Consider the following 144,179-nt stretch of genomic DNA (forward strand, 5'->3'; position numbering starts at 1 on the left):
TCTTTTCCAAGCTGAAAAGTCCCTGTTTTATTAATCTCTCCTCATTCGGCAGCTGTTCCATACCCCTAATCACTTTTGTTGCCCTTTTCTGAACCTTTTCCAAGTCCAATATATCTTTTTTGAGATGGGGTGACTACCTCTGCACACAGTATTCAAGATGGGGTGAAATGCCACAGTATATTTCTCATAAAAGCAAAAAGCTTAAGCTCTCCTTAGGTACAGTGATAAGGCTGGTGAATTGCAACTAAAAGTGATGAGGATTGTAGGAGGCATGTTGGTTAAAGTAACACCCACTGGAAAACAGAGATGATTCCTCAGCTGGAAGTAAGAATTTACAAATTTCCATAAGTGATCCTTCTTAAAGGTTATTAAGAGTCCCCCAGATTCTCAAAACGTCAGACTTGACCTTTAGTTGTGAGGTAGCAACCTCATGCTTTAACCATCACAACTCTCTGAATACCATCTGAACTGGATGTACTTGATTTTTCATCTCCCATGCATTAATTTATGCTTTTTGTATTGTTTACTGATATTCAACAGGGGGTGCAGTGTTGAATAAGCATGTAATAAGGCATGGTGCTTTCCTCACAGAGCTTACAATCTAATTCTACCCAGTGGTCCATGCAGTATATAGAAACACACAACGAAGGTTTTAATGTTTGAATAATAACACTAATACTACCTAGCTGTTATATAGGCACATATACATTTGTTTGTTTTGGCCTGGTTTTGTCTATTGTGTTTAGGGCGTAAACCAGCCTTGGCCAGTGCAGTGACATGGTAACCAGAGACCTGGACAGCTGTGTCTGATCCTCTAAGAATCATGTCCAAGCTGGGAGAGATGAGTCTAACTCAAAAGCATTTTTCACAGAAACACTTAGAGGATACATCTTTTTATTCAGGGCTATCTCCTTGTATTGACACCCCCACCATGATAGAATTAATAGTCTTCAAAAATAGTCAGAAATGTGCTTTATAATTGGGGAAATTAGTTTTAGAGAGTTATGAGCAACTGAAAATGGTTTAATCATGGAAATACTTATACAGCTTTATTTACAGACACCACTAACATTTCAGCCATAATAGTATCCACATTTCCCTATCCATATTGTCCCTATACATTTGGTGTGTGCTGAATTTGTTAATCCATTGGGCTAAATCTTTTTGCAGTTAAGCTCAATAGATTACAACTGAAGTCATCATAATGTGCTGTGAAAAGCCATCATAGTCAACTAGTTAGTATTTTGTTTGGGTTTTTTTATTGGAACATGCTAAGTTTTCTGCCTGTATCAGCTGCCGCTTATTTTCCAGACAGACTGGTATATCTAAAACCTATTGATACAGCTTTTCATTGTACATTTTATTCAAAACAGGAAAATTTGTCTGCAAAATGTTCCTGTTTTGTTGTTGTTGTTTTTTAAAGAAAGCTCCAGCTTTTGTGTGGTCCAGCAGCTGTGGAGGAGGCTATTTTTAACTGTATGAAAATCATTTTTCCAGCAAGTTGCTACAAAGGAAAACAGGATGGACAGAATATGGAACCCGGCTAAATGACAGAAAAATACTGACATGTCAATTTGAAAAGACCTGATACCTGACACCCACCCCACCCCCCACCCACATTTCACAGAGACCTGTCCCCTAGAGAGGTGTTTGAGAGCAGCCAGAAGTTTTAAAAAAACCCAAACAGATAACTGAACTGTAATGAACTTTTTTGTATAATGCAGCAAAAGCTCTGTTACCTGATTTTGTGTACTACAATAAAATCTGTTATCCAAATTCCATATACTGCCATTACAGTCAGTTTGATAACTGAAGAGTCAGATAAATGGGAGGCACTGAGACGTAAGGCTGAGTTTATTAGCTTCCCAGATAATAACTTTCTCTAGCAGAGTTTATAAACTCTGCAGCATTACCCAGCAGAACATATATGGCTAAAGCATTAGCTCTTGTAAAGCAGTGTAGCTCCATTGAAGTCAATGGAGCTGCACATATTTACACCAGCTGAGGCTCTGGCACATAAAAGCAGCAGGTTTAGTTAGTTTCCCTTTTCAGCACAGAACATTTTCTGCATAGAAAAAAACTGGGCTCAAGTAGACCTTAGGGTTCCCATCTGAATTTCTGCTAACTGGTGTTCAGATGATCATGGTTCACTGGTATACTGTGTAACAGATTAATCAGCAAGCAATATGTTCAGTGCAGAAGAAAAATCATAGTGATTATTTAGCGGGCATTAGAGAAGATGGAAAAAAGTGGGGAAAAGATTAAACATCACTGTTTTCTAACTCTAGAAAGATTCATTTTGTTTTCTAGATGGAAGTTTGGGTTGGTCCTTTATTTTACTTGTATTACTATAATGAAGATGGCAGGATGTAGGGAAGACAGGCTTGGGACAAATTCATCCTTGGTATAAATCTCCTGAAGTCAGAGCTGATCTGCGAGAGAGATTAATTTGACCCCTTCCTTTTCAAATGGAAAAAGAACCTGACATGGCATGTAGGTGGTTTTCATACAATCAGAGCAACAAAGAAAGGCTTATCCTCTGTTGTAGTTTACTTAAATGCAACTGCTAATCTTGCTCATAAAATTGAGGCCAATATTTTGGAAACTTGGTGCTTATATCCATATCTAAACAACCAAGGCTAATTTTCGGGGGTGGTGTGCACTCACAACTCCTATTTTTACTTTAGTTTCATTTTTAGATTTAATTGGTTAGTGCAGGCACAGTTTATCTATGTTTATTTCCTTTAAAGAAGGAAATGATGTGTACATAAGAGTCAGAAATGCCTCACCCTCTTTTGTGTGGAACTAAATATACACTCTTCGCTGTCTCCCAGGGACTAGCAGGTGCAGCATTATTGATTTATTTTAGAATGAGCTAACAAGTACAATGGAGAGAGAAAGAGGGAAGCTGTGTAAAGTGATCACCAGCCCTGACTTTTTAGTTAGGTACTCACATTTCTTTACAAATATATTAGAGCAGAATAGTCTTTTAGTAAAACAGCTCTAATCTTGTGGCTAGTGGGGGTCTTCTGCAAGAATCTGTTGTTGCTGGGTGGAACAGAAGAATTCTGCTGCTGCTGATTCTGCATTGTGATGTGTTCCTGTGTCAGATTTTGCTGACTCATATAGGAGCAAGCATGATGCACAGACACAGAGCACAGTAACTGTTTTCCCCACCAACCTCGGTAAGTGGTCTTTTCCTGTCTATCACTAGCTGGCATATAGCTGTAGCGTTAAAGAGAATTAACAGGGGAAACGAATACCACCGTAAACAAAATGTTAGGAGACAGATTCACTTAGGAGGGCATTTAAGCAAAATCTGCTGTCTGTGCTACATTGGCCTCTGTTTAAAGCTGATCAATCCTGCTAACTCTCCCATCACTATAAATGACACTGTATTTTTAAATGGGGGAAGTACTTACAATAGCCATTTACAACTGTATTCTGTTTAATTAGTCAGCACGCACAGTGCTGCAGGCATAGATCACTTTGCTTTAAAGATTTGAGAATGTTAATAGTACAGTATATCATTTTAATTATTATTGGATTAATGTTGTGTCTCAGAGAACATCAAATGCAAATCACAAGAAATGGCCTGAAGTGACCCAAGGGCTGGGCTTTATTAGAAAAGTAATAGTTCTGTTGCTTAAATATAAAGAGATTTTCTTTCTTCAAATGTCATTCTGTGTTGGTTTTGTGTGGAAATTAAATCCTCTTGTTTCCACTTTGTTCACAGAATCATTCTGTAGTTCATGCAGTAAATGGCTGAAAAGGTAGATTTGATGTCCGGAGATGAAGAGGAGATGCAAAATAATGATGAAAAATATCCATTTCAAGCTTGTTACACTCTCACCACAGCAGACTGCTGCTCTGCAAATGATTTGCTTAGCAGCCCTAATGAAGAGAGGGAAAGATCGTCTATTTCATCTAGCAAGGCCATAGAGTGTAAAAAAACCCTCATTGAACAACAATTTATTACTCATAATAAGGCACAAAACATAGCCCCTGGGTTCACTGAATATCATTCAACAGATGCAAATATATCACTAGCTGGATCATCTTATCCTGAGGCAATCTGTACACTGAAGCCTGTAGCCATATCTTCTCCATGCCCAGAAAGCCTTCACTGTGACTGCAATAAGTATTCTGAAGAGTTACAGCCTGCAGGTGCTGCTAAAGAATCTGAGGCCCCCCAAAATATTGCTTCCCTGCTAGGAAGTGGACTCAGCTGCTGTCACACGTCGAGTTCCAGTACTGCGCTCACTTGGAATAACACAAAGGAAGATATGGCTCCTTGTAGCCTTGGCCAAACTACGTGGATGAAAACCACGAAAGTAAAGGAGATCATAGAAAAAAGAAAACTGGAAGAAAAGGAGAAGTATCAACTCCAGGTAGCTATGTATCGGAGGCTTCTGCTGCTGCGCTCAATTAGGAGTTTACATAAGCAGCTCGAGCAGCAGCAGGCCAGGTTGCAGGAATGCTATGGAACAGTAATAAATACAAAGAAAGAAGTGTTGAAACACATTTGCTCCACCTCAGCTTCACCCTCCTCATAGTCATGTTGCTGCATGTAGAGAAGAGCTATGTTATATCACTGGAGCTTACAGCAAGCTAGCATATGGCATAGATGACACCATTATTAATAAAGGGGAAATGCACCACTGTACTAACAGCAAATGAAACATTTGGATATTTAAATGTTGACTCCTACAAATTTATTTGGCAGAAACTTGAATACTACTTTTCTCTGTAAAAATCCAGAAAATCTACCCCTGCACATGCAAGCCCCAAAACATAAGACCTCCAGCCCAAAAATTCAAGGGATCTTTGGGACAAAGGTATTCAAGAAGAGAAAATGGAGAATCCAAGTTTATGCCTGGCCAGCATGATCAGATGTCATGTATCTTTCCTGCAGAAAATGTAATGCAGAAAATCTGCCAATTATATTGCTAAAACTTTAATAGAAATCTTGTTAGTTTAGCCTCAGACTATCCACCTTCTTGAAAGCTAGGACATTTACATAAAAAGTCATCATAATCTGGCATTATATATGCAGCCCAGACTGGCAGTGCCAGGGAAACATCCGAAGTGTACACAATGACTGATCTGTTGCTAGCTTCTGGTGTCATGAGTAGCCACAAGTGCAGCATACTTTGTGCCTTAACTCTGTTATTAAAAGGGAGGTCAAAAAGGAACTAGATAAATTCATGAAGGATAGGTCCATCAGTGACTAATAGCCAAGATGGGCAAGGATGGTGTCCCTAGCCTCTATTTGCCAGAGGCTGGGAGTGGGCGGCATTGGATGGATCACTTGATGATTACCTGTTCTGTTCATTCCCCCAGGGTCACCTGGCATTGGCTGCTGTCGGAAGACAGGATACTGGACTAGATAGACCTTTGGTCTGACCCAGTATGGCCGTTCTTATCAGGTTGTGACAGTTAGTGCTTTTACCCAGGTCCATCAGACATGTAGAAAAGTCTAGGGCAACATTCCTCATACTGTGAGGCTGGGATCCTTGTGGGGAATCTGACGTCTTTAAGGGAGCTACAAACAAGCCCAGGGGCAATGAAAGAAAAACATAAATGTGTATGTTTAGAAATAAGCAAAATGAGCCCCATTATTGAGTATTCATTACTAATTTGTGTAGCTGGGACTGGCTTTTGTTGAGTCTGAAGCAGAAATTATCAAAGAGAAATACCAGAAATCAACATGTTGCCTTGTCCAGTGTTTAAAACAGGGGTGGGCAAATTTTTTGGCCCGAGAGCCACATTAGGGTGGGGAAATTGTTTGCAGGGTCATGAATGTCGGGTTGGGACAGGGGGTTGAGGTGCAGGAGGGAGTGCGGAGCCCTCTGCCCCGCCCTTCTCCAGGGGCTGCAGGGACATTGTGCCGGCCGCTTCCTGGAGCGGCGCAGGGGTGGCAAATCCGTGAGCTGGATCAAAGCCCTGAGGGGCTGGATCTGGCCCGCGGGCCGTAGTTTGCACACCCCGGTTTAAAATAACCTTACAAAATGCATAATTTCCTCCAGAAGATTTCGCTCCTGATCATGCTACTTTCTTTCATCTCTAACCATTCCCTTTTCTAAATGTTAAGTTTTGAGAACACTGAACTGTTTTTTATTATTACTGTTGCTAGTAGTATTTAGCATAAAGGGGAGAGATTATTGCCAGTGAAGCATATTGTTATCCAGATAGACTATGGTCACACACAGGCTGGGAAACTCCACAAGGTTTTCCTCATAGAATTTCTGACACGTTCACTTCTAAAGGCAGTCAAGGTTGTCTTCCAACCTTTGTGGAAGAAACAGGAAGTCTGCTACCCAAAACCATTGGGTCCACCGATAGCTGCAAATATTTTGGGTGATAGGTGTGTGTGAATTCTATCTGAGATTAGCTGTGGAAATACAGTACGTTCCAGAGCATAGGCTGGACTAATAGCTGCTGCCACTCTATATCTATTTATGGGGGTTGTGGCCCCCAGGATCTCCATAATAATCATGAGTCTGATGGCTACTCTTGTACTCTCTTTATACACAAACCTATGAAAAGCTGATGTGGAAACTTCCTTGGCAGCATACATCAGCAGTACCCCACACAGCCTCAGTCTAGGACTTTTGCAATACAGAGGGCTTTTAATGGGCCACAGCAGGGATTACTTTCATCCTGTATAATTCGGGATCTCAGTGCTAGATGGTGCTGTCTGGTGCTCAGAGTACTGGACAGGGACAGGACAGGGAGTTCTAATCTCATCCTGCCACTAACTCTCTATGTAACCTTGGGGAAATCACTCCTTATCTATGCTTCAGCCCTTCGAAATGGGAATATTTATCTTTAAATGCCTAGCACACCTTCAAGGTATTCAGCACTTTCCTCATTGGCCAGTTTACCTCAATGGCTGCTGAAATTTGCTGACATCCTGCATGTGCCTCAACAGAGGGGACAGCAGTCTCTATTGCAATGCACTGGCTCTGCTGCAGTCACTAGAGCAGTGGTGAACAACCTGTGGCCCGTGGGCCGCACGCAGCCTGTCGGGGTAATCTGCTGGCCTGTGTCACTTCCCGCAGCTCCCATTGTCCGGGAACAGCGAATCGTGGCCACTGGGAGCTGCGGGTGGCTGTGCAAATGTAAACAAACAGTCTGGCAGCCCGCCAGCAGATTACCCTGATGGGCCACGTGCGGCCCATCGGCTGCAGGTTGCCCACCACTGCACTAGAGCAAAGGCTATCTTACTAAAGCAGCTTTAGTCATACTTTATTACAGTGCTTCCTTCCTAATGGAGCCCTTCATTAAAACTGTGCTAAATTGGTTTTAAAATTATCTATTTGAAGCTGTCTAGCAAAACAACAACAGATAAACTCCTTGGTACCTAACCCACAGCACACTATTAGGTAAAAGTACTAAGTATCAAACAGTTCAACTGTGAGCCCTTTGTGGGCAGGGACTGTTTACCTTTGTGTTTGTGCAACACCTAACACAATGGTTCTTTGATCCTAATTGGGACCTTTGGATGCTTCTGTAATAAAAATATTAAATAATGCAAAATAATAATGTAAAATAGATACTGTCTAATAGCTGGCAAGGAATTGAAGCTAAGCCTTGCTTTGTGTGTGTGCACTTTTATCCATGTATTGCCTTTATGAACACTCACAAAATAAACGTTAATCGAGTTATAACAAGAACCCTTGTTTTTGTAGCTACTTTCCATATGACCATCCTTGCTGTGATTCTAATTTGTGACTTCTAATGATTAGAGCTGGGTGAATCAATTCAGATCAAATAAGAACTAATTCAACCTTTCTCTGGAATTTGAACTGAATCTTTTTCTAATGTTGGAAAATGTGGCTAAATGTCCAGCTTCCCCTCCCCTGCCATATATGTTTGCAATTTTGGCTGGGAGAGGAAAGGCCAAAATACCATGAGAAATTATTCTTGGTGTATTTTCAGCCTGACTAGGGAAGGGACGGACTAGAGATCTCATGAGATGCTGTCTTTGCAAGATTTTCACTCCCCTTGTGTATTCAAGAGAGTTTACACAAATTTCAAAGAAATATCTGAACTTCGCCATGCTGTTAGCACTAATAACAAATGCAAACATGAACTGCTGAAATTTCGTCTATCCATTATTCTGTCCGACACTTAGGCTACAGCTAAGCTATGACCTCGGGGATGTCATTCCCAGCCCATGTACACATACCTGAGCTAGCACAAGGATAAATAGTCATGTAGGCATCAGTAATTTAGGCTGCAGCAGCAGGGCCATGACATAGCTGTGTTGAGAACAAACCCTCCTGAACCCTAGGGGTGTATATTCAGCATGGCTAAGCCAGGCAGTCTCTAGCTGCGCTACCCTGGCTACTCTGCTATTTATCCTCTCACTAGTTCTCAATAAGCTGGAGCAAGCACACGTACGCAAGCTGGGAATAATGCCCCAGCATAGACGTAGCCATAGTTCTCAGCAAGCTGGAGTATAAATCTACCCCTCACTAGCCTGCTGCACACTGTGTCTGTCTGGACCCTGCTGCCATGCACTAAAATTTCCCTACTGCACTTTAATCTACACCCATTTCAAAGTGGGGTGGCTGTTGCTCAGGAATAATAAAAAATAACAAAATATCCAACTTCAATAGGTCCTAAATTTTTTCCATCCTATTTGGGCTGTTGGTATTATTCATGGAGACTTTCGAATGAAAATGCTCCTGGAGAAATCCAGGGAACAAATGGCATCCAAGAAATGAGAAAGGCAGGAGGGATGCTGGAGGGTAGGGTAGGATAGTGTAAGAAGAGAGAGTTCTACAGTTGATTATATATAAAATTTTTGGCAAAGCAGAAGTCTAGGATCATTGGGCTAAAATGTGTTCTGAGGAGTCTTGTGTACCTTCACATTTGGGATACAATACACATTTATGGTGCTGTATAAATAATAAATATATTGTTGGTTAAATTCACAAGGGCCTCTGTACTGCTTGCTCAGCTTACGCCTTCCACTGAGTGATTTAGCTTAATCCAAAGCCTACTGAAGTCACCAGTCTCCCATTGACTTCAATGAGCTCTGGACCAGGACTTCCAAGGGGGGCACTGGGCCTTGTTCAGGTCCCCTCTGAACTGTGATGAATTTTCCCCATAAGAGCAACTTTTCTCCTGCCCCTGCAACTAGTTATGAATCCATTAGTTTTACCAAAAAGAGGTAGATTGCTGCCATCATACCAACACTCAGAGCATTTCATTATTATTAGGGGTTTTTTAGGAGAACTTGTCCCAGGGAAAATAGCCCCATGTAAGTGCTTCTAAAGGGATTACTAAAACATCACGGAAATAACAATAGATCCTGAAGTTGAATCTCAGAAGTAAAACCTTCATTATCTGGAAAGAAGTTTCCCTGAGTGTTCTGACCATCTGCTTAAAGAATTATAGGAAGGTCCCATCTGTGATGATTTGTAGCTGTAGAATGTTGAGTCTGAATCCGCAGCCCAAAGTGACTTATGTGTGTGTGAGCGAGAGAGAAGGAATTGTTGACAGTCTCAATAAAAGTTATATTTTTTCCTTTGGTGGGTGGGGGTTGAGGAGAAGGGGAGTGTGTGACCATTCATCACAGCTCCAGGCTCATTAGTAACCAGGAACTTTCTACTCTAAATGACAAAGAGGTTCACTGTCGCCAAAGAGAAATTGCTGCTGACCTTAGACCCCTTTTTGGAAAGTAAAATAATGGAGCACAGGAGCAGGGTTTGATATTTGACCGAATCCTACACAATTATCATGCATGTGTATATAATAAAATTAATTCTGTGTCTCTGCATTGTAGCCTGCGGCAAGCAGTGTACAATCAGTTTTGTATGTATAATAGATCACAGAGTTGTTCATGAATAATACAAATGCATTGAGCAGATACTAGTGAGTGAGGATGTTTGTCTTTGCATGGAATCGAAGTGAACATGTAATATTGTGATAATATATATTTGATGAATTCAGGTCTGACTTGCTTTTGCCATAGCCTGCTAATTCCCCGACAAGGGTTGCCACAATAATTGAGTTTCCAATAACATTATGATTATTTCCACATGATAATTTAATTGTAGGTATTTTTTAATATTGTAATATTGTAGATTTGTGATTATTATGCATTTGCATGCAGATTTTCATGGTGACTTGGAGCACATCCCCACATTTATAACTTAATTTCCTGTATTATTGCATATGTATTGTGGGATGAACTCATTAATGCAGAGTTAAAAAAAATAGCAGGTCTTTTTAGTCATTCTGCTTTTATTATAAATGGCTGAAAGCCTTGCTCGTTTTTTCAACCAGTCTGTAGACTACAGTGAATAAACAAAAGACAACTTTAATTCATGGATGGATTCATTTAAAATAATAATGTAATTACAAATTGTGGCAGATTTGTCCAACATAATTGGGATGCAAGCTGGCACAAATTGTTCTTTACATGAAACTAAACTTGTTTAGATGAACCACCAACCTTACTATGTGCTGTTTTTTCTGCTATGTAAGGAGACTGCAAAGTGATATAGGATTCAAACAGCACTATTCACAATGGGACTAGAAGTGTGTTTACACACCATTGATGTTGGTAGAGTTAATCTCTCTACTGTGGACAGGGTTGGACAGGGTTGGGTTGTTTGCCTGAGAAGAATGTTCAAAATGCATTAGGAAATCATACCATAAACTAGTTGGAAAGGGAGGTCGGATGTGTTTCCGAAATAAACTCTGCCCTAGCTGAAGAGGAAAACCATTCTTATAACATCCCGGTTTAAAAACACAAGCTCCGTTCCAAAGGTGGACAGAGTCTTGCTGTCTGAAGAAGAGAAGGGAAAATATTTTTAAATAGATGATTCTGTTTTGAAAAAGGACTCTGTAAGAACGTTATTATGGGAATATAGGTTCATTGTGTCTCTCTCTGATTTCTGTATCAATTGTACAATCAGCAAGTAAAATGTGAGGGTTTTCCATAACTCCTAATTCTGCAAACTCAACCTGGGATCTGCATGAGGACTAAATCTTTTGTCTCCTGCAAATTAGACTCTAATTGACACCTATGCAACCTCATTTCTACTGGGAGAAGAGCACCGTAAAAACTTATTTTTGTTCACTGAAGTCAGCAACTATGACTCCACATACACCCAGAGAGCAGGTCTGGTGAGTAAAAGGCTCCATTTATAAATAATCAGTTTTCAGTTTGAAGACATTCTGTTCTATCTCACAACTTGTGCAACCCATTTAGCACCAAATCCTTGGTAAATAAAGTGGCAAGCCAAAAACACATTTGGCCATTGAGGCTATTGAAACCAGAAGAAGTTCACAAAGCACAAAGGTAGTTCCATCATGTGAGCATTTCAGATGTATACTATTTGCCTTCTGTGTTCTCTGACCACAGAACTCTTATTGAGGTCAATGACAATTCAACACACAGGACTTGGAAGACTGAGCCCAGAGTCAGTCCATCCTCATGATAGACCACCAGACGAAAATTAAGGACCTGTTCCATTACCTATTGAATGGTGATGAAACAATCAATGGGAGTCCTTCCATTGACTTCTATGGGCCCTAACTGACGGAAATAATTTTGTTTTTCAAGACCAACATAGCCATAACCCTCCATCTCCCCACCCTCCCGCCCCCTGTCACACACACACAGCAAAAACCTTATCATAAAGGCACATCTTTATCAGAGTCAACCTTATGTGCAACAAATGCCACACTATTCAATCATATCAAGAACTCAGTAGGGAACATTATTTTGCACACAAGATAAACAATATATTAATTATTTTCATGGTAACCTTTTTTAAAAGTCCATGAAACCTATTCCTCAACGAGTGTATCCTTAAAAATAAAATTGTAGGCAAGCTTGTGTTCATCCATGTCCCAACTTCTGTAGCCTCTACTGAAAAATGATATGAGTTGGAGCCCTCGATTGCCACTTTCATCCTGAGAAAGGAATATTGACCCAATTTTGCAACTTCTCCATGTCACTGATTTTAGTGGAAAAATGTGCTACAGAGGCAGTTTGTAGCTCCTGCATTGAAGAAGTGCTTCTTGTCCCTCAACAGTCCTGGGTAATTCAAAACTGTTGCTAGGCCTTCAAAAGACTCCTATCCAGTCTACCATGGACAAAACAATGATTGGCTTCATACAGGATCCATGAATATTGCATTCTTGAATTAATTTGTTTTTCTCATGTGGGACAGCATAAAAAGGGGGTGAAAACTAAGCATTCTTCAAGGCCCCAGCAGATGTAGACTTACCAAAACCCCTGCCTTATAGGAAAAAGGCTGGCAGAATTTACAAAATAAAATTGACTAATTTCTTCATCAAAGAGACTGGTGCTGTGTCTCCTGGGAGATCAGTGCTGTCACCTCACATGTCATCAGTGTGCCAAATGGTTAAAAGACTCAGTTTGAGAGCATGCATGGTGAAATACTTCAGCTCCAAAGAGGCTTATTATGTGTACATATTGTTATATATAATGACACCAATGAAAAGGTAATGAATCTGTTAAGGGACGTCTGGGTGCCTAAAAAGAATTTATTTTTCCTTATACCAACAAGAAAGAATGAAAGAAAGAGAGAGAATTTCAGAAAAGCAGTCTAAATAATATAATTTAGTGCAGCGAGTGGTAAAATACAAAGCATTCACCTGTCAGAGGAACAGATCTAAAACACAAGGTCTTCTGTGCACCATATGTACTTCAGACTGGACCATTTCCCTGGCAAAGGAATAGACCTGGTCAAAAAGCTTTCAAAAATAACGACGTAAAAAGCTTAAATCTGACACAAAATTACATCTAAGAATAATTGGGAAAAATTATTTAAAATAGTGAATTTGGTGTGCAAAATTTAACAATTCCTGCTGATAGATAAAATGTTGAGGGACAAAAGTGAAGTTCAATACCGGACTTGTTTTTCATCAAAGATAATTTTTATGACAAAATAATTAATGCAAGGTTACCATTAGATGTGCAAAATTACCAAAGGAAAAAAAAAGTGAAAAGCATATTGAAATTTAAGTCTTTTTTTATTTTCATATGAACTTGAAAAGGTCCATGTCCCCTTCTCCACCCTCTAAAACTCAGATACACACATTTTTCAGTTCTAAATGGCCCCAATGTTTTTGGGCTTGTTTAGAAACAGAGATGACTTTACACTGAAAACTTGTGGAAATGTGTTTTTCAGATGTTTCAGATACAAAAGCAGCTATTTTATCAATAGTAAAATTTAGGGATGTAAAATCACAGATAACAAGCTGGCAGAATTTCTGGTGCAAATACATATTAGGTGATCCTACAGTACAAAATTCATGTTCAGTGAGTAATACTTTTCATATTTAATTACAAAAGCAAAAATTCAGTGGGGGAGGGAAAGAATGAAAAGAATGGCACAGTTCTAGCTTCTACTATCTCGTTATTGGCTATCACTCCACTGTCAGTTAATTATCACTAAGGCCGCCTTTTTTAACATGGTCCTTGTGGGAGTCAGGGATTCTGTGACTTTCATTAAAAACAAAGAAACAAAACAAACATGGCTTTTTTTTCATTTGGAGATTTTTGGTGCAGGGATATAGTTTTGAGGTTGGCAAATCTTTGAATTAACAATTGCACTGAGAAATTTGGGAGCTACCAAGTTAAAATTGGGGCTGCATGGAAAGCTCAGAGAGAACACATGCTCTTATAAATAAAACTAGTGGTTTGTCTTGGGGAGTGTGTGGATTTTGTGATTTCTCTTCGGTTTGGAAAAAAGCAGCATTGCCAACCCCAAGCATTCACAAATCATGAGTCAAACCCTGCCAAATCATGACATTCTTAAAATAATTCAGTTTGGATTTTCTTTTTATTTACTTTCTGCATTTTGAGACTCTCCAGTTTGCATATTCAAGCTTCCCCCTCCCCCCCTCCCCCCGCTGCCCACAACCATGAGGCTAGAAACTTCATTTTTTAAAACAATGAAAGCTGAGAGTCGAATCAAATCACATGACTCAAGAAGTTGGTGCATGAAAAAAACACCAACTATCATGAGATGCATGATAAAATTGGGAAACCCGGCAATGCTGAAAAAGGCAGAGCCCACTAACTGGTTTAAGGTGTCTGCACAGTGTTGCTGCTACTGGCGTCTTAGTGGGGGCTGAAGCATGAAAGCAAAACTCGGAAGAGGCAGCAGCCGTTCTTTCTCTCCAGTGTGCCTTCCTGCACTGCTCTGCTTTAGACTATGTTATAAACTCTTCTGGTTCAGAGGTTTAGTGATAGCTTTGTGAACCTGTATGAACCTGGTCAAGTATGGACTTGGTTTTGACTGAGTCCATTTGTGATTGCTCCAACTTGAACCTCCAGTCCCTCATGACCAGACCCTATACAGATCAAGGCTGAAGAAATTGTTTGAATGAACCCTTGTGAATTTTGTTCACCTCTAGTTAATAGTTTCTTTCTGATAAACTTCTTCAGTAAATACTTGTTTTTTTGCTAAAGTCAGCTTCCTTGTTACCCATGTTTTATCACAAATGACGGTAAACTGACTCATAAACAATAATAATTAATTGTAAAATCGTAAGTGTCTGTCCACAAAGGCCTCTCTTCAGCATAATAATGCTAATACTAATTACATAATAAAATCAACTAAAAAGTGAATTAACCACACATTTGCCAGTTGGCCAAATAAACTCAAGAACAGGAGTAACATAAATGCCAACATTCCATCCTCAGTGTAAAACAAACTAAAAGTCCTATAAATGGTATAAACTTAAAACGAAAAACAGTCCTTGGGCATTGGCTGGAAAGATGGCAATAATGTGTGTGGTTTGGGAAGAATATTCTAGTTACTAAAGTCCCTGTATGGGTCACCATTATCTACCTATACAATAATAACTATGTGGGTGAAACCAGACAATCACTATGCTCTCAAATGACCTCACTCAGCAAAATAATAGAAGACAGAAACACCAAGCTCTCACCCCATATCTGATCTCTCAGTTCTAGTCCTCAAAGGAAAGCTGCACAATACTTTCAAAAGGCAAACCTGGGAACTTAAATTCATAACTCTGCTAGACACCAAAAATCATGGACTTAACAGGGATGCTAATTTTATGGCTCATTACAATAATTTGTAATACAATCACCAGGGCTGTCCCTGGGGCGGAGGGGTTCGGGGCCCGGGGTGGAAGTGATGGATTTGTCTCTTCCAGGACCAACTGTGCTGGCCAATTGCACCGGCCTGTGGGGCTCCTCAAAGCACGGGGCCCGGAGCTGTCACCCCGATTCGCCCTACCCAAGGGATGGCTCTGCACATCACTACTGCCTGCTACCCTTAATTGCCTACTTCAAACCCTTATGCATAACAATCTAATCCCCATTTGTGCACTTCAAGTGGCCACCTCCAACATGCATTACCCCTTCTGCTTAACAATCTGTCCCAACTTGTAGTTAGCTCAGACACGCTGCTTCCTTCCTTCCTTCCCGAAGACGAGCTCTGTTGTAGTTTGAAAGCTTGTACCTTCCACCAACAGAAGTTGGTCCAATAAGAGATATTACCTCACCTACTTTGTCTCTCTCACATCCTGGGACCAACACAGCTACAACAACACTGAAAACAATTATCTATCTAGGTATTTACATAGGGATTTGACAGCCTCACAATCATTAATGGATTTTATCATCACAACACCCCTGTGAGGTAAAGAAGTACTATTATCCCTGTTTCACACATGGCGAACTGAGACACAGGATAGATTAAGTGACATGCCCAAAGTCATACGGGAAGTTTGTGGCTGAGTCACGAGTTGAACATAGGTTTTTTGAGTTGCAGCCTGGTTCTATAGCCACTAAACCAACCTTCCTAATCTTGGATGCTGAGGTCAAAGGAGATTCTTCAGACCTTAAAACAACTGAAAGGAAGACTGACCTTTCAGCTTTGGTTTTATTTGTGAAATACTCAGCTATTGATATAAATGCCGATTAGGGTGACCAGATGTCCCGATTTTATAGGGACAGTCCCAATTTTGGGGGGCTTTTTCTTATATAGGCACCTATTACCCCCCACCCTCTGTCCCGATTGTTTACACTTGCTATCTGGTCACCCAAATGCCAATATGGTATGAGGAAATGCTCACTTGCTTCTTTGCCTTTATCAGTGTGGCCAATCGGGGACTGACCCAATCAATGAGAAATCAATGAGAGACTTTCCAGTGACTTTAATGGGCTTTGGATCAGGCTTTCCATTTAAAATTCTACCTTCCAATCCGTCTTTATGTGACTGCTCTATCATCTACTCAGTTTCTTCACTCTGAAATCAGTTTCTTCACTCTGCTTTGGCTGTGCTAAGATAAGGAAGAGGTTCCACCACTACTTGCTTGAGTTCGCAAGGGTCAGCTCACGGGTAGCAAATCTGTAAACGACCAGGGGAGAGAATCAGGCCACAGCAAAAAGGGACAGTGCATCCTGAAAGAAAACTAAGAAGGAAACCCTAACCTCTCCTCATTTACATATGGTGACATTTTGCAGAAATATTGTAACATTAGCAGTGGCATAATGAAATTCTGCCTATCAGCCATGGAAGGAATAATGTTACTGTAAAGGTAACCTGTCCACAGTTTGTTATCAAGAAAATATTCATGCCAAGGAACATACATTTAGCAAGAAGTGTTAAGAACAGTATTTTTCCTTTATTTTTCCCCCTCCTGGGCTATCCATCTTCCCCTACAGATTTACTGCATGATCACTCCCTTTACATGCTAATTATGTGCAGCTCTGGTGAATTTGTTAGTAGTGACACTTCAGGGACCCAGTGGGACTGCAACTCATTATGTGGCAATGTCCAGATATATCAGATATTATTAGCTGTCATTAATCTGCTGTGGAAACATTGAGTGCACAGCCAGAAAGAGACCAGGAAATAGAGTAAGAATGAAGTCTGGAACTGCCCTGGCCCCCAAAAGGTCAAAGAGGAAATCAGCAGGGGAGAGGAATACACCTTCAAATGGCCAAATCTTGCCAGCAGATTTTTAACCCGTTACCAGCCAAGACTTTTCCAGAGGTAGGAGAATAAAGGGAGGGGGGGAAATCATAGTATATTTTACACTCTTATGAATCTGTTTTACTGAAGGAAATTACTACTTTGAGTATACTATGTAGAGTGGCCTCTCAGCAATGGAGAAACACAGGCAAAAAGGCAATCTCCATCTTAGTATGTGCCTTTGAAGTTGCCCCATAGAGTTGCGCATGTGTAACCAAAAGCAGAATTAGCCCCATTCTGTGTTTGATGTCATGATGTATAGCTTCCGGAAGCAGGTCTAATCCTTCAGAAATCAAAAGTTTGTTCTTGCATGTTTTTGTCCCAGTCCTGCAACTGGCTCAGCATAGGCACAGGGGTCTGCCTACATGCAGCCAATTGCTAGACCAGGGCCCTAGTCCTTACAGGCACGTATCATACAGTTTAAAAAAATGCTCAGTGGATTTGCTGAATCTTTGGCATAAGTTATACTTAATGGGCACTGCCAAATGTTGTGTTTAGTTGCACACTGACATCAGTAAGATTGCACAAGTGCAACTGAACAAGAATTTAATCTCCAAAGTATCTTGAACAATGGTGATATGAGTGGCCAAATCCCTTCTCTACACATCACTGGAGGTTGCACAGCCTGAAAATACAGGTAATGTTTATTTAATAACAGGATGGATAGGAAGGTACAACTCTGGGAGAACCAGAAGTTTTAGAAAAGAAGAGGAAGAGTTTTTCTTTTATTATTGGGGTTATAGACCCATATCCTCCCTCATCGGGAAGACTCATTGAAGTCACTTGTGTCAGAGTAGCAGCCGTGTTAGTCTGTATCTGCAAAAAGAAAAAGAATACTTGTGGCACCTTAGAGACTAACAAATTTATTTGAGCATAAGCTTTCATGAGCTACAGCTCACTTCATCGGATGCATGCAGTGGAAAATACAGGGGGGAGATTTTATATACACAGAGAACATGAAACAATGGGCGTAGCTGTAGCTCATGAAAGCTTATGCTCAAATAAATTTGTTAGTCTCTAAGGTGCCACAAGTCCTCCTTTTCTTTTTCCCCTGAATAGATATGTGGACACAGTTGGCAACGGGCTTTGTTGCAAGGATAGATTCCTGGGTTAGTGTTTTTGTTGTGTGGTGTGTGGTTGCTGGTGAGTATTTGCTTCAGGTTGGGGGGCTGTCTGTAAGCAAGGACTGGCCTGTCTCCCAAGATCTGTGAGAGTGATGGGTTGTCCTTCAGGATAGGTTGTAGATCCTTGATGAAGCGCTGGAGAGGTTTTAGTTGGGGGCTGAAGGTGATGGCTAGTGGCGTTCTGTTATTTTCTTTGTTGGGCCTGTAGTCGGTAACTTCTGGGTACTCTTCAAGCTCTGTCAATCTGTTTCTTCACTTCAGCAGGTGGTTATTGTAGTTGTAAGAATGCTTGATAGAGATCTTGTAGGTGTTTGTCTCTGTCTGAGGGGTTGGAGCAAATGCGGTTGTATCGTAGAGCTTGGCTGTAGACAATGGATCATGTGGTGTGGTTTGAATGAAAGCTGGAGGCATGTAGGTAAGTATAGCGGTCAGTAGGTTTCTGGTATAGGGTGGTGTTTATGTGACCATCGCTTATTAGCGCCGTAGTGTCCAGGAAGTGGATCTCTTGTGTGGACTGGTCCAGGCTGAGGTTGATGGTGGGATGGAAATTGTTGAAATCATGGTGGAATTCCTCAAGGGCTTCTTATCCATGGGTCCAGATGATGAAGATGTCATCAATGTAGCGCAAGTAGAGTAGGGGCATTAGGGGACGAGAGCTGAGGAAGCGCTGTTCTAAGTCAGCCATAAAAATGTTGGCATACTATGGAGCCAGGCGGGTACCCATAGCAGTGCTGCTGACTTGAAGGTATACATTGTCACCAAATGTGAAATAGTTATGGGTGAGGACAAAGTCACAAAGTTCAGGCACCAGGTTTGCTGTGACATTATTGGGGATACTGTTCCTGATGGCTTGTATCCATCATTGTGTGGAATGTTGGTGTAGAGGGCTTCTACATCCATAGAGGCTAGGATGGTGTTTTCAGGAAGATCACCAATGGATTGTAGTTTCCTCAGGAAGTCAGTGGTGTCTCGAAGATAGCTGGGAGTGCTGGTAGCATAGGGCCTGAGGAGGGAGTCTACATAGCCAGACAATCCTGCTGTCAGGGTGCCAATGCCTGAGATGATGGGGCATCCAGGATTTCCAGGTTTATGGATCTTGGGTAGCAGATAGAATACCCCTAGTCGGGGTTCTAGGGGTGTGTCTGTGCCGATTTGTTCTTGTGCTTTTTCAGGGAGTTTCTTGAGCAGATGGTGTAGTTTCTTTTGGTAACCCTCAGTGGGATCAGAGGGTAATGGCTTGTAGAATGTGGTGTTGGAGAGCTGCCTAGCAGCCTCTTGTTCATATTCCGACCTATTCATGATGACGACAGCACCTCCTTTGTCAGCCTTTTTGATTATGATGTCAGAGTTGTTTCTGAGGCTATGGATGGCATTGCGTTCCGCATGGCTGAGGTTATGGGGCAAGTGATGCTGGTTTTCCACAATTTCAGCCCGTGCACGTTGGCGGAAGCACTCTATGTAGAAGTCCAGTCTGTTGTTTCGACCTTCAGGAAGAGTCCACCCAGAATCCTTCTTTTTGTAGTGTTGATAGGAAGGTCTCTGTGGGTTAGTATGCTGTTCAGAGGTGTGTTGGAAATATTTCTTGAGTTTTAGACATTGAAAATAGGATTCTAGGTCACCAGAGAACTGTATCATGTTCATGAGGGTGGAGGGGCAGAAGGAGAGGCCCCAAGATAGGACTGATTCTTCTGCTGGGCTAAGAGTATAGCTGAATAGATTAACAATATTGCTGGGTGGGTTAAGGGAACCACTGTTGTGGTCCCTTGTGGCATGTAGTAATTTAGATAGTTTAGTGTCCTTTTTCTTTTGTAGAGAAGCAAAGTGTGTGTTGTAAATGGCTTGTCTAGTTTTTGTAAAGTCCAGCCACGAGGAAGTTTGTGTGGAGGGTTGGTTTTTTATGAGAGTACCCAGTTTTGAGAGCTCATTCTTAATCTTTCCCTGTTTGCTGTAGAGGATGTTGATCAGGTGGTTCCGCAGTTTCTTTGAGAGTGTGTGGTACAATCTGTCACAATCTGTCCTGCTGGTAATAGCTCACCTTACCTGATCACTCTTGTTACAGTAAAAAGAACAGGAGGACTTGTGGCACCTTAGAGATTTACAAATTTATTTGAGCATAAGCTTTCATCGGATTGAAAGCTTATGCTCAAATAAATTTGTTAGTCTCTAAGGTGCCACAAGTCCTCCTGTTCTTTTTGCGAATACAGACTAACACGGCTGCTACTCTGAACCTTGTTACAGTGTGTATGGTAACACCCATTGTTTCATGTTCTCTGTGTATATAAAATCTCCCCCCTGTATTTTCCAGTGCATGCATCCGATGAAGTGAGCTGTAGCTCACGAAAGCTTATGATCAAATAAAATTGTAAGTCTCTAAGGTGCCACAAGTACTCCTGTTCTTTTTATTGAAGACATTAGGAGTTTTATGTAAAAACTGATGACAGGATATGGCCTTATAATTGCTCCATGAATCACAGCTTTTAATTGTTAACCGGTGTATTGATTGTTTTGGAAAGGAGGGTGTGAACTTCTCCGGATAATCACTTTGAAGTCTGAACCTTCCTCTGCCCATTTCAAAGTGGATTGTCCACCTGTGTTTCCTGGACGACCTGGGGAAGCAGCAATTTTTCCCTCGTTAAAATGATCTAATCTGGTGTTTCTCAACCTTTTTTTCATGCTACAGTCAAACACAGGATCTAATCTTAACCTGATGATGATGGAAAACTGCCCAGTTCCCTTGTTTATGGTGCTTCTTTAGGCTATGGGGACAACTCTCACTCAGCTGTAAACATTATGGGCTACATTTTATCTAGACTTCAATTCTGTGAAACACCATGGAAGAGGAAAATGAAATCAGTGTTTGGTCAAATGACCATTGTTACTGCTTTTCAAAAGAATGTTCCTTTGTGGCCCTTAAGTTCCAGAAAAAGGGGTTAGAAACAATGGAGGTGGAAATGAGGGGTTTGGAGGGAAAGGCTTATACAGATAGCTGTGAAGAAGATGGTAAGTAATAGCAAATAATCATATGGCAGTTAGCTTCAAAGATTCAAGACCAGTAATAAAACATGTTTGTTTACATATTTATCTGAATGCATCCCAATATGAAAAAGACATTAGATTATTTCTAATGATTTTAATGTGAAAAAGAGTAAACCAAAATTGTTTTACAGGTTGAGTCCATTCATTACAACAGTCATAGTACTCAAGCTTTCTCTAGCTTTCATAGATAACCACAAAGGGGATATCTTCTTATAAACAAATGTCACAATCTGGCCCAATAAAATATATTGAATAAATAAAGATACTTAGATTTCTTTTTCATGGAAAGAAACCAGCTTTGTTTTTCCATTTTGAATGTTTTGAACACAAAAAAGCTGAATGATATATTAGTGAGAAGGTCTGAGGAATAGTTTATGTTTATTATAGAAAAACTGCAGACAGACAACCTAACAGTGATTTTACCCCATTATGGTGACTTAACTGTAGCTTGCATGGTTTTCTGAAGGGAAGATAATCTGGTGCTCCTTTGGAGTGCTTTGTTTTCATTATTATGACCCTGATCCTGCAGGTACATAATTTCAAGGATGAGAATAAGTATGTGAATAATCCCATTGAGACTAGTGGGACTATTCACAGATATAAACTACTCAAGAAACTTACAGTGGTGATTCTTAACAAGATAAATATGTCCCAACTGTTACCATACCGTGGTAGCTGAGAGGTTGTGTGTGTTCCCTATCCTGTTGAAATACTGCGCGGCAAGTGTTGTAAAATTCTAGCTCTGCATTAATACAAACGTTTAATTGCCAGAAATATGGCTCAGCTACTTCTGAGGAAAAACTAAGAAAAAATCCTAGAATATCAAGCACTCTTTTCTGTCAAAAACAGAAGCTACGAACTGTGATTTCATTCCTGAATCAGAAGCCGATTCTCAGCATGAACGTCCAGACTTGAGCTAGAAATAGGCTTTTTTTTTTTTTTTTTCTTTTTCTTTTTCTTTTTTACACTGGTCTACCCTGAAACAAACCAACTTGGGTTGTATGGAGTGTATGAGCAATTTGAACAGCGTTGTAATTATGAAAATTAAGGGGAGAAAGGCAGTCTTTGAGATGAAACAAATCTTCATACTAGGGAAGATGCTTTGTGTATGTGTGTATGAGACTAACAGGTGAATATTTGCTATCTCTCGTCTCCTTCATTAAGTTTTAGGAGTATGACATCAGGATTTGATTCCCCCAAATTCATTACTTTTCCACTGCTGCTCATGATTGCAAATGACAGGGCACTAGAACAGCACCATTTTTAGCACCTCATAGAACCTTTTGTGGCATGGGACATTGCCAGCACTAAGTGATAAGTGCTATAAATTATACAACCCAGTTAAAAGAGTCAAGTAATCAATATTTAGGGTGTGTGTTGGGAGAAAGATGGGGACAAAGGTGCTGAGAATATTTGGTTTCATTGTGTCAGGACAATCATATTTGAAGTACTAATCATCCAGTTATGTCTCTATTTTGCTTAAGGTGTAATGTACAGAACAAAAGGGATTTTGCAAGTGGGTGGGAGACGTTGCAAAGAACTAAACCTTTAGGCATGCGCAACTTCAGTGAATATTGTCAACAACTAAAGAGGCAAATGGTGATCTGATTGGACCATTAGTGCAAAACTTGCTCTCTGTGGGCTAGATTCTACCACTTTGACTCCCAAAATCAAGATGAGTGAGGGTTGAATAATCTAGTTCTCCTCTTCCATTTTAAATAATTGAATAATATTAATTGGGCCAGAGAAAAACATGAGACTCACATTGTAGTCCTGTGGTTAGGACACTCACCTGAAAGGTGGGAGATGCCTGTTCCCCCTCATCAGGTACAATGGGTGGACCTGAACTATGAACTCGTACATCCTGGGTGAGTACCCTAACCATTGGGCTAAATGTTAAAAGGGAAGCATCCTCATTCCCTTGTTGTTCTTTTTTTTTTTTTTAAATGGAGTTAGGTGGCCTCTGAGCATCCCTACCAGACCAAACCTTGCAGGCAAGATTGGTGCTCCTGCATCTATCTTCTCCCAGTTTGTGGATTGCACTGGGGCTTAGGTATGAGCTAGGTGTCTGGGCACCTAGAGTGTGGCAGGAGTGTGCATGCCCAGAGGCAAAAACGTAGGCACCTTTGGAACTTTTACATCAAAAACGTAGGTGCTGAGTGAAGTCTTTGCCCCAAAGATCCAGCAATCTAAATATACAAAACAGCTAAAGGAGGGGAGGAGAAATAGAAGCACAAAGAGTTGAAGTGCCTTGCCCAAGGCTCAGACATTTGAGAGATCAAGTTTAATTGCCATAAATGTTTACAGAAACCAAGTTATATACAGTCATGTGCCTTCGAGAGTATTCACACTGGAAGTGCTTCCATGCATATTCTCTCAAGGAATGGAAACAATTTCACATACTATAGCTGACCAATCACAACAAAAGAACACAGCTCAAATTTCTAATGTGCCACAAACTAGTCCACCATAGACCCATTTTTAATATTGGTTGCCTCAAAAATTGAAATTCATCTGCCCTGAACATGAGAAATAAAGTTACATTAATTGAATAAATTAGGTTTGGGGAAATTATTCACTTACCTTTTCATATAGGGAAATGTCATCCAGTACCAAAATGTAGCCACCTCTGGGAAAGAGCATGGCAGCTCTTTAACAGCTGTTTTTTAAAAAGAAATGAATTTGTGCTTGCAGCTTTTGCATGTCATTCTGTACAATGTTGTAGAACCAGAATGAAGGGTTGCATCTGGGTACAAAAACAAACCTTTCAGAAATAAACCTTAAGTGTGTTTCTACTGCCCAGGTGAAATACTGACCCAACTGGCAACACACCCATGATGTCATTGATTTTCAACAGAGCCAGGATTTCACTCCCTGAGCCTTTATCCAAATCCAGCAACAATAGCACTGTGTTAAATGAATGCTGCTTCACAATGCATGCATTGATTTTTCTTTCTCTCCCCCTCTGTTTAAAAACTGTTCTTCCTTATAACTTCCCATGAATTTGCTCCATAATATTAAAACCGTGTTTATCTCTATATCTTGTTAGAGAGCTGTTTAAACAGACCATGTATGATTGCTTCCATCCAGACTACATTTGAGTCAAGTGGATTTGCCACAGAGCACTTGCCCATTAGCAGTCTATTTCTGAGTCTGCTTTAAAACCTGCGTATGGTTATGCTCAGGTAAAAGCACACAAGGTCAGTTTGGCAGGGGAGAGGCAAGCACTTTAACATAAGGTTTTTCATTCTTGTGCAAGCAGCTAATAAAAATGCCCACAGGTGTTGAGAATTACCCTTCTCTCGGAGATTTCTTTACAGTCTGAACCTAATCTAGGCAAAAGCTTTGGCACGGATATCTGGCACATTAATTAAATGGCTGTTTTTCAGGCCGTATGCTGAAACTTTGATTAACCACTTCTGTGCACAAGAACCAAGCCACTCGTAGGTAGGCATGTCAATTTTGTAGGTCTGCAACTGCTCGAGTTAACCTCCTGGCATTCCCTATTATCTGAATAGATGCTCCCTGCTGCTGCTGCTATGAGATTCACATTTTCCTCTGCAATGAAAGAGTCCTAGTAAATCTGCAGGGCAGCATCATTATCACACATTAATCCAAGTCCCTTATATTCTATATCTTTCTTTGGCTGGGTTCCACTGAGGAATTTCAAATCCTTGAGGGGAAACCTTACTCCCCCACTCCTTCCTCTCGTTTGAACAGCCTTCCTGCACTGCATACTGCCTTCATTTTGCAGCTGCTACACATCAAAGCCAGTGGCTGGTGCAGCAGGACATGCATTCACAAATAATGTTTGGCGATGAAAGGTGCCAGCATCAGTGATTTACCATGGTAGATTTTTCTATCTTATGTCATTTTACTCATATGGCACAAAACATTGTTCTCATTAGGGCACTCTAGGCTTTGGCCTTTCTCAGTCCTTACTCAGGGACCAGTACTACTGCAGAGTGAGGACTACAGGATTTAGCCCTTTGTTAGCAGCATTCCATAAACCCTTTGTTTTCCTAACATGTTAAAAACTATGGCTTAATGCATTCATGCTGACATCAGTTATCAAGATTTGTGTGGTGTTGGCAGATGTTGAATTTTCAGTGGAAAACCATTAAGAGGATTTGAGTCACTGTGAGTTTCACACCATACACTGTTTATAATAGTGGTTACATGTGGTGGCTTCTGCTTCATGTATTACAAGGCAATGCATGCCGGTATGCATACAGTAACAGTGACGAGAAATGTAATCTTCCCAGCAGAAAAATATTGTGTTCGGAGCAGGCTGACTATGAAGGGACGATGGCTGAGATGTCCAAATTTTTCAAAAGTGATTAATGATTTGGGGGTACTTCTATTTTTAGTGCCCAGCTTGGGACACCTTGAAAGGAGGCTGATTTTCAGAATGTACTGAGCACCCCTGCTCTAGCCTTTGGGACCCTTCAAGAGGTCTCACGTTGGACACCCAATAACAGAGGTCCTTGATATCATTAATTGCTTTGAACGTTTGTTCCATGTTGTCAAGGTTCCTTCCCCACTCTGAACTCTAGGGTACAGATGTGGGGACCTGCATGAAAGACCCCCTAAGCTTATTTTTACCAGCTTAGGTTAAAACTTTCCCAAGGTACAAACTTTTTTACCTTTTGTCCTTGGACCTTATGCTGCCACCACCAAAGTGTCTAACAAAAATAACAGGGGAAGTGCCCACTTGGAAACGTCTCCCCCTCCCCTCCCCCCAAATATCCCCCCAAGCACTACACCCCCTTTCCTGGGGAAGGCTTGATAAAAATCCTCACCAATTTGCATAGGTGAACACCCACCCAAACCCTTGGATTTAAGAACAATGAAAAAGCAATCAGGTTCATAAAAGAAGAATTTTAATTAAAGAAAAAGGTAAAAGAATCACCTCTGTAAAATCAGGATGGTAAATACCTTACAGGGTAATCAGATTCAAAACACAGAGAATCCCTCTAGGCAAAACCTTAAGTTACAAAAGACACAAAAACAGGAACATACATTCCATTCAGCACAACTTATTTTATCAGCCATTTAAACAAAACAGAATCTAACGCATATCTAACTAGATTGCTTACTAACTCTTTACAGGAGTTGTGACCTGCATTCCTGCTCTGGTCGCGGCAAAAGCATCACACAGACAGACAGGACCCTTTGTTTCCCCGCCCTCCCTCCAGCTTTGAAAGTAACTTGTCTCCTCATTGGTCATTTTGGTCAGGTGCCACTGACGTTATCTTAGCTTCTTAACCCTTTACAGGTAAAAGGACTTTGCCTCTGGCCAGGAGGGATTTTAGAGCACTGTATGCGGAAAGGTGGTTATCCTTGCCTTTATATTTATGACACATGTCAATCCATTTTAGTTCTAATTTTCTGAAACGTGAGACATGGGGAACTGTTAAGTTATGCGGCAGTATTGTTTGTCTGGTCCATCTTCATGTTTGTGTCCACACCTAGGTATTGTGTAATAGGCACATATTTACTTCCATATTTGTTTATTGAGTTTATAGGAGTGTCTACGTACAGTGGAGATGAATGATTTGTGAATGCCTAAAGTAGCAAGATACCATATAACACAATCCATTTCAGGTAATGGAGAACAGCTCCATTTATTTTTCTTTTTTCCCTACGCTGTACAGGTAAAACATCTGGGCTCCACCTGCAACAAACCTTGTTTCATACATTTTGTAGAAGTAGGAGTATATTCACAAACTGCACAAACAAACATTGGGGGGCGGGATAGCTCAGTGGTTTGAGCATTGGCCTGCTTAAACCCAGGGTTGTGAGTTCAATCCTTGAGGGGGCTGTTAAGTTGATCTGGGGCAAAAAATGGGGATTGGTCCTGCTTTGAGCAGGGGGTTGGACTAGATGATCTCCTGAGGTCCCTTGCAACCCTGTGATTCTGTGATACGTTTGTTGGGTTTCACTTTATAGTGAAAGATGAGTATCTACCAAAGACTTGATTGTCTTAGGATCTAAATATCAGTGAGTCATTATGAGTAATTCTAGGTGGTGCTGATGCATTGAAGAACTGTTGGCTTCCTTGCTGTTTCCTGTGAGAGACTGCCAGAAATCAGGTCAACTGAGTAATTGCTATATAATGCACTCTCTCCTCCTAAAACCTGCACTGAATCTTTCATTGCTGTTGCTGCTGTCCATATGCCGATTTTTCTGAATGCCAAGTGAGCTGCATTCTGGCAGGGCCTTTGAATGCAAGCTTCAGTATGGTAGACGTTTGTCAACCAGTTGCTTATCTGTACATCATAGAGGGAATTATAGGAAGGATAATTGGGGATGTTGCATTTCATACCAAGAGTATGCCTACACTGTGACAGAAAGGTATGGGTTTTTTAGAAGGGTAGGCATCTCATGCTAGTTTTGATCTACCTAGCATGGGTATCAGCAGCAGCATAGATGTGATGGTGTGGGCTAGTGAGCAGAATATATACCTGGGATCTTTGGAGGTCTTGTGTTCTGATTGCTGTGTGAAACCTGCACCACATCTACACTACTATTGCATAGATTAAAGATAGCATGGGAATGCCTACACATGCTACAATCACACCTTGCAGTGTAGACCTACCCTAAAGCATTTAATTTAAGGGGTAGATGGCGAGTTTGAGACTAATTTCGTGCTCAGGTTTTTTCAGAAGCACTATTTAATTTTTTTCACTGTGTTTCACCCAATTCTTTCCAAACCAGGACATTTAAAATGTTCTCAACAGTCACATGCAAAATGACTCTTTCCACATGAACACCAACTTCATCCTTCAGTGCATGAAACAATCAGACCCTAAATTTGCAGCAGCCGAAGCACAAGAAATCATTCACTCTTACACATGTGCCAAAGAAAAACAATCATTCACAAACCATTTAAGTAAAAAATAAATGATGAAACGTTAGGTAATTGTAATTTCATGAGCTACATGGTCTTCTGATTATTACAAATGGGTAGACAGAAATCTTTTGATTATTTATACTACTGACTTGTCCCAGTTGTATGCCATCTATTACAGTCAATTTTGTTTATAGCAAAACTTTCTTTTACAATAACATTTTAATATTGGGGAGGGGAGGAGTTTTGCAGGAAAGAACGTCAGTGTAAATAAACTTGGAGCGGTCTACATTTGGAACTCTTGCTCTAGTACTTTAGGCCACGATCCTGAAAACACATAGGCACATGCTTAATTTTACCCATGTGACTCCAAAGGGGCTACTCAACATGACTAAAGTTAAGCCCTTCTATGTAAGTGATTGCAAGATGAGGACCTTCGTACTTCCAGTGATGGGTGGGGCTGTGTGTGGGGGTGGCTGGCTAGATATGTGCGTGACCCCTTTTTTGAAAATATTTTGGTATCTTTTTGTTCTCCAGGACATATCATTCTGACTGTTTGTATATAGAGAGGTATGTATATGCATTTATTTCTGGTGCACCAAGTACTCTATATTACTGAGGGACAGGGGGGATCAGGGGGCTATGCTCTCCCACTTATTTTCCTGCCTTAAGGGTGAGGGGCTGGTGGGGGGGAGGAGCAAGTGATGGAGAGGAATGAGCGGTGGGTGGGGCCTCAAGGCGAAGGAGGGGGCATTCAGGGGCTGGTGGCCTCCCCCACTTCTCAGGAGCTTCCAGCACTCCTGCTGAGGGGCCATTTTCTACCATGCTGAACAGACAGCAGTCTTTTACTGAACAAAAGCAAAGACAGCAGCATTTCCAGTCGCATACTGATATCTGTGATCGGTGTTAAATATGTTAAGCACAGTATTGCTATTCTAAAACCAGCTACTGAGATATGAAATGAATTGTCCATGTTGCAAACTGAGAACAATATGACCACAGGATACCCATGTAGTGGGGTGTGTGTGTGTGTGTGTGTGTGTGGTGTTTTATTAGAATATACATTGCATCCACAATGCCTTCTTCCCAGAAATGTAATTAGGTTTTTTTTATGAACTGGTAAAATATAGTACATAAATGACTCAGGGGATTTCCATATAGCCACATTTATTCCCACATGTCTCCCTGAATCATAAATGGTTGTCTTCCTCAGAAATGGATTAGGACAAATTGCATTAGGACACGATTGTGAATCTGATTAAGGTGGAACCGTGATCAGGTTTTTTCTTTTGGGCAACCATGTTTTCTTATAACAACCAGAAGACGAAAAAGCCTTTGGCAAAATGTTTCAAAGGCATTTCTCATATGCACATAAAAGGAGTTTTCATGCTAATTCAAAAATTGGTCCACACCTATAATTTCTTTATATAGCCAAGACAAAGCTTTGGGCAAAATTTGCAGCAGTATATGTTTCAGAGACGGACTTGTGGTTTCAGTAAAAGCTGGTAAAAAGGAATTTCCATGCATAATTTCCTTAAGGAGACGATTCTGAAGGCAAGCAACAGGAGACATGTAAGATCAGGCATTGATTCCAAATTGGTTAAGTGAGAATAACAGTAAAAACAAAATCCGGAGTGGAAAACTGATTTAATATCCTGAATAAATACCATTTTAAAGACCTTGAATCCTGTGCAGTTCCCCAGCCCCTCCTCTTTTCATTTTAGTGTCTGACCCCAACTAAGCAAATTGTATAACATATTTGACACAGAAGGAAAGTCTGAGATCTCTTTAGTAATGAATAGAGGTACTGAGTGTTTGGAATACCATCTAGACAAAACCTAGCATTAACTTTCCAACCTTGTGAAGTTAAGGGGAACGTCATATCAGCTTTTTTATCCATAGGTTGTGTTCTAATTCTTTAAATTTTAGCTTGAGTAGTAAAGAAGTTTAAACTGGAAGAGGCTGGGAAAACCTGCTTTTGGGTGAATGCTTATAACTCTTACTATTAGTCTCAATTATTTGTATTATGGTAGTGCCTAGAACTGAATCAAGGCTCAAGGTCCCATTATGCTAGGCACTGTACAAACACCGGAATGAAAAGATGGTCCCTGCCTCAAGGAGCTTATATTCAAAGGTGAGACAATAGGTAAATACAATAAATAGACTAGGGAAGCACAACGTCACAGTGAGAATATAACCCAACCGCTGTTTACTATTTTGTGGGCATTATGACGTAGATCGGTTTTGGGGGTTTTTTGGTTTGTTTTTTTTAAGTAGACAGTTAAAGAAGCATAATCATAGGCTATCAGGGATCTCATCCAGTCCAACCCCCTGCTCAAAGTAGGGCCAATCCCCAATTTTTGCCCTGTATCCCTAAATGGCCCCCTCAAGGATTGAACGCATAACCCTAGGTTTAGCAGGCCAAAGCTCAAACCATTACGCTATCCCTCCCCTGCAATGTAATGGCCTTACTAATTTTTACAAGGATTTCTCTTTTTTAAAAAAATGCCAAGATTAAGTAGAGCTTAATTTAAAATTTATTTGCTTTCTGTGCATTGATAGCTGCTTTCTGGGCCAATATAATCGAGAGTCTGATCTTGCAGCTGCTGTTCAGACAGAAATCCCAATTCAGCTGAAATGAGAATGAATCTGAATCTTTGTCCAAAGTTCAAGGCTTACCACTCTGAACTGAATCTTTCTGAAATTTGAAAGTATCTAGTTACCTTTTTTTGTTGGCAACAGTTTCTGGTTTCACCCAGAAGCTGAAGGACTAACATGAGTTTGGCTGGAAGCTATAACTGGTGACCTGACAAGAGAATTCTCAAGAGATTTCAACCTGATAAACTCTGGATAACCATCCAGTCTTCGCAAGCTTATATAAATGGAACATCTAAACTTACTGTGGCTTGCTATCACTAGATCCAGCTCAATTTCCATGTTTAGCAGTGAAACAACAAATACATTTAAAATTAAAATCTTTTCCATATTCCATTCCTCTAGCATCTGCGTATGGAATCTCTTCCAATTTCCAGTTGGAACCAGGATTTAATGAAAGCATCTAGCATATAGATGGACTTGAACGAGAACAATGGAGCTGTCCAAAAATGTAAGTGTGTTCAGGTTGGGATCTAGGTCTGAAATAAAAAACATGTTTCCTCTTTGCCACCCTGAGATGGAGTGTCCACCCCAGGGGTTAAGTTGGCCAGGTAGGCCAATTAATTGCTCAGGCTGCACCTGGAGGAGGAGCCAGGGACTGGGGAGTAGATTAAATGAGACTCAGATGAGCAGGGATAGGCAGGGCCTATAAAGTCCAGGAGCTGAAAGGAGAAGGAGGCTGCTGGGAAAGGCTGCAGGAAGGCAGACAGTAGTCAGTCACATGGCCGTCCTTAGGATTTATGGAGCCCTATGCAGTATTATTAAACTGGTGCCCATATGCCCAAAGGGCTCGCATGTGTATTTTAGATAAGGGTGGTCTATTGAAGGATTTATTTAAAAAAACTATATGTATGAAGAACCAAGCATTTAAGGCTAAAGATGAATACTCAGATGGTGCATCTAAAAATCTATGCAAGAATTTTTTAGAGATGTGATTTTGTAATCTTCAGCAACACACCAATGAAATATTTTTAAAGCAAATTTTAAACTAAGGTCCTATAGACTAACATGTTCTGAATAAATATTACAGTAATGCATTCCTGTTTTTGTCAGTAAATTCAGAAACTGACAGTATATACCTGGAGATGGGCAAATGCCTGTTAAATGGCTTCATCACCACTTGAATGGCTCTTTAACAGTTTCAGTGTTGTGCTAATAGGTCTGGCAGGCTGGAATGCTTTTTCACTTTTAAGTACTAGATCCCCTCCGGAGGAAGACTCACCAGGCTGCAGCAGCCAGCTGTGGTGGGAGCCTGCAGGAAGAGTCAGAACAGGATTAAAAAGAGGCGGAGGGTGGACACTAAGACCCAGGGGTCCCTCAAATTTCCGGGTGTCTACGCAGCTGTGTATGCCTAAATCAGCAGTCCATTTCTGGAAAGAGGGACTTGGTTTGGAGCTGGTATTCCCAGATGGGGGCAGGGAAGAGTAGGAAGCAGTTGAGGGAAGGAGTAGTGAGGGCTGAGAGGGTGAAGCCCAGAACTGCTGAGCTGAGGGTCCCTGGACTCAGGGGTGAAAGTAACTTAAAGGACTTAACCATACGCTGGAGTCCTGAGCGGGGGTGTGGTCTCAACCAGAAGGGGCGTGGCCTGAACCAGAAGAGGCGGGGCCTTTAAATCAAGATTTAAAGGCCCTGGGGCTCCGGCTGCAGCTGAGAGCCCTGGGGCCTTTAAATCACCCCTGGAGCTACCAGCTGCAGAAGCGGCTAGGAGCCCTGGGGCTCAGGGGTGATTTAAAGGGCTCGGGGCTCCAGCCGCTGCAGGGAGCCCCGGGCTCTTTAAATCACCAGCCTGGGGAAGCCAGTATGGTCTTGCACAGTGTACCGGCTCGTACTGGCTTACTTTCCCTCTGTCTGAACTGGAACTCAAAGTAGACAGTGGGCGGGTGCAGGTTTCCCTACTGGCCACTGAGGAAGTGGCATCATCAGAGAAGCACAGGAGAAGACCACCTGGGACTGTTTCCATACAAGGACTTTGGGTAACCCCTCAAGGGGGGAGCACAGATGGTGACCTGGACAGAGGGCTGAGTCATGAAGAGGATGCTGCAGTTCCTGGAGTGAGGCGGGTCCACAGGGTGAGAGGACGATGGGAGATACACCACCTGAAGAGGGTGCATCAACAGGCAGAGCTAATCCCCAGACTGGACAGCAAGAGGGACCACTGTGGTGAATGGACCCCATGATACATCCCAAAACAGTTTCATTTCACAAAAATAAGAACAAAAAATTAAAAACTCCCAAACTGAATGGTCATCTTTGGTGTAGAGTTCAGGCAGATGATCTCAGAGATATTAGCAGAAGTTCCTAGTTCAAACATGATTGAAGCTGAAACATGATTGAAGCTGATGAGGGGAATTCAGGCAAATTAGAAAGGAAGCAAGGCAAATAGGAGGAAAAAACAGAAGGGTGAGTATGTAGCTTTCACATGATACTGTATTGATCATTCAACAGAGTTTGTCTCAGGCTTATTTATCCAGTCTGTAGTTATTTCTTATCATTCCTCTAAAAATCAACACATCTTTTTATGAAAACTTGAGGGTCAGAAATCCACAAAATACCTTAATTTAAAAAAAAATCATGTCAGGAGTCACCTTAGTCAGTACAACTTATCATAACAAACAATGTATTTGGCACACTTAGCCCATTTGTTCAGTTAATGAATTGTCTACATAGTGGAAGTATTATTAATGTGTTTCCTATACGAAATGATTTGTGCAAGCTAGAGGTAGTTGGGAAATACTCTTTTTTTTTTTTTTCATTCCTTTGAAAAATTTCAGTGAAAATAATATCATGGTCATCTTAATCAAAAACTTTCCTCAAAAATTTTTGGGTTTTCATCAAAAGCAAAAACTTACCTCACCCCTCAACCTTTTCAGCTTTCAGGTGCCAAAAGCATGTGTGGGTGCTGCCAGTATTTGGTTTTTCACTGAAAAAACAGAACTTTTCTTGAATATAGGACATCTGCTGTAGAAACTTGCATTTCAACAAAAGCCATTTTTATCCCTCCACAACATTGTTGTGAATGAAAAATTACACTCACCTCTAATGCAAACAAACTCGATCTGGATTGCTCCCAAATTCTTTGCTGTAAATATTCCACTGAGAATTCAATATTCAAGCAATCTGGTTACTTAAATCACATAGTATAGTTGTTGTTCCCAGATTGGATAATGACCCAATTTTTATAATCTACTTCCATTTCTGCCTGAAACAATCTTTTTCACAAAATGAATTTCATTTCATGATCCAATTAATCTCAGCTAAAAAGTCACTGTCTGCTGAGATTCATATGAACAAACTTTGCCCGCATTAATATTTGTGAGAAGCAAGTTAAAATGGGTGAGATGATGAAGGAAATTTTAGAGAACGTTAAAAATGGTTGTGAATATTTTTTCCACTATTTCTCCTCCTCTGTTCAGTCCCCTGACCAGTATTGCAAGACCTCCCTTTTCCTTCCCTCCCTACAGAGGTAAAATAAGTCACCAGCCTTATAGAAGGCCCTGAAATCCAGAACTGAATAAATATATAGTCTATGGGAAAATTGGACTTCCAGTTGTAATTATTTGAGTTGCCTGCCATCTTTATGGCACTTAGAGAGAGGTGCAGTATTTATTTATTCATTACACGCTCTCAATCAATTTTTCATGACTATCGGAGTCACAGTACAGAAATCTAGCACATAGGGCTCTATGTCCTCAGCTTGTATAAAAGCTTTGTTAAAGTCAATGGAGATGTGCCTACTTCAAGCTGATTTGAGGATCTGATTCAGGAAAGGTTAGGGATGGCAAAGGCCAGGATGCTCATTTGGGTCTTATTCCACTTTGAATTATACTGGGTATATCCCTGATAAGGCAAGTCATGTGGGAGTACTGGAAAGACACTTGCTTTTCCAGGGTCACTTCACTGACTCCAGCGGCTATTGTTACAACAATGCAAAAATTTCTTCCTGCTCATTTGGTAGTATTGACTCCAATACATCATTATTGTTCATTTTAAAAACAATTGACCCCACACAACTTCTTCTCTCTAGCTATGAATCAGTAGCACATTGCACCAAGGTCCTCTAACGTGTTTGTGTATAAGCTTAAATAGTTACCATGGTCTGGCTTCCTTCTGCTCTCCTACGCTTTCAATACTGGAGTTTCCTGCCCTAAAAGATCACATTGTTTTGAGTCAGAGAGACAGAGATAACTTGTCAATGGGTGAAAACAAAAGATCATTCTAAGGAAATTGAAGCTGCATTTCATTGCACACTCCTTTTGGTGGCATGTAGAGTACAGACATTATATGCCCCCAACACAGGTATAAATAGCAGTGTAGACAGTGAGGGGACTGCTTAGGTGAGCAAAGACATGTCTGAACCCTGTGGGTAGGTACCTAGGTATATGCCCTATGTGGCTTTCTTCTCCCCAAGCTGTGCTACCCCTGTCTACATTGCTATTTTTAACAGAGTCTCGCTGCCTCCCCACTGCTGGAGCCTTTCCCTCCTACAGTCAAAGACTTTGGCAGAAGGACTGAATAGAGTTAATAGGAGATAAGTGTCTGAGCTAATTTAGCCTAAGAACTAAAAGATACGTAGTTCACTTTGATGCAGTCACATTTCAAACTTAGGACATGAGTCTCTAAATCGTTATACATAATGCAAGAGCATCATGCACCATAAACCAATGATTTATTGTGAAATGTGAAATAGGTACTTTTTAGTTTCCTAGCAGAGTCTACATGTGGCAGCTAGAATACAACTTTTTTAGAGCACTCTACAATTCATACCCCCATAGTCCAGACTGTGGCACTGTGAAGACAATTCCTAAGTCACACTTTATGTGTCCTGTGACTTAGCCATCAGACTGTCCCTTCCAAAGACAGCACTTTCTCAGTTGAAGCACTTGTATACCATATTTAAAATCTGGATGTTGGCCAAGGTACATGGCAAATGAATTTTCAAAACTCTTCTATTGCATCATTGGTTTATTATGCATGATGCTCTTGCATTATGTATAATGATTCAGAGACTCATGTCTTTAGTCATAATGTGGGAAAACACAGAAGCAGTTGGAGAGTAATTTCTCATGCCATTCTGCCATGGCAATACGTTCTGCTATGATTTAGGAAACTACAGGCAGTGGAAAAGGTTCCTTCTGGAAGTATTTTAAATGTCAAATCCAAGATTCATTTCAGTACTGCTTTAATCCAAATGTCAGAGTTTTGAACTGAACTATCAATCTGACCAGAACTTCCTGAGCTTTGCCTATCCAAATGACTAGCCCTCAGATGAGAAATCCTGATTCCTGCTAATACCAGTACATCACATCAGCCTACTTCAACGGGAAGAGAAGCTTCATTTCTCTGTACAATCACATGCAGCTACCTTCTTAGGAAAGTTGCTAGAGTGCCTCCTGATTAGATCATGTGTAGTCAGTTGGGAGTAGTCAAGGAGGTGTGGTCTGGCATTTGGGGCAGAGTAAGGCAGTAGTCTTGGGAACCAGAGAGTCAGAGCCCTGCGCACAGGACAAGTATAGAGCCCTGGGCTCCTGTGGGTCTTGCAGGACCCACTGCCTTAATTGTGGGAGCGGGATTTAAAAAAAAGTCCAGCACAGGGCTCTAGTCTGACTCCCCAGTGACTAGGTGAAAAACCAAGAATCTACATGGGGGGGGGAGAAAACTAAGGAAACCATCAGGGGAATGGGATGAAATCTCTGGGACCTGAATTTGTCTAATTTGTCTAATTTCCACTTCCAGCCATTGGATCTAGTTATGTCTTTGTCTATTAGATTGAAGAGCCCTCTGATATCAAATTTCAGCTACCTATAGACTTGTACATAGACTGTGATCAAATCATCCCTCAACCATCTATTTCATAAGCTAACTAGATTGAGCTCCAGAAGTCATTGCCAGAATTGAATACTGACCCATCAGAGTGATCATGCCACAGATAGTGAGGGCAGGTTACACCCACTCACTCTCTTCCCACCCCACCACCAAGCCTGGTCATGGAAACTTTCTCTCAATGCTTTTGCTAGTATTTTCTATCTTCTACTTCCCAGAATGAACTTCCCTCTATTCCCAAAAGCGGTTGTTTCTTGTATACTGGAGCAGGACATGTAAAATGAATGTAGAAGATTTATTTAGAAAACAGCTTTGAGACTTATAAACAGGTCCCCTTTCTTTCCCAGAGAGGCTCCCCCTTCTAACTTACATGATACTCTTCTCCCTTCCATAGATTGGGTCTACCTACATCCTGCACGTGCTTTACTGCCTTCGTCTTCTTCAGCAAGTAGTCGGGACATCCGCTGAAAATATCTCCCTAATGACAGCACCTCCAATAGCTGGTATGGACGCTTTTATTTTATTTTGGTTTTAAACCAGGTTTATTTCAGTTTAGCTTAAATTTGTCTTAAGCTACATTGAAACAAGCCACTCTTAAACTGAAATAGGAATGTCTACCCACGGGTTTCACTGACTTAACCAATTTGGTTTCTACACCAAATTAAGTTTAGACAACTTTAGGACTATGATTCAAATATTAAGCAGGACCAATGCTTGTGAAACATGATATGATCATAGCACAAATTAGTACGGCTAGACACCAGGAGGGAGAAACCTAAACAGAGAACTATATTAGACTATGGAATTGTCTCAGAAGAAGTGGAGGAAATCTTGTTTCTGTTGGATAGGACCATGTACAAGAAAATATACTGTAGGGAATAATTTTGCACTGGGAGGGGATGAACTAATACCTTGGGTATTTTCCATTACTAATGTCTATCATTCTCTAATTAATGTTAGTATAAAAAAATAATTAAAGTTTTCCAACAGCCTCAGACTTTTGAAATAGGGAAGCAGAAAGCCCACACAAGAGATCTAAATAGGGATTAGAGCAGGAAGGGAGGGATGGGAATATTATACCAGTGGTTAGAAGGTTTCACCATGATTTGATCAGGATAGTGCTGATACTCAATTTTTATTCAGCACGCACACCTTTGCTTCATGAGACATATACCATTTTAACAAGTTAAAGGGTAAAATCCTGACCTTGTTGAACTTGATGGGAACACTCCAACTGACCTCAATAGGGCCAGGATTTCAAACAGTGTCTATATTCAAGTGGTGATGTTTCTAAAACAGAATCCAAGTGGGGATATTTGTTGAGTTCAATACTTTTGCAAACTTAAAATCAAAGAATTGCTTTTGAAACTGACTGTAGTTGAGGTACTGGTTTGTTTGTTTCGGGGAAAGAATTGTTTTGCTTTTCCTTTCTTTTGATATAAGATGTATAAAAATGAGTGGATGACTTAAGAGATCAGCAGTCATGTTGTTTTATTTTACTACTAAGGACTTTTGCTAATACATACATTTACTTTTTTAGAAAATAAAGATAATCCAACAGTGGTCAAAGATAAGTAAATGCAATAGAACATTCTCTGCTGGGATAAAATTGTTCTATTTTAGCATCCCGTTTGAAAAAACAAAGAAGTTAGGCACTAAAATGTTATAATTGTAATAGAACATTCACTACTTCATTGCTGGCAGAGATGCTTTGCATGTCCCAATATTCCATGTATTTGGTCAACAGCAATCCAGTCTTGTAACATGTGTGATCCTGGCAGGGACAGATGGGATTAAAATGTATATTATTATCAGTGTGCAGTACTTGAGAACCAACTCATCCATCAGGAAATCCATTCAAGCAGTAGTTAAAGGCATGACTTTAAAAAGATCATTGGATAAAGATATTATTTGATTCTTGCCTGTTTCCTTTTCTTCTTTTCCCCCATTCATTAGTGGAGGGTATTAAAGAGAAATTCTGCCAAAGGGAAAGGTAGACAAAACTCCAAAATAAAGGCAACAAAGGGCCCAATCCTGTCACCCTTACTCAAATGAGTATTCCCACTGACTTCAGTGGGTCTGTTTATATGAGGAAAGAATATTTGCCTGAGAGAGGGTTCTAAGATGGGGCCATAGAGAGCTATGTAGTACATGACAAGAACCAAAGCAGCCAATTTGCCTCTTCTAACAGACAGACTAATCAATTGCAATTAAGAGGCAAAGCAACAGACTAAAGAAGTACCCTTGTCACCGGTTGTCATCTTAGGGATCAGTTCACACCTCCATCACAATAACATCAACCCTTCAAGTTCTCTAATGACCCTGAATCCCTAAAGTGCCAGGAGGATTAGGGTAAGGATAATGTGCTGGAAAGGTGCTAATAAAGTGGTGGAGTTAGGAGATGGGTTTCCTCACAGCTAGAAGGCAAAAGGAAACTTTCTATCTGGACCTGCCATGAGCTTCCTGTGTTTAGAGACTCACTGACTTCAGTAGGAGTCAGGATCATGGCCTTCATTTGTCTGATTCTTTTGGTAATCAAAAAAAACCCTGTGACCATGGAGACTATTATCCCAAACAGAGCCTTTCCTGGAAGAGGCAGTTGTTAGTTACAAGAGGTAGCTAAGCTTCTTTATTTACTATCTATATATTGATTGAGTCAGTAGTGAATCTCAGTTTCTCTGTATAAGCTGTATTTTATAGTCACAACTGCTGTGTTTTATCATTATATTTTTGCATGATTCCTTTAAGTGAGTTCAAATACAACAAGCAAATAAAATTTGCTTACTACCACTTTACCAAGCTACAAATGTTTTAAGAACCAATCATTCTGCATCTAATTAGGACAGAATGAAATTAATTTCTGGCATACCTGTCCTATGGCAAAGCATACAACGTACGTTTATAGCTTCGTGTACATTATGAGTTGTATTGCAGTAGCACCTAGATGAGGGCCACTTTTTTTTTTTAGAGTAACGGCCGTGTTAGTCTGTATTCGCAAAAAGAAAAGGAGTACTTGTGGCACCTTAGAGACTAACCAATTTATTTGAGCATGAGCATTGTGTAGAGAGTTGTCACTTTGGATGGGCTATTACCAGCAGGAGAGTGAATTTGTGTGGGGGGGGGTGGAGGGTGAGAAAACCTGGATTTGTGCTGGAAATGGCCCAACCTGATGATCACTTTAGATAAGCTATTACCAGCAGGACAGTGGGGTGGGAGGAGGTATTGTTTCTCATATTCTCTGTGTGTATATAAAGTCTGCTGCAGTTTCCACGGTATGCATCCGATGAAGTGAGCTGTAGCTCACGAAAGCTCATGCTCAAATAAATTGGTTAGTCTCTAAGGTGCCACAAGTACTCCTTTTCTTTTTTTTTTTTTTAAATTCAAACTATACTAGTCACTGTTTCTATTTTGGGTGTAAAAGTTAAAAGGAATTTTTCTTCAGAGCCTAGGTGTTATCTAACCTCAGAAGGGTGATTTCAAGTCTTAGAATATGGCTCAGGCGTTTCTGGGGACACTGTCGCTGCTGTAAAGCATAAGCCCCACCATTAAATGAGTGGAGCAGCACTGCTTCCAACTGTGGTGAATGTGGTTTCCTCACCTGAAGCTAAGCAGACATGTTTATAACCTGAGTTCAAAAAACCAACATCAGTAAAATGCATTTAGCTTAAAAAAAGAAGTGAACTGAGTGCTCGTGAAAACTACCAGATTAGCAGTAGTACAAGCTTGCCCACATTGTTCCACCGCTGTGCTTTAAACCAGAGCATCTCTAGGGTTGTGAGTGTTTATGCAGTCTACCGCTTTATTAATTCTTTGGCATTTCTGCTTGAGTCTGCAAGCGGAGGTACCAGACGTCACTTCCTGATGGGACTGTCTGTGAAGAATCATTTAAATTGTATATAAACGTGATCTAGAACCACCAATCCATTTCACACAAGCTACCAAATTGGCACTGGAGCATGCTCACTTTTTTCCATAACTGGAGGAGAACCTATGACCTAACAGTAGACGTCTACGAACCTTCCAATTCCCTAATTTTTTTCTATGTTCAAAACAAAAACTGTGCCTTCAAACAGGGCTTGGTCCTGTACCACTGAACATTAGGAGTTTTGCCATTGAATTGTCTGGGAACAGGATCACACTGTATCATCTATGTAATTCTATTGACATCAATACATTGTGAATCTGTTACAGATGTCAAGGGGAGTCGCATGTGTGTAACACAACAGATGCGGCCCCATGGCTGCATACCAGTAATATAGTCTGGAGGCAATTTTTAAATACATACTTTCGTATAGAATTCAGATATACATCATCCTCAGTCATAGAACAAGGGTGTGAGCTACCTTTATGACTACAGTATATTGGGATATAGATATATTGTCTATGTGAAGAAATTTGATGCAGAATAGTAAACCATTTGAAAAAATATATATATACAGACAGTCTTTGACTTCCTTTTATTTAGTATTTTCTTTTGTGCTCAACAGATTGTCCAGGCAAACTAAGAAGAGCAAGAACACTGCGGTCTCTTAGGTCATCTTGCTTTGAAATAGCAAATGGCTAATATATGCATACATGTGGGGACTGTTTTAACCCATGCTTCACACCACAATAATTGATTCATTGGTTTTAAAAAACAAAACAAAATAATAGCTCTTCCCTTGTCCAGCTGCAGCAGGCGAGAGCTGGAATATATGCCTGTATGAAAGAGAGGGTGGGGTAGGCAAACCCTCCTCAGAGCAACAAAACAAAGCAATCCCAATGTTCTTGTCAAAGCATGGAATGACTTAAACACTCTATTGTATAAAATATGAATAAGTCGTCATTGTGGAGCACAGTGTGGGGGGATCCTCTGTGTTGTTGATTAGCCACATGATTAACCAGATTACACGGGGAAACGGCTAAGGTAAATAAGGGAAGCCTTCTGTCACTTCCTCCTCGGGGCCTGCAAAACAAGGTGCCTAGGAGACTGCCCTATTGTCCTGAACTGAATGGAAAGTGGGGGTGGGGGGATGAGAGGGAGGAAGAAAAAGCCATAGATGCCATGGTTGATGAAAATATGCAACTCAAGGGAAACAATGTGAAAATATCTCTCTGGCCAACTTACATGTCAGCGTTGTTCCTTGTTACCACACAGCACTGAAATGAATTTGCCTTAAGATCTCCTATCTTCTTTTGTGTGTTTGGGTCTGCCTTAAAAACACATGCACGAGCATTAAGAGTGTGATACAGGCATTTTGTGTCTTAAAATCTGCCAGCCCATTCACGCTGCATCCATTGTCATGGATTTCTCTCCCCACCACAATCTCACCCTTGTAAACAGATTAATTCACATAGCTAACTGATTTACGGATATCACCCCAACATTACATTTCTTACTGAACTGTGTGCTTGGTAAGAAAAATGGGGCTCATCAAGGGAATCCCAGTGCAGCTCAACAGTCATGAAGACAGAATCAAGGAGAGGTACCCCTGTCAGTCTGGTACTGGGGAATCCTCATGAGTTGTAATTTTAAAATAAACACATGTGACGGACTAGTAGGGACATCATAGTTAAAGCTGTGTCTCAATTTTCAGTCTTAACATTGTGTTTGCTTATTCCTGTTTCTTTAATATCTTTTAAAAAACAGCAGTTTTGATACATTTAAGGTCTCTAAATTGTTCATTGTAATTTCAAAGAAAACTGAGTCAGAAGCAATGAATAACGGGAGTGTGATATGTATAATACAAAAAAGCTAAAAGAATGATATAACTGTATATTTACATTGTAGATTGAAAGCTGTCTTTTAGAATACTTTGGTGCTGCAAAGATTTATCAACATGCCTAACTTGATGTGCTGGGAGTAGTCCCATTGAAAGCTCATTGTGGTAACTACTCACAGTGGATTAAAGCTAACTGCATGCGTAAATCTTTGCAGGACTGGGACCTTACACTGTAAGCTCTTTGGGGAAGGAATAGTTTCTGTTTGCCCAGTTCCTAGCAACATGGAACCTGACGCAGTTGGGGACTGAGGGGCAAATTTTCAATGGTGTTAAGGCAGCTACAGTTGCAGTTAGGTGCCTAGTGGGATTTCCATTAATTTCAATGGGAGTGTGGAAGTATAACATTGTATAAATATAACGTTGTATAAGGGGACATACTGGATACATTGTATATGAGAGGGCATGCCAAAACATGTTACAAAGTATCTGAGGGAGCACACGTAGGGACAGTTAGCTTTTGAATGGAGAAGCAATTAAGATAGAGCCAGCACGTCTAAGAAGCAGGCATCAGAAAGGAAGGTGTGAAGGGCAATTAGTTAAGTTAACTGGAAGCTGTTAAAGGAGATTGTTAAGGGTGGCAGGTAATTGAAGATACGTGACTGGTCTCAAGGATCTCGAAGGGTGGTGACTAAAATCTTTTTCTTCTTTTGTCTGTAACTTCTCTGTAACTTGTTCTCCAGCAAGCTGTATAAATTAAGAGACACAAGCCCCACTCGGGGGGCTCACTTCTAAATGTATTAGCAGAGCAGCTTTGCTAATAAAACAGAGTGGTCTGATAAATTGTGAGTCTGAGTCAAACTTTGACAATTTGGAGGTTCCACCGAGATGGCAAGCGGCTTCACTGAGGCTGTGTGATCCCTGACTGCCTTGCAGGATGATCATGGCAGCCGGCACCTGGACGCTTAGTCCAAGCGATCCTCCACAAGACAGAAAGGTACACAGCAGCAGCACAGTCTACGCCATTGAACTTGTTGGTTCCCACTCTGTTCGGGTAGGGGTCTTTGGATTCAGCTTCTGGAATCAGACGTCTCAGGTAATTATTATTTTTGTGCTTTAACCGGTTTGAGGACTGTCTTGTCTTTGTGTCTATCCGTCTTCCCCGTGGTGTGTGTGAGCGAATCTGGGAGCCATCTCTGTCCGGAGACTGGCTGACCAAGGGGTCCCTGTCCCCACGGTCTGAATAAGTGGAATCTGCTCAGCTGCAGCCGCACCACGCCTTGGGTATAACCCCTGGTGTGAAAGCAAGGGCAGTTGAGGCAGTAGCCTGTGGGCTCCTTTCTGTGTGTTGCACCGGGTACCGCTCTGCTTAGCCCAAATTTCCTTCTTGTGTGAGTGCTGTGTGAAGTCCTCTTGGATGGGTAATCAGAAGTCTAAGGTAGAACAGTTCCCTAAGGGAACTCCAGCTTATTTTATGTATTTTAGGAGGGGTCTGGACCCTTGTAGGTTTCTTGAAAAATGGTCCAAATTAGCTCTAGAGAACCCCAAATTACAGTGGCCACTGTTAGGTTCTTGGGACAAGGATCGAGTGGACGCTTTAAAAAGCAAACTCGTCCTCCCAAAAACCAAATTGGAGAGAGGAGAAGTAGACTGCTTCATGCAGTGGTGGGAAGAGGCAAATCGTAGATGGACTGAGTCAAAACTCACCTCTCTTAAAAATTCTATCAAAAAACTAACAGTTCAATTGGATGCAGTCTCTCCCACCACTGGTCCGAGTGCTCCCCTTTGCCCAGTCCTGTGCAATGATCCGGATCAAACCCGACCCCCACCATACTCCTGCGCAAATAAGAAATCAGAAAAGGAAAAATCTTGAGTGACTACAGATAATGAAAGTGAAGAAGATACCCTCATTGGCCTCGCAGCTCTGCAAAATATTATGAAGAAGAAATCCAAAGCAGACTGCAAAGATTCTCTTGACATCTCTTCTTGGAAAAGAGAACCTGATTGGAGGTTAATGAGAGACTCTAATCAAACTGTTGTGGCATCCTTACGAGTCCTTAAGATGGGAGAAAGTGAGTCCATATGGGATTATAAGCTCTGGACTCGTACAGAACTTTTATCTATAGTTAAAAGTTTTCCCAAACCACAGGAAAACTCTGTCAAATTTGCTAAGGAGTTTCTGTTAATCTGTGAAACCTATGAACCCTCTGAGACAGATCTCCTACAACTGTGTAAACTGTTAGCTCCTGCCAGTTATTATGAAAAATGGTTGGCTGCCGCAGATTGGCCAGCTGAGGCACGCCACTCAACCATAAAAAGTACTGGCCCACATTCGGCATACAGAGACCGGTGTATGGCTCTTTGGAAGCACCTGCATCAAGCCATTCCCAAAGTGTGGTCTCCTAAAACAAACTAGACAGCAATACGTTGCTGTAAGCAAGGGCAAGGAGAAAGCCCAGGCGACTATAGGTCCCGGCTAACTGATATTTTCCTACAAAATTCAGGAATATAAGAGCCTGATGTAAATGGGCAGGGGGCCTTGGCACATGCATTTGTTGATGGTCTTCTCCCTGCCACAGGCAGCATGTTAAAACAAATAAGTGTGGGATGGGAGACTGAAACCATGGACAAATTGCTGGCAGTAGCAGAGCATTGCCACCGCACTTTAAAAGGAAAGGAGGAACAGTCCTCCCAAAAGTTAATGGCTCTGCAGATACAGCATTATTCAGAACTAAGCAGACCACACCGGGGACAGGGATGGGGTTGCGTAAGGGGGCGGGGGGCTGGATTAACTGGGGTTTGTAACTACTGTAAACAGCCTGGACACTGAAAAAAAAAGAGTGTCCAAGATGACCTAATAATTGTATGGGAAATCAAGTGAACCCCCCGCTGGTTCCTCCAGCTGATCCCCAACCCTATTTTTCACCCCAACAATGATAGGATGCTGGGGAACCTCACAAAGTTTTAGCTCCCTTATTACCTCTGTCCCCTACTGGAGAATGTGTCCTGACTGTAAATGATCTCTCTCTCCCTTTCCTTGTTGATACTGGAGCTTCTCTTTCTACAATCCACACCACTGACTTGCCTGAGTTTCCCCGATCTGGAAAATCTGTGTCTGCTGTTGACATTACAGGGATCCCTACCTCTTTTCCCCTATCAAAACCTTTGTCTGTTCAGGTCGGTCCCCTCTCTGAGGAGCATGCATTCCTCCTCTCTGATTCCACCCCTGCAAACCTTTTGGGACGGGACTTGCTATGCAAACTTGGCTGTTCTATTTACTGCTCCCCAGATGGTGTCTATCTGCAAATCCCTCAGTCTTCCTTATTTGATTCTGTAGCCTCCCTGCTGTCTGAAACTTCCCTCTCCACTCCGGTCTCTTGCTGTCCCTTAACTCTGTCCCTAGAGCACCTAATCTCTCAGGTTCCTTCCTCCCTATGGCCATCGCATACCTTCTTTTCCAGTGGTTCCTAACCCTGCTACAATACTAGCGTCTATTCCTCCAAATGCAACCCACTTTACTGTTGTAGATTTGTGCTCCGCTTTCTTCTCTGTCCCAGTTCACTCTGAATCCCAGTATCTCTTTGCCTTCTCCTACAAGGGTCAGCAATATACATGGACTACCCTTCCCCAGGGGTATACAGAGAGTCCATCCTATTTTTCTCAAGCCCTAGCCAGGGATCTCGCTGATCTGGTTTTCCCATCAGGATCCACACTGATCCAATATGTGGATGACTTACTCCTGTGCTCCCCCTCTCTGTCTGCCTCAGAAACTGATTCACTAACACTTCTCACAGCTTTAGCGAACAAGGGTCATAAGGCTTCTCACACAAAATTGCAGCTCTGCCAAACCTCTGTCACATACCTAGGCTTCCTTCTCTCCCAGGGCTCCCGTACACTCTCTCCAACCCGGGTACAAGCCATCCTTAGCTTTCCCCAGCCTTGCTTTCCACGCCAGGTCAGAAAATTCTTAGGCATGACAGGGTTCTTTAGGCAATGGATTCCCCAATATGCTTCTCTGGCTAAACCACTCCAAGAACTCACTCGATCCTCTGTACCTAACCCCATGCCATGGCCACTTGAAGCAAATGCTGCTTTCATCTCCCTTAAGCAGAATTTAGCCTCTGCCTCTGCCTTAGGGTTACCTGACTATGACAAGCCTTTTACCCTTTTCTGTCACGAACAATCTGCTTGTGCCCTCGTGGTTCTTACTCAGGAGCACGGTGACAGAAATCGCCCGGTGGCTTATATTTCTGCAACCTTGGACCCTGTAGCCCAGGGTTACCCCCTTGCCTACGCGCTGTAGCTGCTGCAGTGCGCCTGGTCGAGATGTCTGAGTCCCTTGTCCTCCGCTCTCCTCTCACTTGCATGGTTCCCCATTCTGTGGAAACTCTCCTTCTGCAACGCAACACTGCTCACCTCTCCTCTGGTCGCCTCGCTAGGTATGAACTTTTGCTGCTTTCAGCCTCACATATCACTACTAAGCACTGCTCCTGGTTAAACCCTGCTACCCTCCTTCCTTTACCTAGTGATGGTGAACCCCATGACTGCCTTGCAACTGACTCCGCTATCACTGTCCCGCGCCCCGACCTTTCAGATGTACCTCTCCCTAACTCTGACCTGGTATTATTCACTGATGGGTCCTGTTATAGAAATGACCAAGGCCACCTTCTTGCAGGGTAAGCTGTGGTCTCTCTCTCTGAGACCAAAGAAGCTGCGCCCTTACCCTCTGTGACCCCAGGTGGCTGAACTGATTGCTCTAACCCGTGCCTGCTTTCTAGCCGAGGGGCTCTCTGCCACTATTTTTACTGATTCTCGGTATGCCTTTGGGGTTGTGCATGACTTTGGCACCCTCTGGCAGGCTCGAGGTTTTCTTACCTCTACTGGTACCCCTATCAAGAATGGCCCCTACATTGCCGCCCTCCTGTATGCAGTTTTACTACCATCTGCCTTGGCAATTGTTAAGTGTACTGGCCACTCAGCGGCAGACACCGAGGTGGCAAAAGGTAATGCACTTGCTGATGCTGCTGCAAAACATGCCGCCACTATAAAACCTTCACCAGAAGCGTTTCTTGGTCCCCTCTCTGTCTCTGTAACGCCTCCATCCCTGACTCATCTCGCTCAGCTCCAGGATTCTGCCCCAGAAACAGAGAAAGACTCCTGGAGTGCTTTGGGTTGCTCTTTGCATTCTGATTCCCTTTGGCGATCGCCCACCGGTACCTTTGTAGCCCCCCTCTCACTCTACCCGTCTCTAGCCGCCCTGCTACCTGGTGTTTCGCATGTCGGCAAGGAGGGGATGGTCTCTGCTATGAGTAAGGCGGGGTGGTGGGCTCCCCATTTCAGCTCCTTTGCAACCCGCCACTGTGCTGCTTGTGTTACTTGTCAAAGCCACAATGTAGGCAAATCTGTAAAAGTAACACAAGGGTTCTGGGGTTTGCCTCAAGCACTTTTCCTACACTGGCAACTTGATTTTGTACAAATGCCAAAGTGTCAGAAATATGAATTCATTTTAGTTATAATATGTCTGTTTTCAGGTTGGATTGAAGCCTTTCCCTGTCGCAAAGCTGATTCATTGTCCGTTGCAAAATGTCTGTTAAACCACATTATCCCTACCAAGGGAATTCCTGCCACTTTGTCTAGTGACCGGGGAACACATTTTACTGGAAAAATTGTTCAACATCTAGACCAGGTATTACATGTCACCCACCTGTTGCACTGCCCTTACCATCCACAGAGTGCAGGGGCAGTTGAAGGGCGAAATGGTGTGCTTAAAAATAAGCTGGCAAAAATCTGTAGTTCCACAGGGTTAAACTGGCCAGCTGCTTTACCACTGGCCCTTATGGAAATTCGGTCATCCCCATCCCAGAGACACAAATTGAGTCCATTTGAAATCATCATGGGATGCCCTATGCGATCAATGGCTACTATTACCCCAGCCCCAGACCTAAACCTAACTCACAGCACGCTCCTCCAGTACTGCAAAGGGTTAATGCAAGCTGTGAGCTCCTTCCATTTGCAGGTGCGAGCAGCTTGGCCGACGGAACCCACCTCTGCTGCCTGTCACACTCTTGAGCCTGGTGATTGGGTCTACCTGCGGCACCACCTTCGGAAGCACGCCTTGGAACCCCGGTGGAAGGGTCCATACCAGGTACTGCTCACCACCCAGACAGCAATGAAATTATCCGGCATTGCTGCATGGATCCACGCCTCACAGTGTAAGCCAGCGCCACCTCAAGGGGACCAAGCACCTCTGCAAGACCACGCAGAACCAGCTTCAACCCCAGAAGACAAAGAGGAACAGCCTGCAATACCTTACAATCTGCGCTCTCGTAAGGGTTGCCAGAAGCAGAGGGTAAGCAGACAGCAGGACCCAACAAACAAGAAGCAGTAGTGAGCCTAGCGCCTGCTGCCTGGTGGACGTAAAACCGTGACTGCGGTTCCCTCGAAAGGGGTTGTCGGAACCAGAAAGGGTCCTGCTTCCAACATGTGTCCTTTGAGAAGCTTAATCCTCAGCTACTGTGTCCTGAGGGTCTGGGGAATCCAGAGTGACAGTGACAATTCTTTCATCCAACAACAGGTGCAGATAGCCCAGATCCTGAATATTTCTAATTGCTGGGTCTGCAGCCACATCCCAGCTCACTCACAAGCTAGTATCTCCACCATGGCAATCCCTTTGAATTCCTCAGAGCTTGCTGGAAAACCCTATCCACTTAAAAGGACATGGAAGGAAAATGACACTTGGGGGCTGGGAAAAACATATGTTCCTAAACTTATAAGTGTGGTGAAAGGAAAGGGCCACTGGTGCTGGGTGTGTAATGGGACAGGGCTGAATCTAGGGAGGAGCAGCTGTCTCCAATACATCGTGTCCCATGGTGTATGGGACTATTCAAACAAGGTTGGAGAATGGTGAACCGGGTATGTAAAGATAAACTTCCTCTCAACCTGGAACCAAACCAAAGATTCAATCTCTTGCTCCCCCTACAGCCTCCCTGAGAAAAACAGCACCATCTACAAATGTCATGTGAATGCTACCTCTTCTCCCAGTGAAAATCATCCTGTGCCCTTTGGGGGATACTATTCCTCCTTCGTAAATTTTCAATTTACTTCTTGTTGTATCCAAAACTGCACAAGACTCACCATCCACCATTACCCCTAACCAGAGTGCTAATCTAATGTTGTTAAATGTCACCAATGAAAGTAATGAAAAAAAACGATTGATGTATGGAATCCAGTAAGTCATTGGTCATGGGCGTAGCCTTGACCAAAAGGGGGGATTGTGGAAGTATAACATTGTATAAGTATAACATTGTATAAGGGGACATGCTGGATACATTGTATATGAGAGAGCATGCCAAAACATGTTACAAAGTATCTGAGGGAGCACACGTAGGGACAGTTAGCTTTTGAATGGAGAAGCAATTAAGATAGAGCCAGCACGTCTAAGAAGCAGGCATCAGAAAGGAAGGTGTGAAGGGCAATTAGTTAAGTTAACTGGAAGCTGTTAAAGGAGATTGTTAAGGGTGGCAGGTAATTGAAGATACGTGACTGGTCTCAGGGATCTCGAAGGGTGGTGACTAAAATCTTTTTCTTCTTTTGTCTGTAACTTCTCTGTAACTTGTTCTCCAGCAAGTGGTATAAATTAAGAGACACAAGCCCCACTCGGGGGGCTCACTTCTAAATGTATTAGCAGAGCAGCTTTGCTAATAAAACAGAGTGGTCTGATAAATTGTGAGTCTGAGTCAAACTTTGACAGGAGCAAGATGCCTAAACTGATTGAGTGCTTTTGAATATCCCACCAGGTGCCTATCTGCAAAATATCTTTTGAAAATCTGGCCCTACGTGCTACTATTATGTTGAGAGGATCAAATAATGACAGAACAGATTGATATATACATTGGTGAATGAATTGTCCAAATCAACATAATCATGGGGTCATTATGCATGAATATTCCTGAGGCTGCTGTAATTCACAAGTCCTGGAGGTGTTTCACACTTGTCCCAGCTAGTATGAATTAGTATATGAGCAGGGAAATTACACCCCTAGCTCGTAGTGTAGATGCACCCAAGACAGTAGAATTCAGGTCCTTCCATCTTCAGTCTGAGGGTATAGTTCTCCAGATACGTCATTTGAAATGACTTTTCCAGGCTTGTATATTCATAAAGTACTAGTATGCAAGCAGACCTCGTCCTATGGCAATGTGCCCCATGTAAAGGCACATGAAGCCTAGGCCAGAAGAACACACTCTTCTTCCCTCCAGCCACTGGTGCTTGCAGCTGCCATGGATAAGAAGAAGGAGACTGCTCAGTCCCTCATCAGCGCTCTCACCACTTCAGCACCAGTAGCAGGAGCTGTCTACATGCTTCTCTTATTCTTGTTTTTCACATTTTCTGAGGCCACATGGTAGGCCAGCCTTTATTACACCCTGGTTCCACAGATAACGAGGGACATAAGTTGGTAGTTCCTCTGCAGAGCCGGGTGCGTGGCTGGAATGGTTCAGCGTATCCCACTACTCACTCACTTTGCAGCAAGAGGGAAACTCTGTCACATGCCATTTAGTGTGCCAGGTTGCAGACTCTGTTCTGGCTGCATTTTTGCCACACTTGTTCCAGTTAGCACACCCCCTCCACAGACCCGCTATGTCTTAAGCCCTGCTAATCAACTTCCTCATGGTACTGAACAAGACTGCCATCCACCAGGACAGGGAAGTTTGATGGGGAGTTGTTCTCAGACTGTGGGGCCTAATTTCATTCCTTTATTGTCTCGTGTATCTGGTCAGTGTTCCTCTGGGTGGCACCGATTTGTCTCCTCTGACTCCTTTGTGGAACGGTGGGTGTTGTCTGTGGTTCTTTGCTCGTTGTCCCTCTGAGTTAAAAGAAGGGCACCAATCACCCTTCCCCCCTGTCTTTTTATTCATTATCCTCTGCAATTCGTTGTATTGAGGGGTCTCTGACCCCTCCTGTTGGTACAGGGTGCTGGTCTTTTTGTTCTAGGTGGGCCTGGACCTAGGCCCAGGATTCAAATAGATCTGACACGAGATGGGAACAACTCTCATTACTACACTGCCTTCAGATTGGGATGTGTATCAAGACAGAGCACCACTGCCTGCCTCCTCACTTAAGAGGAAGGAGAAGAGTGGCTGCCTGTGTGTGTGTGAGAGAGAGACAGACAGAGAGAAAAGAGATGCTCTCACTGGGGCTTCTCTCCCCAGCTATGGGGAGAAAGGACTGAAGTTCCGCATGGTGGCTCCCCACAGGCATGGTGAGTTAATGAAGAGGAAGATGCCTTCCAGGCTTCTTCCCATGGATCTGCTGGCTATTGAAGAGATGCAGAAGGAGGGCATATTGATTGGATAGTGGGGAGAGAAGGACGAACTGATTTGATTGTGGGGTGGTTAATTTTTTATAGAGTGATTGACTTTATTTTTTTCTTCTGATTGATTGATTTATTAGCTAATTCAGGGGGAGAATTGATTGGGAGAGACAGTGAGAATTTATGATCCTTAGGTGCAGAATATAAAGCTTTCCAAAATGGGAATATATATGAATGTTTGTTTCTTCCTCATTTAGCTCTCCTAGGTTCAGTGAGTAGTGGCTGTAGGTAGGGCCATCATTGGCTCTTCTTCTGGCACCCCACTCGACCATTTCCTTGTTCTTCTGAAAATTGGTGGGCCTGGCACCATGTGCATGTTTTAAACATTCTCTTTGTAAACATTTCCTGAAATATTTGCACTTCGAAGTTTGTAAATGTTTCTCCCTGGCTTTTCTGAAACTGTGCTTCGCTCCATAGAATAGTGAGTTTGCTGGTCAACATCCCTTGTCATTAATCATTATGGTAACAGAGCCAGATTTATAAGAGTATTTTGGTGCAGATGGGTGCACGGTGCAGATGGGTGCAGATGGGTGCACGGTGGGATTTTTCAAAAGCACCTGAGCAGGTTAAGCGCCTAACCCCCATAGATTTTAATGGGAGATAGGCCCCTAATTCACCGAGGCACCTACTACAATTTACAAGTGCAACTTTCTGCATCTCTAGGCACAGAAACTTTTGTAAACCTGGCCCCTGGTCATTAATTATTTGGGGGCAGAGACCATCTTTTTTGTTCTGAGTTTGTACAGCGCCTATCACAATGAGCTGCTGGTCCATGAGGCTTTACCTCAATACTAATAATCAACTATTAATATTTATACAGCACCTTGAACCTATTTAAGTGCTAAAGAAATACTAAATGTCTATCTGGATACTTTTTTTTATGGTTTCCATGATCCTCAGAAGACCCCCGCGAGGGAGAGAAGGAGTAGTAGTCCCATTTTACAGATTAGGAACCAAGGCACAGTAAAGCTTAAAATATTATGGTTTTCACCTGGAGTGACCTTCAGGAAGCTCATCCCCTTTGACTGAGAAAGTTGTTTGCGGCAGTTAGGGAGGAACCCTGCTCAGTGAGTCTTCTGCATTATGGGCAGCAAGCAATGAAGTCCCAAAGAGTCAGTGCAGTTATTGGAGCTCAGTGTTGTAATGTTACAATATTTTCCCTACTACAATGACATTATCCTAGAGAGTGTGAGTAAACTGAGTGCTAGAGATTGCTTTGACTTGACAAGAAGCCTTACTTGTCTCTTCCCCTACACCCTTCTGACATACACATACAATGTGATCCACCTTATTTTTCTCACCTTTACCTAAAATGGCAATGCATTTACAACAGGGACAGCAGACCCAGTGTCATCAGTAGCTGCCCCAGAAAACTTTGAAGGAAATAAATGGGTAGGTATTTTTAAACAGATTTTTTTCGGGGGGGGGGGATTTATTTTTGAAATCCAGTGCCAGAAATATTCTTTGCCATCATTTTGTGAAATTTATTTTTATTTTTTTGAAATTTTAAATTCTGAATGGGAAACTTAGGCAGAGTCTAGAGCTGAGCAAACGTCTCAGAGTGAATAATTGACATGACCACAATAATAGGCCGTTCTAATTCATGCTGTGACTAGCACCGATCAGTCCATGGAATCCAGGAGGTGAGTGTCCTGTGCTGAGAGGGATTTGATACATGAAAGACTCTGGCTCAACATATAGAATTCTAATCTTATCGGTAGGAAATAATGGCAACAATTTTTTTCTTCAGATAGAAAATGTTGTGCTTCATTTTACTCTTTAAGAACGTACACCGTCTACAATGGATGGCTTGAAACTCTAGAAAGTTTGGTCCACAAGCTGCTTTGCTAGCTCACAGGTTGACTGTTAAATTTGCGCTGTATGTTTGTCAGTGATGCTTAAATGGTACTAAAGCTGACAGAGTACAAGCAGGAGTTGACAGCTTCACTCCAGTTACAGCTGATTAAAGGCTGCAGAGGCCTGAGGGCCCCATCTCTAAACGAGGACCACTGAAAATTCACCTAAGCATTTCAAGCCTGCGTATGTCCTGTACATAGGCTGGAGTGGAACACTCTAGTTATTGCATTAGGTAATCAGCTGTGTATCCAGTATTGGAAGCGTTTAAAATGCGAAAAAAATTATGCTTGTTAAATGTATATGAAAGTCACAAAAGGAAAAGTCTTATAGATGTGTTGGAATGGTAAGTGAAACAAACAACACTGCATTATTTATAGTTGTACAGTATTTTTAGCAAATCCTCACTGTAAGTCTTAGTGATTATTGTAATACAGTGTGGCCCACTGTTGGGTTATCACTTCTATACAGCTCATATCATAACAGCTCCTATCTGTAATTAAATGTGTAATTAACAGCAGAAAAACATACTGAAGCAACATACATGTAAAATATTCTATACAATTTAATTCATATGTGATTATAATCAGAGCATAAAATAAAGATCATGTACAGTTGTCATCAGAATACAAACCCTTAAATACGAGTCACTGACAAAACACCACACAGGTCAAAACTGGACAAACAACAGAAAGACCACACACACACACGCCAGTGCTAATGTAAGGGGACTGTTGCCCACTTACTAACAGTCAGTGGTGGTGTTTTGGTTGCTAGCTCCCAGTACTAAAAGGGGAAGGGTCTATGGGAAACCAGGACCCTGAGACTGACAGTCCCAGGAACAATGGGAAGAGGCCAGTGCTCCAGGTCAGCCTGAATGACAGGGCAGGCAGGCTAATCAGGGAGTCAGGAGGCCAGGGAGGTCCCGTCCTCCACGTGCCCTGGATTTGCCTGGGACAGACGGAGTGGGGCCGAGCTAAGGAGAAAGCAGGGGCCCAAGCTAAGCTGGGGAGCAGAGGTGTTCCAGATCCAGAGGGACCAGAAAAGCAGCCCAGGGAGAGCAGGCCCTGTCCTGGGAGCAGAGCTGTAGCAACCAGAGGCAGAGGGGCCAAAGAAGCAGCCCAGGGAGCTGGAGGCAGAGAGGCAGAGCAGCAGTGCAGAGACAGAATGGTGGAGCTGGGGCTGGAGCAGTCCGGAGCTGGGTGCGGTGAGCGGCTGGGGAGAGCGAGGGGGACCCTGGGCAGCGGGCCCAGCACAGGGAGAAGCCTCAGCTAAGAGGCTCTGCAGGCCAGGCTTGGATCGTAACCCCGACAGCGCGGGGGTGACACTGGGAAGAAGGGTCCTACCACTGAGAGCGTGTGGCCACCACCAGAGCAAGTGTCCAACCCACAGCATCCCTGCAGCAAAGCCAGGGCCTGAGAAGAAGGCCTGGGACTTACAAGGAACAGACTGTGAGCTGCCCTGACATTTCAGAGACACTGTTTGTGATGTTCCCTGCCACAGAGCGGGTTGATGTGTTTCCTTTAACCTTTCCCATTTTTCCTTATTCTTGTTAAAATTAATTGTTGATTAAATAACTTGCATTTGCTTTAACTTGTATGTAATGGTCAGTGGGTCAGAGAAGTGCCCAGTGCAGAGAGAGTACCCTGGAGTGGGGACACCCTAGCCCCTGTCCTAGGTGACCACAGCAGGGTTGGGGATCGAGCCACCCAGGAATCCTGGGCCCAGCCTTGTTGGGGTTACGAGGACTCTGCCAGACAGGAGAGTGGAAGGGGAGTCCTCAAGGGCAGGGAGGCCACTGGGTAAAGGAAGTGGGAGCGAGGACTCAGATCCTTTTGCTAGCCCACTTCACCAGGGTAGTGCAGAAGCCAGGAAAGCTCCCCACAAGAGCGGGAGTATTCCCCCGCTTACACTAAGGAGAGTAGAACTCAGGCAATCATGAGGAAATAGGCCATCAGAGCTTGAGAAAAGATCAGCAACCACCAGACTGTTTCAATTTCCAAAAAACATAGGGCACCCTATAGTACTAACCCTCTCCTACCCAACATGTATGCTCAGGGGTAACTTTACTCATGAGTAATCCCACTGGCAGCAGTAGGACTACCCTCTTGAGTAAGGAGATCTCCGTGCATAATTGTTTGCGGAATCCTGCCAACCCGACTGTCAGAGGTGGCTTTACCTGAGTGAGTGCAGCCAGCAGGACTGCACACTTAGAGTATGTCCACACTGCAAAAGGAGTGTGATTCCAGCAGATGTAGACCTACTTGAGTTAGCTTTAATCTAGTTCATGCAAGTACCAATAGCCTGTTCTGTAGCCAGTGCTTCAGTGTCTGTCTGTATAAGCCTGACTGGGACCCTTACTCAGGTGGCTATTCTGTGCTGCCATGGCTTCATTGCTATTGGTATTTGCACTAGCTAGATTAAAGCTAGCTCAGGTATGTCTACACATGTGCAACCATACCTCCCACTGCACTGTAGTCATAGCCTTAGATGACACTAGGATTTTCAGTACAGTGCATGTTCCATTTTTTTTCTTTCCTGTTTCCTATTTTGTCCAGGCCAAGATTTTCACAAGTGACTACTGATATAGGTAGCTTCTCAAAAATTGAGGCAACTTTGGATATTTCTGAAGGGACCAGATTATAACAGGATGAATGCTCAGCTGATTTTATGGAAATCAGGCCCCTTTAAGGTATGTCATGTTTGGCACCCAAAATCACTAATCGCTTCTGAAAATCTTTGCCTTCTATTTTTTTAAGTAAATATTTGTACAGTTGTCCTGTATTGTTCCTGGTCAAGCAGAGGTAGAAAGCATATCCCTCTTTTTCTTTGTTTTCCCGTTTATAGCTTTCAAATGTTGGTAGTGCACATTACATATTCCCACTTCATCTGCACTGTATTTCTATTTCTGAATGCATGGGAACAGCAGACGGTGGTGCTTGCTTACATTAAGAAAGCTTCTAATTGTGGAACGTTTTTCTCTCAGTTCTCTCCCAGGTCGGTTTCATGTTGCATGGGCAACTTCACCACTTCGCTAACATGAACACCACATTGAAACGTACACACACACAGCCATACAAACATGAATAATAAAATACCACAATTCTTTTTTTTAAAGTTTTACTGAAATCATTAGAGAATTTTTGTTTTATTATTCTAACCAGGAGCTTTCCATTAAACAACACAACTGCATTCCCCCCACCTCTCCCAAAAGTTTCAGTCTTAGTTTATTAGGACCAGAGGCCTGATTCTCAAGTATGCTGATTTAAAAAAAAAACACACAATCTCGAGAATATTTTGGCTTGGTACTCGTACTTTTTTTTAAAAAATCACAGCTTGTATCTTGAAAACAAGTATTGCAGGCAAAAACCCAGTATGCTAAAGAACAGAAGTTTGTTGTGGTTTTACAATGAGTAATGAAATGCTAACAGTTTAAAGTGAAGATCTAAAATGAAAGCTTTGTTTAAAAGGTGATTTTTGTTTAGTTAATCTTAGATATATAAAAATGGATAGCAAAAGCATTATCTAACTAGAAAATGAGATTTTCAAACATAGCCTCTTCAAGGAATACCCACAAGATATGTTGTTACCTGTGGAACACAAAAGAAAAACAGTCATGCTTCTTTATCCCTCAATGACTGTAGGTTGCTTTTAATCAAATTTGCCCAAACTTTCCAACTGTAGTATATCAAGAGAACCTTTTTGTAACCCCTGTTTTCTAACTGTTTTTTAAAAGGCAACTGTTGAGACTTAACTTTTTTTAATGAGCAAATAATAGTCTCTCTGAACTACTTGTGTTTGTGTGTGTGGAGAGTGGGGGTTATATCACTTTTTTTGGTTTAACTGAAGATCTACTTGAATCATAAAATTATGCCCCAAAAAGTTTTTCAGACTTTTTATAGGAGCAGTACAAATAAATAAGGAGGGGACTGGATACATTTGCCATCAATGGACTAGCTTATCATTTTCCATAAAATACTTTACTTTTAGAATCCAGACATACACAAAGTTTTCTAATGAATATAAAGATGCTCCGAAACTTTGAATTGGAAAAATGAAGAGAGAGAGAGTTTAGGAGAGACAAACGTGCTCTGCAGTAGATTAATTTGGATAGTTCATTTTTAAATATGGATCCTCACTCTATTCCTTTAAACTAAAAATCGTACTTGGAATACATTCCAATATTTTAGTTTAAACAGAAAACTAAGCAGTAACTCGGCACCTGTTTGCTTCTCTGCTTACTGCCTACTACTCTACTTGCCTGTAATCTAGATTTATGGTAAATCTACCCTTTCCCTTCATCTACAAGGTCCTGGGACATTTGAGTAGCCAATCTGCCCTTAAATATGTCTCTGAGGAAATGGTGCTAATTAGTATTGGAATTTACAGCCTTCTGTTTTATTGACTTGTCCTACTTTCTTCGATAATTAACTAATGAGTAAAGTAATGAGCTATGTTAGTCAGTCATGCTGTTCAATTAAACAGCAAATCAATTATTGAAAATAGTTTCGGACAGCTCTTATGTCGTCATGATGTGTGTGCGTGAATATTTAATATAAGTGCAATTATGCCCGAGATGTTACAGTGTCAGTCTATATAGGGTACACCACTTATGAAGTCCCTTCTGACTGCAGCAAAAACCTGATCAGCTGCTTTTCCTTTCCACCTCCTCCCCTTTGCATTTGTGCATTCTCTGGTTTATTTTTTAAACAATCCTATGCTGTTTGGCCTTCCTGGTCTGAGTTTCTTTGCACTCCTATAAAAGTGTCTCAGCATCAGAGAAAAGAGTAAAGAAATCTTATGTGACTAGATATTGCATTAAAAACATAAAGAGAGTAGCGGTGGTTGGGGATTGATGTATCCATCCATAACTACAATCCTTGGACTTGCCTCAATGAGGGACGCGTGTTTTCTCCCCGTCGTTATGGTTAACTGACCAAGAACTCATGTATATAACCACTGATGACCACTGGAGAGCAATAAACCAATATTTAATATATAAAAAATTCCCCTCTTTCCTAGCTGCAACACCATATGAGACCAGCAAAGAGCAAACAGACGAATTAAAGAATTTCCACCAGGAAAGGTTTTAGTATTGTCCTGGTAGCAGATCACTCTCAACAGGCCTCTTTTTTATGTGGCTTCTAGCATAGTTTTCTATTGCCTCTCATTTCACATTGCCATGCATACCACACTCTCCAGCAATGTGGGCCCTAACAGGAGATGAGGCACCCCACATACATTCCTGTGCAGCTCCCCGGCAGCTCTTATGACAACTCAGTAGGACAAAGTAATTATTCTGATCTAACCTCTCTCCTTCCTCCATAGCTGTGGTTGCTCTGGGGAGCCAGTGCTGGTGCAGACATGAAGGACTTTCACTGAGGATACAAACCAGATATCTTCCTTGATTAATTTGTTGATTGAGTAAGTGAGGCTTTGCTTGTGGACTATGAAGGGCAATTTCAGCTTTAACTTTTACCTTGGACATTGTAAATTAGATGAACTCATGGCAACTCCTCCGTTGGATGTAAACTACTCTTTAATTTGAGCTCGAAAGTCTAGCTGTGCCTTTCATGCTTTTGTGCCTGATCTTATCAGTTACGTTAGCCAATGGCTGCATGTGTACTTAATCTATATTGCTTCCTGATAAATTGTATAGTCAGTTGTTTGACGACGCATTGGTTATTTGGTCCATTGGGTATATTTCATAATGAACCAATGTCAGTCAGGTTTATTAATATAGTGCAGGAGAAAAGGTTCTATACAGTACCAGTATCCAGGAAGCCATCTTGTGCTGCACTGCTACGTTCACCTCATGCAAAAGGTGGGCTCCCCAGAGTTACACGTTGCAGCTGGTATCATTTATATGATGCTTTTACAAGCAACACCTCTCTTTACACATCATTAAAATCCAACCCATCATTTTGTCCCAGTTTCTTAACTTGTTCTGTTCCTTCCTTATCTTTGTTTTGGATACTAAATTTCAGGTAGTGGTCCATGAAGGTACTTCCCTATCTCATAATGTAGCTTGATTTTTGACAAGGTTCGTATCTGCTTATGTCAAACGCTTATTTCAGCAAATGCAAAGAGTTCTGGGATACCTAGCATAAATTACTTGATAAAATGTCCTGTTCTGTTCATTCCCTCTGAAGCACCCGGCATTGGCTCCTGTCAGAAGACAGGATACTGGGCTAGATGGAACATTGGTCTGACCCAGTATGGCCGTTCTTATGTTAGTTAACAGGATTATGGTATAGGCTAATTTAGGCTATATATTGCTGCTACAATATTTGTGCTGAATGTTGTTGATGCTGAATGCATATATATGATATGGATAATACATATCTCATATTAATATGTATATATGCTAGCCCGCATATATTGGTCAACTTACTTAAAATGTTTTGAAGTTCTTCTTTGTGAGTCTGAGTTTATTTAAAACAGAAGGGTTTTCGGTGGGTGCTAGAGGAAGATACACTGGAGTTAATTGTATGGTTTAATAGGGCAGCATTGCAAAATTGCCATCAAAATGTATCAGTCCAAGCACAATATCTTCTCGCCTGCCCTTTCTCTGATAATGAAAACACGAATGAGATTTTACTTGTCCATCAAAAAGATCATTTTGCTTTAGGAAGGATAAGATTTTACAGGACTGCAAATAGGATTGGTCCAGAGATCACTTTCACAGTTTCAAAAAAGGGGTTTTTGTTTTTTGGTTTGTTTTTTAAGGGAGTAAAAACTAATAGATTGAAATTGTCAGTCAAGATTTTAAACGCAACTTGGTAAGGTTCCTAAATGAAAGTGACCTGATGTTTAGAGGCAGAGAAGACCCACAGTTCTAAGTGCCTTTTGAGAAGCAGGGCAAGGTGTCTAAATATGGAGTTAGGCACCTAACTTTAGGCATTGGAGTTTGAAAGTGTTGGCCTTAACTGGCCGATTTGAAATGAGATCTGTTACAGAAACAGCAAACTGAAACAAATCAATGACAGTACAAAAAAGGCAGCATAAAGTTTTCATTTCCAGACAGTTTTAATTCACTGTTGTGCTCTTCACTGAGAATATGCAAGGAACACAAACATTCCCATATGAATTAAATTACAATTTACATATGAATTACATTAGAAATATGAGCTACACTAAAGAGATAATTAGTGTTGTCCTGGGTTATGTGAAGCCAAACAAAATTAAATAAGAACAATTTCAAAGCCAAGTTTTTCTTTGCCTTTTCAACTAAGCTGGTTTAATCAGTGATAATGACTGAAATAAATCCACTACATATAAAACGATGTGCAACATATCATACTGTGTGAAATGCCGTTACTAAGGCCTTTGCCTTTGTAAATCATACAGTCAAATGGGAAGTACTATACGCTAGATAGTATGCTATAGATATTTTGTGTGTGTTAAATGCCAAAGATTGAATGTGGTAGTCCCTCATGCCTACAAGGGAGCAGAGGAACCATAGGACATCATCACACTGCTGTTCCAATGATGAGTAATAGGGGGCCTCTGAGGACGTGTGTATTGTTAGTGGTTGGCTTTAAAAAAAACCCCAAAACCTTATATATGAACAGAAAAAAGACAGAACTGTCACAGGAAAATACCATTGCCGCTATAGTGCGTGGGAGTAAGGAGGAGAGGGAGGGGAAAGAGATTAAAATACCAAATGGAAGCCGTCTACCTGGATAGCAGTGCCTCAGCCCCTAAACAGAGCTATGGTTTATGAGTACCCAGCCTAATGAGCTAAACTCTGGTGACCATAAAACTGAAATATAATTATGACATTAAAGATGCCTATATTTGAACTTAATTATTAATTAATTTAATGACAGAATAGGAGGTTGTAAAATTGCTAATTAAATGACTCTGTAAAACTGCAGACGGCAGAGGATTTACCAAATGATGAATCCCACAACAGTATTTGGGTTATATCAATATTCTATTAATATACAGTATGCCAGAGGTACTGGCTAGTATGCTACTCACAGTTAAGCTGATGTGACAGGCATACAGAGTGAAAGAAAATGAAGGACATAAAATTCCAAATGACAGCAACCTTGAAGACGTTCTCAGCCCCCATGTCTGTGGCAGTTACTGAAATCAGTTAAATAAACTAGGAAGTGCAGGATAAAAATCAATCTTACCATTGCAAATGTGAATAAATTGGCTTAAAACAAGCGACCCACCTAAGGTCTTACGGATTGTGGTGTTTGTGTTGCTCTGTGCTTGCAGGAACGGTCAGAGCTAATGTGGACTTAAGTGCAACGGTCAGAGAGTGAAAAAGAGGCTGAGCAAGAACAAAAATAACTATCCCTGTTTGATTGGTGAAATTAAACTCAAGTGAACCTTCAGGGGCTGAATCTGAACCTGAACCTATGGGGGACAATTTTAGAGATTCCCACTGTGCACTATGAACATATGAGGAATTTCACTGTAGCGGATAATGGCAATACCATTTTGGATGACACTTGGAAAAAAAAAGCAGTGTGAGAAAATGCTTTCTCCTCATTATTTAACCTAACTTGTATCTGCAAGTCAAAAGAATGTTTGTAGGGATACTTAACCCAGAATGTAGCTAAATATTAGTCACCGTCAGAAATTTGAAGGAATAGGTATCTCTATATATTTTTATGTTGGAAACAGTAAATGACAATTGCCAGTATTCTATAAGATGTTCTAAGGAAAACAACTCTCAACACAGCGCATAAAGCGCTTTTAAATATTTTTGTGTAAACCTTAAGAACTGTTCCTCTTTGTACCTGCCATGGAGTATAGCTGCTATTACCATGAGTTTGTATTTTTAAAAAAGAGTCCTTATCAACAACAACAAAGTGATTTGATAAAGCTCAATAAGAAAATGTGCATTTTTCCACCCGCCCACTTTTAAGTGTTTGAGATCCTTGGGTGGAAGGTGCTAGAGGAGTACAAAGTATTAACATTTTATTTTAATCACTGTTAGGATTTGTAAAGGCATCTAAGTGACATAGCAGAACACGTCCCCAGGCATATGCATCATCAATAATATGAAAGGCTCTGCATTTGGAATTTAGTTTACAGTTTGCTGATCCGCAAGATGGTAAAGAATCAAGTTCCCACTCCCACTTGGTAGATGCACTGGCTCTGCAACACCAGTAGAAATAAATATACATAGTTCAGAAAAGTAAGCAGATACAATATAATTCTGAGCGTGGGGCACAGAGGGAGCAGATAGATCTGTGTGGAGTGTACAGATGCCATTTTTATGTACTCTCTTTTTGATCACGGGCATGTTTTTTCTAACAGATCACAAGTCCTTTTGGAAGAAAGAAAACCATCATTGGGCTCAGCAATCCAACCAAAGTTACATTGCAGGTTTGTTTGAATCTTCCTAGCTATCCCTCTTCAATGTTTATCAAGTTTCCGCTCTTAGTTTGAGAACTTTTCCAACTCTGAAGTCAGAAAATTACTGTAAACTCTCATCCAAATAGCCTATGCCGAGGACAGCAAACAGATTTCAACTGCCTAACCAAACTGCCATGACCTTTGTAGATATTTTGCTGCAGGGAACTTTACAGAGTCGTTCAGAATGATGTCACAGAGGATGGTTTAAGTCAGATCGCCCTTTGTGCTTCGTATGTGCCTGAAAAATCGAAGGGGATATTTTTTCTTTTGTTCCAATTCACAACTCAGGAAGGCACCATAAATAGGAATGAGTCAGACTTTCTGCTCCCAAACTCCAAATGTGTTAATCTTTTCCTTATTCTGTCAGTTGTGATTTAATTTGAAAGGAAATTAAGATAAGAAAACAGCCAGATCGAGGTTGATTATAGTTTACTACAAGCTATAGTACTAAGGTCTTTCCTTTCCTTCTAGCCTTTTAGGTCTTGTCCACAGTGTCAGCAGAGTCATATTAGCTATAATGGTTGTGTTCAGAAATAGTTGTCAAGTATGGTTCTGTGAGAATTATAAATACTAGACAGCTATTTCCTAACATATTTCTGGGTTCTTAGCTTACATACTCTTAGCATGATTTACCCAATTTGGAAAGGGATTTTTTTCCTTAAAAAAAAAAATGTTTTTAAATCCCTTCTCTAAGCAACCCAGAACAAGTCTTTAGCTTGCTTTTTTAAAATGGTTGTTAATCATGTGCTTGAATGAAAACTTCGTTGCAAACCTCTTTGGTCACAAGAGTGTTTTTTAAATTATTTCAGATATGGTTCCCAGCCACAGATTTTAAGGGGAGACTATCCATATGCTTAAAGTTAAGCATATGTTTAAGTGCTTTGCTGCTTGAGGCCTTTATGCACATTTTAGTCTTTAACTCCACCTTTTTAATAACATTTTTTTTTGTTTATTTGGGATAGGGTTAGATAGGGTTTTTTTTTGTCTTGGAATACTTTCTTTGAATTGAAGGCTTACAAACAAAAGCATGGTCATGTATGACAACATCTGTAAAGGGGGGGAAAATCCTAAATAATAAAAGTGAACTATGTAAAATCAAGAAAAGAAATGGAAGTCCTGCCTAACAGTCTTTATAACACAGGCATCTTACCTGTGCCTGACCAACCAATACTTACTTATTCAGATTACACTTTATTCTAAAAAGACAGACACCTGAATTTAATTTATAGGCCCAGGATTCTGCTAGGTTTTCAGCAGATGTTTGAGAAAATGAGAATAAAGGAAGGAAAGCATCTTTACCTTGCTACAGGAAAGGGCTAGCTGTTGAATGCCTTCAGAGCAGCAAGCCTCTCAGAAGCACAGGTGTGACAAAATATAACAAATACCTGTAAGGAATTAAAGAATATTAAGTGGGTGAAAAAATCCTATTTTTAGGTTAATTCTTTTACCCTGCAATTCTTTGGGGGCATGGGCGAGGTTGTTTAGAAGAAAAGTAGGGAGGTATGCAAGGTGAAGTTATGTGTACAATGGATAAGACTTCTAGTGCCTGGGGTGTGGTGGATCCATTTAGAGCGCCGTGTTTAATAACTGGGAGACAAGCAGCTATAGGTCAAAGGGAGAACAGGAAAAAATAAAAATAATTACCACTTTACAGTTTCCAGGCGCAGTGCAAGCATTAACCAACTTGGAAGTTTCCTGATGTGTGGTGCCTCCAGGTGAAGGGGTTAAATAACAATCTGGTCACTGAATTATTAAAAATAAGTTTCTAACTGGTACAAAATCTTCTTTTCTTTTTTTTAAACGAATGCCATAGTTTGAATTAAGAAGTAAAAGGAGCCGTTAGTCATAGATCAAATGGAGTGATGCTGATAGGCAGGTCCTCCATTCTAGTCAAATCTAAATGATACCCTTTATAGACATGTGTAGGAAGCACCAGGTGTTTCTCCTAAGACAGCCTTTCACACATAGGTTTGTTTGGCTCTCTCTAAGCCTATTTGGGAATGTGAATTCCCTCCAGGCCGTTCTCTTCCTTTGGCTGGATCCTCTCACTCTTAGGCAGGCCTAGGCTAAAAAGTTAGGTTGACCCAGTTACGTTGCTTAGGAGTGTGAAAAATCTAAACCCCTGAGTGACGTAGTTAGGCTGACCTAACCCCCGGTGTAGACAGTGCTAGGCTGACAGAAGAATTCCTCTGTCAACCTAGGTAACACCTCTCAAGGAGGTGGATGAACTACAGTAATGGTAGAATCCCTCCTGTTGCTGTAGTGGTCTCCAGACTCAAGAGCTACAGCCGTGCAGCAAGCATTTACAGGAAGACAGCCTAAGATGATTTAACATAGCATTAGACACGTGACAGTTGTCACCAAAATGGGTGAACTCCCCCTCCACCCTATTTTGATCTGCTTTAACCACAGCTGGTGACAGGGGAGTGTAAAGTCACTTTCCTGAATTGGCTGAAAATGTGCTGATCCCATAGCTTGTATCTGCAATTGGGAGCACCAGCTTTGTAGTAAACAACTAGGCAGCACAAATCCTCTATGTTCTGTTGCACTAGGCGTTTCAATTACCCTTCTGAAAATTAAGTCCAGGTCCATATTTCTCCAGGCTTTCTTTTCAGGAGCTCAAACTTTGAAATGCAGCTCTTAGCACAAACCCTGAAAAATGACAATGGGTCAATTTAACATCTTCCTAGTTGCAATCAAGGAGAAGGAAAGCTGCATCGAGAGATCTTACAACAACGTCACAGGGCCTAATAACATCAGCCACACTATCAGAGGCTCGTTCACCTGCACATCCACCAATGTGATTTATGCCATCATGTGCCAGCAATGCCCCTCTGCCATGTACATTGGTCAAACTGGACAGTCTCTACGTAAAAGAATAAATGGACACAAATCAGATGTCAAGAATTATAACATTCATAAACCAGTCGGAGAACACTTCAATCTCTCTGGTCACGCAATCACAGACATGAAGGTCGCTATCTTAAAACAAAGAAACTTCAAATCCAGACTCCAGCGAGAAACTGCTGAATTGGAATTCATTTGCAAATTGGATACTATTAATTTAGGCTTAAATAGAGACTGGGAGTGGCTAAGTCATTATGCAAGGTAGCCTATTTCCTCTTGTTTTTTCCTACCCCCCCCCCCCCCAGATGTTCTGGTTTAACTTGGTTTTAAACTTGGAGAGTGGTCAGTTTAGATGAGCTATTACCAGCAGGAGAGTGAGTCTGTGTGTGTATGGGGGTGGGTTTTTGGAGGGGGGTGAGGGAGTGAGAGAACCTGGATTTGTGCAGGAAATGGCCTAACTTCATTATCATGCACATTGTGTAAAGAGTTGTCACTTTGGATGGGCTATCACCAGCAGGAGAGTGAATTTGTGTGGGGGGGTGGAGGGTGAGAAAACCTGGATTTGTGCTGGAAATGGCCTAACCTGTTGCTCACTTTAGATAAGCTATTACCAGCAGGACAGTGGGGTGGGAGGAGGTATTGTTTCATATTCTCTGTGTATATATAAAGTCTGCTGCAGTTTCCACGGTATGCATCTGATGAAGTGAGCTGTAGCTCACGAAAGCTCATGCTCAAATAAATTGGTTAGTCTCTAAGGTGCCACAAGGACTCCTTTTCTTTTTGCGAATACAGACTAACACGGCTGTTACTCTGAAACCTGTCATTATGCAAGGCACTGCATTTAGCCGTATGGAGTGGAAATCTATCAACTGCATGAAAAAACTTGCACAGATACAGACAGACATCATCTTCCTTTCCAAATGCAAACAGATGGACATCGTACCAAAAGGACTGAAGGTAAAAAATCCATTACAATCTACATACCACACAGACTATGCTGACAGCTTGTGCCACACGCTCTCAAAGAAACTGCGGAATCACCTGATCAACATCCTCTACAGCAAACAGGGAAAGATTAAGAATGAGCTCTCAAAAATGGATACTCTCATAAAAAACCAACCTTCCACACAAACTTCCTCGTGGCTGGATTTTACTAAAACTAGACAAGCCATTTACAACGCACACTTTGCTTCTCTACAAAAGAAAAAGGACACTAAACTTTCTAAACTACTACATGCTACAAGGGGCCACAGCAATGGTTCCCTCAACCCACCTAGCAATATTGTTAACCTATCCAACTATACTCTCAGCCCAGCAGAAGCAGCTGTGCTATCTCGTGGCCTCTCCTTCTGCCCCTCCACCCCCACGAACATGATACAGTTCTGTGGTGACCTAGAATCCTATTTTCGATGTCTCCGACTCAAGGAATATTTCCAAAATACCTCTGAACAACATACTAATCCACAGAGGTCTCCCTACCAACACTACAGAAAGAAGGATTCTAGGTGGACTCCTCCTGAAGGTCGAAACAGCAGACTGGACTTCTACATAGAGTGCTTCCGCCGACGTGCACGGGCTGAAATTGTGGAAAAGCAGCATCACTTGCCCCATAACCTCAGCCATGCGGAACGCAATGCCATCCACAGCCTCAGAAACAACTCTGACATCATAATCAAAAAGGCTGACAAAGGAGGTGCTGTTGTCATCATGAATAGGTCGGAATATGAACAAGAGGCTGCTCGGCAGCTCTCCAACACAAGTTTCTACAAGCCATTACCCTATGATCCCACTGAGAGTTACCAAAAGCAGCTACAGCATTTGCTCAAGAAACTTCCTGAAAAAGCACAAGATCAAATCCGCACAGACACACCCCTGGAACCCCGACCTGGGATATTCTATCTACTACCCAAGATCCATAAACCTGGAAATCCTGGGCGCCCCATCATCTCAGGCATTGGCACCCTGACAGCAGGATTGTCTGGCTATGTAGACTCCCTCCTCAGGCCCTATGCTACCAGCACTCCCAGCTACCTTCGAGACACCACTGACTTCCTGAGGAAACTTCAATCCATCGGTGATCTTCCTGATAACACCATCCTGGCCACTATGGATGTAGAAGCCCTCTACACCAACATTCCACACAATGATGGACTACAAGCCGTCAGGAACACTATCCCCGATAATGTCACGGCTAACCTGGTGGCTGAACTTTGTGACTTTGTCCTTACCCATAACTATTTCACATTTGGGGACAATGTATACCTTCAGATCAGCGGCACTGCTATGGGTACCCGCATGGCCCCACAGTATGCCAACATTTTTATGGCTGATTTAGAACAACGCTTCCTCAGCTCTCGTCCCCTAAAGCCCCTACTCTACTTGCGCTACATTGATGACATCTTCATCATCTGGACCCATGGAAAAGAAGCCCTTGAAGAATTCCACCATGATTTCAACAATTTCCATCCCACCACCAACCTCAGCCTGGTCCAGTCCACACAAGAGATCCACTTCCTGGACACTACAGTGCTAATAAACAATGGTCACATAAACACCACCCTATACCGGAAACCTACTGACCGCTATTCCTACCTGCATGCCTCCAGCTTTCACCCTGACCACACCACACGATCCATCGTCTACAGCCAAGCTCTGCGATACAACCGCATTTGCTCCAACCCCTCAGACAGAGACAAACACCTACAAGATCTCTGTCAAGCTTTCTTACAACTACAATACCCACCTGCGGAAGTAAAGAAACAGATTGATAGAGCCAGAAGAGTTCCCAGAAGTTACCTACTACAGGACAGGCCTAACAAAGAAAATAACAGAACTCCACTAGCCGTCACCTTCAGCCCCCAACTAAAACCCCTCCAACGCATTATTAAGGATCTACAACCTATCCTAAAGGATGACCCAACACTCTCACAAATCTTGGGAGACAGGCCAGTCCTTGCCTACAGACAGCCCCGCAACCTGAAGCAAATACTCACCAACAACCACATACCACACAACAGAACCACTAACCCAGGAACTTATCCTTGCAACAAAGCCCGTTGCCAATTGTGCCCACATATCTATTCAGGGGACACCATTACAGGGCCTAATAACATCAGCCACACTATCAGAGGCTCGTTCACCTGCACATCCACCAATGTGATTTATGCCATCATGTGCCAGCAATGCCCCTCTGCCATGTACATTGGTCAAACTGGACAGTCTCTACGTAAAAGAATAAATGGACACAAATCAGATGTCAAGAATTATAACATTCATAAACCAGTCGGAGAACACTTCAATCTCTCTGGTCACGCAATCACAGACATGAAGGTCGCTATCTTAAAACAAAGAAACTTCAAATCCAGACTCCAGCGAGAAACTGCTGAATTGGAATTCATTTGCAAATTGGATACTATTAATTTAGGCTTAAATAGAGACTGGAAGTGGCTAAGTCATTATGCAAGGTAGCCTATTTCCTCTTGTTTTTTCCTACCCCCCCCCCCAGATGTTCTGGTTTAACTTGGTTTTAAACTTGGAGAGTGGTCAGTTTGGATGAGCTATTACCAGCAGGAAAGTGAGTCTGTGTGTGTATGGGGGTGGGTTTTTGGAGGGGGGTGAGGGAGTGAGAGAACCTGGATTTGTGCAGGAAATGGCCTAACTTCATTATCATGCACATTGTGTAAAGAGTTGTCACTTTGGATGGGCTATCACCAGCAGGAGAGTGAATTTGTGTGGGGGGGTGGAGGGTGAGAAAACCTGGATTTGTGCTGGAAATGGCCTAACCTGTTGCTCACTTTAGATAAGCTATTACCAGCAGGACAGTGGGGTGGGAGGAGGTATTGTTTCATATTCTCTGTGTATATATAAAGTCTGCTGCAGTTTCCACGGTATGCATCTGATGAAGTGAGCTGTAGCTCACGAAAGCTCATGCTCAAATAAATTGGTTTGTCTCTAAGGTGCCACAAAGACTCCTTTTCTTTTTGCGAATACAGACTAACACGGCTGTTACTCTGAAACCTACAACAACGCAGCTGCACCAGTAAACATAGCCTTAGTGTAAATGAAAACATGGACCAGAAACTCTCAGTGCAAGTTGATTAATATATCAGTGTTAGCTATGATAATTCCCCCCATCAAAAATGAACTATTTTAAGAATATGAAGTTTTGTTTTAATAACTGAGCTCCAGTTTACTTCAACACAGAGAGAAAATAACATTTTTGTTTCCTCTTTATAACAAATATTTTTCATTTCAAAAATTGAGTTTAAGCTTAGAACCAGAGAGAGAGACTTTTTAAAGTCACTTTTCTCCCCAAGCTTAGCTAAACCTTTCCCCCCCACCCCCTTTACTGTTTGCAGCGGTTTTTGTGACACAGAAATACATTCTAGAGGAGAGTGGCTCAGTGGATCACAGTTGTGTGTTAAATCATGAACAAAACTAATCTCTCTCTCTTCCTTTCTTATTGTCTGTCTTTTTTTACTTAAACATAGCTTCTAGGTTAATGAACCATTCTTCTAAAAGGCTGCTGTGCCTACCAGATTATACTGTAAAATCTGTCATTCTGTTTATGTTTAAAGTACATGATTAAAGCAGTGGTCATGCTGAGGGAACTGATTCTCACACATAACAAGAAAGGATCAATCCATGTTTGCCAAATCCAGGCTGATTTAGTAGAGGCTGCTGTTTTGGGTTGCTGCCAGACCCCTCAGAAGTATGTGTGAGCTTTGAAACTTGGTAACCATTCTTGCACTGAGCATGGCAAGGGCCTACAGTAGGGCTTATCAAACTCTACTGTACCTTTTAAAGTTACAGCAGTCTAGCTCTCTGCAAATGACAATGCAAGAGCACTTGAGAAATAAATTATTCAGTCCTAATACGAAGTGAGAGGGTTAAAATTTCAGTTACAAGGTGGTCTTTATGGCACCCTTAAATATATTTTGGGCTTAAAACTGTAGTTATGTTTCGAAAGTGATTTCTTTATCATTTGCAGGGAAAAGGGCTTTAGTATAAATGAGAATTGGTCTCAATGTTTTACTGCGGTCTGTCCTTACCAGATGTATTAGCTGGATCAAGATGGTTAATCCAGAAAAGGTACTTGGGCCAGGTGTTGCACATAGGGCTTGTCTATCTACACTTGGAGATTTACCAAAATAGCTATTCTGGAATAATTATTTTGTAATAATTATTTTGGTGTAAACCTCCATGCGGACACTCTTATTCTTGAATGTGTGCCTTTTTTTCTGATTTAGCTTAATCCACTTTGGAATGTCTATTTCAATACATTTCCAAGTGTAAATGAGCCCTTAGGAAGAGAGGTTTCAGAGTAGCAGCTGTGTTAGTCTGTATTCACAAAAAGAAAAGGAGTACTTGTGGCACCTTAGAGACTAACAAATTTTAGAAGAGAGACAGACGTGCTGTGCCCCCCACCAACAAGAATCACAGATAGTGATGTTCTGTTAGTTCTAATTAAGGAATACAATGGGAACCAAGTGGATTCCCACCAAGTGAAATTTTAGCATTTGTAGGGCAGATTCCAGAAAACAAATTCAATGTCATATATATTTTTAATTCATTATATTTTTTGTGAGTAGAGAGTAAAAAGAATCCAGAGGGTCCATGCACAAATGCCAGTATATTTCCTGAGTAAAAAGTCTGCTGGAAGAGGATGCATCAACAGAAAGAGAACCAGAAAGGGTGGGGGACAGTGCAGTTTCAAAAGCATGGGGTGTTGGCTGAGAAGCGATGAGGGACGTGATGATTTGCTGTGGCTAAAACTGCCTCCAATATAGTTGAAAGCCATTCTCCCCTGGAACAACCCCAAAGGAACATGGTAGTAGAAAAATCACCTGGCCTTTCTCATGAGCTTTCTAGTCCAATTTTTAGAGCTGGACAGAAATGTTGACTAGTAATTTTAGAGAAAAAAATAACCTCAAAGATTTTTTGACAATATCAAAATTTCCCCCTGAAAGTAGAGGCTTTGTGAACATTTTTGTTTTGACAAAAACCCAATGTTCCATCAAAATAATTTTATGTTGAAACCAGCAGCCAGCCTTAGGAAGTTTTCAAATTCAAAAGATTGAGATCATCTGGATAAGGACCCACATGCTTGGCTATTTATCTAAACTGAACCTAACCTCCATTGAGGTTCACCCATCTCAACCAGATTGAAAGTTATTTAGAGTATACCTATAGCTGAAACTGTCGCTCAAAACTCAAACTAAACCTAAGTGAAAGCTTTCAGAAAAATTTTGTTAATGTTCAATATATTGCTTGCTTCTATACTTCTCTCATGATTGGGAGGTGAAGACCCACAATACTACCAGAAATAGTATTTCCTCATAATATTTCCAAACCAGCTTGAACCAGCTAGCAATGGAAATCTCCCGAGTCTCTCTTTGCATGGAAATTGCAACCAGTTTGAGACCACATAGCTTTGGATAAGTTCATGTAAGCTTTGAAGAAACACCTGAAATTTTGTTTGAATCAGGGTTTTCCCGGTTATGACTATGCAGTGACAAATGCCAATATTCTGTTAATCATTCAGTGTTCTACATCTTTGTATTCAAATTGCTATATATGTTTGAGTTAACAAGTGCCCATCACCTTCAGTTCATCCAGACCATTAAGTCTAGGCCTTCCCACCACTAGCACCATAGTGGCTATACTTGTATTTTTAGAATGCTTGATCAAAAGCTAGCACATGTATGTCTAATCAAGCTGAAAATTGCATCTCCCAGCTGCAGTGTGGACATATCATAAGAAGAAGAATTTCACTCACCATCATGTGTAGTAGCCACAGAATTGTGTAATTAAACTGCTGGATAAATGTGGATAAAAAGATAGACCAGTTCATTCTACAGATTTTGATTCTAATTGGTCATAGTTTAATAAGGCTAGATTAAACATTTTAATTTACTAGACTAGTGAGGACTATAAATAGAGGGCAAAATAAATGTTTAATATACCCTATGTCCTCTTCCTCAAAAGGATTTCTGTTTAAGAACCAAATACATAATCAATACAACTGTATTGGGGTCCACAGACTTTACACTGCAATAAGTACATACAAATGGTATTGTGATATAGGCCATACTAGTCCTAGAAAGAACTATAATACTCTTCAGACTAGTCCATCTTCATCTTACTTATGGAAGGATTATAACTGTAAAATAAAGGCTAATTCTATAATAGGGATTCAGAAATGTTAACTATTCCTTCCTGTGCTTATCTTCTATTCAGTCGTCACCGATATTCCGATTTCCCTCTATCCTTTGTAGTGTTTATTTTTTGTAAATGTGATTGCATCCTTTTTTAACCAGCATTATGGTACATCATACCATCAAATGCATAATGAAGGTTCTAAACAGCCATCCTCAGTACGTTAATCCACCTTTTAAAAAAAAAGAAATAACTTACATGAGAGAGCATTTTGATAGTCTTGAGTGTCAGTACTGGAAGCTGGAGAATGAGGCACTGAGACTGTGCATGCCAACTTTGAGATTCATGCATGAGAAAGCTCTTTGTAGTGTGTTTTTCCTGAGGTACTCGCTAGCTTCTGCTCTCTCACCAATCGTAAGTTTGATTCCAGTGACTTTTCCTAATAGAACCTGTATCTCATTCTTTCTACAGCAGTAAATATACCTTCTACAAGGAAATCCAGTTATGGGCCATGGGTACAGCTATAGGGGTCTGAAAGAGATCAGGTCACACCAGAGACAGAAGTTTCACAGCTGGGACTTTTTGCAAATACAACAAATATAAAAAATAAAAACCCATCTCTTTCTAATATTATATTTGCTGATATATTTTCTGAAAACCGCCCAAGTATAACTATTTATTTTAACTAAAGTAATCAAGATTAATGTCAGCAGTTATGACACACGCTGTTTGCTAAAGAACACATAGAACAATTGCTCAAGGCAAGCTTCATTAAGAAATCAGATAAAATTAGTAAAACTGATTATATTTCAAAACTCAGCAGCAGCAGCTCAAATTGCCATTCAGGAGTCTCCAATTAACACAATTGGTCTTGTTCACAATCAGCTTTTGTAATCTCATTAGCCTATTATTTTGTAATCACTGGGATAACTGCACAACAAAATTTATTTTATTTTTGCACTGACTACAGATGGCAAAAGTAAAGGTGCAACATACACAGTTTTGCAGAGAACAATGCAGACTCCTTAGAGCATTAGGAGTTATCCCAGTTATACATTATTACCACACACAGTCCCACTGCTCTATCAGTGTGAGGGATTGCTGACAGCAGGCATCTAATTTGGCATTAATTGACAGGGGACTAATTGCATAACTGACATTGCTAGTGGAAACTTACAAAGTCTGAGGTGAAGATATTGCAAAGTATTAGAAAAGAAAGAGAGCCAACTGCTCTATGGGTACATGGCTATAACTACTTTACTTTCTTGGTGTGTTACCTTGTTTCATAAATATGTTCTGGAGATATTGGCCCTTGTAAAAACACAAAGTCTTTCTGTCCTTTAGGTGCTGGCAGTCTGCAAATACCTACAATACTAGTGCTTCATTGATATTGAGTATTGCCTGCTGCAATGAGATTATGTTCTATTGATGGGAACTCGGGTGTAACATAGCCATCGACAGAAAGCAATAGGTTGCCTTATTTTCTAGCAGAAAATGTTATGTATTTTATGAACTGCCTCTATCTTGCACACCAGGGATATCTCTGTGGCTAAAGCCATAATAGGATTTTCCTAAATGATACAGAAATACAAATATTCTGACTGAGCACTTTTCTAGGCTCTCCGTATTTAGCAGCGAGCTTTGATACAGTATTTTGCTTCCATCTTTTAAAGGAGATTTTCAATTTCCCATGTCCCTTATGACCGCTTCCTGTAAAGGTGTCAATAAGTACTAATTGCATTCTGCTTGGCCAGTCTGCAAATCAAAACAGCAGAGGCAGTGAGCCAATATGCATTCAAATCCCTTTACTTGGCTGCAGCATTCTCAGCTGGAAAGATACGAGAAGGCAAATACACATACAATTGTCTGCTGGGAAATTCAGAATTCCTTCTGTGATCTCCCAAGATGTCTATGTGGCTATCATTCACTTTCAGACTTCTGTTTTATGAAGAGGTGTTGAGAATATTCTGATGCTATTTCTTTTAACTTCAAATCATGGAACATTTGCCTGAGATCATAACAAGAAATAGCCCTGCTGCAGAAATAGCCCTGCAAAATAATCAAATTGTGAGCTTGCTTATACAAGCAGGCTAGTATCTAAAGCAACAGAAACACAGCATTTCTGCTGCACTGATGGACCAAACTGAAGATAATCCTGTCTGGTGGAATTTTGCACTCCTAGGCACAGTAGGCCAGAACAAATAATTGATTTGATTACTTTTGCTTCTATTTGTATTTGTGACTTGTTTGTGAGCAGATCACAATGTTCTTGAAATTATTAGTTACTCCAAAGTATTAGCTGAATAGTTTCCATGTGAACTCTTGGCCTGTAGTTTGTGAGCGTTTGATATTGCAGTTCATAGATGCCCAGGCCAGAAAGGACCACTGTGATCACCTAGTCTGATCACCTGTATAGCACAAGCCATAGAACTTTCCCAAAACAATTCCCTTTTGAAATAGAGCATATCTTTTTTATTTTATTTTTATTTTATTTTATTTTATTTTAAAATCCAGTCTTGATTGGACACAGGACACATGGGATGTTTCTGTTCTCTGACTGGATGAGCATAACTCTTAGAACCAGATATTTGATGTGAATACTCATGATAATGGATTCAGAATGCACTTATCATGAACATTCTTCCATATTCATTTAAAACTGGCTGTCTTAGGTTCACTGGCAGGAACATTTGATATGTGCTAAAATTTTCATGGAAATATTCAAGAGGGACAAACACAGTCAAAACAAATTCATTGAAAACTTTGAGAGAAGGTTTGCAGAACTTTTTGCCGTATTGATTACAGCGCTATCTGCTGCAGTGAAAGATGTTGCCTGGTCAATTTAAGTGCCAACAGCTAACATATGTGTGAACAGCACAGAACCACATGGAATAAAAGGGCAGTCAAAGATCATCTCTGCTGCTCTGGCTTCATGAGTGCCCTGGGCCTCACATTCCTTGTGAGCCTTGGGATTTCGTCCCCCAACAACCGTAGAGGGTTGTGTGATCACAACTTCTTACCTGGGCTCTTCTCACTATCTCAGGATTGTGCCCAATTCAGTAGTCCATTCCTATTCAGCAATGCAGTTAAGTATCTGCTTAAGTCCCACTGATATCAATTAAACTTGCCCATGAGCTTAAATGTAGGGCTGGTCAGCCAAAGGGACAAATATTTTTGTGTGGATAAATTTCTGAATTTTATGACCAGCTCTGCTTCAGTGCTTTGCTGTATGAGTATGGATTTAAACACATGCTTACATGCTTTGTCGGATTGGGGCCATAATTAACAAAGTTAAATATAGAAAACAATCCTGGAGTAGTTTTTCATTGCCAAGATATCAGGATCAATTTTGTTTCAATATTAGGTCTCCATAATTCCATATAGTACTAATGGTATACTGAAGAATTTTAGCCATTTTTATTTCACTTCAGGTAATGTAAACCTCCTTTATCTAACAAATATAAAAAGAGAAGATGAGAGTACAGATTTTTTTTTTTAAAGAGGAATTGTACGTAATCATGTCTGGCAAGCTTTACTGTACAGTAGAACGGTGTGTTGTGAACCCCAAAGTTAGAAACTGATCGGTCAACCGCACACCTCATTTGGAACCAGCAGTACACAATCAGGTAGCAGCAGAAACCAAAAAAGAAAAAAAAAAAAAAAAGAAAGGAAAAAACCACGAAGTACAGTACTGTGTTAAATGTAAACTTCCAAAAAAAAAAAAAAAAAAAGGGAAAGTTTAAAAAAAAAAAGATTTGACAAGGTAAGGAAACTGTTTCTGGGCTCATTTCATTTAAATTAAGATGGTTAAAAGCAGCATTTTTCTTCTGCATCGTAAAGTTTCAAAGCTGTTTTAAGTCAATGTTCAGTTGTAAACTTTTGAAAGAACCACCATAACGTTTTGTTCAGAGTTCTGAACAACCTCCATTCTTGAGGTGTTTGTAACTTTGAGGTTCTACTGTATTTTTAAAAATAAATAAAGCCAATACACATGGGCAGGAAGGGGGAGCTTTACCTGTTTTTTTGCTTCTCATTTCTTTAAGTATGTGAGATTTGAGCTGCCATTTTATATAAATAATGTCTGTCCTTCATCTGCTTTTAGTTTGGTTACAGCTATCGCTGGACTTACGCAAGAAACCCTATTGACTTCAACTGAACTTACTTGCATGAATAAGGTGGGCAATATTCAACCCACGGTTGCTTTTTCTTCCATCTGTGTTCATTTATCTCCTAGCCTGATGGTCTCCAATAAACTATACTGAGGCAACAGAAATTCCAGTGTGTTGGGGTTTTTTTAATACAATTTGTGGTACAAGGTGGCCTAGGGAACTCTATTGGAAATAATAGACATAATATCATATACCAGCTATAGATGAAGCCTGCATGATACTCCACCTTCATACAGGGGCATTTCTTTTTAAATAACAGCCAATTATGTTACTGATACTGTGTGGTAATAGTGGCCTGGGGTGCTTGTTTTTTTTGTTTGTTTGTTTGTTTTTTATTGCTATCTCAGACTTCTGGGGTGGTGGAGGTGGTAGTGGTTCTTGGTTTTTTGTTTTTTTCCCTTCCACATGCTTTCATATCCATTGATAGTACTGTGAAAAGTGGGTCCATAAGACAATGGCAGCAAGCTTTGTTTGATGTGGCATTTTTGTGTCTCCACTGCAAGCACCGTGCCTCGTACTTCGGGTTTAATGTATTATCACTTCTCTCTGTGTGACTATTTTCCCCTTCCTGTAAATGTTTGCTGCAACTGGAGCTGAGAAGAGCTCATCCTCAGTATTGAATGATGCTGCACCATGTAGATATTGTAGAATGTCAGCCAAAGCAGGCTGATGCTGTTTAATACTATAAGTCATGGTTTCTGACAGCTGCTGGCTTATTGGTGCAGTCTGCCCATTAAGTTGATGCTGCGTCAATTTTAAAGGTATCATCAGTGGCAAAACATGGAATCAGATTGGCAGTCGCAATTCCACAGGCGACCAGGGCAACAGCAATGTGTTGTTTGAAGCAGAGCTCAATTTAATTTAGAGAAAACCTTTGCAGATTTCCAATCACATTGACTAACACCTTACCCTTTCCCATGCTCCTGATCCAAAGCCCATTGAAGCCAATTAGAGTCTTAATACTGACTTCAGTAGGCCTTGGATCAGGCCTTTTGTAAGCAAGTGCAGTCAAGATACTCAAGGATGTGTTGAGACTGCTTCCTCACTGCACTCTAAGGTGTGTGCACCAAGCAATGGGTATGAAGCGGAACCAGCCACATGGGGAGCAAGTTACCGTATCCTAACATGTACATACCAGTCCAATTGGGGAGGAATTGTACTGACTCAAGACAGAATCTCTTCATCAGCTCCTCTTGCGTTGGTGTGACCCCACACCATCAGGCCAAGGGCTAAATGTCGTTATTTATTGGTCCTTCTCTTAATACAGTATTTGTGAATAATAATGTCGCCTGTTTGTTTTAAATCATGCTGTCAAGTAGTCATTTATGACAGCATACTAGGGAATGAGTGACTTCTTGCTTAATAATGAATTTGATCTATTTAATATTAATTGTAGTGTTTGGAAACTAGTTCTTCAAGCACTGTTGATTTTTTTTTTTTAAATTTCCTTTACATTAAGCTTTTCACTGGACTAGCCATCAATCTTAATCTGTGAAAACAATTAGCATGTTGCGGATTGGCTCTTAAAAGTATTTCCACTCACAGGGCAAAATTCTTCTCCCGGATCAGTGCACCCAATCCCAGCTGGTAGGGAAAGGTACAAAAGGGTGAGATTCACAAGAGGAATGTAGGTTCTGCAATTCTGCTGAGCATTGCTGTGACTAAATTTAAAGTGCCCTGCCACCTAGTGGAATTCATGACCCTGAGTTAGGCACTCAGGTTCACCATCCTGTGCATGAGGAGAGTTAGGCACCTAAGAATGGGATTCATAAAAGCCATCACAGGGAGAATGTTGCCTCCTAAGATAACCAGTAGGAAATGCCATGGAAAGGAGTGTGGCCGAAGCCCCACACATCCAAGGGAGTTCGGCACTGACCTGCAGGCTGGAGGCAGGCATCTCTCCCTCCATGTGGGATATACAGCCAAGAAGCCTCTGATAGGTGAAGTTCCTAAGCCAGGTCAGTAGTTTTTCTTGAAAAATTGAGGATGAGATGCTGCCATTTCCCCCACCCCTTATAACCTTTAGCCCAGGGGTTGGGAGCACTCACCTAGGCTGTGAGACATCAGTGTTCAAATCACATGTCCGTCTGATGTGGAGAAGCAACATGAATTGGGGTCTTCCACCTCCCAGGTGAGTGCCCTAACCACTGGGCTATAGAGTCAGTCTCTCTTCTTTCTTTCTTTCTTTCTTTCTTTCTTTCTTTCTTTCTTTCTTTCTTTCTTTCTTTCTTTCTTTCTCTGGCCCAATGAAGATTTAAGTATTTATACACAGTGGATCAGCTTCCATAGGAGACTTTGAGAGCTCCCCACCCAGAATACCTCACATCCCAGTAGATAGGGCACTCACTGAGGCTGTAGAAAACCTCAATTTAAATATTTCTGCAGAGTGGAAATTTGAATACCATGGGTCTGTGCTCTAACCACTAGGCTAAAGGTTATAATGAACATGACTAGTTTGTGACTCTGCTGGGGCTTAGGCATGAGTCTGGTGCTGAGCAGTGTCAGGATTTAGGCAACTGGTGCATATCCAGCTGCCGAAGCCTAGGCATCTTGGAGACTTGAATGGTGGAAACTTAGACACTAAGGGCTAGTCTACACGGGCAATGTTAAAGTGCGGCCGCAGCAGCGCTTTACCGTGGCTTGGGCAGTCGCGGCAGGGCGCTGGGAGAGAGGTCTCCTAGCGCTCTACAAAAACCACCTCCATGAGGGGACGTAGCTCCCAGTGCTGGTGCACTGACTACACTGGTGCTTTACAGCGCTGAAACTTGCTGCGCTCGGGGGAGGGATGAAAGTTGCAGCGTCGTAAAGTGCCAGTGTAGACAAGACCTTAGAGACTTTAGCCCCTGCAGGGTTAGGCAGCAGCTCAGTAAGGTTTTGTGGAATGCCAGAGGCATCTAAATGTTGGATGGACATGACTGAAGCAGCAGTGAGGTTCCATGATTCTCACCCAAATAGCGATACACAGTAGCTGCTGTGCATGCATGAATCTCCTACTGGTGCGAAGGTGTATATTGCTCTTTGTGTCTGCCATGTTCCAGCTTTTTCCTACCATCTGTAGTCCAAAAGACCCTAAGAAAAACAACTTAAAATGACGGTGCCTTGGATTTTTCATTAGAGTGCTTCAGTTCAGCTTCAGACTGTTAATCTTTCTACGTGATATCAACTTGCTCAGCAGCAGCAGATGGGTCTAGGAATTATGTTTTTGAGTATGCATGCCCCTCCTTGCTCGCACTCGCTGTCTATACTCTCATATTTTGCTTTGTGAAATCGCACAACATGCATCCAAAAACCTGGGATTAGCAGCACTGTGGCCATGGGATTGAAAAATACCTCCGAATCTCAAATCCCAATTTTCGAGATCCCAGGTTGCATTCCCTAGTTAAGCACCATCAATATCAATACTTAATGGTATTCTCTAAGCTCAGCCAGTGAAGAAAACAGGGTTGTTATCTATCAAAGCACATTTTAGTTTTTTGACAAGTAAAAAGCAGCATGGGGAATGCAGTAAGGCTGAAATGAAAGCCTAAAAGAAAACTCATATAACATCTGGTGTCATTTATCCCCTGTTGGCCTTTCATAGTGTGATATGATGAGCTTGTTCTGATTTAAGATCAGATGATTTGGTTTGAAAGAGGGGAGTGGAGGATGCAACCAGTCTGGCAGCAAATTGGGATACAAAATCTGCTCAAATAATTGGAAACACGACAGATTTTCCTTAACTGATGCCAGTGGCATCTTAGTTTATCCATCTCTCTCAGCTGAATTTGTTAAGTGCATTATCTTATTGGTTTTAAAGTTTTCATCTGACTTATTTGCGGGGGGAAATGTGAGCAAATCAGTCATGATGGATTGCCTAATTTTCTGGGCTGAATAAACCAGTTTTATAATACTGTTGATTCCTGGGTTATTAGTTAATAGAAACATTTATCAATTTCTTTATAGGGCGGAAAAAAAACCCTGTAACCAATGATTGCATTTTAAAACTTTCGTTAATGTTTCCACATTAATGCACAGTGTTGGACATGAAGATGGTAATTGTAGAATTAGGGGGTGGTTGGAAGCAGATTTTTTCCGTTTTTTTTTCTTTCTGCCTGTACAAATGCATAAACTGGACAAAGTGAAAGGATATCATGAGATTAGTCATTTACATTGAGTGGTCTCTGATCAAGAGAGGGGAAGAGGAAGAGAGATGAGAAATAGTGCCTGTTTCTATTACTAATTTCTTATCTTACTACATAGGGCCTCAGTCTGCAAGGTTGGACCCAAAAGCCCCAATTCAGCAGTCCATCCCTATCCAGCAAAGAACTTAAGCATATGGGTTTAACATTAACTTTGACTTCAATGGGACTTAAGCATGGCCCTAAAATTTGCTTCAGAGCTTTGCTGGATAGAAATGGACTGCCCCAAGTACAGGGAATGTAAATTGAATACTTTACAATTTGTAGACAGTTCATGCAGAAATGGACCCATGCTTAAAAAGCTTTGCTGAATTGGGGCCTAAATAAGGATCAATAAGCAAAATAAATAGCGTTAGATGTCATTTAAGATTCTTTGCTCTGAATAACTAGAGAGCCCAGTATATAGTACAACCTTTCACAATTTTGACCTGATTAATAAAAATCTAAGATAATAAGCAATGATAAAAAAATGTGACCTATTCAAAGAGAAGGAAATCACCTAGAGTTGTCAAGGCTCAAGATGCGTTGGGCCTGATTCTCACTACATCCACTTTAAATGTAATTTAAGGGCCCTTTGCACAGCTAAAGTTATATAAAGGGGCCTTAATCAGGTCCATTGTTTCCCTGTATATTGACTGAACCCAAAACAAGATGGGGTCAATTTCAAGACAAGAACAACTGTGGTTTGATTTATGAATAATTAACACACAATCCACAAGTCACTGCTAGATATATGTCTTTCTTCACTCTCCCTATGCCCCACATGCACTTTTCCTTTCTCTTTTATAGATTTTAGATATGTATGTTGAGCCCTGGCTGCAGATGTGTTGGACACACTTCTTCAGAATAAGAATGGAGTTAAAAAACTTTATGCAAGTACACTTTGCTGTGAAATGTTATCTTTTGTTAGTTCAAAGGTTTCCAAGGATATAAATTCTTCACAACTGCCGCAAGGTACTGGGAATGTAAATTGAATACTTTACAATTTGTAGACTGTTCCTGCAGTAATGTGTATCTCCTCTGTGAGTGAGTGTTTGGGGATTTTTCAATTACTGTAGTCTGAAAACTCTGAGATTCTTTAGGGCAGAAAAGCCTTCTTCTCAAAGTTGAGTCACTGATGTTCAAATTAGCTGCCAAAAGCACTGTAATGATCGGTGTTCCAGATTTTACAAAATGGGGGAGAAGGGGAGAAAAAGTCTTGCTACCACCATTGTAAGTATCCAAGGGATAGGTTCTGAGCTAGGGTCAAGAGTGAGATAAATTGTTGACAATACATACACCTTGTACAATAGGTCAAGGTCGTTATTAAGGGATTCAAATAATTTCTTTACATTTCCAGTGTGGTAACATATGTGTGGCCTCCAGGCTCATGGTGGTGTTTTAATAGCTTTTGAGAAGCTCTGAGTCAAATGATAAATTGAATGAATATGTCTTTAAGATCAGTACACTTCAAAATAATATACAGTACTGCACAGGGGTTTTTTATATGCTGTGATCAAATGCAGTTTACAGAGCATAGTGCAAATGGTCAGAAATATCAGCATTATGCCATCTAATGCTGATTTAGCAGTGTTTGCTGTAATCTACTCATGCTACAGTTTATTGCTGCTAAGGTCAATAGCCAATAGAATTTAGTAGCTCTTGAATTTGAAAAAAGTGGAAGATCCAATCATATTAATAAATTATATATTTAAAATAGTGCAGTTACAAGCATTCAGAAAACAGGAAAAATCATATTAAAACTAAACTCCAGAGGTCAACGACGACATCTTGAATGACCCACAGCATTGTTCGTGGTAATACTCACTTCAGCTGTGTCACCACTGTCCTCTTGGTTTGAGAGCAGGCTCCATGAACTATTATAGTGAGTCATCAAAACTGTGGGAACCTCCCTTAACCAGCAAAACCAATGAGGAAATCCTTGTGGCACCTTAGAGACTAACAAATTTATTTGGGCATAAGCTTTTGTGGGCTAGAACCCACTTCATCAGATGCATGGAGTGGAAAATACAGTAGCAGGTGTATATATACACAGTACATAAAAAGATGGGAGTTGCCTTACCAAGTGGGGGGTCAGTCTTAACCAGACTATTAGTCACCTGCCACCCTATATGTCACTGTTCTGATTTGCTCGTCAGTGAGATGATGTGAATAATTTGCCAAGAGGAAAGCATATGCAAGGTTCATGTGCTCCTATTCACACTTTCTCTTAATTCAAGAACAAAGGGATGTTCAATTAAACTAAAAGGCAACCAATCAAAATTATGAAAGGAAATATTTCTTACATAATACATATGGGTAGCCTAGGAAATTCATTGCCAGAAGACATCACTGAAGTCCAGATGATTGAAAAAAGAATTGAACTGTGTATTTGGTGGATAATAAGAACATGCACAATTACATTAGATAGGATTAGAATGTAGGGATACAAATCCTCATTCTTTTGGACATAAGCAAATCACTACTTAGGGAAAAATTCTAGTTAATTTCCTTAGCAGCAAGTCATTTATAACTGTCCACTGCTGGGTGTCTTGTACCTTACTCTGAAGACATTTTCAGAGAGACAGCCTATAGGAATAAACAGAGTTCCAATCTTACCCAAATTGGCAATGCCATGGTTCTCAGTAGTGTGAAGTATGCATTTGCTAATCAAGTTGGTAATTGCTCTGGCCAATGTTTTATATCTGCTCTGTTTCACTGTCCTAGTCCATACCAACTGTATTGTGTGATATTTACCTCTGTAGTTCAATAGTACTCCATAGAAAGCTTTCATTTTTTTTTCTCTGTCAATTTCTTGTCTTAAACAATATGACTCTCAGTTCTTAAGGGTGATTTGATTTGCTGCAATGTTTGAAAACCACCTCGTTGTAATTACCAAATTAAACTGGGCCTGTCTGCTATCCAGACTTGTTGTAAACATGTAGTGAGTACTTCAGTTCTGTCACATTTCTAGTTCTTCTTTTAAGCTCTATTTTTTTTCTGTCTCCAAGTCCCTTGCTTTCTGAGCCATTAATTTCCAGACCTTCCCTTCTTTCAAATACCTAGTGCAGAGAGCTGAATCCCTATGGAAGATATTACCTAACGCCCATCAGGAAGGGCTATCAAAACTAAATGGGCCATTGTGGGACATCACAATACAAAGATTCTGCTAATTGCTTGTGCACACCCATGAAGAGGCTACGTGCCAAAGGGCTCATCCCATCAACTTGAATTCTGAAAAAGAAAGAAAGCTGACAAAGTTTTCCCATCTTTTTTTTTTTTTTTTTTAATTTCTGTTTGGATTCTGGCAGGGACATAAGTGTGGAAGAGAAGCAGAGATCCCCAGGATCAACCTGGGTTAGCCCCAAAGGACATTCAGAGCTGACAGATTACTGCAACTCTGTAAAACCATAACTAATTTCTGTATATAAGTTTGCTTACTTTGTCCTTGTAATAACTCTCATTTATTTTTCCTGGTTAACATATCCTTATTTTATAGGATTGGCTGCACGCGTTGTCTTTGGTGAGAAATCTGAGGTACAAATTGACCTGGGGTAAGTGACTAGTCTCTTGGGACTGGCAGCAACCTCTATCTTCTGTGATTTTTGGTGTAAACCAACCAAGTATCACTAAATCCAGCTTTCTTGGGTGGCAAGATAGACTGGAATGCCCAAGGCTCTGTCTGTGACTCCATGTGCTTTAGGAGTTCATACTTGTTACTGGGTTGGTGAGATCTAATTATAGAACATACCACCAGTTTGGGGATTTTTCCTTGCTTCTTGATGGTCTTCCCTGAGGTTGGCACTCATGGTCATGAACCACTTAGACAGTATGACACAATCAAGATTCATGAGCTTTGTTTTTAATTGGTCATGTTGCAGATTAAATCCCATGACAAATATCAATCTGTTGAACAAAGAAATAAGGATACCTACAGATAGTCTGGCCAGTACATTAGATCCCGTGAGACAAGGACAGAAAGAATCAAGTATGCTGCTGTCTGCACTATATATAATGTAATATGTTATAGAAGAAGGACACAGAAAATATTTTTTTTGCTCTAGATCCTTTTGCTTGTCTCTAGATTTGTTTAGTCACAGATATGATTGAGGTTAAACTAAAAAGCCATACTAAATTATGCAGTTTCACTGTAACTATTTCCTAATACACAATCTCAGATTCCCCCCCCACACACACACATTTACCTGTGAGATTACTGAAGGGCTGACTTGCCCTGTTTCGTGAACATTTCTGTATTTCTCCCTGCTAATTCCTTGTCTGCAAAGATGACATAAGCAGTCATTGGGCCTGTTCCTTGGCAACTGTCCCATTTCTTGGCCCCAGTTCCAGCTGAAAGCCAGTTCTAGTCTCCCTGCACATTCTCAGTGTATCAAACAGACATAGGCTCAACTTAATCTTGTTAGCACAATGAGGCAGTTTTCAAACATTGCAGCAAATCAAATTATCCCTAAGGACTGTGAGTGAGCAAAGAAAGGGGGAGGGAATTGGGGGTAGGATAACCATCAAAGGTAGGATTAAAGCAGAGTCTGGCTTTTACCTGACTGCTGTCAGCAAGCTTGTTCTGTTACGTACTTTCTCTGTTTGCCACCTCTCTTTCTCTCTCCCGCCCCAGTCTCTGACTCTCCACTGTGCTCTCAGTGAAGTCAGCACTGGGCAAGGATAGTGAAAGAGCTCATCTATCTGTGAGGAAAGAAGCTGCTTTGATGGTTCCCCAGTGGATGTAATTGTGCTCATTACTGCCCATTTACATTTCATCACTCGATTATCACAAATGCCTCATTACAGTTGATAAGGGTTTGCTGTTGAACTACTTGCTAACTATTCATTCCTGAGGTCTACTGTCATCAGGCAGACCTACTGGAGAGCATGGGGGAGCAGAGGAAGGGATGGGAAGGAGAGACAGGAGGTGAAAAAGGTCTTCTATCAGATTTGATTAAAGGCTGTGATTTAAATCGATATTTAATAAAGTGGCTGCTGCCACATAACGCGTGCAATTCCCCATGCAGGCAGAATCATGAATCTGAGGCCCTCACAGCCTGCTACATAACTCAATTGGGTTTTGTACACCGGTCTGGCACCTGTGTCCCTGAGCACAGCGCCTCCGAGGTAATAGGTTTATGAGCCGATGAACAGAGCTGATAGGTTCTAAATGGATTAACTAGGTGTCTGCAGCCTAGTGATGAATACATCAGGAAAAAAACGTCTGCATAAGCAGAGAGTGATAGGAAGTGTTGACAGACACTGTGCATGTCACGAGCCCCACAGGGTGAAACACTGCTCGGCTCCTGTCAGTCAAGCAATCTCAGAATAATTGGTGAAGATATCAGGCAGTGAGGCTTAACAAGCCTGCAGGTGCCAGGTAACATAGGCCTGCTGCTGCCGCTGCTGCTGAAAAAGGCTAATGTGGGGCATGACTCATCTCAATCGCTAGGGCCTGCATAAGAATTAGATGAAGGTACAGGAGGCACAGAAGTCTAAATACTAAGATGGGTGAAGTTGAGTGCATGGCATTAAATGAGACTATTAATAGGGATCACAGAAACTTGGTGGAATGATTATAATCAATGGGACACGGTAATACCAGCGTACAAAAGATATAGGAGCGACAGAATAGGTCGTGCTGGTGGAGGAGTGGCACCACATGTGAAAGAAAGCATAGAGTCAAATATAGTACAATTCTTACATGAACTAAACTGTACCATAGAATCTCTCTGGATAGACATTCTATGTTTGAATAATAAGAATCTAGCAGTAGGGATATACTACCGACCCCTGACCCAGGTGGTGGATATGACTGTGAAATGCTCAGGAAGATTAGAGAGGCTATAAAAATGGAAAACTCAATAATAATGGGGAATTTCAACTATCTCCATACTGACTGGGTACATGTCACCTCAGGACAGGATGCGGAGATAAAGTTTCTAGATACCATAAATGACTGCTTCTTGGAACAGCTGGTCCTGGAACCCATAAGAGATGGGACAGTTCTTGCTTTGTGGAGCACAGGATCTGGTCTAAGAGGTGAATATAGCTGAACTGCTTGGTAGTAGCAACCATAATATAATTAACATCCCTGTTGGGGGGAATACCAAAGAAGCCCACCATCATAGCATTTAACTTCAGAAAGGGAAACTACACAAAAATGAGGAAGCTAGTTACATGGAAATTAAAAGGTACAGTTCCAAAAGTGAAATGCCTGCAAGCTGCATGAAAACTTTAAAAAAAAACCACAATAGAGACTTAAATTAAATGTATTCCCCAAATTAAAAAAACATAGTAAGAGGACCAAAGAAGTGCCAGCATGGCTAAACAACAAAGTAAACAAAGCAGTTAGAGGCAAAAAGGCATCTTTTAAATATTGGAAGTTAAATCACACGGAGGAAAATAGAAAGGTGCATAAACTCTGGTAAGTCTAGTGTAAAAATACAATTAGGCAGACCAAAAAAGAATTTGAAGAGCAACTAGTCAAAGACTTAAAAACGAACAACAAAAATTGTTTCAAGTACATCAGAAGCAGGAAGCCTGATAAACAACCAGTGGGGTCACTGAACAACTGAGATGCTAAAGGAGCACTCAAGGACGATAAGGCCATTGTGGAAAAACTAAATGAATTCTGTGGATCGGCCTTCAATGTGAAGGATGTAAAGGAGATTCCGACAGTTGAGTCATTCTTCTTAGGTGTCCCAGATTGAGGTGTCGTTATCAGTTTGTTCCAAAACCACCTCTAAATTAAACTGTAATAAGACACCAGGACCAGATGGTGTTCACCCAGGAGTTCTAAAGGAACTCAAATGTGAAATTACAGAATTAACTGTGGTCTGTAACCTATCATTTAAATCAGCCTCTGTACCAGATGACTGGAGGAGAGCTAATGTGATGCCAATTTTTAAAAAAGGCTGCAGAGGCGATCCCAACAATTATAGGCCAGTATACCTAACTTCAGTACCAGGCAAATTGGTTGAAACTGCTGTAAGACCAGAATTATCAGATACATAGATGATCACAATTTGTTGGGAAAGAGTCTGCACTGCTTTGTAAAGGGAAATCGTGCCTCATCAATCTATTAGACTTGAAATTTGATGAAGGTTTCTAACCATCGGAGGAGTGAAATTCTGGAACAACCTTCCAAGGGAAGCAGTGGGGGCAAAAGATATATCTGGCTTCAAGACTAAGCTTGATAAGTTTATGGAGGAGATGATATGCTGAGATAGCCTAATTTTGGCAATTAATTGATCTTTGACTATTAGTGGTAGATATGCCCAATGGCCTGTGATGGGATATTAGATGGGGTGGGATCAGAGTTACTACAGAGAATTCTTTCCTGGGTATCTGGCTTGTGAGTCTTGCCCACATGCTCAGGGTTTAGCTGACCATATTTGGGGTCAGGAAGGAATTTTCCTCCAGGGCAGGTCGGCAGAGGCCATGGGGGTTTTTCACCTTCCTCTGCAGCGTGGCACACAGGTCACTTGCTGGAGGATTCTCTGCACCTTGAAGTCTTTAAACCACGATTTAAGGACTTCTATAGCTCAGACATAAGTTAGGGGTTTGTTACAGGAATTGGTGGGTGAGATTCTGTGGCCTGCATTTGCAGGAGGTCAGACTAGATGATCATAATGGTCCTTTCTGACCTTAAAATCTATGATTCTATTATTAGAATACTTTAAGGGGGTCAATAAACATGTGGCCAAGGGCAATCCAGTGGATATAGTGTACTTAGATTTTCAGAAAGCTTGACAAGATCCCTCATCAAAGGCTCTTAAGCAAAGTAAGCTGTCATAGGATAAGAGGGAAGATCCTCTCACGGATCAGTAACTGGTGAAAAGGTAGGAAATGAAGGGTAGGAATAAATTATCAGTTTTCAGAATGGAGAGAGGCAAATAGTGGTGTCCCCGAGGGGCCTGTACTGGGACCAGCACTGGTTAACATATTTATAAATGATCTGGAAAAAGAGGTAAACAGGGGTGGCAAAAATTGCAGCTGATACAAAATTATGCATGATAGTTAAATCCAAAACAGACTACGATGAGTTACAGAGGGATCTTATAAAACTGAGTGAATGGGCAACAAAATGGCAGATGAAATTCAATATTGATAAATGCAAAGTAATGCACACTGGAAAACATAAACCCAACTATGTTTACAAAATGATGGTGGGGTCTAAATTACCTGTTACCATTCAAGAAAGTGACTCCACAATCTTTGTGGATAGTTCTCTGAAAACATCCACTCAATGTGCAGTGGCAGCCAAAAGAAAGCTAACAATGTTAGGAACCATTAGAAAAGGGGGATAGATAATAAGACAGAAAATATTATATTGCCTTTATATCAATGCATGGTACGCCTACAGCTTGAATACTGCATGCAGATCTGGTCAGCCCATCTCAAACAAGATATATTGGAAATGGAAAAGGTTCAGAGCAGGGCAACAAAACATGATTTGGTGTATGGAACAGAGATTAAAAAGACTGGAATTTTTCAGCTTGGAAAAGAGACAACTAAGAAGAGATATGATAGAAGTCTATAAAATCTTGACTGGTGTGGAGAAAGTGAATAGGGAAGCATTATTTACCCCTTCACAGTACACAAGAACTAGGGGTCACCCAATGAAATTAATAGGCAGCAGGTTTAAAACAAACAAAAGACAGTACTTCTTCACACAACACGCAGTCAACTCGTTGCCAGGGAATGTTGTGAAAGCCAAAACGATAACAGGGTTCAAAAAAGAACTAGATACGTCCATCAATGACTATTCACCAGGATGGTCAGGGATGCACCAACAAGCACTGAGTGGTCTTAGCCTCTGTTTGCCAGAAGCTGGGAGTGGATGATGTGGTGGATCACTGGATTATTGCCCATTCTGTTCATTCCCTCTGAAGCACTTGGCATTGGCCACTGTTTGAAGACAGGATACTGGGCTAGATGGACTGTTGGTATGGCTGTTCTTATGTTCTTTAATCTAGCTGGCTGAGGTCTGTCTGTGTGCTGCAGTCACACCTCTAATTGCAGCAAAGACCTACCCAAAGAGATCTGATTCTCAGAAAATGCTGAGTATCTTCCCTCTGGAAAAAAAACAGGGCCCTTTATAATATCTCTGGGCATCCCAAGGATTGAGGCACCCAAAAGCATTAGTTGCCTTGGAAAATCTTGTCTCAAGTTCTTTAATCATATTCTCACTAACACATCAGTTCCAAAAGGGAAGCCTTTTGGGGACAAAAGTAATTTCTCATTTCTGCAAAACAACTGCCGCTACCATGGGGCAGAGAACAGATCATCATGGACAGCAATAACAATATCATTCATTCTAGGAAGCTGGTTAAGTCACATCACTGAGCATACTACATGGTAAACTACTGTAGACAGAATCAGGGATGGAAAGAGCTCTTTCGGCAGATATGTGTGGGGAAGGCCAAAATGTTAAGGACATTTTGGCTAAAGTTTCACAAATACTCACATTAACATTATGATCAGCAACATATGGTCAGAGAGTAGTTGGCTCTGTTGGGATGAGCAAGAAAGGAAGATAATGCAAGCAGGCCCACTCTCTTCCTTCATATACACAAGTCTACACAGGAAAAAAATCATAATTCTTGTTTGACTCACCAGATCTGTGGAAGCCACTGCCCTACTCCTTTCCAATCTGATTGGTGGAGTCCAAGTCAGAAGAGGGCAGTGTGTGTGCTACGCTGCTATAAAGGAGGTGTAGCAGTTGCCTCTGAGAGTATCTGTATATTCTATCATCAGAGCATTTCTGGGCATCTAATACCAGTTCAAAGTCTCTCTCTCTCTACCCTACCCTCAGTATCGCTCTGGCTATTAAAAGCAAAATTGATACATTAACTATTTATTTTAACAGATATCCACATAAAATAGACTCCCATTAGTAATAATTGAACTTGATCTCATGTCTGTTGGTTGTGTGGACTAATTAATGACTTCTTTATATTTTTTTAGTTAATATTTATTAGAATTGATAAAAATGGACTCTCCATCTGATGGAAAGTGTGATTATATCAACATTTTTCATTGCAAACTGCGAGGAAAAAGTGTTGAAATATAGAACCTTTTTGTGGAATAAAAAGTTCAAAATATTTCTAGTTGGAAACATGAGTTTGGGAGTCCTATGATGCACCGTGGTAACCTATCCACAAAGAGGGACGGCAGAGCATCATGGGAGACGTAGTCTGACTGGGGAGTCTCAGACACAGAGATTAATATTGATCCGAAATGAAACATTTCAGTTAGATGTTCCTTATGGAATATCCTACCAAAACTGGTCTTTTCCCATGGAAAAGTTTTATGCAAAACTTTTGGCTCAACCTAGTTTTTATATTTATTCTATTTCTTACTGGTTCTAGGTTTCTGTTTAGTGAAGATTATTCACTTGAGGTGAAATTCTCCTCTGTGCACAGGGCTTAAGTAGGTTAAGCATTGAGTCCTACACTAGCCATCTGAATTTTGTCCATGGTGAGGACAACAGTTCCTCTGTGTATCACTGTAGTATCTGCTCTGGAGTTTGGATTACATCTGTAAAGATGTATTTATTCAGATCAATATATTTGGCATCAAAAGAAAGAAGCTTCAGAGAGTTCGTTAATGAGGAGATACTGAATAAAAACATAATGACCTAGTTATAAAAAGAATCCTCTAGAGCATTTTTTAAAGAAGCTTTGCTGAGCTAAAAACAGTTGAATTTTTCTGAGTTACAAGTTTAAAAATATAATTATTTTAATCATTCCATACCATTTTTTCTTAAAATGTGATTTCTGCCATGGTCATCTTGCCAGCAGCAAAAACAGATGTCTATGCTTCTGTACAGATGGACTTACAGTAGTCACTCTTGAAGTGCATTTTATTCTCTTCTTCAATGCTTAGCTAGACAGTCGGCCATAGCAATCGTTCACCATTTGGTCCTTTTCTGAGCAAATGCGAAGACTTGATGGCCTGAGAGTCCAACATCAGAACAGATAAACCCATGTAATAGGGGGTCTACCTCCACCCCTTGATTGGTGGACTTTTATCCCGGATGTTACAAACCACCCCGAGACTGGCATTCACTGGAACGTCTTGTGCATCCTTGCAACATGTCCGAAAAGCGTAAGGCGCCATCTGCGGACAATGACTCCAGTAGTCTGTAGACCCAAATGACCATAAACATCTTCATTACAGAAGAAATCATTCCACTTTATGCCCAATATATGACATTTATATTTTGTGTGGAAAGCCTCCAGCTTTGTCCAGTCTGAGAGGCGTAGTGTCCATGTTTCGCAGCCATAGAACAGTATGGGAAGGATACAGCTCGAATTAGTTCTGAACTTGGTTGTCATACTAAGATGATGTTGATTTCATATCCGTTGTAAGATATAATGGCATGGCAGATTCTGCGATGCCAATCCGATGGAGAACCTCCGTGTGAGAATTGGAGCAGCTGGTAAGTATAGAACCCAGATAGCAAAAGCTGGAAACTGATTTGACGGTTTCATTGTTCAAAGAGATTGGAGTTGCAGGTGGACCTGATCCTAGATTTTGCAGTTATGTCTTTTGACCATGAAACATGGAGACCGATCTTAGCTGACTCCTCCCCCATACGCTGGAGTGCCTCAGGAAACCTGTCGGGGGTCTGTACTAAAAGACGTCATTAGCATAGTCAAGCTCTGTGAGCAAGAGATTACCAATCTCAATGGCTATAGACCTGACGGAATGCTGCATTATGAAATCCATTGCCCAACAAAAGAGTGCAGGGGCCAGAATGCAACCCTGCCTAAAACCAGATACTGATTTAAAAGGTGTGGACATCTGGTTCCCCAGACAAACACGAGCAGTGGTTCCATTATGCAGCTCTCTAATCAAGTCCAGCAGAGTGGTAGGGACACCTACACCCTTTAAGGCCTTCCATAATGCGACACAGTCTACTGAATCAAATGCAGGCTTAAGGTCAACATACGTTACGTGAAGGAGCTTCCTGAACTCGCAGTTTGTCTCCTACAACAAGCAAAGCGCCATAATGGCATCTAATGTGGACCTGTTCCTCATAAAGTCTGACTGTTGGGGATGATGCTTCCGATGTAGCAAAGGCTCCAGGCATGCCAGCAAAATGTGCACCAACACCTTCTTTGGAACGGAGAGCAGGGTGTTCGGCCGGTAGCTGTTACAGTCACTGTGCGGTCCCTTGCCCTTATAGAGTGAGATCACAATACTGTCCTTCCAGGTGGTGGGCAGGGTTCCAGTTCTCCACACCAGATGAAAGGTGGCCAGAAGTGATTCTGCTACACCTACAGGATCAATAGCACATTTTACTAGCTCTGAGGGGATGCCATCAACACCGGCTGCACGTCCGTTTTTCAGTTTAGAGACGATACACTTCACTTCATCCAGTGTTGGTGAATCAGTACAAATGTCTCAATCCGAAACTGCAGTGACTGCTTGTTCTGAACAAGCGGCAGCTGGAGGATGGTTCAGGAGACTGTGATAATGTTCCCACCCAGCGTGAGAGAATGTCGTCGTCCGATTTACACGGATGGCCTTGGCTGTCGTTCAGGATGCCATTTGTAGTGACTACCTCTTGTTTGCTGAGGTTGCGAATGGCACGGAATGCTGGCTTCAAGTTGCCCTTGGCTAAGCTTTTTATTCTGGAGCACGTTTATTTCCATGACACTCCTGGAGTCTGCCATCTCTGAAGGAAGTGTATTATTAAGCCTATATCTTCTGCTCAATAGCCACTCTATTCACTACAGCTTAACTAAATATGTCCTAATACAACACTGAAAATATGCAAGCACAAATTGTTAACATTTTCACGTAACAATGATTAATTTCATAACAAACTAAAATGCCAGATTTAATCTTTTAAAAGCTTTTTGAAATAGCGGCCTCTAGGCATTGGAACATGGGTGTTTTGTGAGAGCCCATGTGTCCAGTGAAAAGTATATGCCTTGAGCTCTCACTAAAGCAGTGACTCAGAATCAGAGTAGAGTAAACTTAGGAAACTCCCTGACAAAGCAACTCAGATGCTTTCAACCTCATTTTGCAAGTTCATCAGGTTTTTGATTCCATTTTGCCAGGTTTCATTAAATGTCTAGTCTGTGGCCTAACTTCTGTGAGACGTGCAGGTGCATATACAGACAATGCCTGAGGGAACACTGAGAGGTAGGATTCAGTGTGTGCTCCTCTAAACCTTGTGATTACATGTGTGACACAGCCTCCTGCTTCTTGCTGCCAGACATGCAAAGGGGTGAGTCCCAGGTCACAGTTTCTGCTTATTGGACACACCCACTCACGTGTAGAGAGTTCCCTTGGATGCAGTAGGGAATGCATTTAGCCTTAGAAAATGGCTGGCCTAATGGTCAAAAGTACTGAGCCCTTTCAGTTCTTCTTAGAGTCAATGGAAGTTGTGGGTTTTCAGCTCTTGTGATGATCAGGCCATGTGGTCCGTGTCATTGGAAGCAATCACTGGCATCTCATTTTAAGGGTTCAGTCATTGAGTACATTTGTTTGCACCAATTGTTCATTCATGTCCATAAAGCAAATGGCTAGTATAAATATTTGGTGCCTGCTTGGTATTATTCATAAAATGTATTTATTTAGATTTTTCAAAGTGTCTGTCTAAATTCTAAGCATGTGTGCAATCCAGTAAATAGAATGTGTCCTTGTGTTAACCCCTGGACACTATCTATACCCACTTGGACTATTAAAACCCATTGCCAGGTCCATGCGCTCCTTCCCTTCCTCACATGGCACATTAACGTGTGTTAACTGTACGGAGGTAAATTCAGATTTTAATTTTTTTTTCAACATTTAGTAACCCTAATTCTTGTTCTTGATGTGCAGTGCCATATAGTTTAGTCTTCCATTTAGGGAAGATTTGGAGTTTGGACCAGATCCTCCGCAGATATAAATGGTTGTAGCTCCATTCAAGTGATTTGAGTTATGCCCACTTTCACCAACTGGGGATGACTGTAATCCTTTTCAGATAGCTCCTCTCTCCCCAAAGTAAATATATCTGCTAAAAAGCAAATTTCTTTTATTCTAGTTCCATTTCATCAGCTCAAATGGCTCAAAATAGTCATTCTATAATGAAATGAGAGGGCTTTGTTTATGAGCACAATTATATTACCTTTTAAAATTAAATATATAAACAAAACTCCTGGAATAAACTCAGTAGTGTGTATGGGTATATTATTTCTCTTTGCTAAATTGTGATCAGGAATTTTCTCAAGAAACATTCTTCATCGGAAAATGCAAATTTGTCAAAACTGTTCTAGAAAAGGGTTGGTTTTGATGAATCTCCTGATTTGAATGTTCTTTGGGGAAAATAAAGTTTCAAAATTGTTAAAATACTTTTGTTTCAATGTTCCTGAAATGAAAAAAATTATTGTTTTCTGGTTTGAAATGACTTTTAATTTCAAAATTTAAACTAATCATAGGAAAAAGAAATTAAAAGAATAAAAATTGTCAAAATAAAAATAACATTTTTTGCTTGGCCCAAACTCTTTTTGGAGTTTTGCTTCATGAAAATTCGAGATCCCAGCTTTTTGTCCCAATTCCAGGGTGGGATTTTTTTTTAAATCTAAAGAGTTTTCATGGGACAGAAGAAATGCTTCCTGTCCAGTTCTAGTCATAAATTGTGTACTGCTAAATAAAAGCAAATGAAGGTAGCCTGCCATCTTCTGTAGCAGAAGTCTGTGCTTTTGGAGCAGGAGAATATGAATATTTTCTCTCTCTCTCTTTCTCTCCCCCCCCCACCCCCTTCCTGTTGCTTTGAAGTTCTGAGTAGCCATGATAGATAGAACACTGATAACCATGAAGTCCAAGGTTGCCAGGGATATGTTAAATGAATCATACAAGGTAAGTGTGATATATCAGAAAAGAAGTATGGTGATATGAGAATAATGGAAAATTGAGATTAATGAAATGATGGACGGATGGATACATAGATAGAAAGGGGAGGGTGAAAAGTGATATTGAGAGAAGTCACTGTATGTATTACCATTTAGCCGTATGGAGTGGAAATCCATACTCCTGTTCTTTTTGCTGATACAGACTAACACGGCTGCTATTCTGAAACCTGTATTACCATTGTTATCAAAGGTAGCCATGATCTTCAGGACAGTCCTAGGTGGAATGCTCTTCATTTTTATTGTAGGTGATCTATGTTTTAATACTGGTGATCTATGTTTTCATATAATCTATAATAATTTGTCAACTACTTGCTAACTTGGCAGAGATCATATTAAGTTAAAACTATTAGAAAAAATAGTCCTAAATATTACAATTGCAAAATTCAATCTAAGCTGAACACATTACGCATATAGAAATATTGTCATCTACCTACAAAATGCTCAGTAGTATTATTTTATTACCTCACAAATCCATTTGCATGTCTTCACCCTGAACCTTATCTTGCACTGTTTAATGCACTGGTCTCAATGGGAGTTTTTAGCTGTGTAAGGCATCTTCTTAGCATATGAGAAATGTGCCTCCAGCGGCATGTAACCAGGATTCATCACTGAATTTGGTCTCCTGGTTAGATCATTCACTTCCCCAACCTGGACTGGGCACTGACAGGATGTGCAACGTGAATGCTGATTCATGCCCTCCTGTGTAAGGCATGCAAGATAGATACTGTTGTAGGGTACCTGTGGCATATTGGCACAGCTGGTAAGACTCTGAAGTTCAAAGCCCCTTGTCATGAATATAAAGGGAAGGGTAAACACCTTTAAAATCCCTCCTGGCCAGAGGAAAAGCCGTTTCACCTGTAAAGGGTTAAGAAGCTAGGATAACCTCACTGGCACCTGACCAAAATGACCAATGAGGAGACAAGATACTTTCAAAGCTGGAGGGGGGGAGAAACAAAGTGTCTGTGTCTGTCTGGATGATGCTTTTGCCAGGGACAGAACAGGAATGGAGTCTTAGAATTTAGTAAGTAATCTAGCTAGATATGGAGTACTTGTGGCACCTTAGAGACTAACCAATTTATTTGAGCATAAGCTTTTGTGAGCTACAGCTCACTTCTCAAAAGCTTATGCTCAAATAAATTGGTTAGTCTCTAAGGTGCCACAAGTACTCCTTTTCTTTTTGCGAATACAGACTAACATGGCTGTTACTCTGAAACCTAGCTAGATATGCGTTAGATTATGATTTCTTTAAAAGGCTGAGGAAATAAACTGTGCTGAAAGGAATGGATATTCCTGTTTTTGTGTCTCTTTGTAACTTAAGGTTTTGCCTAGAGGGATTCTCTATGTTTTGAATCTAATTACCCTGTAAGGTATTTACCATCCTGATTTTACAGAGATGATTCTTTTTACTTCTATTAAAATTCTTCTTTTCAGAAACTGAATGCTTTTTCATTGTTCTTAAGATCCAAGGGTTTGGGTCTGTGGTCACCTATGCAAATTGGTGAGGATTTTTACCAAACCTTCCCCAGGAAGTGGGGTGCAAGGTTTGGGAGGATTTTGGGGGGGAAAGACATTTCCAAACAACTCTTTCCCAGTAACCCAGTTAAACGTTTGGTGGTGGCAGCGAAAGTCCAAGGGCAAAGGGTAAAATAGTTTGTACCTTGGGGAAGTTTTAACCTAAGCTGGTAAAAGTAAGCTTAGGAGGTTTTCATGCAGGTCCCCACATCTGTACCCTAGAGTTCAGAGTGGGGAAGGAACCTTGATACCCCTCTAGCACTATTTCTCTGATCCAGCCTGTTTGAGCAGCACTGTTCTATAACCTACCAAAGAGGTAACAGTAAGATTTTTCTCCTGCTAATGCCATGCAGCCTATTTATAGCAAGCTGAGCTGAAAGCTGTAGTCAAGTTGTATAGAGAAATTACATCAGATTTCTTTACAGGGACCCATTTGTATTGAACTGCAGTTTTCTATTGTGTCAGCAATTCTCTGTTGCATTTATTTGTTACTATGGTATTAGACAAGAGTACAAGCCTATTAAATCTGTATACTACATTTCACAAAATTGTAAGCCTTTGTAAGTCATAGAATAAAAAAGACTATGAATTCTTCACAGATGAAAATTCTGGTTGCAGAATTTGAGAGTAAATGTATAGTCACCGCCAAAGTCAAAATAAGGACTCCTCCCCCCACCCTCACTTCAGATGATACTGTCGCCTGCAAAATTACATTCCAGGCATCAGGATGATAGCAAACCTCCTGGGAAATGAAGAACTTTTATCGTCCCTGTTAATTGGGAGTGGGGAGGAAGGGCAATCTGGAGATACCAGAGTGACAATTTGATTTGGAAATATTTCACTTCTTTTTTTCATTTTACACTGTGGTATTTGTTTCGTAGTTTGAAACTTTAAAAATCAAAGGTTTTACAATTCACATGTGTTAAGAATCTTCATTTAAAATAAAGCCCCCCCACACTGCATAATACATGATATGGCCAAATTGTAATCGATGTGATGTTTCAAGCAGTTTAGGTTCCAATGCTATCTTCTGCTTGCATAGCAGGAAGGTAGCGGATGAGGAGGATGACACCTGGGGGAGTAATGGAAGAGGGCAGCGCAAGGTCTATGGTAATATTTTTATGGCTCCTGCAATCCCCCCACTCTGGGGGTGGGGGGTTGTGTGGAGTTTAGACAGGAGAAGAGAACCAGGGAAATGGCTCCTCTTTTTAGCATCAGCCCTCTTTAAATCCATGGTAAGAGGAAGTTGTGACAGGATCCCCAGGGTACAGCTTGAAGCTGTGGGACCACTGTGCCCCCTTAACTCTCCAGTCTGGGCTGTCTCACAATGCTTTGCCAGTGACAAGAAGCAAATTTCTCCAGGTGCTGTTATCACTCAGCCACAGTGTGCAGAGGCACACCCAGCTAAGTTGCATGCCCTCCAAACCATTCATGAACCATATACTGGGAAACACCAGCAAATTTCCCAAGCCCACAGCCTTGCACCCAAGAATTATACCATCTTACACTTCTCAAGACCTTCTCTTGAACAGTGCAAGCTCATGAATTAGTTCACTACTTTGTTAAGGGAAGGTGGACATGCACCAGCCTTTCTAATCTGAATAGATTTCCCAAGCACTTTAGACAAACTCACCGGTAAGGATAAAACATTAAAATTAGTTTACTAACTACAGAAAGATAGATTTTAAGTGATCATATGTGTTAGACATAAAGGTCTGGGATAGTTACTAGGAAAATTAAAAGTAAATGTGCATTTCAAATACTAAACTTCTAGACTAAGCAGGATTTGAGTCAAACAGCTTTTCTCATCCCACTGGATGTTGCAGGTAGATTACAGTTCTTAATAGTCAGGGTGGATTTCCTTCACAGCCTGGGACCAGTTTCCTCAGTTCAAAGTCTTTGTCTTCCCAGCATTCTTCTTGCCGTCAGTGTAGGTGGGGAAGAGACAGGTGGTCTTATGATGCTGCTGTGCGTTATTTTATACTCTCAAGCCATGTCCTTGGAAAGATATTGGCCCAGGCATGTTCTGGTGGGCCTTGCTGAGCCACAGAGTAGAGCAGTCCCCATTGTGTGGTGCTTGCGCAACTGTCTCTTATAAAATTGTGAATCTCTTGTTCACAATTCCCCTACTTGTCAAGAGTGGTTTTATGCCCATGCGGGTATAGGTCACCAGGTGAAGAAGTGGGTTTTTTACCCACGAAAGCTTATGCCCAAATAAATCTGTTAGTCTTTAAGATGCCACTGGACTCCTTGTTGTTTCTGTGGATACAGACTAACACGGATACCCCTCTGATACTTGTCGCCACCTGTGTTGTCACTGGAAAGCTAGCAGTGGGCATCTCCCAAATTCACACCGATTTCAATAACCATATAGTAAAATTTCATAACATCATACACAGTAATGGTATACATATTTTTGATAGAACAATGAAGTTTCAGCATATCATGACCTTTCATATAATACGTTGCAAAGCATGCTTTGTATGAAATACCACTACCATATACCAGTGATGAGTATGGGGGTGACAGGGTGCTACTTTGAAGTACAGTGTGTCACAGAAATCATCATGAATTTGCACTGGTTCCCCTCCAAAGGGAAGAATGGATAGGGCATTGCCTCATGCAGGTAGGGGAGCCTCTACCAACATGGCTTAGAAAGGAAGTGTTAGTGCAGATACAATGACCATCAACTATGTAGATGGCTTGTGGCTCTGTCTGTTTTAGAAATGTCAATGACATGAAGCATTCACTGGGAATGAGAAAGGACTGAAAGATTGATTATAACTCAAAGGGACAAAGGGCTGTTTTTGTTGTTAGGACTTTGGGGTGGGACTTAGTTTATTGTGGTTCAGTTCCTGGCTCCACCACAGACTTCCAGTTTTATCTTGGGTAAGTTACTCAGTCTGTGTGCCACAAATTCCTCATCTGCTAAAATTAAATTATAATACACTCTTGCCGCACCTCAAAGGGGTGTTGTGAGGATAAAAGCATTAATATTCGTGAGGTGCTCAGATACTAGTATGATGGTGACATATAACTTTCCAGCATGGGAAAAACAGATCTTTCACGAAAGAACCTATTCTCCTAAGATTTCCCGACTGATTGCTAGAGCTGTTCAAATACTTGTAATTGAATAAACTAGTCATCAAATAACTGCAATTTTTGTCAACTAGATTATTCAGCAAATATTTTTGTCTGGTATTCAATCACTCTACTTATTGTAAAGTCAAAGATCAGTTTTAGTTAAATATCCAGAGCTATAAAACCGTTCTGGTTTGCCCATCACTAGTTGGGACATGCAATAACTCTTATATTTAGCATATTATAAGGAAAGTTGCTGGCAAAATAATAATAATAAAAAAAAGTATTATGTTAAAGATAATATAGTGTATCTGAAGAATACTATTAGTAGCAGCTGCAAATATAAATGATCTAGTTTCCTGGTCACTTAGTTTACCTGAACAATAATTCCAAATGTATATTAATTGCAAGCAGTATATATTATCACTAGGGAATAAAGATGACACAGACATTTTGGTGAACCACAATAATGGATCAGTTTTGACATACAGCAGCCTTTCCTTTGTTTGTTTGCAAGTTTAGATCAATCTTGCTAACATGGGAAGTTTGATAAATGATTCTTTAGGGTTAACCTAAATAGTTTACAGTAATCCATGTCATTTCCAACCAGAGGAAGATTAAACTTTAAAAAGCTCTGTTACTAAATGCCATGTATGTGGTTTTAAAGTTCTGGGAAATGTTGAAATTGTGTTTCTAAAACACATCATCATTAAAAAAAAAAGTTGTTTGGTTAAGTAGAGAAGTTAACTTTTTTGTTTGTTTGCAAGTGAACTCGTATATGCCAGAGTCCGTGCAAGGTATATAGAACAGCTTTAGTTTCCTGGAACTTTATCAAAGTTGTTCATAGTTCCTTTTCTTGTTCAACTAAGGTAAACAGCTTATTTTGCTTTTTTTGAATGAAAAAGTTGCATAAGGCAACATAAAACATTTGGGCTAGATCCTCAGCTGGTGTAAAATGATATAACTCTAAGGAGCTATTCCAGTTTACACCAGCTAGGCATCTGGCCTGTTGTGTCTAGACTGATAATTCCACCTCAACCTATGTTAATTTTAAGTATGAACAGCACATCTTTTTCCCTGCCACGCATGTCTACCTAGCAATATTAAACTTTCCAACTTGAATATTTACATCTTTGTCTCAAGAGGATTCCTTTCAAAATGTTTTACACAGACCCATTTGACTCTATTTGGTGATTTTCCTCTATTTGTGTGTGTGTGGATCATTACACAAACTGAAGTGCGTGAACATGTGTTTTCCCTATTCTTATGTTAATCTTTTTCAAATGCTTAGACCGTTTTTGGAATTTGAAATCCCATATGGAATAAATAGTTATGTCAACATATAGGCTATGTGAAAACATATATGCTGTGAATCATGTGTGTTAACATAATTGCTTCCATATACAGTATATGAACAGTTGAGCTATTAGAAGACGTTTGAAAAATTTGCTTGGTGAGCAGGTTTACAAAAGAAAAAAGGATCAGGCAAGTTTTTGGGGAGGCTTATTAGAGGTTAGTGTGGAGGGGTGGTAAAAGGGAGAAAATCTCTATTTATTTATTTATATACCACCTGAAATGTTCACTATTTTTACTCACAGTGAACGCCTCTGACCAGCCCTCTTACACCAAGGCACATAAGCTTTCCAATTTATACGATAAGATAGTCATGCCTTGCTCTGGCCTCTGGACACTGTGTAAAAGGGCTCGAGTGATGGAAAGGAGCCCTAAAAGCCTTGTATCCAGACAGAAAGAATTCCCTCAGCACAAAAAAGGTGGAAAATTCCATCAGAAATACTGTTGTAAGGGGCGTTGGGGGCAGGAAGTTCTGTGCCCAGGGATGGGCCTGCAACATGCAACACTGTGGAGATTCATAGATTCCGAGGCCAAAAGGGATCATTGTAATCATCTAGTCTGACCTCCTATATAGCACAAGGCACAGAACTTCCCCAAAACAATTCCTAGAGCAGATCTTTTAGGAAAACATCCAGTCCTGATTTAAAAATTGTTTGGTGATGGAGAATCCACCGCGACCCTTGGTAAATTGTTCCAGTGATTAGTTACTCTTGCTGGTGTTAAAACAAACAAACAAACAAACAAACAAAAACCCACCTTTTTTCCCAGTCTGAATTTGTCTAGCTTCAACCTCTATGATTAGCTCTTTTGGCCACAGTGTCACACTGCGAGTTCATGTTCAGCTGATTATCTACCGTGATACCCAAATCTTTTTCTGTCACTTATTCCCCCATCCTGTAAGGGTGGCCTATATTCTTTGTTCCTACACGTATATGTTTACATTTAGCCGTATTAAAATGCATGTTGTTTGCTTGTGCCCAGTATACCCAACAATCCAGATTGCTCTGGATCAGTGACCTGTCCTCTTTATTACTTCCCACTCCCCCAATTTTTGTGTCATTTGCAAACTTTACCAGTGACAGTTTTGTCTTCTTCCATGTCATTGATAAAAATTTTAGAGTGTAGGGTCAAGGAATGCTGTGGTCCATAGGACACCTAGGGAGACTGCTGTAATTTACACAGCTCCTCCCCTCTGGGCTGTTTCAATTACGCAAGGGACTTCTCTAGTAGCCTGAGCAACCCAGGATTCACAGGGCTAGTTTAAATTTACCTTTGTGCCACCCCTCCAGGCATTGAATTCTGTGCTGTGCCTCTTCCAGGGGCAACACAGAATTCCACCCATGATATTTTTAGTTGTTCAGCTGGGTAAATGCTGCCAGAGCTACCACAGCACCTTGTTAATACTAAGTCTCAAGGGAACACCCAAAGCTTTGGATAATCAGGGAATTCCAAAGCCGACAACTCCCTTCAGGTTCTAGAACACTGATGCTTACATTTTCAAAAGTCACTAGTGACATTTTGCACAACTTGGGATAATGGCTGATTTACAAAGAGTGAGTGCTTAGTATTTTCTGAACGTCGGGCCCTTTTATCGCATCTCAAACGGGGCACACAAAAATGGAGGTACCCAAATTCCAGGCATTAGTGTAAGTTAGCTAGACTCTACTATGCGTTTCTCTATGTTTATATGTATTTCTGTATATATACAAATAGAGGATTTAATAGATACAGGGCTGGATCCTGACCCTTTATTTTTACTGGTGAGCATGAAGTAATCTCAGGGTATGTCTACACAGCAAAGAAAAACCCACGATTGGCTCGTGCCAGCTGACGGGCTCACGGGGCTGAGGCTGCGGAGCTGTTTAACTGCAGTGTAGACTTCCAGGCTCTGGCTGCAGCCTAGGCTCTGGGACCTTCCCACCTTGCAGGATCTTATAGTCTAGGCTCCAGAATCTACACAGCAATGAAACAGCTCTGCAGCCTGTCTTGGCTGGTACGAGCCAGCTGCGGGTGTTTAGTTGCTGTATAAACATACCCTCGCTAGGGTACCAGATGTCTCAGTTTTATAGGGACAGTCCTGATATTCAGGGCTTTGTCTTATATAGGTACCTATTATCCCCCACTCCCGTCCCGATTTTTCACAGTATCTGGTCACCCTAACCCTGACTGACTTCAATGGGACTCCTTGGATAAGTAACAGCTCACCAGTGCAAGTGAGGAGGTCACAATCTGACCCTTCATGAAACAAAATTAATCATCCTCTTTCTTTTCCACCTTAAATAGGACCCAGTTCAAGTTCCATTAAAATCACTGGAAAGACACCCATTAGCCTCTGTGGAAGTTGGATCAGGCTAAATAGGTCAAATTAATCTCTGGCGTCATTCTACTAAAGTTTGAGGGATGGGATTGTGATTCAGCCCCATTACAGGGACCAGATGCAAAATGTGGATCTTAACCAATCACAACCTCCCTCAAAAGTTTGGGTTTATTTGGATGCTTACTATCCTCAGTAGCATTATTTACTGTAAACATAAGTACTGCAAATGAAATGTCAAAGGTGATTCAATATAAGTGGGAAAGCGTTATCCCAGAAAAACTGAGTTACCTATCAGGGGAAAATCCTATATTTTCTAGGATGTCAGATCCATTAGCCAGCTGCCTGAAATGAAAACAGAAATAAAATACAATGTATAATGGATTGTTAGGAAAAGTCAGATGGCTGAACTCTTTCTCTGAACAAACTAAATATAGAGAAGAACCTATAAAGCCATTTTCCCCATCTAGAATTGTCACTCTAAACTTTTAATTTAGAAAACTGTGTTACACATTTTTGTGTGTGCTTTTTATGTTTCACACTGCTGTTCAGTTATGGTAGACGAAAGGCTCGGGATTCAGTGAAGACAGAAAGGGTCAAAAACTATGGGTAGAGGGAACTATAATAAAGCTGAATAATTTTATTTGAACTTTAAAAAGTAGAATTAATTTTGAAGTGTTGTGTTTCCTCTGTGTGAGAGCATGATGACATGTGGGTTTGGCTGGATTTGTGAAAGAACTACAAGCATACATCCTATTTCTCCACCACAAGACAAATGGAAAATGCACTATAGTAAGTGTGGATACTATAAAACACAGAGAGAGCCTCGGAACTTTTGGTGTGTCATCAGCAGATATTGACATACACTGGTTATCTTTAAAATGTTAGCTTTTGCCATTAGTTATCCACTAATGGCATCTGGGTTACAGAAATAATGCAGTGTCTCAGAAACCACTGTGTGGTGACTATTGACAAAGGCTTTTTTTTTTTTTTATTGGCAACTACTGTAACATGGTTAACATTTGTTGCTGGATTAAACCATTATAATGTATGAAGAGTTCCATATCCTTCCTGTTGGTAACTTATTCTTCAGGATGAGTTGAATTTGGTTTATTATGTCAAAATATCATTAAAAGGAATTCTAAAAAAATTAAAAAGTGATTTGACCTACCTCTGAAATGGTGACTTCAATATGGAACACCAAAATTCCTGCAAGAACTTCCCCTAAAAATTTCATCTTCTGAGGATGACATTATATTAGCTAATGCCAAGATGTTGCTTTAAGATACACAATGACTTTGAGAGACCACACATTCAGAAGGGGTGAACATCAGAAAGGCTCAGAGGTCTGCACAGGTTCAAATAAGCAGCCTAAAGTTCACAGGCCAAATTCATCTCTGGTGTAACTCAACTAACTTCCAAAGCATGATGCCATTTGACCCCATATGTTTATCTGAAACTTATCGGAATTTGTTTGTTCTAGAAATCAGGGTGGAAATCTTTCAAGTATAGACTTGAATGAACCAGTTTAGCCATTCTTAATTATTGTCCCCATTTTTTACATACCTGTAGCATGGGAAGGAAGGTATTTGGCTAGTAACTGGAGACAGCTATGTCTTGGGTAAAACAACTCAGGTTCATCTCTAACTTAGGATTGCATCAAGGACAGCAGAGCAATTCTGAGTACTAATCATCTTTGGTTCTTAGATTTGGTTCTTAGGATACTTTGAAAATTTTTCCTCATGTCAGTATTTTCTATTATATGATTGAAAGTAAGCACTATTACGTAATTAATTCACTTTTTAACATAATAAAAACCCATTAATCTTAAAGGCCCTTTTAGGTAGATGTGTGGACCTCAAAAATTTTATACTCCAACAATATTTACATGATTTAAAACTATTAATTCACATATGAAAAATACACACAGTGTTCCCCAGGAATCTATATACACACTTGGGTTAACTGACAAACTCAGGCTCTTAGCATCAGAACAAAAGGGTATCTCAATTTATTGGAAATCGATTTTTGAATTGAGGAGGTATGCTTCAGTCTACTATGGGGAGCAGAAGGAATGTGTGTGTGTGTGGTGTTCATCTCCTCCCTGATACCCCTTGGTAAAGTAAAGACAATTGTTCTTTGTCCAAAGATCATCTGTTGAGATGAAATGAAGAAAGATTTGTGAGATCTGAGGGAGAGTATTTTTTATATAGTTGAGTTTTAGATCATGACAACCAAGCAAGCAATTATTGTTCTGCAGATTTTCCTTCTGTATTAAGGAAAGGTAGGGTAGAATATTCAAAAGCAGCCAGCATTGGCCTAACTAACTTTGCTCTCATTGATGTTAATGGGAGTTTTACTATTGCTTTAGAAAATCCTACCCATAATTCTCAATCCTGAACCATCTCCTCCTACAACCCACGAAAGCAGCTGCGGGTCCCTAACTGGGGATTCCTCCTGTATGTCTCCAGCTGGTGTACAGCTGGCACAGGCAGTTTCCTTAACCCCTGCAATCTTAACTGTAGGGTGCATACTGGAGGCATGGCTAGAATGCTGTTTGGCACTTACCAGCTGGTGAATATGCTTTTGAAGGAATAACCCTGGCCCTCCCCAGAATCAGAAAGCCACAAATGGTATTTATTGGGTGCAGTTGAAGATTGAAGCCACAGTTATGACTCCTGATTTTCATCCATTTGTTGTCTGCTTGGCCTTAGCCTATTGTTTTAAATATTAAAAATAAAATCCCTGGCTGTTGCTTTGTAGCTCTAAGCAGCTATGAGAAGAGCTGATCAAATTTTTTTCATCAAAATATTAAAAATGACTTTTTGATTAAAATGAATTTTTTTTGGTAGGAATCTTTCATTTTGACCAAAATCTTTGGGGGAGGGGGAGAAAGAGGGGGTTGAATGAAAGCCAAGAGACGAATAGCTTTTCTTGGTAAGCACTTTCAGTTTGGGGTAAAAATTAGATTCAGGTTTTTTGAGTGAGTTAAACATTTTAGGAAAATGGTTTTGGTTTTTTAAACACACATCAGTTTTTCATTGAAAAACCTAGTGTTTCTCATGGGAAATGAAAAGAAAATTTCAAACAGCTCTAGGTATGAGTGAGATTAATAGTGCTGCCTCCAATAACAAGCTACTGTCAGGAAGACAACTCTTTGTCCCGATAATTTGTACAGACATAGTAGGAGTTGTGTCACTGTAAACAAATATTAAATGATTCTGTAGTGAGAACCCCAAAATCACTATTATTGATGGGTTTCAGTTATAAGGAGAAGGCTGTGACAAAAGGCCATAACTAGGCAAGTGGGTGTTTGTATCACTTTTATTATTTTTTTGTTACAACTCCCTAGTGTCAACGCCCTCCTATCTGTGCAGAACTGTAGATGGAATAAACTGAGCTGAAGAAAAAATACTTAGTGAATCCTGGAAATAGCTACAGATGAACTCTGATAGACATCTTAGAGGGTGAATTCTGCAGTGAAGTCCCTGCCACTAAAAAAGCCCTAGCATCTGCTTGATCCATATTAATTTTAGGATAGGTAGCAAGCACGAATCATCTGATCTCAGGTGCCTTGATAGGACATAAGAACAAAGATGGTCCTGCAAGTATTTTTATTAAGATATTAAGGGCTGAATATATTATAAATGAGACCCTGAGAACATCTGCAGTTGAGATCGGACATGACTGATTTGAATGCACCTATATTAAAACATGAGAGCAGTCATAGTCTGCAATCACGGCAGCTTTCCTGCCAACTTCAAGGGAAGGCCAAAAAGAAGCAAATGGCACTAATCTAGCCCGGAGGGAATAGCACCTAAGTGATCATAGGTTTACTCATTGTGTATTTTATACTGGATATGTTTATCTTTAGGAGTATTGCTGTGTCTCAGGAAGGTACGTGAAAAGACAGGAGACAAATATCAAAGGAAAACTGCAAACCTCAAGAAACTCCTTGTGTCAGATTTTACTATGAAAGGATTTCACTTGAGTTTCATTTGGGTCAGGTTTCCTACTATCGTACCCTAATTCCAGTGATGCATTCAGTGTGCACTGTGCCGCTGGTAGCACTTTATGTTAAGCAGGCAGCAGCAACAGCAGGTGAAAACTGAAAAGCATGCAGTCATCTTCAACAGCAGCAGCAAAGAGAGAGAAATGAGATAAATTTCAATACTGCCGGCATTTTTAAAATATTATTTAAAAAATAAGTATTTGTTTAGTTCAAAACAGAATTCCTGAATTTTTAATGTTTTCATGAATCTAACACAACATGTAGAGATGCTTGGGGAATAGGGAATTACCAGTAGTACTTTAAGCAGGTGTCTGAGAACTGGATTCAGACTTACAAAACTGATGTCATGTTCTCTAATGACTTATTATACAACTTCCACGACCTGTCAAAATACTCCCTCCCAGGCACTGTTTGACAATCAGAATATTATGTCAAGGGTAGATGGTGATGTTGTTGATAGGTACAACTGGTCAAAAGAGGCAACATGTTATCCACTAGACATTTAGAATTAAATGGAGAAAAATCATTTCATCCAAACATTTGTGTGGAATTGTTTGGGATAGCAACTAAACACAACCCTTTTAAAAATCAGTTTTTGTTTTTTGTTGTTTCTCCCTTTTCCACTGGAAAAGGAGAAAGAAGGGGGGTAACATTTTAAACCGAGAAGCCAGCAATTTTTTATTTTTCATAAAAATAGAAAATTCCAGTCAAAACATTTTTGTTTTAAGCAGAAAACTATTTTTCACCTTAGAAAGAAAAAAAGTTTTAATGAGAAAAATTCAATCTGATCTACAGAGATGACATGCAGATCCTTATGCCCTCTCTTTCTTCTGTACTGCATTTTGTTCTACTTTAAAATACTTTATAAAGTATGATTATTGTATACCGAAGGATCTTCAAAGGTCAAATTACATGCAGTAGACTGACAGCCAGATGAGCTAAATTCAACTCCTAGCTCTGCCAATATGTCTCTTTTCTTGGACAAGTTGTTTATCTTCTCTGTACCTCAGTTTCCCTCCCTGTAAAATGTGGGAAATAATTCTTTCTTGGCATTTTAAAGAACTATGAGAATCTGGATAAAAGTTGCTGACTAATTGAAAGTGTTTTTTTATTTTTATTATTTTATTTAATAAAATAATAATAATAATAAATAATAAACTACAGTACTAAGGCCTATAATATTTTTGCCATTCCCTTTCTTGCCTGGCATGCAATGGGGTATAGAAGGTGTGGCATTAGAGCATCACTGGAACAGCACAAAGGAGCCATATCAGATATTAGGATCCATCTTATTTTACATGGAGAATACTTGAGTTTTCAGACTTGGTTAGTTTTCTGTCATACGTCTACATTTCTACTTTCATTATTTTTCTTTAAAAACAAACAAATGGAATCTGAAGTATATCTGCTATGCTCATATCGAACAAACAGAGGACAGTTCCAGGTGAACCCTTATGGAAAAGTTAGCATTTCTATAGGGGTTTTTTTAGGGGCATCCTATATAATTTGTTAATAATTTGTTATACATCCCTGCCACACAATTCTATAAGAGGGTTAAAAAAATCCTAGATAATCCTGTACATGAAATTCTATAGGTTTTTAAAGTAATTTCTATAGATCTACAGATTTAATCACAGCTATATTATATAGGACTTACTCCATAAATGTAAAACATAAGCACTGTTATGAAAACTAAAAGCTAGATTAAACAATTTACATGGAATTTGCTTGTGGAGTTGTCCTAAATGTTAACCCTCCAATAAGGATTAATTTTATTTCAATGTGGGGGGGAAGGGTAATAGCCAAGTCTATGTAGTGCCATGTTACTTGAAGTATAACACCGAGACAGGAACCAATCCTGAACTCATTAATTGGGCAAAATTATCATTGAGTTCAGTGTCTTAGGAATTTACTTCAGTTGAAGCTTTGCCTCAGGAAAGGGTGCAAGACTGAGCCCACAGACTGAACTAACAAACTGAAGACTTCAGAGGTTGTTCCCCCACACACAGCCGGTCCTAGACTAGACAGTTAAACAAAAATAGAATACCTGCTTTCTTTTAGAATAGCCTAGTCAAATGAAAAGTACTGTATGCCTGCCCTCTCCTGGACATCATGGCTTTAGAGTCAACTGTGACAGCTGTCATAATTTTTCTTTCATCAGTTGTTACAATGAACAGCGTAATACTTGAGAACCAGTTAGTGGTAAATAACTAGTGATGGATATGGCCAGTAAGACCATTTTGAACCCTGTCAGCTACCCAAATAAGAGATTATTACTACACACATTATGGTACAAAATTGCAGAACTTTTGAGGAAAATGTGCCTCACAAGTGTCATAGAATCCTAGGCATTAGTAATGAAAGAGATCTAAGATGTTATCAGATCAATTGCTTGCCTGTACAAAATTATTAACACCCTCTGGTATTGCAAGCTCTGGTTCTACTTGACATGCCAATCGGGGAGACATTCGGATGTTAAACTTAATACAAATGTGACTCTCTAATTAATCCCTAGTGAAATAGTTAATAAAAATCCCAAACTTTCAATGTACTGTGCATACTACAGAAATAAATCTGAGCTTGTGTGCTATAACAGATTAACAGGTCACATTCCTATCATCGTTAAGGTCTATGTTTACTTCTTAAATTTCACTACCACAAGGATCAGTATGAGAACACATATGAGGGAATCCTGAATTGAGACTTATTATGAAGAATAATTTTATCTAATCATGGTATATTTTTAACTAGATTGCACACAACTGTGTCCTAAAACCCATATTGGATTTCTTTAAAGCCCCTAGAAATGTTAATTTCCATTATCTACCCATGATTAACTTAACATTAAAGAATTTCACTGCACTAGTATTCTGCTTATTTCTTTTCAGGCACATTATGCTATTTTAAAAATAATTCTGCTTCCGAATTGGAGCCCTTTTGAATCTTACTGCTTTTGTAAGCATAGGGGCTCATGTGAACACTTCCTTGGTTTTGACCAGCTTGTATTTGTACCCACCTAAACCTATCCAGTTTTACATGGTTTCACATTGGATTTAGAGATAGGTCCACTCCGAAGAATAAAGGTCTGTAATTGCTCAACACTGAGCCAGAGTTTGCTCTGAAGGATCTATCTGATTGTAGTTCTATGGCCCCTATTGCTGTCCTATCTGTACATCTACCTATGAGAAACCTTTGACATTCCTGGTCTTAGTTCCAAACAAAATCTGAAGTGATTTCACTTTGTGTTGTGAACATTTCACACAGCGTTCTTCCCAATAAGAATAAATCTAACTACCAGAACCCTAACTACAAATGTGAGTGGAACTAAGAAGATTTTCACCCCTCACGTTGTCCTGGTGAAGCCCGCTTTTCATGGTCATTTTCCAAAAATAGAACTTTTGCATGTTTTCTCAGTTGTGAGAAAACAGATCATGAGGTGCCCCCATTTGGGTGGTAAATCACAGCAGGCACTGCTTTGTGAATCTCATTCCCATCTTGGCCTTATTCTAAACTGGCTTAATTCAATTGGCTTGCTTCTGATTTATCCTTGTGAAAGTGAGAGGAGAATCTGATGACAGAATTTCCCCCTTGTACGCTATCTTACCCAAAAAAAGGCTTAATACACCTCTGTGTTATGCTAGTCTAACATCTTTGGAGTGATTTCTTTGGAGTAATAATGCAGAGAATCAGGCCCTTTGTCTGTACTCTTTGTCAGTGTGGATTTCTCCACACTGAGACTGAACTTCTTTGGTGCATAATATTTCTGTGCACATGGCCATACAAGATAATGAAGCTTTAAATCACAGGCTCAACTCAATAGAAAATTACTACTACAAACAAGAATTCCAACTCAATAACAAAGCTTTTTGTTTCTGGATATGTCACTATGCTATCACCATAACTACTGTAAAAAAGACTCTGGAAAAATTACAGGTATCTTTTGTCTACATTATAATTACCAGATATTTTTGCTGTACCATACATTTGATAGTGACATGAAAATGTCGCTCAGCCTGTCCTTTTATCATGAGAAGACACTGCAATGTAGTTAAGTCACAGTTGTGACCCTGTTAACAGCACCAAACTTATGGCTCTGTCAACATATCAGCGATTAACCTCTATGGTATTTGGTAAATGTAGAAATTTGCTCCGGGCCAATCTGAAAATTGGCATGTAGAGTGACATTTCTACACATATAGAAATAAAATAAAAAGTCAGTTGGAGATATTCAAGCTACAGAGTAAAATAAACATGAAGATTGGTCAGTTGCACACCAAAATCAACTCCATTGATTGGTAAGGTATATTTACAAGATTCAAATGTTGGAAACATGTCATTGAATGAAAATGTTGGCTGTTTTTTGTTTAAACAAAAATCACTGGTCATTTAAAAAAAAGCTATGCCATGAATTTTTCAGAAGCATCTGAGTGACCAAGGCTCTTAATTCTTATTTTCAATGGTGATTTAAGCAATTTGGAGACTGATTTTAATTGAAAGTCAGTGGCTCTCAGACTTGCATGTTGAAATTTTCTCTCTTAATCTATTTTTGCAAAGCACTTTATATGGGCACATAAGGTTTAAAAAGCCTCTTAAAAGTTTTGTGTGTCAGTTGTTGCATTGGGTTGGAAGTGGGGGAGCAGTACAGCTCTTATGCAGAAGGTTTACATATATCTATTTGGGCCATAAGAGAAATCTCTATGGATGAAGCTGAAAATATGTGAGTTGGTTAGAAGCACTGATCATGATATGATCAGTTGCTTCACACAATGAAGAGTAGAGCTGGTCAGGAATTTGTCAATGAATCTTTTTTTGTCAACAAACGCAAATTCATCAATCAAAACTGTTCCTTAAACAAGTTTGAGTTCAATGAATTTCCTGACCTGAAAATAAGTTTTTAAATTGTGAAAATGTTTTATGACCTTTTAAAATGAAAAATTCCAGTTTTCTGGTTTGAAACAACTTTTCGTTTGAAAATTAAAGCTAATTAGACTGGGGAAAGTCTTTATTCTTTTAAAAAAAGGTAAAAGGTCAACATAGAAACAAAACATTTCAAAGTCATCAAAACAATGTTTTGGTCTGAAGCCAAAAAAGTTTGGATTTTCAGTTTGTGAAAATCTTTGACTTTCCATCCTATTTGGTGCTGGGAAAAAATGTTGAATTCAAAAATATTTGCAGGATGGGAAAATCATTCCCGCCTCTCGGTACCACAAAGTGTTGTGGTCACAAGTCTGTATAAAAGGGCTGCAGAAGGAATGGCAGCTGTTACTCCATGTTCCCAATGCTTAATAAAGATGTTGGTGCTGCACTGGTGCCTTCGTCCTTCACTCCAGTTTTGATTATAGGGGCTCTATCCACCCAGCTCCCCTCCTACTACAAGTTGGTCTTTAAAGCATATATATATTAATGGTTAAAAAGGCACAGCAGGAGCATATTAAGACACACACACACACACATACACACACAGAGCTAAATCTTCATGAGGAGACCAGAAAAGCACCAGTTCTGTAGAATGTCAATGTTAACATTACTGCAATGAAAAATAATTAAATTAGAACAACTACATTTAAATCAATGTTAACACTCTGACCAAACCCCACCTGGTGCGTAACTAATGATGTTGCCACTAGTTTCCTACTCAGTCAAGTTCCACAGAACAGAGCTATTGAAAAATAGCTTTCTTTCCAAATTCTGCAAGGACCTCTATACTAAAATCCCCAAAGTATACTTTGCAAGACTTGGCCTTATGAACATCTTTAATGTAATTTTTGAATCATAAGTAGCACAGCCCAACTAGAGAAATCAAGATGCTTTTTAAATAAAAATATAGGGCCACATTTTCAATTGGACAGCAATGCATATTCCAGATTCAGGCCCCCAGTTTTGCGCATGCACTTTTTGGCATGCACACATCTGAGCCTGTAAGTGTAGACAAATGTGGATAGGTGGTGGTCTAGGCACCCCCATGCCTTATACAAATGGCATAAGAAAAGCATGATTAAACACCACTGACATTCAATAAAATTTTGCTTTTGCTGTTGCGAATACTGATTGCCAGTGCCCAGCACATGTAACTGTATGCTCAATGACTGAACAACAAATGGTAAAAGTGCAAAAGAGAAAATAAAATTTCAGTGCAGTTGGGAGAAATCTTGAAAAACCCTGTGTTAAGGCCTAGTCCTCTGAACTGCTGAGCAGCATGCTTAGCTCCTCGTCACGTCAGCGGGCTGCTTGTCACCTTGCCAGACTGGGCCACTCGTGAATATAGTAGGAAGCAGCCAAAGAGAAATAATATTGGGTTGATGCCAGTTATTGATTTGAGGAATGAACTATAGTGAGAATACAAAATACAGTGTAGGAGCTGCAATGGGACGGTGTGGAAGCTTGAGGGACACTTATCTATTCCCTTTTACTAGCAGAACAAATAATGTACAGGGAGAGCATGGTTTTTTGCTTGGGCAGTTTCTGTTTGATATATCTACTAACAGGAATATCAAAAATATTGTCCCCTACAGTGTTCCTTTAGTACTCCATCGTGCACCCACTGTTCCAAGGCTATTCATAATAAGTCAGTCCAATGAATACAACTACTTTCTACACAGCATCCCACAGTGCTTTACAAAGTAGAACAAAACACGTAATGATAAACATAAAATAGTCATATATGGCACAGTAAATAAGCAGTAATATAGAAAAACACAACAAAGTATCATTGTTATAATGAGATGAATAGAAATTAAAACTCTATATCCGGCATTCCTTCTCTTAAACTTTGGGAAAGTTCAGAGCCTCTGATCTGAAGTTTTTAGCTCAGGTAGCAGTCCTACCTAAACTGGTCAAGTCCTGCAAAACATTTTCTGCAAACGTTCCTTTACATTTTTGAAATAAATTCTCTCTACCTGTGACCTTTTTGTATTCACATTGTAGCCATTGAATTTACTGGAAGAATATCTATGGGGCCAGATCATTGTAAGGGGATATCCATGGAAAGCAAATTCCGAATTTGTAATTGCAAATGTTTGCATCTGAAACCCTGATTTTTTTTTTAAGCTTACTTCATTCAGATTATGTCTACTGGGAGCAGCTGGGAGTGTTATTCCCAGGCCGGGAGAGGTACATGCACTAGCCTGAGCACAAAATAGCCTGGCTGCTGGCCACCAGAGTACAACCCCATCCAAGAGGATTCTCTGCACCTTGAAGTCTTTAAACCATGATTTGAGGACTTCAGTAGCTCAGACATAGGTGAGAGGTTTATCGCAGGAGTGGGTGGGTGAGGTTCTGTGGCCTGCGTTGTGCGGGAGGTCGGAGTAGGTGATCATAATGGTCCCTTCTGACCTTAGTATCTATGAATCTATGAATCCTAGGTATATACTCAGGTGGCTAGCCCAAGCCACCTCTTGTGCTGCTGCAGCCACACTGCTGGTTTTTTACATTCTAGCTCAAGCAGAAATATCCATGCTTGGAACTGCAGCTGAGAGGTGTAATGTAGAAACACACACACCCCACGATGAATGAAACAGAAATACACTTTGGTATGAAAAATTTCACCCACTTCTATTTGTTAGCTTTTGGTATAATGCAAGTGTTGCCACAACCTGACTCCCAGCCCTGTACACAAATGTCCAGCTCGAGTTTAGTGATGTCTTGAAAATGGAGCTAGCTGACTCATTGGGGTGGCCGGTTGAAGCTCAAGTGCTGCTGACCCTCAAGCTTAGTAAAGCAGCGGGGATAATCCTACAGCTACTCTGTGTACTCTATGCTCAAGTGTTGTTTTGCAGTGAGGCTGTTCTCACTAGAGCTAGGCTAATTCCAAAGGAGTTAACTTAAGTGTAGCTAATGCTGCAGTGAGCATAAATCTGGTAAAAAGAGTCTCCTCCTAATGCCTACGTGGGCATAAATCATTCCAGCTAGGAAGCATAGCTGGCTGTATTGTCTGACTGAGCTGGCTACACCATCCCATGGAAATAGAGGAGGGATTGTGAACTTCTGATGTTCGATCCATCCCAGAGCTCTCACAGAGGTGGGGTGGTTTTCCCTTATCTCCAATGCTGGTATAAAAGGCTGAGGGAAAATGAGGCCGTATTTATGGTATTTGGTTATGTTGAGTGCAATGGTATCTGTAGCCTGGAAATAGGTTTAAATCAATGGCAATTTGTATATATTCAGTATTGCCAACCCTAAGCATTCAAAAATCGTAAGTCATGCCCGAAAGAATTGTGTGTTCTTTTTATTTCTCTTCAGTTATTTTTAACAATGAGACAAGGTGGGTGAGGTAATATTGGCCCAAGTTCTGAAAGCTTTCGTGTCTCACAGAGCTCTTCTTCAGATCTTAACAATGTAATTAAATGATTCCAGGATACCAAATACCATGACTCACAATAACATTGTGAAGGTTGGCAATAGTGTTTTGTGTAAAAGAAAAGTTAAAATGGGAGGAATAGTGCCAAACTGGACCACTGCGGGAGCTGTTGATTATGCTGCCTGTCTGTCAGATTAGCAGCATTGCTCTGGGAAGCAAGGGGGTGGGAAGAGGAAGGAAATTTGACCTGGGAAAGAAATAAAGACGACATAAGACTTGTGGCAAAGTGGATATAGGCCTTTTGCCATGACTGTGGAACTTTTCCCCTCTATTGGGTAAACTATTGGACAGTCAGAAAAGTCCAAAAGGGGTTTAGGGCAAACCAAAGTTTGGAAGAGCTCTAAATGGGAAGGGGAGCCCTGCTCAAGATGCAACAGCAGGAGTTACTGTAAGTAACTGCTTCGGTCTTATCACCAGAAAATACTATTGATAATATTCAAGCAAGTATTTGTGCCTGTATTTTTCTGCCAACCCTCCCTTCCATTCAGATTGCAACATTGGCCAGTGCTTTAATGGGGCAGCCTGGCCCAAGCAAGGCATTAATTCAAAGCAGTCAACTCAGAAATAAAATAAATTCAAAGGGAAAAAGGAAAAACAAAAATCCATGCAAGTGAAAAAATATCCAAACCATTGATAACCCTTCCAGCCCATGAATGAATGCCAACTTATCCTTAGGCAGTGAAATAGATAATTCAAAACTTTGAAAGGCATCCATATCATCGCTCATCCATACAAGGGAAAAGACAGATAACGCTTTTGATGGTGGGCTGGGGGTTTTTTATTAATGAAAAAAGTCTCCTAAAATAAAGTGGATCGTAAGATAAATTTCCATTCTCTCTGCCAAAGACACATTTACACAACAGGCCTGTGCTCTACCCAGTACAAATGTGTTACCCTGCAACAATTCTCCAGGATCCTAGTGCCCCAGGAGAGCTAATAAAGGTAGCTAACAAAATCCCATACAGATGAACTGTGACAATGAGCATGAAGGAATGTTCTACAGATGGATAAGTGGGAGTTTTGTGTAGGGCCGCTGTGTGTGTGCACGCGAATGTGTGCTGGTGGGGGATGGGAGGGAGTAAATCCCACAATTGTACAAAAAAAGCACCGTCCATGTCAACTGTCTCCTTCATGACATGAGCAGGAAGCAAGCCAGACATGTCACTCTCACTTTCTGCCTCTTTTTTTTTTTTTTCTTTTGCCACAACTAGGGAGGGCAGAGAGAAGTTTGTACTGGCTGAAAGCTGATGGACACAGGTGGTACCAGCAGCTGCAAGCTTTTTAGCTCTTGTTGGCTCCGCTTATTAGAACATGTATTGTATGTTTAATACATTGCATCTCATTGTGTGGAAACAACAGTTTGAGGCTGGCAGAGCAGGGCTTGTTGGTTCACTATTGTCTCTCATATGACTGTGTGAGAGAAGGTGAAGGTGAAGGCTGCTCCTTATTAGGATAATTAGAAGCTGGGACTCCAGAAGAAAAATTGGTAGCACTGCAAAAAAAAAAAAGCAGCTGCCCTTGATTGCAATAACACATTAGACACTACCAGGTAGCTGTGCCAATCTGCATTTTGCAACAGTGAGTAATGGAAAGTGAATTTTCAAGGTGGTATTATGGGGGGGGGGTGTCACATTTTTGCCACCTAAAATGGGCTGAAATTATTTTTAAAGAAATGCTAGTGTCTCTGAGTTGAGGACTGTTGGGGGGCCCATGAGTGATGGGGTATTTAGCTCCTCTCTGCCCTTTTGGCCATAGGCATTACCATATAGCTTTGCAGTGTTAGACAATGCTGTTTGACTGTGACACATCTGGAGGAGGGGCTTCCAGTAATAATAAGAGTTGATTCAGGTTGAATCACTATGGTTTGCAGTAACTCACTGGCACTTTACAGATAGCGGTTGATACCTAAGGAAAGTTATTTTCTAGATGGCATATCTCTAGTAGCCCTCTAATTAGAATATGTTGTTTATTAGTGGTTTCTGAGTACCCTTTGCTGTAAAAATCAATAGACCTGATTTTGATCTCACAGTTGTTTTAAATGACTGTCTATTGACTGCCATTAAATTTGTCCTGATTTACATCATACTGAGAACAGGTTTCAGAGTAGCAGTTGTGTTAGTCTGTATCCGCAAAAAGAACAGGAGGACTTGTGGCACCTTAGAAAACAGAATGTCGCTCAGCATCTTCTGTTTGTTGGGGAGAGTGCATGTGGTGGGGAGGCCAATATATGTTTGTATTTTAAATTAAGAGCCAAAGCCTGCTTGGCTTACTCTTCCAAACAGTCTGACTTCATGGAGATCACTCCCGTGAACAAGGAAAAAACAAGATTTAGCTTTATCTATGAACCTTATTTGAAAGATCCTTGAAAGAAAAGTTTCAAAGCATAGCTCACAATAACTAGAAGTAGTCACTAATGATACGAGATACCATCCAGTACTCCTTACTCAGATCAAACCCCCACTGCTTTAACTTCACCTCCTGTTGATTCTCTGTGAAGGGCAAGAGATGTGTGTGCTTAACTCCCATGGATATCAATGATATATGTGTGCACAGAGCAAGGTCTATATATAGTCCTGTGTTTCAAGGTCACAAAGAGAGAGAGAGAGAGAGAGAGAGAGAGGGAGAGAGAGAATCATTCTGATCCACATTAACGTGTTAAAATTCTCTGTGGGCATGTTGGAATACTGTGCGGATTTTGACGTATTTGAAAAATTATGCTCAAGCACTTGTCAAAGTCACTGTTAACAATTTATTGGGATTGTTCTCCGCATAAAACTCCAATAGTATGAAAAACTGAAGTTGTGTAACGTACACTTTCATTCATTTTGCATGATGAAGACTTATTCTCATAGAACCAAATTCTATCCTAGGTCTTTGTGTAAAATTCCCACTGACAGCAATGGAAGTTGTACAAATGGTTCTGAGGTGGAATGAATAATATAGATACAACAACTGGTACTTTTGATATTTTTTAGAATCCACCACACACCGTAGATTGTGAGAATACAGGTTTTAAGCCTGAGTGCAATATTTGGTAATGTTAGGAGCTGTCTGCTTAGCTGTTACAAAATACATGGATTAGATTTATTTAAGATCAAAATAGTACATATTGAAATGTTAGATGCAGTATATGATGAGCTATTTATGGAAGCCTGATATATTCTTAAGGGAAAGGTAACGCTTTTGGTCAAGACTATAAGCTTGATTCTCCTCTCACACTTGGTGTGCAGTTGTATCACCTAATTTACATTGGTGTGAGAGAAGAATCAGGCCCATTGTATGGTTTCCTCTGGCATATGTAGGAGAAAAAAGTACTTGAAAAATCACAGTTCACAATAAACAGCTACCTTCCAGGCCTTAAAAATTGCAGTGAAGAGATTAACTAGATATTCTGCCCTCTATTACAACATAGGGCTACATGTATTTGATACTAACACAGCAGTGTAACTTCAGCAAGCACATGGTATGGTATTTTTCTAATCCACTGAATGCTGAAGTATACTACAGTGTGTACTGTCAGATTAATGTACTTTAGCTATAACTGAAAGCAAAACTTGATGTAAGATACATGCAGCTTGTTTGACTCAGAGTATTTTATTCTTTTCTCAATGCTGTTCCCATACTAAATATAGAAAATTAATATTACCCAATTATTAACACACTTCTCAGTTATCTCAACCAGTCATCCCCAAATGTGAAACGGGAACAGCGGGCTACAGAAACGAAGTGATGAATTGTGACTTCTGATCCAAGTCGATGGATCAGACCAATCTTTAGAACCAAGTTTTCCAATGTGCAGATTAACATTTCCTGAGACATTAAGTCAAGTCATTCTGAACACAGCTTGATTACTAGATGTAATCAAAGCCAGGCCTGCTGTTTTGGGCCAGTTTTTTCCAGCCAGAGTAAGCACGGTTATTACCCATTCTTGCTTTTCCTGGTTTTCATCTGATTTACAGGCTGGAAAAGCAGAAATGTCATAAGCAACAGAGGAAAAAGTAGGCTAAGGAGAAACTTGCCGTGGATTTGGCCTCATTTCACTCACAGCTTTCCCTGTATAGCAAATAGACTCCTGAGAGAAAGCATCAATGCCATGTAAATCTAATTGGAAAAGTAATAAACAGAAAGCTACATGGATGGTTTTCTTGTTACTTATAACCCTGGAAGTAGCCTAAAAATTGAATCTGTTTTCACTGAATCTCTTATAACAGGTTTAGGAATGGGAAGTGTAAGAAAAAAAAAACCCATGCTTTTCCTGACTCCTCATGGCATAAGCATTTATTGGCACATACAACAATCATCCGTAGAACATGAGCTGGTAGTGTTAGCAATTTTCTTTCAATTTTCTCCTGTGTTCCTTGTATTGAATCTAGAGGGTATTTTCTGTCTCATTTTAAAAAAAAATTAGTAGGGTTTGTAGACTGACTAATTAAAATCACGAGACAACAAGTTGATAGAGCTTTTGGAGAAAAGTCCACCTTCAAAATGTTAACTGTCCATTGTACTATGCTTTGGAACAGAACTGGGAGTAGGTCTGGACTCTATAATGGATACCGAACTAAAAAATCAGAGGGGGTGATGCCATCACCAAATGGGAGATGAAAATAGAGCAAAAGGCTGTTTTAAAATAACACAGAGCCAAGTCTTTAATCAGTTTTTATTCACTACAGACTGAGGCAAAGGTTCTTTCGTTATAATACTGGTACCTGTATCTATATTTTGTAGAACTTTACATGTTGAAAGAAGAGTAAAGATATTAACTATTTAATCCCCATGTAAGTAGTATTACCTGCATCTTATGGTTGGAGACTGCGGCATGAAGGTGGAGTGACTTACCCAAGTCTGGTCAATGAATAAGTGGCTTGACCAGGCTTAGAACTCAGAACCCATTGACGTCCAGCCCAGGTTTTTTGCTATCAGCCTGTTGAAGTCTATGGGTGTTGGGCTGAGTAAGGCACTCAAGATCTGACTTATATTTGAATCATGAATTTGGTATCTGTAAAGATAAGGTGAAGCAGGTGACACACTTTCTTCGCAGTATGGGAAATGGGTGTTTGTAACAGCACAATCTAACACTAGCTAGCTTACAATAAGAAAAACTACGTAAGGCCGATTTTTTCTAGTCCCCTGGTGAAAGGGTTAGGACATCTTGTGTGGGACAAGTCAAGTTAAAACCTTCACTTCTTTGTCCACTTCTTAGAGTGACTTTACTATATTTAAATTGATCCCTGGATGCTATTGGTTAGGCTGGCCTTTTTACAGAATGCTGATGGACATTCCATTACACTATATGTTGGTTAAGACACAAACTTCCTAAAGCAATGGAAAATCTATTCATTTGGTAATGCCAGTTGTGGTCTAATGGCTAGAGATAAGCAGTGAGAGTTTTTCTGTGCTAGCATAATATAAATGTTTATTACCATTACAGATTTCTGATCCTTATTCTTCCACTGTCTTGTTGTATGACCTTGGGCAAATCATTTAACAAGCCAAATTATCTGTTTACTCAACTTTAAGCTAGGTATAATAATACTTGCTTGCTTTGTAGGGGCTGATTAAGTTTAATTTATGCTTGTTTTTGAAGAGCCTTGGTTGAAAGGCACTACAAAAGTACAGAGTGCTGTTTTTATTTTATCTTCTCTTTCTGTCCTCTATCCTCTGTTTATTATGCCTTCTTACTATTTTGTTTTGCACAAGCAGATCAACAGCTCTTTCAAAACATAAAGAGGCATATAGCAACAAGGAGGCAATATTATTACAGAAAAAATACTCCCTAGGGTAAAATTCAGCCTGGTACAGACATAAGTAGTGCATAGCTCCCAGACAAAAGAAAGAACTTGTTGTGTTATGCAGGTTGACCATGCAAACACATTTTTTTATTGCAAATTGTGTCATAGACTAACATATCATCTAATTCTTAGTAATAAATGCTGATAGTGCTGTCTGTCTTTAACAATAGCTGTGGTATCTGATGCACAAAGAACAGAAACCATTGCCATTCCCAGTCAATATCTTGAGATCTACAGTCATGTTTTCTGTAAAGAGTAGAGAGAGAAGCATTAGAGAAATCTCTTCTCTTTTAGGTCTCTGCCAAAAGCTTGCAATTTATGTGGCTCAAATCTGGGGGTGAAATCCTGGCTCCGCTGATGTCAATGGCAATACTTCTATTAACTTTAATGGGGACATGATTTCACCCTAAATGTGTATTTTTCTTTCTCCTTTGGTGATGGGTTGGATTCCTGCCTGTTTTTTAGGAGCAGGAACCCTGTTCATGGCAACATTGTGCCTCTTTTCCTTACCTCAGTTAGGGAAAGGACCCTGATATTCCATCAGGGTCTAGAGGAAACTCAAACTCAGGTTTAAGATGAGGTGGTCCTGAAAATTGCAGGTAGGCACCTGTTGAAACTCTGTTTATAGAGGCGCCTACATGTATCATCTTTCCCAGCACACATGTGAGACCTTTGTTTTGATGTGTGGGCATGGAAGAAGAGAATTACTAGTAGGGTAACAGTAAGGCCTGCCATACTGAGAGGTCGGGTATACATCCTCTACGCCACTCTGGGCTTAATAGAATAAACCACTGGGGTAAGATAGTATTGGGGAATGATGAGGAGTAATAAGATTAAATTAAGAAAGGAAGTTTTACGATTAAATTATTAGATTATGGAATAATCGCCCTAGAGAAGTGACAGAAGCACTGTCCTTTGAGACATTTAACACTAGACATAACAAGACCTTAAAGGCTTGATCCTGCCCACTGAAGTCAGTGCTAAAGATGAGACAAGGCACTAAATAACCTTTCCCAGACCTGAAGAAGAGCTCTGTATAGCTTGAAAGCTTGCCTCTCTCACCAACAGCAGTTGGTCCAATAAAAGATCTTGTCTTTCTCATATCCTGGGACCATTACGGCTACAACAACACTGCATATAACTTCTTTGTGACCATTTACCCATTAAAATGGGGATAATGAGTGACACTCATCCACCTTTGTAAAGCACTCTGCTTACTTATTGCTCATGATGCATGAGGCAAAGAATGCAGCTTGATTTTTCCAGTCCTAAACTGACTTTGCACTGTGCTGGCACTGAATAGTGTCTTTTGAATGGTGCAGTAAGCAGATTGCATATGAAAGTAACAGAGAATACACACAGAACCCTCCAATGTCATTCCCTCACTCCCATCACTTCTCAGAGTATGAATAAACGTTACAGTAGTTTCAGAAACTACAGCTGCATCTCTACCATTTCTCCTTTTATACTCCACAGTAAAAAGACCTTGTTCTTCCACAGTGTATGTATTTCTTTATCATTTTATTGATGACGTTGATGGTTAACACAAGAACTGTGATGCAGAAGATCTAGATTCAATTACTGGTTCTGCCACCGACTTCCTGATTGGCCGGGGACAAGTCAACTAATATCTCTATGATTCCATTCCCTATCTGTAAAATGGGGATAATGACACTTCCTTTGTCCAACTATCTAGAGGAAGGGACTGTCCCTTATTTGCATGTGAACAGCATCTAGCACAGAGCTAGGCTGGTACTCAGGAAACCTGGCTCTGCCATTAGCCTGCTGGGTGACCTTGGGCAAGTCACTTCGCCTCTCTGTGCCTCGATTTCCCCATCTGTAAAGTAGGGTTAATGACACTGACCTCTTCTGTAAATTATTTGGAGATCTACTGATGGAAAGCACTATATAAGAGCTAGGTATCATTATAATGTGTATTACACTACCCCCGAGGAATTCCAGTTGGGTCTGGGTTCCCATTGTGCTACACACTCACATTGTATGCTAGATTCTGCCCCCAAATGGTTACAGTCCAAACAGCCAAAGGAAATACTGAAGCACAAACTGAGTGATTTGTCCCAGGTCACACTGGAAGTTTGTGGCAGGGCTAGGAATTCATCCCAGCTTTTCTCAGTCCCAGTTTAGTGCCTTAACCACACAACCATCCTTCCTCCTCCTCACTGTAAAGATACTTTGCATACATTGAGTAATTCCGTTTTATTACTTTTCCAGTGTAAGTAATTACCATAGTTGCCAGAGAGATGTGGAACAGGGGCCTCCCAATCTCTTAGTGCTACACCAATACAACACCAGTAGTAGTGATAATAATAGCCCAAGAAAGGGGCTATACACAGAATTCAGGGGGGAAGAAATCCTCTCACAGAACACCAGCAGAACTATTTTTCTGGCTTCTACTCCAGCCTCAAGAGTTGGGTAGCATCTGTGCCACTTCTACGTTCCCCACACTCCACAAGGGTAGTGGCTGGCGGATTTATGCTGTGGATGATCCATGAGCCCCTTCCCTGCTCTTCCACTCAGTCACCGGGATATGTTGGTACACACAGCGGGCACACTCCCTCGGTGATTCCTCATATCTTTCCCCTCCATCGTGCAGTGCAACCACGCCTAGCACTGGCAGAGCCCTCTGGGACCAGGGAGTTGGGGAGAGGCAGGAAAGGAGGGAGATTTGCTCCGCCATAAATAAAGCTGTCTGAGAAACAGACACAGTATATTTAATCAGTTTGTTTTTAGCTTTTCTTAACTGAAGAAACAGCTTTGTCAGTTGATTCTCCACATAATTATAGAGCTATTGCACAGCACCTTCTCTGCTGGTGGAAAGCTAGAACATACTTGCAGAGTTATTAGTATTCTTGTATAGTTGTTTGCTGTCTGCTGGGGCAATTATCTTGCTGTAATTTAGGTCACTAATGATGTTATAAGATGGTTTGATGATGGTGTAATTTCTTTTGATGATGTTGTTACTGGATATATCAGCTGGTTTTGATACCATAAAACACAAGATTTCATATCTTCCCAGAGAGGAGGAAGGGAAGAAAGGGTGGTGGCAGTGAGGCGGTAGGGGTTGAGTGGGAGAAACAATCAGTGCTGTGCTGATCTGCTATTTGGAGTGAATGATAATTTCTTAGTATGGCAGAGCTGGCAGCAGTGCTTTTCCTATCAGGATTTTGACTGTGCTTCTGTGCTTATCTCTCAGCACGACCACTGAAATCTGTGAGCTCACACTACAAGCCACGGTATCCTGTCAGGTTTGAAATTATTTCCGACAGGCTGCAAAAACAATTGGCCCCTCACTTCAGCTGCTTTTACACTAGTTGAAGTCTAATTTATAAGATAGATCATTCGCTTCACTGGTTCTGTCCCTGATACTTTTCAAGCTATGGCTGGTGTTCATGACTCTTGTTGTGCGCGCCAGACTTCTTTTTCTCTTTTTCCCTTTTTCAATTCGCATCCCTTTTTGTCAGAGACAACTTTTTTGATTTAGCAGATTATTGCTACGCAGGTAGCTCATTGTTCATTTGCGGTTTGACCTTCGCACACTTAGCAAGCTGGTTTGATCAAGCTTGAGTTATAATGCTCTTCAGTAAGCTTGATTTAGGAAGTAGCATTTAATTCTTTATGATCCACCCTCTTTAATACAATAAGTGCGAGTTTGATTTTCACCCCAAGAGGCAATGTACAATTAGTGTTAGAGTGGTGCTGGTCGTGTAAAGCAACAACATTTTTAGTGATGGTGTTAAACAATAGCCTAAAAGCCCAGGAGATTACTATTATTATGGAAGAAGATGGCTACCCAATCGTAAGCAGTTCCTTCCAGTCCCTAGGGGAATACAAAGGTAGACTGGGATTTTCAAAGGAGTCCGAGACACCCAACTCCCACTGAATTACCATTGAAAATCTGACCCTTAACTTTTGGATGAAGCATAAAGATGAGCTCACTTGTGGTCTTTAAAGCTCCCATGTATAGTAATGTGAAATAGTCACAATGAAATACGAAAAAAATCCGGATTTGAATCTGTTTTCATTCCACTGTGAATTCAAAATCAGTTCCATTTTCATGAATGTTTTTGTGCTCAAATGGCTCTATATTTGAGAAAAGTTGTTCCCACCATGAAAACGTAAAATGTTGTGTAATTTTGAACAATATGAAATTTCAGGGAGTTGGGGGAGGGCACCATAATGGGAAAAACATTTCAGGAATGTATACAAAAAATAATGGCAAGTGTACCATAATTTTGCATAGCCCTCATACTACTGTACTTTCTTAAAGTGTGTTAATTTGAATGCCCTAGTCAAAATCCATGTCAAATAGCTGCATTCTGTACACCTGGGTCTTCCAAATCATTTGCAGTGATGTAATCATTTTACGCTCCCACCCTGCAGACACCAAAGTACATGCTTAACTTTAAGTTTGTGAATACTTCCACTGAACTCAGTGTAGTTAATTTTGTGCAGTGGGGCCTAGTTAACAGAACACTGGAGTAGGACTTGGGAGATCTGGGTCCTAATACCTAGCTAAGCCATTAGCCTGCAGGGTGACCTGGGACAAGTCTCTCTCTGCCTCAGTGTTACCATCTGTAAAATGGGCATAATAATTCTTAACTCCTTTGTAAAATGCTTTAAGAGGTACTGATTAAAAGCTCTATATAAGAGCTAGGTATTATTAAATGTTTTCATGATCAGAGCAACACTGTGGACTACATAGGATTCTCTGTGTTGGTCTTGGCCCTCAAATCAATGGGATTATTCAGGAGCATAAATTTGAACATGGCTGAAGTGCTTTGCTGGATGAGGACCAGAGCTGGATCAGGAACAGTGCCTTACAGGATGAAGCCCCAAATGAACAGGCTATTGCTAAGAGACTCACATTTGCTGTTCTTGTAAATGTTATGTGACTATCCAATGATCAGAACTTTCTGGTCACAAGTAGGTAAATTCAGCTAGAGGCACACAAAATTCTTATTTCCAGACCTTTCCCTCTATAATTCCTCTGAATGGCTCCAAGGTGATGGATGACAGGGTGGTGCAACATTTGATAGATGGCTTGATTATTTTAACAATTAAATATATTATGAACATTTGGGAAGGTTCCACAGAAGTCTCATTTTTTGTCTTTGTTAACTATGGTGTGCATAATTAATTTACAAGTATGTAAAGGCTGCAGCACAAAGAAATGGAAGAAAATTGAAGCAATACTGAATATTTAATGAAATGTCACTCATTCAAAACTCATTAATATACATAGGGTAATAATCTGATAGATTTTAATATGGTAGTAATTTTTTTTCTTGTAAAGTTGCTTGGCTTACACTTTAATATATAATAACCTAATATAGTCTGTGGGCCAAATTCGCTTTACACACTTTCAAAAAGGCCATAAGAAGTTTAAAAGCCTTCTCCTGTGCTGGGGTCAAAAGCAGTGGAAAGTCCAAATGGTAGACATTTCATTCTTCTGAATGCTTCAGAAATTTCTCAAACAGCAAAACTAAACTAGTCCCTTGGCCTTTTTCTATTTTAAAAACTGTTCCATATGGTTCTGTGCTCTTTGGGCTTAGTGGTGGCAGGATGTGTTATGCTGTTGTACATTCATCAGCTGGAGATGGACAGATATTTTTTTCTATTTGCTTGCCTGGAGCAGGGGTTCAAACTCATTGCTACCGATCAGAAGAGAGAAGGATGTGGTGCCATCCTACTGTCATACTACTTGGTATAGAGCAGACTGGAAATCAGAATTTCTATCCTGCAAGAAATTCTTGTATCTTAAAACTTTTTGTCCCAAATTGGAACAAAAAGTCCAAAAATAAATTCTGGAAAAAAAAATAATTTGGAAATGTCAAAAATAATCTGGGTTAGGCAGATTGTGCTATATAGCTATACAATGAATCAGCTATGGCAACGCCTCAGCTAAGTTATCCACTTTTATTGCTTTGTATCTCCTTCCTGTTGATGAAATACATCAAATGAGGTTGGCATTAAGAGAACCTCTGGATTAGAAGGTGCATTTATTTGGATTTTTTGGTGCTCTGCCAATTAAAACAAAATCCCAGTTTAATGGCATACAATAGATTTCATTTAGAGATATGTCTTCATTATTCTGACACTTCTGTATTCTGTGAAGCAAAAGAAAATTAGGTCCATTTCTGCCCTCATATGCACACAGTTCCCGCTGATTATGGCTTAGATTCAGGAAAGCATCCTTGTTCAAGAAAGTACTTAAGTATATAGTTAAGTCCCATTGTAGTCAGTTGGATTTACTTGCTCAAGTGCTTTCCTGAACAGAAATGCCTAACTGCTTTTTCAGAATCTGGGCCTAAATTGGTGAAAGTTTGGGCTCACTGGTCCATATTAATTGCTAGTGTAATGCCATTGACTTCCAGTACATATACAATTAGTGTAATTAAAATACCTGCTTTAGGATCAACCTTCCCTCTCCCTTCCCAAACCAAAATAAGGTTTGTTTGTCTGGGTTTTTTTAACAAATATCCAAGTTTATTTAAAAGACTTCTTCAATTTGGTTTCTGGCTGAATTTTCAAGTTTCTTGTCATTGCAATTATGAATAGAATGTCAAATTTGCTAAAGGGTTCATGAATAACAGGTCTTCAAAGATTTTTACACAGTATGTGGGAAAAATCCAGTAATTTTTGTGGCATATGTTCCATCTATACAGAATAACTGCAGAAATTAATGCTTGTGTCTGCTGTCCTTTAAAATAACATGAGACTGCAAAATAGTAAGAGTGTGTTTGTACTCTGAAAAAAAAAACTTTGTAAAATGTATCCAGGGGTTCCCACTTTCACTGCGTTTCAGTGACTTCTGAAACAAATATTTTTAGTTTATAAGTACAATACTAAGTCTACTAGTTACCAACCTGGCAAACTTAATCCAGGATGAGAGTCAAGATGGCTTCTATCTGATTTATGTAACATCACTTGTAATAAAGAGTCTTCTGGTCAAGAGCACCCTTCACTAACACATGTGAAAGCCAACTGTCCTCAGATCATACCCTTAGTTACACATGACATGTGCAAGTTTGTTGCCTTCGTAGAGGTTGCAAGATACTTTACCGAGGGCATAATATGAAGATAATGGGTTTCTCTAGATGACCCTAGAAATAAAGTTTAGTTAACAATTTAGTTGATTGCCTGGAAGCCAGAAGAGAATCCGGCTCACTCTCCCAGAGTTGTGTTGCCTCTGTTAAACATCTTATTGTTTCAACAGATATGACTCTGAATACACAGGGAGCCAATTTGCTGAGTAAGTGTGTGTCGTTTAGAATAGTACATTAAGAACCTCATTCAGCCATCAACTGTTGCTAGACTAGGATTAGTGGCTCCTTGTGTCAAGGTCATAGATGATAATCTGCCCAAAGATCAGCAGCAGAGACAGAAGGTTGAAATATCAGATTAGTTTCTAGGACTTTCAATGGGAAAATACTTTCAATATTTAAACTTTTCTGCTGGAGCCTTCAAGATCTAAAGAGGTTAGAAATCACTCAAGTTGTCTTCATAGTCAGTTTGATTCCAAGAAATATAAACTGCCTCCTAAAGGGGACCTCTGCTGAGCTTTGTTTGCATTTTTCAGAATAATAATAAAGGTTTTAAAAGCTCTCCACTTGGTGAGAGGACAGAGATTTTCTGTTCTCTTTGTTAAGGAACTTCTGAAAGAATGTGTAGCATCTCTGGAATATTAAAATGAAGGCGATCATCACTTATTCTTCTGGGATTTAGAAACTAAACTACATGCAGATTAAAGAGTGTCCTGAAGAGATTTGCTGATGTGAGATAATTTTCAAGTGTTATTTTTACAGAATTTATATCTAGTCAGGGACAGCAAAGTCAGGGTGCAGCACTTAGTTTCTTTCTAATTATTCATCTATTCCTTTAATGTCTTGGCTTGTTTTGTGGTTTGTAGTAATTCTATTAAAATATTGAGATTGGGCCAAATCCTGCAGTCCTTGCAGCAAAAACTCTCATTGACTTCAAACTCCTTTTAACTCCAGTTGGTGTTTTAACTAAGCAAGGATTGCAGGATTGGGCCAATTAAGATAAAACAAATGTTTGCATCCACGTAGGAAGTGTGGATAATGATACTGTATACACTTAAAAAAAATCCTTGTTTAATCCCCAAAATGACAAAACCCCAGGTAAGTACTGCATGCATTTCTTTTTAACCGAAACTAGCAGTGGAGGGAGAGGATCCAATTAGCAAGAGTTTCCTTGTCTGATGGAATAACATAAAAATTCCAATGAAGTGTTTATTTTCCAGCAACAGTGTTACTAATTATAATAGACCTCTTCCAACTGTGCCCCAAAGACAGGATGAAGTGCCAAGCAGGTGGTGGAGAGAAGTAGGGCTGGCCAGAAAACAACAATTGTATTTTATGAAAAATTTTAAAGTTTTACATTTTGGTTTTGTGCCAATGCACAATAATACTGAGACCTTTCAAACTTTTTCACAAAATGGGAGCAAGCTACAAGTAATAGCCCAGTAGTTAAGACACTTGCCTGGGATTGGGGAGACCTAGGTTCAAATCCCTGGTCTGAATCAGGTAGAATATAGTTTATGCACCTGGGGTTCCCATAACCCAGGTGAGGGGTTAACAGCCAGGCTATGGGCAATTCTGAGGTGGTTTGATCTCTCTCTCTTCCTTATATATATATATATATATATATATATATTCTGGGCATGATGACGTTTTCGTCAAAACTGATATGTTTCCACAAAGCATTTCACTTTTGACAAAAAAAATGTTTAGTCAAAAACATTTTGACCAGCTCTGTAGAGGCATCCCTTGAGAAACAAGTCTTCGCCTGTCAGATACAGAGTTTTATTGTTTGTTTGGTTGTTGCTTGCTTCATTTTGTTGTCTATGTAATATAATTCCTGATGCGATACAGAAATAAAAAACCTGAGGTGAAATCCTGGCCCCAATAAAGTTCTTGGAAGTTTTGACATTGACTTCAGCAGGGTGAGTATTTCACATGGATCCCTTCCCCAAAAAGTTCAAAGTCTAAGAACCAGATTCTTATACCCTTACTCATATTGGAGTATGTTACTCCACAAATAGTCTTACTGAAGTCAACAGGGGACATCTGTGATGTAAGGTAACACCCATATTCATGCAAAGTTTCAGGAACTAGCCTAAAATTAGACATTGCAAGCATAGGAGAGGATAACAATAGACAAAGGTCAGATGTAGGGAAAGGAAATACAAGGTTTACAACATAAAGATAACAGGCCAAATTATGAACCTCTTCCTTGCAATGTTTAGATAGTTACATGAGTAGTCCCAGGCAAGCAAATGGGACTTCTTCCAGGAGTCATGCTCATCAGTGTGTGCCAATGAGGTTTATAGCATGCTGCATATGAAGCTCTTAAGTGCTATATGGTGATTTTTATTTATTTATTCATCATTATTTTATTTGATTTTACCTTGAGGTAAGGTAGAGAGAGTAACGAAGAGTAGCTTGCACTTTTGTGGAGAGCAGGGAGGAGGGCAGAATTACCATAGAAGAAACAGATGAAGTACATCTTTTTAAAGTAAAAAGCTCTTGAAAATATTTGCAACAAAAAGTAATAAATTGGGGCTGCTTGAATTATGACAGTGCATTTCTAACGCGTTTCTCTCTTTAGTATCTGTGTGCTCTACAAAACTCAGTCGTATACTGTATCCTCTAAAAGGGTGAACTCTCCTCTACTTACTGTGTCAAAGTCATGATTTTAGAGTGATCAGATCCTAATGGCTGGCTCTCAGGGCCTCAATTTTACAGTTGATCTGCATGGGGGTGAAGATCCAGCCACATGGATCTGATTTCAGGATCTGAGCCCAGGGCAGTATTTTAAGGGCAATTCATGACATAATTAACGGAACATTCTGTCATTAAAAATGTTTGCACTCTACTGTTAACTATGGGGAAAAAATCATATTTTTTAAAAACAGGTTTTTCACAATAACACCTGAATCACAGAAGGCAAACCAAAAGCTTAAAGAAATACACAAGGCAAATAAGTGCAACAATTTAGGTGGGGGTAGGGATCTTTTTACAAAGTTGTGTAAGGAAAGAATATGTAACAATCTAAAATATGGTATATCTGCTCTTAAAAATATTTAGTTCAGTCTTTCATTGCATTATCAACAGACAATAGATTTCTTGTCTTCCACTGTCTTAGGACATATTGATTGTAAATTCTTTGGGGCAGGATTCATTTTTCATTATATTGTGTGAAATGCTTAGCACAATGGGGCATTGCCAAGAAGACAAATGACGATGACATAAGACCACATTTTCATAACTGACTCCAAACTTTGCATGCAGACAGCATATGTGAATGGAAATTGCCAAGTGAGGGCCCTGATATTTCAATAAGTTGTCCATGTATATTTGTGTGCACACAAATGTATATCAATTTTCACACGTTCATGCAACTTGGAGAGTTTCCATGTGCACATGGACAGATTGTTGCTTATGTAGATATTCCATACAAAACACACTGCTCAAAACATTAACGTTATAAAGTCAAGCACTCAAAAGTTAGGCAATGTGCAACCTTATTTCTGCCTAACTGTGTCTATGAATTATGATATAGTCACATGCTGCCTCCACAGATTTCATTGTTGGGGCACCACCCTAAGAACTAAAGGCAGAAAAGGCATTCTCCTGGGTATCCTACCTGATTTTGGGTAGTTCCAAACAAATTCATCTACCCTGAGACACTTGCAAGCCCAGGAAGGAGCGAGATTCGCCCTCTGTAATCCTTTGCAGCTGTCTGCAAGGAGATGTTCCTTTCTCTGCAGCTAATTCATGGGTTCTTTAGGGCTTAAAGAAAAACCATCCAAACACACAATTTAGTTATGATTGGCTGGTGGGGAGAAGAGAAGACCCTGGCATCCCACCTAGAAGAACCCCTTTGGCATGTGGAACTAGGCCAATCATTACCCCTGCTTTTCTTCATTTAGGGAGAGGCAGTGAATGTAGATGAGCTGAATTAAGAGGGGAAAAATTCATTGAATAGACTAGTTGACCAGCAGTCTTCTGAGCAAACTGGAGAACAATGTGGCCTTCAGTGGCCATGATGCAGCCAGCATATTGTGGTGGTGTATAAAGTGCTCCCTTATTTCAGTTTAAAAGACTTTCATTGCCTTATCAGATCAAAGCGAAGCATCTGTATTTTTCAGTTGTGGGGCATCGTGTGTCTGGCTCCCCTCTGGCTCTCACTAATCCCCCAGATTATCACAGCTCTCTAAAGCTGCTTTTGAAAACCCTGAGAAAAATAGGACTTCATGTGGGTGTGTGAGAGGCAGGGAGGGAAGTAATAAGGTTGTCTGCATCTGAAGTATCCACATCATCATGGCACATGGTTCAGCAACAAGATGCTGCAAATTCCATTTTCCTAGCACTCTCTAGTAGACTATATAGCTTCCAGAGAGAAAGAAAGTCTATTTTATTCATTTGTGGCTGTCTATTGGCAATGGCTGTTTTGCATTTAAGGATTTATTCTGAATCTCCTCTCATCCTATATATATGAAAAATATGATTTTTCTTTAATGAGGTGCTATACTTTAATTTTTATAGCTGCTATAGCATTCAATGTTTCTAGTGATCTACTATAGTTCAGTCTCTCATAGGCCAGATTGTGGCTGGCCTTGGGCCAAGTTAAGGGAGGAAGACAGTGAAAGAAGCCTTCCCTACTTTGCAGATCCATAATGGGGTCTTGGCTTTTTTGAGCACACGAGTGCTCCCTGTCAGCCCCCACGGGAAAGTTAGTTTGCTCTAGAAGGGTTCTGAGGCTGTGCTATGTAAACCCTGTGGTTGGTTCTTTTTAAATGAGTGTAGATCCTCAACAAAGCAAGATAGTAGCACATGCGTTAAAGATACATTTGATGATACGTGACAGTTCATTTGAGTAAGAAATGTATCTTGTTTTGTTTTTTATTGTAGGTCTCTGTTTTCAACAGTTTTTATGTAAAATAGAGACTCTTATAAAACATATCCTGGCAGATTTTAATTTTACAAGTAAAAGTAAAATCGTTAAACTGGGAGGGAAAAATACCTAAAATGGCTGTTTCATTATTTCACCCAATATTTAAACCATTTATGTTAAAGACGAAACATGAAAAATAAAGTGTGTACCTATTCTGTCTACTTACAATAAAATAGGGGATGTCCATAGAATTCCTGCGACTGTAAAGGAATACCTAATCCAAAAGGTAAATGTACTAAGTAACATCATTTCATTTGTAGTGATATATATACTACATATTTTTAAAATTCCGTATGCAAATAGGGGCTAGATTATCCCCTAGATTAAAAACTGAAGCAAAGGCAGATTTCTAGAATGCAGTTCTGTTGTAGAGCTGACTTTACAACAGATACTGTTCAATTCTGGCAGAATACATGGAAATCCACTTAACTGAAAGTCATGTGAGAGGTACAGGAGCAGTTCAGACCACCGATAGTATTAAAATCCACCTGCTTATCTGGGGCAGCCATCGCTGTAGTATTGGAACGCCAATTAATAAATCTAGGAAATAAATAATTGTTTCAAATATAGAGTATCAATATGAATATTGCCTAGTTCTGGAATAGGAACTGAAGGTTCCAATTCTGCAAACACCCACATGCTTAATTTTACTTATGTGAATAGTCCTATGGATTTAAATAATAAGTAAAGTTAAGCGTGTGTGTAAGTGTTGCAGGATCAGGGCCTAATTTAGCTACCTCTTAACAGTTATTCATTCATATGTGAAATGAGTTTATGATCACTACTTAGGCATTAAGCCCCAGACCACCGTAACAATTTGCACCTTTGCTGGAAGTCTCACCAGGGAGCCCATGGATTAAAATCTGGAGGAGTTTCCTCCCCCCAGCTCACCCTTCTCCTTGGCTGGTCAGTAGGAGCTCCCCTCCTGTTTACTTTAAATGCTGAGAGAGGCCGTGGCCATGGCATATAAATTACTTCTTACCCTGGGAGACTGGCCATTCAGGTCTGTATTGAGGGCAAGGCCTATAGGCAGGCTTGCTCTAAGAAGCCAGCAGTGTTGCTGCCCCGACTCTACCTGTTCTGTGAATAAACAGAAGACTTCAATATGCAGTGCTGTCAATCTGGCACCTTTCCTGAGCACTAAATCCACTTCAGAGGAAAAGAACTAATGAAAACAGAAGGCAAAGCCTTTAATACTTAAAGGAGACAATAAGTTCACGCCAAAAAAGCTGCTTTTCTTCTTTTATCAGTTCTGTCTGCTGCTAGTTGCAGGGGCGGGGGGAAGAAGGGGAGGGGAATTCTCCTCAAGGTCACAGATGCTGAAAATAGAATATTAGCAACATTGAAAATCTTGACAATTTAGGCAGTTTATGATTTTTCCTTTCTTTTTCCTAATTTTTTTTAAAAGATTGAGTGTCCGACATTGACATAAATCTAGGAGAACTGACCCGTAAAGTAATTAGAAGAGGAATTTGCCCTTTCCTCCACCCTCTCATCTCAAAGCCAGATCAGATGAAAGGCAAGCTCTGTTTACTTCCTGATCTGTCTAATTTCTGTAACAAGGACCATCCCCAACTTCATCTTCGTGCAGCTGCTAAAAGTGAAACTCAAGAGGCTGCCCCAGGCACTGCAGCACCTTCTCAGAATGGTTCGACCTTAATGGATTAGTTTTCGTCTGCACAGGTGGCAATTTAACAAGAGAAGCCCAAACTTTTTACACTTATGAGACCTCTGGTGAATGGCATCAAATATCAGAAGAGTGAAACAGAGCAAAAAGTGTAGGGAGCCTCCCTTTTTAATCTCCTCCTACCTTAACTCCCTCCATGCACATCATATTTAGAAAGAAAATTGGACACAATTTTCATGCTCAAACTCCTAAAATTAGGTTCCTAAATAAAAGTGATCTCATTTTCAGAACTGTTGAGCCATCACAAATCCCACTGAAGTTAATGGGAACTACTGGTGCTTTGAAAATCAGGGCACTTCTATTTGAATGCTATATCTTTAGGCACCCAGGTTTGAAAATTTTGGTCATAAACAATATCAATTTTTAAAAGCAGTAATACAAAAAATCTTTTTGGCTTTTAAATCGGTAATCCTACCAAACAAACAATAATTTAGAATTCCAGAACCAAGAGCATGTCTGATAGGTGCATTCAGTTAGTAGAAAAGAAATAAAACAAATAAAACAACACTGCCATATATATATATATATATATATATATATATATATATTAGATAGATAAATTTTTTTTTATCTATCTATCTCACACTTAAACACAGTGTCCTTAGCAATGATATTTTTCTACTGTGTTAAGGATTTATCATAATAATCAAAGGCCAACATTTCAAACTTAGGTGTCTGAAATCAGTTTACCAGGTGTTGGGTACCATAGGAAAACATTCTGTAGATAGACATATCTGTACTTAGGCCACCTAAATGAGTGGCCTGAATTACTAAAGGTTCTGAGCACCGGTAGCTCCCACTGCAGTGACTCACAAGATCAAGGCCGGCATATTTTGAAAGTTTGTTGTCTCATCCACTAGTTGGATGTGTCCTAAAATCTTCCTATGAACATCTAAAACATGTGAGATCAGTTTGACTGCAGCAGAGACAAACAACCCAAGCAGACAACTTCAGGAGATTTGAGAAAGAACAGTAAAAACTTTATATCTAAATATCCTGGCTGTTAGAGCAGATCACCCGCCCTGCTACAGTTAGGATTTGGATGCGTTTCTGTTTAATGCTCAACTCTTCTAAATTCTCTAAAATCTACATGGTTACTTGGATTGCCCTGTAATTTGGTGTGCCTCATGGGAACACTAACTAGTGTTCTCTTCACCTATCTTTAGGGAAATCTACAGATATACAAATGATATTATTTGTGATGTATTTATTTTGTACATATTGCTGTAACAATTTGTCCTGCTTTAAAATAGGCACAGCATGTTCTACAAATAAAGTCCCTGTGCCAAAGTGCTTGTGCTTATCATTACAGAAAATAACATCCCTGAAAAACATTGCTTGCAGGAACAATGATCAAAATTGAGTATTAGATCTGTTGGAACTAAACTTTGCTGAACAAGGCTGGTTCTTAATCACCCCGTGAATGACGAGCTGCATGGCTATACCAAATTCATGAAAATAAAAAGTATGATTCCACTTTTCACCACAGCATATTATATCCATCTGTCTATTACACTGAATAGAAGCTTTGCCCTTAGAGAGGCATCATGTATAATCAAGTAGATATGAGCTGCATTCTAGATTCATCATAACTATATAGGTACAGTATTCTTGTATAGTGCATTCATCAGGTTTTATTGAGAGGTGAAATTCTCAGGCACTGTGCAAAGTCTAAAGGAACGAAATTGGCAGGGGCAAACCTATACAAAGAAGACAGAGCCAGATCCCTGCACAACTTGATTATAGAGTATAGGGCCTTAGCTCAGCTAATCTTTAGTAACTTTTGGTCTATGCTGAGTTTGTGGCCAGTGAATTTTGCAATGGATGGTAGGGCCACATTGCAGTTTGGAAGGGTTTTACATGGGCACCTCATCCATTGCAAACGGCAAAATTACAGGCCACATACCTCAGCATACACTGAACCTGCAGCTGTGCAGTGGTCTGGGTATTATGCAAGAGGCTGTGGAGTTTTGCTGAGTCACCTTTACTCTTCCATGAATATTGGAGTCACAGTGATTCCATCTTTGGGGAATCCATGACATCAGAAAGAAATTCATTTTTAGCATGCGCACAGAACACAATTAAAGGTTCCACCTTCTGTCTCTTTCCCCTGCTTCTCCCGCAAATTGCAGTAAAGCTCCTCCACAGTATGGATTGTCCCAGACATGCCACATTTTCTGAAAAGACCAACTTCATCTCCCCAAAACAAACAGAAGTTTAAAGTATCTTTTATTTGAAGTCAGCCTACTTAATTTGCATAGAAACAATTGGTTTAATGTAAACTGCACAGGTTTTAGACTTCTAAAGACTGTAATATATCATCTTAACAAAGAGCTAGATCCTCATATCCTTATTCACCTTGAGTACAACTTTATCTCAGGAATAGTCTGACTGAAATGAACCTGTGATTAGGTACTGCTCAAGAAATAAGAATATGACAATCTGGCCCTTGGGAATAAATTTTCCCACAGATTATCTCTGTAACTGTGAAACTGGGTATATATTAATAATTGGACAGACTGAGAAGTAACATCAAAGCTTAATTTCTGATTTACCAGTTTACTGATTTACCAATTTGCTATCCTTCAAAATGTAAAGAATGCCAGATTTGTATGTTCTACAGTTTTGGGGGTGGCAAATTCCTAAAAGGTAGTGGGGATGGTTTGGACAAATATGACTGGTTTTAGCAAAGGATTTAAATTAATGACATGCAGCTATCTGAAACAGGTATATTTTGAGTCATTGTAGTGAATGTAAATTACTTTCAACCTATGTTCTTTTACACATCCTTCAGCTAAATCAGAAATCAAAATACATAATCTAGCAAGATGGTTTCAGGGAAACCAAGAAGATTTATGACACACTTTGGAGGTTTGTGAGCTACAGACTAATTAATGGATTGCAGTCATCCGTATATTGTGTGTAGTTTTTTCATTCATGATAGATTATAATATTGACAACCCTTCATATTAACTTTTAATAATAATGTTTATTTAATAATTAAAGGATAATTTAATATAGTATAAATTAAAAATATTCTTCATTTTGCCTGTTTAAGAAAATCAAGAGTAAGAGAGAAAAAAAACAGTGAAAACTGCTTACAAAAATTAAATTAGATTATGAAGAAATGATAGTCTTGCTATAATTCAGAGTCCAATCCTGCAAACACTTACTACTGGGTTTACTACCCTGAATGGTTCCATTCAAGTCAATAAGAGAAATAGGTGAATTTTACATACGTAACTGCAGAATTCACCTAAGGATCTCTGCACTTATTTCTAGTCAGCTCTTCATCTTGTACATCATGCTAAGTGTAGCTCAAAAATTCACCCACCAGATTTAAATAGTGAAACAGTGATAGTTAAAAATATCAGTTTAACTGCACAAAGATCAATTTTTAATATTCAGATCTGTAAAAGCATTTTTTATCCCCAGAATGAACTGCATAGTCTATTAGAATAAACACAAGTTCTGTCCCCTAACATGGCTCATTAAGTGGACTGAGGTCGTCCCATGAGTGGCCATACAGTAGCATTACATTTGAGTACAACACTACAGGAAATTCTTTCTTGTGCTGTGAGAGTGCAGCACATTTCAGAAGACACCTCTCAGCCAAAACAAAATTCCCACTCTCTACCAATACCTCTAATTAAGCAAGAGATGTATAGCACCCACTAATGCAGCAATGCTATTCTGGTATCACCAGTTAATAACGTTCATATTACCCTTTTACCATAGATTGTTTGTTAGCCCTGGGTCCAACACAATGTTCATTATGGTATATAATATTCCTGGGGAAAAGATATGATAATTCCATAATTCTAAATCTTGGCATGAGAAGAATTTGCTGATTAAATTGAACATGGATCCCAGAAGCTAAATTACTTTTTTTCTTTTCTTTTTTCTTTTCTCAGGCCTTCATTTGTGTGTCTAATTGTCTGTTGTACATGAACAGTGTCAGAATAGGTCCATCAGTACAAGTGAGTACTTGCAGCCATTAAAAGCGCTAATTATTACGGTGCGTGTCCATGTGTACTGAAATATTTGTTTTTCTGAGTAACCATTGGAGACAATGATATTTTCAGTTCAGATGTTCCTATCCAAAAGATAATACCTAGGTTTAGCTGGATTTTAAGTTAGAAAATAGGAAAGGAGTGGCAACGAGAAATGAACTTTTTTTGAAAACCGCTTTTCATCTTTTTTACTTAATAATTGTGCAAGAATGAAACATCAAAGAAATCTAGGAGAAAGGTGAGGAACATTTAGCAGAAAAGAAAAAAAAATCCACTTAGTAACTTTTTAAACTTCAAACCAGAAGGCACAAACTGGTTAGTGATGTACAGGTTTGTTACAGGAACAGCTGAACTTGTTGGATAAAATTGTCCGTTGTTTGATCAGTAATAATGATCTATACACAATTACCTGCCAAGCTGTGACATGATTCTCATTAGTATTTCACCACTTTCCTATAACCTTGGTGTTGGGAAAGAAAGTGAAAAACATACCAGTAACTAATATTTCAAACACAAGTTTTCAATCACAGTAGTTCAAGCACAAAATTACTGTGATATACCATGTTATAAAGAAGTGTCTGTTATAAGAAGGAAAAGAGATTGAACTCTATTTTTTTATCCCAAATCACTGATAGCATTATGCATTTTGTATGGTATAAAAGAGAGACATAAAATAAGAGTCTGTGGGAAAAGCCAGATTTGGGACAGAAATTGAAAAAATTGCAGGAATATTCTCAAGAAAATGCTCTTTAATCTTCTTGCAAAAGTTATTATGACACAAGCTATTGTTTGGTTTCAGAGTAACAGCCGTGTTAGTCTATATTCGCAAAAAGAAAAGGAGTACTTGTGGCACCTTAGAGACTAACCAATTTATTTGAGCATGAGCTTTCGTGAGCTGAGCTGTAGCTCACGAAAGCTCATGCTCAAATAAATTGGTTAGTCTCTAAGGTGCCACAAGTACTCCTTTTCTTTAAGCTATTGTTTGGAACTCCCAATGGGCTACATCTAATTCACATACCTGCCCTGTCTGACTTAGTAACATAAGTTTACAGTGACAAAGTTTAATCAACCTAATAATGCTAATGAGTGTGATCCAAAGCTCATTAAAGTGAATGGAAAGTCTCCCATTGACTTCAGTGGGTGCTGGGGCAGGACCTAAATGAACTATTGATTAAAAATACCCTGAGATGTTTTTGCCAGATACTATATTTAAAGTCTGGCAAATAAATTCGTCCAAGCTTGAAAACAAAAAATGATGTCCTGAAATTTAAAAGCACAAACATCTTTACCTGGCTCAAGCATATACACAATGGCCCAGATCTTCACTCAGTATAAATCAGCATAATTCCATTGACTTCAGTGGAGCTGCATCAATTTACAACAACTCATGATAGCTATAGCTACAAAATTAACACAAATAACACAGGGTTTTATATCAGGCTTCAAAATGCACCACGTAAAAATATTTGCTTTTTTTTTAAACCTCAAAAATCTGTTTTGTTTAACACACTTAGTGACATGAACTCCTGACAATCATTTTCATTCTTCTTCTGGTCAATTTCCAGATCAGTTATTTACTTTCTTTCTCCCTAAACTCCCTCTGCAGCTTCAATCAGCTATAGAATTCTGCTTCACTTCCTGTCTTGAACTGTTTGTGTAATGGTGCCATGCTCTATTAAACAGCTGCTGCATTTGTTCTCAGACTAATTCAAGGATAGGTAAAGTGATAACTATGTGTCTGTCTGTCTGTCTCCGGGGTCTGGTACTGCAAGAGGTTGAGTTTCTTTTGGGAGGTGCTTAGCATCCTCTTCTTAAAACACTGGGGATTAGATCCACAAAGGGATTTAGATGTCTAACTGCCACATTAGGCATCTAAATCCAAAAATGTAGATTCTCAAAACCACTGCTCAACTGCTGCCTAACACTGTAGGTGCCTAAATTCCCTAGACTCCTAAGTTTCCACCAGTAACATCTCCTAGGTACTTAAATTTGTGCCAGTGTGCATGCACACAGCCACTTCCGTCCTGATGCTGCTGAGCTTCAAAGTATCTAAGCCCTGACAGGTTTCTCAAATTAGGCATTCCCACAACTGTCCTGCCTGCAGGGCCAGATCCAATAAGCACGCTCAGAGGTCATATTAGATCATTGCCACTGGATCAGACCTTGCGCAAACCCAGCCAAAGGAGGAGATGGAACCTCTTCACCCCACCTCCAATACCCTAGAGCCCAATGCTTAGAACACTCACAAAGGCTGTGGGAGACCAAGGTTCAAATCCCCATGCCGAGTGATTCTGGAGCAAGGACTTTACCCTTGAGGTGGGTTTAACTGCCCTAATCACTGCAGTATAGTGTGTTGTGGTGTGGGTGTCTGTGTCTCTCCTGTTGAAACTGTCCACCTTGTATAAAATACTTAAACATTCATTGGGCTAGAGAGAAAGGGAGAATAACACTTTAGCCAGCCGGTCAGGGTGCTCCCCTAGGAGATCCGTATTCAAGGTTCTGCTCCAATTTGGCATTTCCAAATGGCTCACTTGGGTGGTTCTCTGCTCAGCGTGCTGGCTTCAGTGAATTGGGACACCTAACTCAGGGCTGTGGATTCCACTGAGTTGCAGGGTGTCTAAAATTAGATGTCATGATGCGAAGTCTAAGTCCCCCCTGGATTTGGCCCTGGGAGTGGGATCAGACTCTTAGGGGTACAGCCTCTTAGGGTTGATTCATACCAGCTAAGGATCTGGCCCTTGGTTTTTGCTGCATAGTATTTTATTTGTGAAGTCCCTTCGGAGGAAATCTAGGGTGTCTACCACCAAACTAATCAGACTGAATAAGAAATTCAAGAGTCAGCTCTCTGTTTGTACTTTTTCTCTTCCCTGCTCATTTTTCTGTGGGTTTTAATTCAGTTTCTGTAAGCTTTGTGAGTTAACAGTGCAACTTAGTTTTTGAAAGAGAGTTTGCTTGCTCTGGGTTTCTCAGACTCTCAGCTCCATCTCTGACTCACTCCAGGTGGGAGTATATGCAAAATTTTCAGACTCACCCTCTCTTTGATTGACATCACCATTATTCCCCATGCTATTTTTATCTGCCTTCTCAAGGAAAGTAAGCACAGTGCAGTATGTCAATTTCTAGTCAATTCTTCATCTGTGTTGTGCAGCTTGAAGGTTTCAGTGACATTTTTAAAGCTGCTTAGTTGGAAGCTTAAAGACATGCTATTTGCATTAGAACGGGTACATCTGAATGATTGCTGTTTCTTCTTCACTGCAATGGAAAGAGTGATTGCAGCGTGAATAAGCATGTACCCGCGCTCTCTGTAAGCTAGCTAGCCTGCTAAAAACAGCAATGAAGAGAGCAGCACAGCATGTACAAACTGACCCAGGCAGGGCTTGTTCTCGGGGGTGGGCGAGCAGGGCAGTCTCCCTGGGCACCAACTGCCGGCGGTGCCTTTGGGCTTTTTCTTGTTGTGGATTAGTTGCTCAACCACTGTGGGAGACACCAGACATGCTTTCCACCTCGAGCAGCAAAGGGCCACTCTGTCCTGTGCCCTGGGACCCTGGTATGTACTTGGTTTGCTAGTCTGTGCCACTGTATCTTTAGCCCACAAAAGCTTATGCCCAAATAAATTGGTTAGTCTCTAAGGCACCACAAGGACTCCTCGTTGTTTCTGTAGCTTAACTGCTATTTTTAGCATGCTAGCTAGATTAAAGCTAATGCATGCAAGTCTACCTGCGCTGCAAATCACACCTTCGATTGCATTGTAAACATACCCTTCCCCTCCATTTCCTATCTGTAAAATGGGATGAACAGCACTTACTGACCTTGCAGATATTGTGTGAAAATAAATTCATTACTGTCTGTGAGGTGTCTGTTGTAATGATGGGAACCCACTAACACCCAGATGAAACACAAAGAAAGATAAGACAAATGCAAAGGGAGACCCAGAGAGTGGTATCAATTTACATCTTTTGCTGTTGTTATTAAAGGTCCTATAAAAGTACAAGGTGTTATTATATTTAATTAACAGTTT

Source organism: Eretmochelys imbricata, chromosome 2 (assembly GCF_965152235.1).
Source record: "Eretmochelys imbricata isolate rEreImb1 chromosome 2, rEreImb1.hap1, whole genome shotgun sequence".
Classification (NCBI taxonomy): domain Eukaryota; kingdom Metazoa; phylum Chordata; order Testudines; family Cheloniidae; genus Eretmochelys; species Eretmochelys imbricata.